Raw genomic sequence first — 143,362 nt, 5'->3', positions numbered from 1 at the left:
ATTGATGATGTCACCGGTAGAAGGATTTGACCCACCCACAGCTCTCCTATGAGACCCAAACTGAGTAGAATTATTTTTTGATATTTTATCATGAACATTAGTGAGGACCTATTATATGAAGATAGGTTGAAAAGTGGTGGAGTAGGGGCACTCTTAGGTACACATTTGAGTTAGGCTACTTTACGGAGTATTTCCAATTTGTAGTATAGCCTACTTTTTACTTGTTTCAAGGCCTACATCTCAGAGGCAAATATTGTACTTTTACTCCACTATTATTATTAGACCTACACCATAACACCAACTTATTATAAAACATAACCACCTGGTTTCTGCCATTTGAAAATAGCAGATCAACAAGTGTGAGCTTGTATGTCTGCTATTTTGTGATGTGAAAAATTGAATATTCTGTATAATGGGTTGCCTACTTTTTTAAGTATGCCTACATTTTGGTAGGCCTACCAATACCTTTTTTTGTAGCCTACTTTTACTCAAGTAGGCTATACATTTTTTTTATTCACGACTTTTACTTGTAACAGAGTATTTCTACAACAGAGTATTGATACAATGATACTTTATTTTTTAATTATTTATTAATTGATAAACATGATATCTTTGCAGTGATGCCCACATGACCAACACTCCAACAGCGCTCAATCATGTGCTGCGCCTGTGACACAGATCAACGCCACTGTCAATTTACATTTAACTGCCAATGTGACATTTTCCATTCCACCTTCAAATGAACACGCTAATATAAGGTTATTACGCCGGTACACCGGCTGGCCTTTCGCTTTTAATGCATGAGTAGCCTATATCATATACTCATGCATTAAAAGCGAAAGGCCAGCCTATCAAACATTCCACAAGTTAGCCTATTTATCACCATGATTAAGCCACAGTAGGCTCCGAATGCCACTTTTTGAGCGACACACCTGTTGTGTTGCAAGTTGCAACACTTTAAATACGAGTGTAATGCAAAGCTAAACTTACCTTATTCAAAGAACGAATTATATTCACGAATTCAATAGCAGGTGGTCAGTATTTCCATGGAATAACACCATTTATAACCTCCAGAGTTGAACTCCACTGCTGCCTGTGCGTGTATGAAGGCAAACTACAGGAGCCGATGAAAAGTGGTTTGTGTAATGAGCATTTTCCAAGCCGCACACACCTCACGTACACTTCAAAGAAAGCATAATTAGTTTGAACTCGGTTGAAAGCGGTAGACTACCACGTTGTGTCGTAACTTGGCTTGGTTAGTGTTATGACAGGACCCCTGAATGAGCTAAGAGCGAGCGCCCCGCCCACTGGACCTGTAAGTTTGCATTGTCAGTCATGTTGCCATTTTTAGTTTACAGTATAGGCTTATAGCACAATACATTTAAATGTATAGTGTTTTTATATGAATGTGGACCACAGGAAGACAGGGCACAGCTATGGGATCCTAACCTAAACATCATGGGCAATATTATCATTTAAAATAACAAATTAAAAAGATAAATTATGAAAACACTGTAGGCTATATAGTGGTAAAGAAGCTTGACTCAAAACTGCACATATACAGGCGGAAGACTCGAAGGAAGCCCATTACTTTATGCAGAAACACTTTATTGCTGTCAAAAGGTTCTTACCAAAAGCTAATTGTACGTGGTTGCCATATAGGCCAGGGGTCTTCAACGTTTTCAAGCCAAGGACCCCTTAGCTGAGAGAGAGATGAAGCAGGGACCCCCTCTACATATTGTAGGCTATAAATGTGTGATGCAGATTTTCATCGATTTCATAGATAGATTCATAGGCCTAGACTTGTTTGACAGCACTGTCATCAGTCTTATGTTGGATTTGTGTTTCACATCATGTAATTGGTCTGCTCTTTTATACCTCTGCACCAAACCTATTTGTCGAAAATAGCAGATCTACAAGCTCTCAACGCCTTGCAGCTATTTTTGGCTAAAGTTCTCCTCAGAATAGGGATGCGAGGGTTCAAGTTGTTAATTTAAAAGAATGATATCACAAAGATTTGGCAGCCCCCCTGTACAGAGGTAGTAACTCTGAGGACCCCCTTGGGGTCCCCGACCCCCGGCGATACCGTGGACCTGTGTAGCATTGGCTGGCTTCATCCCAACTCCGGACCCAGTTGAGGACCACTTCACTGTCCTACAGGCTGTGTGGGTCAATGGTTTCTGGATCTGTGGGAATATGTTCCCATACTATACAGAGTTGGTGCTGCTATGCTCGTCTCCAGGTATTGACAGCAATGGCACTCAACCTGCTTTTCCATGAAGACGGCCCACTCTGTGTGGCACACTTTGAAATTATATCCCTGGAGCTTTTGACACTGTAGGCCTAGGAATATATCCATGGAGCTTTGAACACTGTAGGCCTAGGAATCTCTGCTGGGTTCCCACGTTCAGCTCACGGTGTAGATATAGCCCCTCGGTTTAGCCTATAGCCAATTGATGTTTCAATGGGAAGGGAGGAGAAGACCCAACTGAAGACAGTCGGTCAGATTCCTTGCACAAAGCCTTGCAGGGCCAAGTTGGCCAAGTCATCAGCCCCTAAGTAGCCTCGGAAACCCAGACTTTTATTTTAGCCCCTAAGCTGTGTACTTCTTTCCTCGTCCTGGCAGATAGAGGAGAGGAGAGGAGAGGAGAGGTCAGTGAGCCATGGACCATCCGTTCCTCCAGGTGGAGACGAGTTCATAATGTCTGTGCTTGCCTCTTTAATGCTATAGCACACATCTGAACTTGGACGACGTAGACATCTGGAGGTCCATTTCCATTGTACTGGGCTAGATGGCATACCTCCATTAATGCTTGGTGGGGGAGGGTGGTTGCTCGAAGCCCCTGCAGCTGTCAGTGGTGGTGGCATACTGCTTGGCATGCTGAGTGGAGGTAAGTGCCCGCGGTCTCTGTAGCTCCTGCAGGTTGTCAGTGGAAACTCTTTTAGTAGCTTGCTGCCGCTGCTGGAAAACTAGAGGATTGGCAGCGTGCGGGTCAATGCAGCGTCATTAGTGTGGTTGCTTTTTTCTGTAACCTTTTCTGTAATCCCAAAACCCACCAAAGGTCCATTGAGTACAATGAACTTTTTCTGTAACCTTAAAAGTCCATTGAGTTCAATGGACCTTTTCTGTCCCTTTTCTGAATCAGACAAGATTGGTCATGACATCACAATATGTAACATATTAAATGGTAAGACGAAATTCATCAGTAACACGTAACAAATCTTTCCCCCCGTGGATTCCTTGTATCCCGCCGACCGCAACCCACCACTCGCGTCAGTGTAATCACACTTTCAATTTCCCAGAATTGCACCTTTCAAGTTACCCTCTGTCAGTGCCCTTGGGCCTGCGAGAGGTCAACGTTTTGATACTGAGCATGCCTAACTATGTACATTTCAAATTGCTGATCCTTTTATAGACTAAAGATTATAGAATTGTTCCAGGATAGAATAGAATAGTTTTGTCTCAAGCCGGTTACACAAGCCATTAATTTAGCAAGAGATATAGTCTCTTCTGACCCATTCATTGGTTTGGTATTTGAATAAATGTCAAGTTAGCCAAAATGTCAAATCATACATAAAAGCTACCTGTTTACATGCAAACTAAATACAATGTCATTGTATCGTTAATGTACATAGAAACAAACATCCCTTTCAAGACAATTTGTATGTCCATTAGGGAGTGTGCGTGCGTGTGCGTGTGTGTGTGTGTGCGTGTGTGTGTGTGTGTGTGTGTCTGTGTGCATGTGCATCTGAGACGGAGAGAGGTGAACCATAACACATAAACAACTACCAGCTAATGTGCTGGCCATGAAGGTGACATCAATGATGCACTTCCTTATTAATACTCATCTCACTAGTGATGGTGCTTCTACAGCACTGAACATTATTTGAGAAGGATTCATGGGACAATGAAATATGGGAAATAAATTGTATTACATGACTCATGCTTAAGGCTGACTCATAGGAAGGGGAAATGTAAACACAAGCATGCTCACACACACACACACACACACACACACACACACACACACACACACACACACACACACACACACACACACACACACACACACACACACACACACACACACACACACACACACACACACACACACACACACACACACACACACACACACACACACACACACACACACACCGTTGAGTCTCGTAACACTCTTTTAACATTGATGCATCACTTTTAGGTTATAAAAGTAAATATATAATGAAAATAAAATGTTTCATCTTCATGTAATACGTGATTCTCTGTCACTCTATTAGGACAGTTATGAAACCCAAATGCAACCACATGGTCATCAGTGCCTTGCTGAGAATGAGTCTGTTTCAGGCATGATGGCTTATCAGTTTACCACAATACCACATGTTACCTCTTCCATTTCCACACAATGTAATCACAGTAAACAAATTGTCAATCATAAGTAGTATATGTGTTCCAGACGCTCAGTCACCACGTTATGTTTGATATTTTCACGTTGATTGCACATATTCTTTTACTTGATTATTTTACTTAAAGGGAAGAATGGATGTTGAACATTGGGCTAGGGTGGATGTTATTGGTTAGTGGAATAAGAATGAATCACAGAACATTTGCATATTTTTTTCCAAATATCTCTCTCCATGAAACAACAGCTTGATGACTGCTGGCTTTACATTCAGTCAAGACTCAGACATGCTCTCAGGATTTCCATTGCTGCCTCCCTTTAATGGGGGGTTGGGGGAGTACTGAAAAAAAGTACTTTGACCGATCAGTTAAGAAAGAAAACACACAGAAATGATCACTATTGGAACTGAATTGCAAGCATTGATATTCAAAGACATGATGAGCACTTCACTGGGTACATCATCCACCATCCAGCCTTATTCCTTATGAAGTCTGAATTTAGATAACTCACATAACCTTCTAAACATATTGTAGTATCATATTTAACAGGTTGTTGAAAACATTTAAGAAACCAGCAACTTTTCTTGTATTAAAAAAAATTAAGAAAACAGCAAGTTAGTCTGTCAAAATATGGAATCAGTGCAAAAGAGGTGTATGATTCTTTCATTCAACAGTATTATGAAACTTGTAGATAGAAAATACATTTGTGTTTTCTCCAAACGTCTCAGCACCACTGGAAAAGAGGGTCTCAACCCCAGTGTTTTCAGATGATTTAGCCTATTAGATTGATTGAAATTCTACAGCATTCTCAGTCTTCTCTATTGTAACAGTTGTATTTCACTATGTAAGGTACACTATAACCCAATTAATTAGTGTTGCAAGTTGTCCATTCATTAATAATCCTCTTGGTCAAATTAATTCTATATTTATTTAGTGCATTATGTGCCATCTAGTGGTCAAAGGTATTTTTCTGCAATGGCTTTGTAATTAAAGGAAAGTTAGTTTAATATGACATAGTTCTATGTGATTGTGAATAGCACAAAAGTTGTCAAGTGGTTTTCAGCAAGACAACATATGTTCATATACTGTATATTCTTTTTGGCTGTCTCTGTGGATTCCTTAAATAAATGGCAAAACACCACTCAACCCTGTAGCCTATATCTGTACATCTATCTAATGCACACATTAAATATACGCATCACTACATATAATATACATAAAGTGTGCGTGTGTAACTGGTGGAGCTTTGTGTTGTGTATTATGAAGAGGCTAGTCTCTCGATTACAGACTTCTGCATTGCTGCAAGACCCAGGATCTCTTTAGGATAAATCTCTGTTTATTCTGATAGAATAAAATCCAAGTGTCTCTGCATCTCTCAGCATCAGCACCTCTCTGCAACATTATATATATTACAATACAACATTATATATCGCAGACACCCGCTTTAAATATATTATGCAAATATTATTTTCGAGATGCACCATGTAGTCCCAACTGCCCAGCAGATCTGAATGTCATGTAGCCAGTGGTTCTCAAACGTTTTCATGTCAAGGGCGCCCCAAATTGACCCCAAGATCCCACTTGGGAATTGAGAACCAATGATGTCCCAGATCAAACCAGCAGGCCAGAAGAGGTTACCACAGTCCAGTCCACTCCTCCAGATTCCCCATGAGCTTGCTTTTGTGCAAAGTAAACCTATTAATTAATGTTATTCGTGGACCCTGCATGTAGCATGAAAATGAAAAATCGAAATGTACGCATTTGACTACTTTTCATAATATTCACCCACTAGCACATTGGTTTTCAAAGTGGCTCCTTGAGGGAGTTCCAGGGGGTCCCCACTCTCCAGCTAATTGATAATTTGGAACCTATGGGTCCTTATGGGTCTGTAACTCAGAGAATGTACAAATGGAACGAAATGGTCCATTTTGGTACACTCTCTGAGTTAGATTAACATCGATTTTTACAATATTTGAGGTCCCACCCAGCGATATAGCCTAATGCATATGCAGCATATCAAACTGGGGGTCCCTGAAATTAAAATGGTTTGGAATCACTGCTGGAGCTGTACAAAGGTCCCTGGCATAACTTTTCAAATGGGGGGGTCCGCGGGCTAATAAGTGTCACACTAATTTTGCGGGTCCTTGCTTGACATGAATAAGTTTGAGAACCACTGCGCTATGGCGTTCCATGATTGCATGGAGAGCGGCATTGTTTCGCTGGAGGGCGCTAACACACAAAGCACCAGGTGGTCACAGCCTGGACAACTTGAGAAAGGAGGAGGCCATTCACTAGCTTGTTTGCTAAACAGCCATAGCTAACGTTAGCGAGCTAGCTAGCGAGCGAGCTAAAAACATCCGTTAATCTAATGTCGTCTTTCTTATCGAGTGATGGCAAACGAACAGTGTTCGCAAATCGAAGCTGGTGAGTATCGAGCTCCAACGTCTAAAATTAAAAATATTGTGTATTGAAATATATATCAGTTTAGCCAGCTAACCATTGCACCCGAATGCTATCTAGCATGGCTGCCTAATAACCTTAATGCCCAAATGCATCCTCTTCCCTGTTTCAGAGTTGTATTACCTCATTGCCAGATTTCTGCAGTCTGGACCCTGTAAAAAATCTGCACAGGTAATCTATCAATAAAAAAATGACAACACGTCTAGATTAATCTCGAACATTGTCTGAACGTGTAGCTTTGTGTGCTAATAACTAACGTTAGCACCGTCTTGTTTCATAGATCCTAGTGGAAGAACTGGAAGAGTATGAGGTAAGTAACTGTTTTTATTCTCATCTCATGTGTGTGTGTTTCCGTACTCCTGCCCAGCTGCTTTTTGGTCACATTGTACACTGTTTGGATTATTAGCAGTGCGCTCAGCAGAGGAGCTGCTGAGTCCGTTGCAACATTGTTGTAGCGGGTTTTAACTTAACAGCGTGTTTCTAATTTAGTTGATTCCTAAACGATGGAGTTGGGACGGGAAGATATACAAACGAACCTTCGAAGACTGGGTGAGTGTACATTATTTGCATAATTAAGTTTATTATAAAAACGAGGATTAGGCTTTTTATATATATTTTTGTTTATTTTTTTTATCTTTTTTGTGTGAACATTTATGACTGATGTAGAGCAACCGTGTAATTGTGTTTATTTGTCATTTTAGCTTTTCTAAAAGTGTAGGCCTAATAGATAATAATTTTATCCAGGCTTATCTATTGTGTGCTGTTCTCGGGGGAGGGTCTAAAGGCTAATGCTAAAAGTAGGTTGCTGCGGAAGGCCTGAGGCTGTCAATCTTCACGTTAGAGCCAATCAAATCGCAGTTACCGCTGTAGAAAGCGGAAGAATTGGAAGGGGAAGCCTTTGATTGGCCCTGAGCCCTGTTAAGCAACTGTGCGTGCGTGAGCGTGCAATAGTGCGTGCATGTGTGTGTTTAAAAAAAGATTTTATTTATATGATTTCCCCCAACGCAAATAAAACATGTGGCTATTATGGAGGGGAAATGAGTGAGTGTTTTAAGATTTTAAAATCTTAGCACAGGGCCATTTGTGTGAATTATCATTATTATTTTATTATTAAAATTATTATTTTATTTTATTTTTTCAACTACTTAATTGTAGTATCACAGGTGTAATGTTTGTGAAATTTTTTTTTTTACAAGCTACACTATTCATAGTTTTCAGCAAGGGGGCAGAGAGAGTACAAAAACATTGTCAAAAGAAAACAGATTTTTGCATATCCCGGGCCTTGATGGAGACTGGCTGGCTTCTCTGGTGTGCAGGTGATTTCAGACTGTATGATGGCCGTTTCTCTGACTTTTCTAGGTGATTGTCAACCAGCACATTCCTGCCGACTACTTGCTGCGTATTTGTCAGCAGATTGGCCCGCTCATAGAGAAGGAGATCCCACCTAGCGTCCCTGGTGTCCAGACCCTCCTGGGGTTGGGAAAACAATCCTTGCTTCGTACCACTAAAAGTATGTGATCTTAAAGTCCTTGTTCTTCCTGTATTAAACTTAAATGTACAATATAATATGTGACGGAGAGAGTCGCAGCCCCAGCCTTGAAGCCTCAAAAGTCTAGTATCTCTAGTGGTTAAGATATTGGACTTTCACGCGGGAGATCCGGGTTCGAAGCCGGGTGGGGAGGTTTGGATCACCTCCGTTACATTGGTGCCATGACCCGGATCCGGGCTTCCCCGTAGGAGGAGGTCAAAGGGGGGTGAGTGTGACGGAGAGAGTCGCAGCCCCAGCCTTGAAGCCTCAAAAGATGTCTCTTTGGTCTAGTCGTTAAGATATTGGACTTTCACGCGAGAGACCCGAGTTCGAAGCGGGGTGGGGAGGTTCGGCTCACCTCCGCTACATATACTTAAAAGCTCAGTTCATTCATCTTAGAAAAACAATATTGGTTTGTTCAAAAGCAATACTGAAGTTGGTTGTCTCCAAAATAACCAACCTTATGTCTATTCTATTGATTTTCCAACTATTGTACTGTAGGTTGTAGCCATAAAGTATGCACTGGCTCAGCCATTGCTGCACTCCACAGAGGGCGACCACCAGAACCACCAGTCAGCTATGGAAACCCTCCCAGTGTTGGTATGTCAATTGTGTTTTAATTTACATAATAGTGCCATGATCAACAGTACTTAAGCTAACAAAGCAATCTCTGGCCTCTAACAAATGGTGTTTTTTTAATGTATATTTATCTAGTGTCCACCATGGGTGCTCGCCAGGCCACAGGCACGGCCCGATTTGACCACACCCTGCCGTCTTCCACCTACCAATGTATGAAGATACACAAACGTATCCTGGGTCATCTTTCTTCAGTCTACTGTGTAGCGTTTGACCGTACTGGCCGGCGAATATTTACGGTGGGTCAAGATTTCTTTGTCATCTGATCAAATGAAAATCAGATCATTATTATTTGTTTTAACTTGTCATGTGGCTGTTTTTTCTTTTATCAGGGATCTGATGACTGCCTGGTGAAAGTTTGGGCTACAGACGATGGTCGGCTCCTGTCCACACTGCGTGGCCATGCTGCAGAGATCTCTGACATGGCTGTGAACCATGAAAACACTCTCATTGCCTCAGCCAGCTGTGACAAGGTCATCAGATTGTGGTGCTTGCGAACCTGTGCTCCCATTACTGTTCTGCAGAGCCATGCTGGCTCCATCACTTCTATACAGGTCAGATTGTTTTTATACTATTTTGTAAGGTTTTGTTCATTCATTGAGGTCTATATGAATGGTTCCCATTTCCCAATAGGTGACAAATTGTTGACAGAATTTGTAAAATAATAAAGCTTTTGAAACAAAACAATGGGCTTGACACAAATCCTTATCTAGATCTTTAATTCCACAATCTGAAAAGTGGAACAAAATACAGTTACATGTGATACAGTTTGAGTTAAACTCTATAGTATATGGTATAGATTCTGTAGCAATATGCAATAATCTGACATTAGGTAAATCAATACTTTGGCCCTTTTTACATAGTCCTGGCTCTGAGCGCTTCTGCTCTACTTTACTTGGTTTTCTTTGCTTTCCCACTATACTGAGACTAGGGGTGGGCGAAATGGTGATAATTATCGTTGAGGTGATACAATGTCTCCATGATATGCCTTTTCAGAGGTATCGTATGTATTGTGATACAATTGAGGGAGCCTTGTAAAAAATCCTGTTTAATCGTTAATACAGAGATTCATTGCAGAATTCAATTTAAACCTGCAATTTGGTCTAAATCAGAAGATCTCAAACTTTAAAATGTCAAGGTCTCCACTTAACTCTGACAGTATACAAATGAAACCAAATGGACCCGTATTTGGTTTCATTTTTTGAGTTACATACTTGTAAAGTTCAATTTAGACCTCCCAAAAGGAACCCAGAGCGTCTAGTTTTTGTCAAGTAACTTGAAAAATAACCATAAAAACCAACGTGAAAAAGAATCGTGATAAAATCGTGTATCGTGATACAGCTTGGGAAAATATTGTGATATTGTATTTTTCCATATCTCCCACCCCTAACTCAGACTGTACTTAGCCTCCTTAGTACGCCTGTCTGAACAATGCTCAGCTAATACTAATTAATGCTACCTGGAAATTATCTGTTTTAACCTAGGCAGTCCATCAGAAACTGTTTATGTTAACAATAAGGCTATTGTATACTTCTAACAGAGTGCAACACAAAAGTGACTAAGAAATAAATAAATGCAAGAAAATGTTCCAGCGGCATGTTTCACCCCAACTGCTAGATGCTATGCATCTACAAGTTCATGTAGATATACAGAAAGTTAATATGCAGCACGAGGCTAATGCTCCATAATTATCCACTTGTTTACAAGCAGTCTAATCTCACCGATTTCTTACCCAACAGCGTCCACACATCCTCACAAACAAAAGATACAAAATGCCAAAAAAGCAATAACAAAAGTATTCAGGACTTATGACCATCCAAGGAGTCCGTCCGTGGACTATCTGTTCATGGCTAGTGAAGATTCTCTGACAAATCAATAATTGGCAGTTTAATAATTCACATCGCCTTTGGAATCAGCTTAGCCACACTTGGCTTGTGTCAGGCACTGGTTACCTTGTACCAGGTACGAATGGGAAAGGCAAATAATTAGGGTAGAGCTGTGGCCTGCAGAGTGAGGACTATGCAATGGAAAGTGTCTATTTAATTTTTTACAGGGAAGGTGATTGAGATACCTAATATATAAAACCCTTAAAATGAGGTATGTTGGCTAATGAAGCCATTGTGAATTTTTGCACTGACCCTCGGTTACTGGTTCTCTGCCCACAGTTCTGTCCAGCAGTTAAGGGGACAACACGGTACCTTGCCTCCACTGGTGCAGATGGCATGGTGTGCTTTTGGCAATGGCATTCGCTCACCATGAAATTTAAGTAAGAACTTGTGACCATTGACCGCTGTTGTACAGTACAGTTATTCTAGTTCTACCTGTGATTCACCTTGACGTTTTTTCAAAGCAAATGAGTGTTTCCTCCATGTTAAATTTCTCCTCAGTGCTCAACCATTCAAGTTTGTGGAGCGTTCACGTCCAGGTGTACAGGTGTCCACTTCATCTTTCAGTAGTGGTAGGTGGTCCTGTTTTTATATGCATATGATCATATGAGCCTTTTGAGTTTGACACCTCTGTTATTAAATTAATGAATTCAGCAGCGATTGGATCGTGCCTTGGCTTTCTTTTTTCTTTTTTAAATTTAGTCCCAGAGGGTTTAGCCAATTAGTTGTACCCCTTTTTCGCCCCAAATTAGTCGACTCGTTATACCAATTGATTCCTCCCCACACACATTTCTGTGTTGTCACTGCTGTTGTATCCTACTGACTCACCTGCCAGTGAGGAGCCCCCACCAGGAGGACATAGAGCCTTCGTCCTACACCTCCCGCCCAACACTCCCTGCTGACAAGTGCCGCCCCAGCCTGTAGGAATACATGCAATGACCATTATCACCCTCCCTGTCCGGCTTCCCTCCCCCGAACACGGACCAATTGTGTTTGCACAGACGCCCAACATAGCCGGTTGCACCACAGGGGATTCGAACCCACAACCTTCCGTGGTGGTGGGCAGGGACTTTACCACTGTGCCACCCGAGCGCTTGCCATGGCTTTCTAACACAAAGGATGTTCTAGCTGAATAATCCAAAGTCCTACTTTTCCCCACACATTGTATTCTTGTAATGCCTATGAATCCTTGTAACTTCAGTCTTGTCAATAAATTGTAGAAAGTAGACAACTAGACATGCCAAATGAAGTCTTGCTTTTGTGTTCATGATGCTGATCTTAGGGGAAGTTGTAGGTGTAGATGACTGTGTATAACCTTCCATGTTTTATGGTCTATGTTCACAGGAGGGATGTTCTTGGCTACTGGTGGCACAGATCATGTGATCAGGGTGTACTACCTTGGCGGTGAAGCTCCCACGAAACTCTCTGAGATGGATGCGCACACGGTAAGAAAATAAACTAAAAACAGTGCTGATTGGTAAGCAAATCTTTCGTTTTTATAGTACTAATTTTTGTCATGTTTCTTTTTTCTTTTTCCAGGATAAAGTTGTAGTTGTCCAGTTTTGCAATAACAGCGACAGGTGAGTGTGTGTACTGGATATCTGTGATGGTATCAACCCACAATTGTTTATTGTTCTTGAATTCTAAAAGTTTTCTTTTGTGTGTATGCATGTCCGTAGCCTAAGGTTTGTGAGTGGCAGTCGTGATGGCACTGCCAAGATCTGGCAATACCAGCAGCAAGAATGGAAGAGCATCACTTTGGACATTGCTACCAGGCTGCCAGGGTAAGTCAAGTGTTTCATATAACTGCTTTGAATTTCTACCATGTCAGATATTTGGTTTTCCATATACACCTGCATTGCACCTTCTTTTTTACGACCAAGCCAACAAAGTTTGTCTGTCCATCAAAAGTAGATCAATCAAAGCTCATTTGTCTAGTTTCATTTACAGACCATGCAGTTATTATTCTTCTTTTCTTTTTATACCATGATTCCTTTGACATGGTCTCCTTTGTAGTAAATTGGTTACTTTTGTGTGATTTAAAAATAATGCTGTCTTCCTCCAGGAGTCCTGTTGTCAATGGGGATGATAAAACCAGACTGGTTGTGACCATGGTGGCCTGGGACCGCAAAGATCAAAGTGTCATTACAGCTGTTTCTAACTTCCTGCTCAAAGTGTGGAACTCTACAACTGGACAACTGCAGCATGTGTTATCTGTGAGTGTTGAATTATATGGTTGCCTGTACAATAACATGACCTTTTATTGTCTCTGCCAGGCTGGACGGACTGAAGGCTATATTTTCGTCCGTCCATCCATACGTCGGTCAGTCACTCAATGTGTGTCTAGCAGCTAATCTCCAGTCAAAAACTCACACAAATTTGTACACATTATCTTGTGTGATCAAGATGTATCAGTAAGATTTTTCTGATTCCAACTGTCTGTCTTCCAAATGTCATGGGCCAGGGTAGGCAACCTTTTCTAGATCTCTCTTTTTCTTTCTGGAGAATTTGGGTCTTTTATTTCAATTGGAGGGTATGAGAGACATGAAACTGCAGAGACTTGGGAGTTGGATTCAGTTAGCAATGTTAGGACAACTGGTTACACCACCAGTCACCCCTATAATATTACCTTTTTGATGAAAAGGGGAATGGGGTTTAGGACTACCACAGTGTGGAGGGCTTGTTTAGCTTTAATAACAGACCAACCAGCAGGGGTCGCCTAGTGCAACAACAAGGACATTCATTCCTACTGGCTTATGTACCTGGGTCTCTGAATTTGAATGTTATACCTCTATGCCAGCATTGCCTGCTAGTTTCCCAGACACAGGGACTTTTCACAAGCTGATGTCCTATGTTTTGTTACTCTTCCAGGGTCATGATGACGAGGTATTTGTGATGGAGGCTCATCCGTATGACTCGCGCATCTTACTCTCTGCTGGCCATGATGGCAACATCTTCATATGGGACTTGTCCAAAGGAGCCAAGATTCGTAATTTCTTCAACATGGTAAATAACCGTTTAGTAAACACATGACATTAGAATATATTAAATAGCAACACATGGTCCAAAAATATTGATATGAATATATTGAATTCATATTGTCCAGCCCTTTGTCTATAGTTTAGATTAATTGTTTTACTGTATGTTACAGATTGAAGGACAAGGCCACGGTGCTATTTACGACTGCAAGTTCTCAGCTGACGGACAGCATTTTGCCTGCACTGATTCCCATGGTCACTTGCTTATCTTTGGCTTTGGCTGCAGCAGGATCTATGAAAAGGTGACAAACCCCCGCATCTAATGTTCAGCTCCTTCATATTAACTCCACTTATCAGGAACCATGATCACCTAATCAATATAATGTGCCCTTAAATCCCTTTCAGATTCCTGACCAGATGTTCTTCCACACGGACTACCGACCTCTCATCCGCGACACTAATAATTACGTCCTGGATGAGCAGACGCAGCAGGCCCCACATCTCATGCCTCCACCCTTCTTAGTGGATGTTGACGGGAACCCCCACCCACCTCACTACCAGCGCTTGGTGCCAGGCAGGGAGAACTGCAAGGAGGAACAGCTTGTGCCCCAGCTAGGCTACATGGCAAACCGTAAATTCAGACATTTCTCATTGATGCCTTTCAGAACTATGAAAATAATATGTTAAAATTTCTACTTTAGCTGTTGAGACGATGCTGACATTGCATCTGTGTCTTTGCTGCTTAGGTGATGGAGAGGTGGTTGAGCAGGTGATGGATCAGCAGACGGCAGAGAATGGAGAAAGTATATTGGACAACATCATTAGACAGCTTCAGAATCAGCAAGATGAGCAGCAGAACACAGAGGGACCGCCTGAAGAGGCAGGGGGTATGTTACTGTTTACATACAAATAGTTATGCTTGGATGTCCTGAGGACTCTGATAAATCTACATGCTGTACTGATGGCAACATGAATGATTTAAACACCCTGTTGGCAGCATCTCTGACTAGAAATAATGTAATATTTCCATTACCAGCCGTCGAAGCAGCCGAGATGGAGGCCCTACCTCCTGTGGTTGATGTACAGAGGAACAGTCAGGGGGAAGGTGTGCGGCAGATGCCCCAAAATGCTCTCCGTAGTCAGATGGCCACTGAAAGGGACCTGCTAGCCTGGAGCCGGCGAGTTGTGGTCAATGAGGTCCCTCAGGGGACATTGAGGTGAAGCAGGCACACCTGCCCATTAGATCAGTGGTTCTCAACCCATCGGGTCCTCAAATAATGTTGAGGGGTCCCCAGATGATTAATTTAATGTGCAACATTGTTTTCTCATTCAACAGTAAACAACCCAACATAACGTTTAAGTGTATAGAGGGTATCTGCACATTTCTAAAGTGACAATTTAAAGACTTTAATACCTCTAAAATGACAAATTGTCAAATATTAGAGGCAGAAATTGTGAAAATAGCAAATCTACATGCTCACAACGCCTAAAACCGCGTATACAAAATGTAATGTCTCAACTCTTTGTGCTCGTCAGGGTGGGGTGGGGGTCCCCAGTAAAATATGATTATTTTGGGGTCGTTGCCTGAAAAGGTTGAGAACCACTGCATTAGATGGGCACTACACATTTTACACCCAGATACATTTTTACTTCAAGGTCCCAAGGAGGAATTTTTGTTTGTGCTCAAAATGGCTACAGGCTACCTCACCACGTCTGTTTGGACGTTTTGGGTTGTTTCATATGGTTGTATTTATAGTCCTTTTCTTTTTCTTTCTTCTTCTTCTTAGGGTGATGGAGGACTGTAGACGAGCCAAGGGGGAGTTGGAATGCTCCCTGTACAATACAGAGAGGAAGAAAAAGAAGAAACCAGTGACCGCCACACCTAAGGTTCTTATTGTCTACAAAATGCTTTGTTCACATCACAAACTAATAAAACATTTGCTGTCATCATACTGCATTTTTTAAAGCACTTTCCGTTGTACTCATGATCCTCTTTCTTCTGGCTGGCAGACTTCAGGACCACTTACCAGGCGTATGCATTCCCTTCGGCCGGCAAAAAAGAAGCCACAGAAGCGCCATGCCTATCAGACCCGCTCAACTCAAGGCAGCCGTCGTGGCAACAGGAGTAGAGCCGTCAACAGCCACCATAGTTCTGACAGTCAGATAGACTCGGACAGTGATGGAGAAGTGAGTGGGGAAGCATGTCTGCACTTAATTCTTAAACCCATTTTCAACCTATCTTCATATAATCGGTCCCTGCTAATGCTCAATATAAGATGGCACCAAATTGGCATCCTTTGAGTTAACTGTCTAGAGCCCCCTAATGAGACACAGTGAGTAGACGTAAAGTGTGCCATCCTATATAAGCATTAATTATGCAGAAGGAGAACCAATTATGACTATTGAAAATGGGTGAAGTGATCCTTACATTCATTTAGAAGTTTGAAAGTTGAAGAGTCTCCACAAACTGTCAACAAATACTTTTATTAGACCACCCAACCAACATAACATAATATTGATGAATCTGAATGACTGAATCATGAATGGGTCTGTCCACAGGCAGCGGAACAGCAGGCCAGTGATGCTTCCTCTGATGGTGAGGCACAATGGGAGTGCGACAGCAGTTCCAGGTAAACAATCTCAACTGAGGCTGGCACAACAACAACTACAGTAGATCTCTGAGATTTGCTGAACTGGCCCTTCTGAGATCTAGGTAAAAAAACAAACAGGGCTGATTAAGCCTGGAGTGGCTGGCCCCTTGCTCTGGAATAGCCTACCCTCCATATTAGATTGGTGCTTTAGGTTATGTATTTAGCGAAAATAAGTGTTAAATGGGTCTATATTCTGAAATAGCATTTTTCTATAGAGTTTGTTCAATAATGGGTGTTTATTTTTGAAAATGTATGAAACGTTTTAAATAAAATAAATGTGTTTAGGAAACATTAAAAAGGGAGAAATTGTCCCGACACGTGCGTAATCACAGCTCTATTACAGCAGTGATTACTATCAGAATATTGAGCTATGACTTTTTAACAAAGCATACTCTACCTTTTTAAATGAACACTGAAGATTCGATTGTGTTGCTCTGCATTACAACATTGTATCACCCCACAACCACCTTCTTTCCTCAGTGAGTCTTCCAGCGAGTATTCCGATTGGACAGCCGATGCCGGGATCAACCTCCAGCCCCCGAAGCGATCGAGCAGGCGGCAGGCACCACGGCAGGCTGACAGCAGCTCAGAGGAAGAGGAAGGGGATGCAGACACGCCTAGGAAGGAGGCCAGGAAGAAGGAGAGCGAGAAGAGGAAGAAGCCCAAACAGGTTAAACAGGTAATGGACTAGGGGCTCCTAGATGATTGGAAACCTAAAAGCACAGTGCATTTACAAGATTATGTAACGGTGGTTACGTTCTGGTGCTGAGCATCACATTTTGCGGGTTGTCTCTGCTCAGAAACCCACCTCCTCCCTGGCTGGGGGCGATGCAGAGGAGTGGCTGCCCCCGTCATGGATAATGGAGACGGTCCCTCGCCGGTCTCCTTTCGTTCCACAAATGGGAGATGAGGTAAGAGAGCGAGACACTACCTTAGTGAAACAGAGGTCAAAGTTCAGGGTCTCCATTAGTATTATTTTCTACCAGATATGACCAACAACATTCATCCAAATAAGTGTCTTCCCCCTCACCCTAGCCACAATGACCCCACCTTTACTTAAAGTTTACATTAGGACAACATCGCATACACACAGTTCCCTTTGTCATCTTGACAAACCAGGCCAATGAGAAATAGAGAAAATATCAAAACAAAATGAAGAGCAAAGAAGCCTATATTCTTAACCCCCCCCCCCCCAACTTTCTTCCTCCAGCTCATGTACTTCCATCAGGGCCACCAGGCATATGTCAGGGCTGTCCGTAGGGCCAAGTCTTACAGTATCAACCCTCAGAAACAGCCCTGGAACAAGCTCAACCTCAGGGTGAGATCCACTGTTAATTACATAACCACCAAACTTAACGTTCCGTCATTTTACCTTCATCGTAACTTTTGTGCGATTTTACATTTCAGGACCAGGAGGCAGTCAAGGTAGTTGGCATTAAGTATGAGGTGGGACCTCCCACACTCTGCTGCCTAAAGCTGGCGTTCCTGGACCCCATCTCAGGGAAAATGACCAACGACTCTTTCTCTTTAAAGTGAGTGTTGGATGGACTGTTTTAACAATGAATAAAGTTCCTGTAAATTACACTTTTCTATGGTCTTATATCTTCTTTTCCCATATTCCTCCAGGTACCATGACATGCCCGATGTCATAGACTTCTTGGTACTGCTGCAGTTTTACAATGAGGCAAAAGAGCGCAATTGGCAGCCAGGTTTGTCACCCCCTAACTTCCCTTGCTATTAACTTTGTGTAAGCTTTAGTGTAATATTCATGCTACAACTTGTGTTGTATGCTAATCCAGTCCCTCCTCCTTCCTGAAGGTATGCGATTTCGCAGCATCATTGATGATGCATGGTGGTTTGGCTCTGTGGAGGCCCAGCAGCCTCTACAGCCAGAGTATCCAGACAGCCTGTTCCAGTGCTATGCAGTAAAGTAAGTTGTGTAACAGTCCAAGGTATACAAGGTATAGCCCCGAGGCTGATTCTGACATGGACTGCGTGGTTGAATAGCTTCATGATTTTGAGGTGTGATGTTCACTCTTCAGGTGGGATAATGGTGAGAGGGAGAAGATGAGCCCATGGGACATGGAGCCTATTCCTGAGGAAGGTCAGTCTTGTGATTACCTCTGGTCAAGATTCAACCCACTTCTGGCATAAGTAGTAGTAGTTGATCGATATTAACTTCACACATCTCGTAGGTGATTCTTTTAAAACTATTGATGTCCTCAGTTTTAAACATACACATGTCAAAAGTGTTGATACATTACACATTTAAAATTAACTGCAGGCTGATTAGTCGCTCAATAATCTATTCAATTTCGCCATGTAATGCACTTTATTGTGTCTATCAGCTGCGCTGCCAGAACAGGTTGGTGACGGGGTGGAGGTGACAGAGGAGGAAGAGAAGGCTCTGCTCTACAGCCCCCAGGAGGGGGAGTGGGGAGCTCATATACGGGACGAGGACTGCGAAAGGGTCATCCAAGGCATCGATGACCTCCTCACACTAGGTAGGTCAATGGAAAGAGAAGAGACGGATGATTATGTTGGAGTTTGTCTTATACTCCATGTATCATATCTTTGTCGGGTGGAAAGTCTGGAAACCTTGTATGTCCAAAACCATTTGTTTTGTATTTATCATTTTAAAAATGACTTAAACTAGTGAAAATAGACGATCTACCTCGCACCGCAAGGCGTTGTGTGCTTGTATATCTGCTATTTTCAATAGCTTTGTGCGACAGTCTTGTGTGATGAAGCAGGGCTTTACTTTACGAAAAGAAGATTTGAAACCTGGAGATGCTGTACGAGGTTTATGCCTGACAGTGACGATATGTCTTATCAGTGATCACCAGCTGTTACTAGTAATAATTGGTTGCTATGGGTGTGGGTTTAACTAATGAATGTATTTTCTTGGGCACAGATGTAGCCAAGGCATTTGCTTATCCGGTGGACTTGCGGGACTACCCTCTGTACTGCACCGTGGTCGCCTACCCCACTGACCTCAGCACTACACGCCGACGACTGGAAAACCGCTTCTATAGGTCCCGTCTCTTTACCCGTGTTCCATATTGTAACAAAACAACATCACACTGGGGGTTTTAAATTAAGTTCTGAGTTTAAAAGAACTGCTTCCTCTCCCTGCAGGCGGATCTCTGCGTTAATGTGGGAGGTGCGCTATATCGAGCACAATGCCCGAACCTTTAACGAGCCACAAAGCCCCATCGTAGCTGCTGCCAAGGTGGTGACTGACGTGCTTCTCCGTTACATCGGGTAAGACGCAGTGAAAGAATAATCCATGCCTTTCCTCATTCAGTGGGCTTTTCATAATATTTAAGCCTAAATATGTCCATTATTATTATTTGCCCAGTGACCAGAGCTGCACGGACATCTTGGAGCTGTACCACAAACTGAAGACTGAGGTCAGCAGTGGAGGAGAGGCGGAGGTGAGAGAATTGTGTTTTGTGTGAACTACGCTGCTGGTCGCAGTGGGTTTATGGGGCATCAGTGCCTGCTTTGTCTTCTGATTATTCTGTGACAAGTTAATAATATACATTTGTGTGTCTATCGTCCTGCAGGCAGTTGAGGTGGATGTGGATGTGGACTCTGACACCCCGGGGACATCCACGGGCCCACGGGTAAAGTAGACTGGATGCTAATTAAACTTCATGCTTTCTGATATATACTTTGGCATGCGCCAGTGTCAAACACTGAAAATAGTCAATCTACAAGCCGATCTGAGCTTGTAGATCGGCTATTTTCAGCGCAAGACACTGTCGATGGTGTGTAAATTACGCGATAAATCACACAGACACACAAACATTTTGATTTATTTATTTTTTCAATAAATGACGCATACATTCCACTTAACTTAGAATAGCAATATTGTAAATCTTTGGTCATATAGATTAAATCTCAGCTATGCCTTCTCTTGTCTATCAGCGGTCTAACCCTAGTCCGAAGAAACGCGGTGTGGTGTTGAACGTGAAAGCATGGCGAGGCCAATGTCGGGAGCTGCTACGTCGTATCATGAACAACACAGATTCAGAGCCATTCAAACAGCCTGTGGATCTCTTTGTTTACCCAGTAAGACACCAAAAGATAATAACCACCAGCTACAGAACGATTTCATATGATGTGCAATGACATCTGAATGTTAGAAAATGCCTATCAGAGGGTGTAAATTAAAAGCAGTGGCCGTAACAAAAGTGCTGTGATTGTCTAAGATAAATTGTCTACTAACACATTACTTCTCTAAATCCCATCTCAACTCAGGACTATCGAGACATTATTGACACTCCAATGGATCTAGGCTTGGTGTCAGAGACACTGCTTGCAGGGAACTATGAGAACCCGATGGAGTTTGCCAAAGACATGCGCCTCATTTTTAGCAACTCCAAAGCTTACACACCCAACAAGAAATCACAGGTATGCAATGGCCCCTGAGATCGTGCATATGAATTGTGACAGTTTGATTCTACTGGTGGCGGGTATGTCAATTATATTTACTTTGTTTACTCTGTTTATTTCCCAGATGTACAACATAACTCTCAGCCTGTCGGCCTACTTCGAAAGGCACATTATCCCTGTCATCTCTGACTACAAGTCAGCCATTCAGAATCAGCGACGGGGTCGCCAGAGAGTCAGTTACAGGAATAGGGTGCCCAGCGGAGGCAGCTCTCCTGCCAGTCCACCTCCCAGGTACTGGACCCGAGTCTCAACTCACTGGAGCCCCTTTGGCTTAAGGCCCATCCACAGTAGAAGATTACCTCTACATCATGCTTTATCTATATAAAGTGTTCTGCTCGCGTAATGATTATTTTCTTACAACCTTTTCTTTTCTTTTTAATGTTCAGCCCGAAAGGGAAGCACAAGTCAGGAAAGGCGTCGAAACCAAAAACTTCCAAGACCACAACCACCTCAAAGAACCTTTCTCGTCGCCCGAATGGTGGTATGAATATAACGTTGTTGTTTTTTTATATATATTTTATTTAACAGAAATGTAACACATCACAAGTACAGTAAAAAAAAACTTAGTCTAAAGGATTAAAACAAAAATGTTGTTTCCATTGGGTTCCTAGGTGTTCAATTCATCAGCGAGGACGAGGACAGCGAACCCTCCGTTTCCAGTTCGGGGATGAGCAGTCAGAGAGGGGACCAAGAGCCAAGTCGGCCAACCCGCCAAAAATTGCCAACTAAGAAATCAGGTATATTAGTTGCATGGCAATCTGGGAACCAATTCGGTTTAAGAAAAAAGGGAAAAAAAGATTCCACCTCCTTTTATTCGTGTAGAAACAGGAACTGGGTTTCTCCTCCCCTTTCTTAGTTAACTTCCTCCCAGGTGCTTCTGTGTTTATTCCTACTAACAACAACACTACATTTTTAGGGCAGTGGTGCTGACAGATTGTGCTGTTAGCCGAATCTGTCATGAGAAATTAGTTGTAAGGTGACATTACAAGAACTACATCCTTTATGGTGTGTTCAAACCTGGATAGTTTGAGCGGCGCGATTACATACAAAGTGAATGCAAAGACGAGACAACGCGCGAACTGGCACGCGCGAACCAGAACGGGGCGGTGCGACCGGTCGCTTTGGTATCTTCACCCCAGTTGGAAAAGTGTCTCCCCCCCGACTCCACCCAACACGTGCTGACAGAGTTGATGTTGTCCGGAGACACGGAAATGTTTTGGGTGTTTGGTTTTGGGATCCTGATGTGACAGCGTGACCAAGGTGAAGCGATTGAAGCGACTAGAAACAAAGAAATGGCTTCAGGTTTGAACGCAGCATAACACATAAGTGCTGCGGTATTAATTATTTAATCCGCCTCTGCCACGGTTTTCTAGTCAATGGTAGCCTGAGAGTTACCTTAGGGCAATTTATTTTCTTAAAGAATGAAATTAAGCACTAATTTAATTTATGTCCCTTCGGCACAGTGTGCATCACAGCAGAGGTGAGTTAAGTGTGACGTTTTCCAACGTGATACAGAGATTAACTGTTTGTTTCTTCTTTGTGTCAGGGCAACTGCTTAACAAGGCTTTGACAAACGGATCCAGCCAGAGCCACAGGCGAGCATTAACGCAGTCAAATGAAAACGAGGGGCCTGGGTCCAACAGCTCTTCGTCGGATTCATCGTCTTCGTCCTCGACAACCTCCTCTTCGTCCTGGTCCTCATCTGACAGCGACTCTGATTCGGAGGTGGGGAAATACGTGGACGTAGACCATGACTACAGCAAGGCTCCCCTCCGCCTACCGGCACCTACCCATGACTACAGCAAGGCCCCCTGCTTATCCGAACACGTCCAGGCCTCTAAGGACCAGGCGGCCACCTCAGGGAAAAGGAGGCACAAGGGAGGAGAGGACATCCCGCAACCCAAAAGGTTGCGGGTACAACTCCAAGCAGCAGAGGAGGAGGATGAGGAAGATGATGAGGAAGAAGAGGAGGAGGATGAAGAAGAAGAGGAAGAGGAGGAAGAAGAGGTGGTTCAGAAACAACCACAGGAGGAGGTGGCAGAAGAGGAGGAGGAGGAGGAGCCAGATGAAGAGGAGGAGGAGCCAGATGAAGAGGAGGAGGAGCCTGATGAAGAGGAGGAGGAGGCTGATGAAGAGGAAGAGGAGGACTCTGAAAAGGAGCAGGGTGAGGAGAAGGCGGCGAGTAGCAGTCAGCGGCGTGGCCAGAGTAAGTCAGGGCGGGTGAGCACGCGCAACCAGGGCCGTAGGACTGTAATGTATGGGGACGACTCGGAGGACGATGGCCACGGGTCAAAGGATGACCCCCTGAACCTGGGTAAGTCCCGCTCGGGACGGGTACGGCGCATGACTGAGAAAGCTCGTGTCAGCCACCTTATGGGTTGGAAGCATTGACACGTCGCCCCCGCCAACTCTAAATCCCCATTTCTACTTTGTCACAGGACAGTGCGACAAAGTATATACGGGGCGTACGGCTGAAATGAAGAGACTGGTGTCTAGAAATAAGTAATATACTGCAGGGATTTTTGTTTTTGTTTTGTTTATTTTTATATATATATATATGACTTTCTTTTTTATCTGAGACTGACAGCTGGTGCTCTTGATAATGTTGCCAAGGAGAGCATCCCTCCCTGGTCTATAGTAGTAACCGCTCCACAAGGACCCTCTTCAAAACTCAACCAACTCACCTCCGCCTTATCGCTCTCTGGAGCCTTTCACATGGGCCTGCTCTTCAACCTCGACGTCTTTTATTCTCCGCTGTCATTTTTCCTTATCCACTACTTTACCTGCTTTCCTCCTTACATCGTTTCCTCCCTCCTCTCTTCTCCCAACCCACCACCTTGGCTTTCTTTCCAGGTCACCAAAGAAAGGTTCAGAGATGCCAAAATACTGGTGCTCATGTTGTGTTTCTCAAGGAGTGTATTGGTTCTGGTTTTCTCTACAATACCCCACCTTGTTAAAATAACACCTGTTTGTTAGTGTGTTTTTGTAAAATCATGCCCCACATTTAAAGTATTGCATACATTCTCTAGCATTAATCCTTAGAAGAAAACCATCTGTTCCTACCAATAATTATTATTTCTTATAGACTTGTGTCACATGTTTGCAGCTCAGATAGGAGTGGACACTAGCAATACTAAGTAAACACAGTGACAAAGGTAATCATTTTAATAGAATACTGCAACGCCACAATAAATAAATAAAAAAACTAACCCCAAATCAAACGACTTGACCTCTTAGGCCATTGAATGTTAAATGTCTCTCCATTTCCCTTTGGTTGCATACACTGTCCTATAGCATTATGATATGTGGAATATTTGGCCTTTCATCATGTGTCATTGCTTGTTTGTCTTCCGATCTAGGGGACAAAATGAAATGGTGGTGATGTTTTCTTTTTAGATTTTTTAGGGGTATAAAGGCACCATATGGTATTGGACTTGCTGTAATGCATGGTTGATCAGATGCATCAACCCGCAGTGGCTTCCATTGCACTGGCTCTGTGCAGCATGTTCAAAAACAAAGGGTTACCCATGGCCAACTCTTCCACAGAATTTATTTTTCAGTTTATTATAATCTTTACTTTAACTATTCCTAAATAATGAGGAAAGGGACATTTTTGCACATGATCTACTCTGTGGCAGCTGAGTGATGAATATATTGGATAAGTGACAATATAAAAAAGAAGAGAAAATCTTTTTTGTGAAAGAATGCTTACTGTGACAGCATACTTGATTCCATCTTGGCTTAAATCAATGTTTTGCCATAATTAAAAGTTGAAATAAAAGCTACATTATCCTGTTACAACAAAACAAATAGATTCATTTTATGCATTGTGTTGGAACAGATCTAGCTGGCAGGTGACGCCTGAAGGATAAATACAGAAGTATAAATTGGGCTTATTGGCTGGCCTTTGCCACGTTATACAAGCAGTTATTTGAACTGTTGGTGTCACAATATCTTGTTTTTTTGCCCATTCTATAACAACCCATTCACTGCAACTGCATTCTCTTGTTGTAATCTCTTGTTGCAGCACAGTTTCCTTAAACAGAGTGGTATAATTAGTATGTTAATTGGAAGCCTTTGGTGTCAGTTATCCAATATCAGCAGAAATGACCTAATGCTTTGAGTTTTACACAGAGGCTTTCTTTTTTTTAATCTATTCTGTAGTATGGATAGAGGTCACCATCTCAGAAATGAACTAAATCAAAGTTGTCTTTTAGTTGTCTGAGGTAGCATTAACTGGTGTCTTGGAGCTACTCTGGTAGAGTGTGTGAAGGCTTCCATTGGGCCAATACGTATGATTAATATTTTGGAAATGTGTTATTTTCATATCTGATAGAAGGCTTTTAAGCTCACCTCCGAACATAAGATTGCGAACACAATGACATTCTAGCTGGGATAAACTTATGTGACTGGGGTTTTTTTTGTTTTGTTTTTACACAATGTCTTTTGATTGTAAGAATTTTCTTTTTTAAATAAAGAAGTGGGTTTCTCATCTTGGCATGTCATTTTTCTTCCCTGAAGAGCAAAACGATATCAATAAATGCTAATACACTTATCTGACCACATTCTTTGAGAAAATGTTTCGGTACCTCTGATTGTCTTGGTGGTATAGACATCAGTCAATACTCTCCATTTTCTCCTTGGCCCTCAAAATTAAACCTTTGGCAAAATCTTCCCTTTTCCCCTGGTTTATAACTGAGTTGGTGAGTCATCTTTACTCTGTTAAAGAGCACAGTGATGAGTCACCAATGCACCACAGGCTGCTGTAATGGCAAACCCACCCACCATGAAGAAAACGCTTGCACAACATGAATTTATGCTGTAACAATTCACAGAGTTCATTGTTTTGGAATTGCTGTACTGCATACTGAGGTGTGTCAGACATTTTAAGACACTGCGCCTCACCGTGACACCACATGTGTCCCTGGAATAACGGGCCAAGTGCATATTCACCATCAAATCTGGGTTTATTTACTTATACTTGTCCCATGGCATGGCACACAGCCAGCTTATTCTCTGTATGATGGGAGTCTCATGAATGTATATAGGCCAAGGGTCTTCAACAGTTATGACAGGGGGTCCTCCAAATCTTTGAGTGATAGAAACCTTTTTCTCTTTTTTTATATTAACCACTTGAACCCCAGCATCCATATTTTGATAATTCTAGCCAAAAATAGCAGATCTTGCGTTGTGAGCTTGTAGGGGAAACCCCCCCAGGTTGTGTGGGTCCCTGCTTCCTCTCTCAACTAAGGGGTCCTTGTTCTGAAAACGTTGAAGACCCCTGATTTAGGCGCTGCTCTACAGATCACCATGGGCTTTGCTTGGGGACGTAGCCCAGATGTTCTATTACCTTGGAAAAGACATGGTGGTATACGGTGATGGTCAATTTGGGAGTGCTCAGTGCTGCAATACACTCATTACTGTATTTCACTGTATCTCACAACTTGAACTGTCACAAGATGTTAAGACTACTCAAGAAGAGTCCCATGTCCCACAACTAAGAAGAGGAGTATCATTAGGCTACATTTGGAGGGAATATTTCAAATAAATTAGTAAAATGACATGTGTTATGTTGTTTATTATCACAATGACAACACAAAATGTATCAACTGGATATGATAGAAATACCTTAATTTTGTCTTGTGATTAATTACATAAAATACTATGTCTAAATACAATCCTCACAATGTACTGGCACACAGCTTGTGCACACAGAAGTGGACAATCATATACATCAGTCAGAAACAGCCTAATCAACAATAATAAATCAACACTGTGCTTCATTGCTAGTTTGTATTTGATACATCACATATTAGCCTGTTACAGTAGTCTGTCACACAATGAATGTGTATGCACAAATGGCTGTGTAAACTGCTTAACAATGCTTAACGAATTACCAAGTTATTAATTATAATAATTAACTTTGATGTATTAGCTGTATTGCACATAGAAGAAAACTGGCATTTCCCCCACACATAACTCACAATTGTCACCATTTATGACACAGAGATAGGCTACATCTATCTATTGACAATCAAACCTAAAGGGGAAAATATTCACTAAGACAGGTGATTATTTTATAATCACAAAATCTAGTAAATATAATGTAGTTTTCAAAGACATACATCTCAAGACTTGTTTTGTGGTGAAGATGTTATCTACTGAATTTCAGTCCCACTGATCCATCAATGGGACGTGTGTTGGTACATAACCTTTTGACGGCGTGTCAATTGCCCCTGTGATGGGTGCAATTGTAACAGTGGTTCGTCATATTAACCCAACTGTATCTCAAATAAAATAAATAAATTACAATGATAATGCAATAAACTACAATGATTTCCTTTTTCTATTTTGTTTTTTCAAATTGATGTATTTTTACTTTCAAGCGTAGTGAAATATAATACATTAAATAATATTTGCTGTGTTGTAATCCCATATCTAAAAACACCTATATTAGCATAGGCTGCTAACCTTAATTTGTCACCAATAAACAATGATACAATTAATCTAAGTTTACTTTGCTGCATGTCATCTAAACTTTAGACAGCAGAAGGAAAATACATCAAAATCAGTTTTTGTTTTGTTTGTATGATAATTCTACTCTAAAGATTCTAAGAATTTTACATTTTTCATTGTATTACTTTTTCCCCCCCACAATATAAGAATGTTATGAAAAAAGTAATTGGTTTCCATGAATGTGTATTTTTTTGCAACCCTGAACAAGTAGGCTACATTTTAAATGATTTAAATAGAAAAACAGAAGCCGTTTTTGTTGCAATTGCCTGTTGCTACATATTACAGAAGTGAGCCTTGGTTCTTATAATGCTAGTTTTAGTTGTTTAGTTCTAGAACTTGTGTAATTTTGTATGGCTCCACAGAAGAATTCCAACAACATACAGAATCAAAGTAGAAATACTCTCTGGAAGTCTAATGGAAAAAGCATGATTAACTTCAGTAAGAATTATGCTATGATGACTCTGACTCCTCTAGTCCAGTCCTTTTCTAAAGAATTACCTTTTCCTTTGTTATTAGAATTATAACTTCTGTTCTGTCCATGGAGAATTCTCCAACCATATCTCCTCTACGTGGAAGAGTAACCACCACAAAGCTTTCCAACAACCCACAAATCAACCATTATCAACGTACCCTAACCCTAACCCTTCTAATGTACTTCTATACAATGTATTCATCTTGAAACATCGACATGCTGGCCTCTAGCAAAAGACATCCTTCTCAGTCTTACTGCCATCTTTCATATCGCAGGCAGGAGGGGTTTTCAAAGCATTTAATAAACTGCAACCATGCGTGCCCCTTATTCGTTAACTTCAAATGTGCCTTGTGGTGTTTCATAGTATAATGCACTATAACTCTATGATAATGCAGCGTACATGCGTCTCCACACTAACATGCCAGAGCTACACTGGGCCACCCTGCATATGTACATGCAAAGGGTAGGGATGGTAGAGCAGCGGGCACTGGGACGGTGCAATGTAATAGCTACTGAAAATGGGGTCTGCTATGTATGGTGCCGGCTGATAAAAGCAGGTCACGTTGGCAGTGTTTGGGATGGCATTCTGCTCACCTAGCACCCTCAGTGCCAGTACGGTGATCATATTGAGTGTCTGTCTCCTCTCGTGCCCCATTAAACACACAGTGCTCTCATCTATCACACGCCGCAGCGTCATCAGATAGTCATACTTGCTTGTCTCCTCATTGCCAACAAAATGGCACTGCAAGTAGGCTTCGATCTTACGCTGTTGTTCACTCACATCGGGAAAGTCAATGAAGAAACGGGAGCACATGTAGCGCTCCAGGGACTTGATCTCCGTCTCACTGGCTGGCCTGAAGTTCCGTACCAACAAGTCGCTGTACTTCAGCAAGCCTCCTCCTCGAATCTCCTCCGGGCTGTGTGTGGCAATGAGATGGTTTCGGAGGTGGCTGATGGCCTGCTCGAAGTCTCCGTACATGCACTCTACCGCAACGATGATTGTGGCATTCACTTCTGATAAGTCTGCCCATGAGCCTGACTCTGCGTTATCTCTGATTGCGTCTGTTGGCCTTGGCTCCAGGTCAGCCTGGGTGGGCCGCATGGCTGTGTCTGTTGCACGTGAATGACTCTGAGCCGTTGTGTCAGTGAGTTTTGTCTTCAAAACTTCTTTTGAGACCTTTCCATCTTGGCATGTGACGGGGGGATCATATGTGGGAGTTGTGCAGGTTTCTGCATCCCTTGAAGATTTGTGCACAGAGTCTGGCAGGGTAGAGTAATGAACCTCTGCATTCTGCAGTACAGGAGGCTTTGGCTGGATTGTTTGGGGTATTTCTATGGGGGGGAACAGCTGTGCTGTAAGGTCTGACAAATCTGTCAATAAAGGCACATTTTCAGGGAGCGCCAATTTACTGCCATTCTTCCGTGACAATTTTCTTTGTAATTTAGGTGAGGGGCAATAATCTGGTACAATGTCCTGTGATGTGTTGCAGGTTTTCTTAGCTGGAGGAGGAAATGAGATTTCAAAATCTTGTAGAACTGATGCATTGTCACTCACATGGATTAACGAGTCTGCTTTGAACTGAGGCGTTTCTTGATATTGGATTATTTCTTCCATCGACTTTCTTGTATGTACCAAGGAAAGTGGTTTGAAAGCTTTGGACTCTGGTAGCTCTTCTTCCTTCTTCAGCGGATTCATGCCGACTTTTGTTACAGAAGGTTCTGCAACTGCATATGAAGGTTTGGGGGATGAGCTTGACACGTAGTCTCTTCTGTTACATTGTCCTGCCTCCTTCAAATTGCTTCCATGCAGTTTAAATGCCATGTTTTCCCCAGTGGGAATGTCTATGTCTTCTGCACCCTCTTCACCCTCCAGAGACTTTAAATCAAGGCTGGTACTCTCACTTTGTTTGACTTTCTGTGTGTCTTGCTTATCCTTTACACACTCAACTACTGGAAGCAGAAAGTCGTCCTCAGGCCTAATGCACTCTTCATCTCGGCAAGGACTTTCACTGCTGTCTGCTATTACTGGGTGTTTTTCTTTGTCCTCTCTTAGATTGTGAGATTTCTGTGATTCTGTTTCTCTCCGCTCCGGTCCGACATCTGACAACTTCCCACAATGTAATTTTAATCCCTTAAACTTCCCTCCTTGTTTCTTTTCAGTCTCCCAGTAGGACTCTAGCATACGGTCGAGTATTATCTGGAAGGAGTCTACACTGAACTCAAACTGCCTTCGCAGAGAGCTTACAAACCTAAGCCCCACAGTTTTAGTTCTGTTGTTGGACAAAGAAATAAGGCTCCATTTGTCATGCTCATTGAAAACCTTGACCATCTTTTTCACATAGGCCTCCTTCATGGTAAGGCAAGTAATCTTGCGCCTGTTCACACCACAAGGGAGAAAGTCTCGGAGGCTCTCCAGCACGACCTCCTTAATAACCTGGAAGTCCTCTTGTTGAGGCAGCTCCACTCTGAAAATGATGTCAAGGTCTCTGTAGCCCATGCCATTATCTCTCACCATCACATGGCTGGCAGTCGAGCCATTAAGGCGAATGTCGTTGACCTGGATGTCTCTTTCAACCAGCCGATCCTTCACTACACGAATGATATCTTTCGCTCTCACCTCCAATGTGGGAAAGTTTCCTCTCCCATGGATGGGAATGACCTCAGTCAGGACTTTATCCAGAGCCTGGACTTGTTCTAGGGTCAATGTATGGAACCTTTTATCCATCTGAAGCGCCATTATCGTAATCTGTAAAATAAAAAGGACTTAGATCACATTATGGCATATTATTAGTGAACAGAAATATTTAGCCTATAAGTAAAGGTAAACATGGCCAAATCAATTAAAATTATATTGTTTTGAGTTCAAACAAGAAGTTAGAAGTTAGTACTGCAGTCAAAACGGATTTGTACACAGTTTATATATGATGCATATTTCATAATTCTGCACATATTTCATAATTCTGCAAATCAGCTACTTTACCAGTGATTTAACTATTTACCGTGATGTTGTTCCCATGTTTCTAAAGTTGTGGTATTAACTTTCTATAACAGGTGACTGAGTATTTACATTTGTCTTTTCAAATCAGTTTTAGTCATAGTAGACTAGATTTCTATTGGGAGCTTGTTCATTCTAACTTGCATTGTGTCTATTTAATGTAATAAAGAAGCAGTTACCATCTTTCGCAGTTTGGGGAAATGTGATTTTGTAATATAAGGGGTCTGGGGAGTGGTTTTAAGGACATTATATGTGGGCTATAGGCTACACAACCAAAGAATTTTAAGAACCGCTATTCACGTCTACCAACCTGTATTTCGTATTTATTTTTTCCAAACTAGTTTAAAAGAACAGAGTCGCAAATGTCAGTGGAATGCCCACTTTCCCCTATTTTACAAAGAAGAGTTCTCTTCTTTGTTTTATCTACAGTGCAATCCATGCATGAAATATTAGACAAAACTGCTGTGTGCCAGGACAATAGCAGCCTCCAGTGGATCATGGGGGTCACACCAACTCTGCAGCAGGACCCCTGTGGCTGCCAAGTGGTTTCTTTTAAACAAGACTAGTAGTATGAGTCATACTGAATGAAGCAGCACTCCTTGTGTTCCTTAGAATTGTTTCTCTTTTTACATAACATGACATTGCTTGTGTTTGGAAAAGTGACCTTTTATATCATGTTTAGGTTATAATGCGTTAATGCCAGGCTTGCAAAACCTGCATGTCCAAAAATATGACTGGGTTTTAGTCGTGACATCATATGCAATATTGATTGGTAATTCCACACACATGTAACAATGACCACCACTTTCGTGGAACTTAAAATCTACTTGAGGTAGCTAACTTTACTTGTGTCATGATGTTTTTGCTGATAAGTTCATCTAAATTCTATCAATTATTGATAAATGAATAAAAATGCCCAAACATTTTAACCATATTATGTTAAAAGTCTTTCTATTTTTTAAAATTTAAATAGGCTAATATACATAATTGTACATCTTTGACAGAAAACAAGAAGCTCTAAATAGGCATAGCTATACAGAGGATAAAAACAACAACAACAACAACAACAACAACAACAACAACAACACATAGTTAAACAGGAACTATGAAACAGAAGCGCGCAGATATTCAACGCATAAAGAATTCAACTCACCTGCAGTGTCCTTGTGTGATTTAAAACATGCACAACTGAATTAAAGTATAGCCTATATTTCTACAGCGTGCAATAAAACAAGATCCAACAGGTTTAATTAAATCTCCAATAATAGCGTTGACGCTGAGGAAGCAGGAGGTGTTGCTGTTGCTGACAGAGTTGTCCAATGCAATGTTTAAGTTGTAGCTAAACGCTCACTCTTTAGTCTTTTCTCTCAACAGGGGAACCGCTGTTTCCATGGCAATCTGGCGTCGTCACGAACTTGACGTGAAATCAGGACGAGCTTACACGGACTTATCAGCAAAAGTCTCGTCAGAATCGTCAGAATCGAACTCACCCACCCTGTCAAGCACTTATTGGGAGTTGTTTAGGCATTCAATTTAGTTTGACTCAGTTCCCTCTGATAGATATTGATATGTACAAATCTATCTATCTATCCATCTATCTATCTATCTATCTATCTATCTGCGATCTTGCAGAGGTAATAATAAAATAGGTTGTTCACTGTAAAATGCACTGCTACTACTGGAATGTAGGTCTATATTTCGCTGCTGAGCTTCTGCAGGGTGAAATATCATCATCATCACATATCAATACCAGACAGAGTGAGTCATCCTCTCTCTCTCCCTAGCTGGATCCTGCCACACTCAATTCAATTACATTTTCAATTCAAAGGAGCTTTATTGGCACGAGAAAACATACATAGGCTACACGTTTACATTGCCAAAGCATGCAAGTGTCAAATTATGTCAAAATATAATAAAAACTGTTAAAAATGGAGAAAGGGTACAGTATTGTGTAAAGAGAGTCACATTGTGTCGTTATTGTTAGACATACAGGGCATAAAGCTTTTTGAAACAAATAGCAGGAATCTTTTGCAGTCACTTTGGAGCAAATAAGCAGCATTTATTTTTTCTCAAAATAATTTAAATTGTAATAGGGTTAGTATAGATAGGCTACTAAGGTTAGGCTATAGATTTTGCAGATCTTTTATTTATTTTCATATAAGAATTGACAAAGTCAAGATGGATGTATTATTTATTAGCCTATTATATTCATTGAGTATCGATTCATATTACGTCAGCGTTTGTTTTTTTCCTTTTCATACCAAGGGAAGTTCCCTTTTTTGTGATGTCACGACCACGTGACGATGACGTCGTTCATATTTTGGTAGTTGATCAGGAAGTAGGAAAAGAAGGGAGACGTTAAAGACGCAAAAATAAAACATCAACTTTACAGTATTTAACTTTATTTATTAGTATATACACACCTCGACGGCTGTCTTTAAGGATCTGATCCGCTTCATCCGGGGATTTGTGACGTCTCTCGCTCAACATGTCGTCGAACATGGAGAGTATCCTTTTGAAAACTTTGTGAGAAAGATATATCTCAAAATGGTAACGTAGCTAAAATAGTCACTAGAATACAACCTATACCGCAATCTTTAGTTTTTACTTCATACTACCTATTATTATCAATGTTTTGGTCGTTCTAAAACGAAGCACTGAAAACGACATGCTGTGGTTGTTCTGTTGAAGAAGCAGTCAATCACGACCTGTTTGTACATGAAAAACTATTCATGTTCTCACCCGATACTCGAGCCTCGTGTTATATAGTGATAATGACTGTTGATTGGATTGCTGTTTATATAAAGCTGGTCACCAAAATACTACATCTGGCGCTTTTAGTTAGCAATGAGGTGGCATCAGACAATCAAGAGGTTACTGTAGTACGGTACAGTTACTAGTTACAGCCTACTACAGTTAAGAGGCAGCTCCTTAGCAAGCCACTGACTTATGAATTGTCAATTTGTCACAATGACAAATTAGTATGGAAGTCTTACTTATCAATTCTAAAGTGTCTACATTTAAGCCAGTTTAATGGATAAGTACATTTATATAACCTGATAGTCTGTCAGTGTGTGTGTGTGTGTGTGTGTGTGTGTGTGTGTGTGTGTGTGTGTGTGTGTGTGTGTGTGTGTGTGTGTCACTGCTTGTAGCCTATCCATGATGTTGTATGTGTATACTTGTTGTAATAGACCTGTGCATAATTGTGTACATAGGAAAATCTTAATACCAGTACTCGGTTATCAGGCAAGACGTCATTCATTCAGATTTATTTGATTATTTTTAACCCTTTAATTATTTGATTCTAGTTTGATCTTGAAATTATGGAAATATACAACCAGTGCTGTTTTGAAGTTTGTATTGTCTCCCAACATTTGTAATGCCTTGATACCACAACCTGTCAGTAGCTGGTCATAAAAGTTTCTTGGAAATGCCCAGTATATCTCTGAAATAACCCTAACCCTTAGTCGAAATAATGACATGTAGAAATAGCGAGATTTCTCCTGTTAATTTGACCATAAAGGTGGTCAACAAAAAATACTTGTTGTAGTCTTTAACCTCCCATCACAGAACAACTCTTCAACCTAAAGTTTGCTGCTAAAGAACTTCTACGCAATTCAAAAAAGTGTGACAAAGAGGAAAAGATAGAGAAAGCTAAAATCAAGAAGGTAAGTGCTGACAATAATAAGCAGCGAAAGTGTTTGACCGCTCATCTGAGCTGCCTAGCTCAGATGTAACCGAGTGTTCCCATTATGGAGATTATATGTAGTGAAAGTGTGGTTTTACTACAGATGAGAGGCTGAGCAGCCTGAGCTACTGCGGCTGTGAGCCCAATGGCTCATCGGTGACATAGCGCTCCTTCTAAAGTTATGGACCAGAGCTAGTAGGAGCTGCCTTTCCCTAACACTTTGATATGTCCTCATTCTAGGCAATCCAAAAAGGAAACATGGAAGTGGCCAGGATCCATGCAGAAAATGCTATTAGACAGAAGAATCAGTCGGTCAACTTCCTGCGAATGAGTGCTCGAATTGATGCGGTCGCAGCAAGGGTCCAAACTGCAGTCACGATGAACAAGGTAGGGTTTGGTCGGAATACCTGGACTTAACATACAGTCTCTAGATCATCAACATTGTCTTAGATATGTATTTTGTAAAGTTTTTGTTGTTGATCAACTCAGTGCTACTATGTCAGCAACATGTTTGATTTATATTCATTTATATTTATGTATTATTCCACAGGTCACAAAATCTATGGCTGGAGTAGTGAAAGGAATGGATTCTACACTGAAGAGTATGAATCTGGAAAAGGTAATGTGTGTGCTTAAAAGAGACTAAATATGCAAAGCGAGAATAAATATTGTTTTCTGTAAAACAACCTTATAAAGACCTTATAAAGCTGTAGTATTATAATTACTAGACTACTAGGGCACCACACAAAAACGATCCAATTCATACCCACTCTGTTTGTGCAGTACTCCTTTACCTGATGTAGTCGACTAGTCGTAAATCATTTCTGACATGTTGGAGTCTCAGGCTTATCTCACATTTTCTCATACTCGGCCACTTAGCAAAGCCGACGGGTCAGGTTGGCAGATCAGGAAATCTGGTGCCACACCCCTTCTAAACACACAGAGATTTGGTGCATACTCCGCAGAGTTACGGATGACACGTGCAGATATGTTAGTTTTTGTGAATTCAGAGATGAATATTCTTATTACAAAAATATGCTCAATGATTTCTGTTCATTAAAAAGAAGGTCTACCTGTTACTGTAAAAAAAAAAAATCACAAATCACCTCGGGGCCAGTAGAATACATTTTGATGTTATTTTCTCAGATTTCAGCTCTCATGGACAAATTTGAGCATCAATTTGAAACGCTGGATGTTCAGACAGCCCAAATGGAGGACACCATGAGTAGCACAACAACACTTACAACACCACAGGTACACAATACATACTGTACACCACTTTCCCCATTATTTTCACCAGTTTTAGCTGTAATATGTTCTTTAAGACACTTTTCATTTGCCCAAATATTTGTATGTTTCAGAATCAAGTGGATTCACTGATGCATGAACTGGCCGATGAAGCAGGGTAAACATTATTGACTGCTCATTTTGTTGGTATTTTTTTCAAATTCTCTATATAAAATATTGTTAATGTAATATAATATTTTCAAATTGCATATTTAGGTTGGATCTGAACATGGAGCTACCCCAGGGACAGACGGGATCGGTCGGCGCCAGTGTTGCTTCGGCAGAGCAGGTGCATGCACGCACGCACACGCGCACGCACACACACACACACACACACACACACACACACACACACACACACACACACACACACACACACACACACACATTATTGCACTTATATTACTATTCTGCCATCTATGACACATGCTATTGTTTCTCTGTTTGAAGGATGAATTGTCTCAAAGGCTTGCCAAACTCAGAGACCAAATGTAGGAAGAAAGGAAGACTTCAGTTGATGGGGGACATCACATAACTGAGTGCTTCAGGTCAACTGTGTACGATCTGACATGTATATTACTACAAACTTTGCCATTACTTTAAAATGACATTGATAATGTCTTTATTTTGCCTTTACATCACATACTTCTCTCTTCGGGTTCTACTGTATAATATTTTAGTCTATGGGCCTTATTGGTTTCTGGTATAATATGACCTCTTCATGAATAGGCCTACTTGTGGTTGCATGCCAAAAACTGAAAAGAGTGGTGTGTATAAAATATATGCGTTTCTCAAAATACATATTTACCAATGATGCAACTGTATCAGTAAGTATGTTTCAGAAGTGCGTAAATTGGAATTTAATTTCATATATTTCTTATAAGTGTGTAATTTGTGGTTATTAATATTATTTTGTTTCCCTTATCTATGTTCCAGAGGGGAATTGACCTCTGGTTGTGTATTATGCTTTTTGTCTTAGGGTTGTAGATGAAAACTCTTGTCAATTCTTTTGGGAAATGGGCTATAGCTTGGAAATTACATAAGCCTATAATAAAAGTTTATAACACTTTTATTCCTTTGCCTTTGGTTTTCAATAAATGTAATAGAAAGCTACATTGCATCTCATCTAGTCTAATGTCTCTGGTCTGGATACTTAGAATGGTAACAGAGAATACTTAGAATATGCCCTCTTGCTCTACCCTGGATGAGTCTGAAAACTACTAGAATTTTACATAATATTATTTACTGGGCAGTGGGGCAGAGTAACGCAATAGGAAGCAGATATTGAGATGATAGCTGCTAATTGGGGTGTAATGTCAAGCCTAAGCTTCTCATCAAAAATATGATTACTAAATACATTACTGTGAAACAAGGTATGCACCTCTTCTACAAGACTATATTTCCACCAATTTCCTTTGTCAGTTTTTAGCTGGTCAGCAGGACCAGCTCTTTAAACAGATTACATTGTCCTGAGACATTCAGGGGACCTAGGGGACCTATTTGCCGATTGGCTGTCCATGTCACATGGTCACCGAGCTCATGATCCATTGGCCAGGCCCTCCAGATCTGTACTGCTGTAATGACATATTTTGTCCAGCAGGGAGCACCATTCCTTCACACTGAGGCGGTGCCTGTGGCCAGCCTGCTTGTGATAAATGAAACAGAAGAAAAGAGAGGTCTATACTTGAGTAAAAGTACAAAAGTATTGGCATCAAAGTACAAAATGTTTGTATGATTGCTTGTAGATCGGCTATCATTCTTTGATTTTCACAAGTCATTGTTGACATCATCATCCATTTAAGCTTTATAATTAGCTTCATACTAACATTAACATTATTTTTCTTCTTTCAATTCTAAACGTAGAGATTAGGTTATGAAAGGAAGGTGATTAGGTGATGAAAACTAGCAAAACTATAGCAGCCATTCACTTTAATCAACGCGATGCATCCAATGTAATTGTGATGAGGATGTCAAACAAACGTTAATCACGTCGTATTTAATTATACTTCATCTGTTACAGATGATTGTCCAAATAAACCGTACGTTATTTAAACTGTGAGCCATTTATAGACAATATGCAGTGTTGCCCTGGGCATCGTTGTAGGCTGTAGTAGGTGATGTGTCACACCATCTGCATACCATCTGCATTAACATATGAACTGAACGAGTATGCAAGTTGTCAATGATTTAACTCTATGACCATGATATGGGCTTTGGTGTGAAGTCATGAAAATATCGTACCCTACACAATTTACAAAAGCAACACAAAGTACATTCATTGATGAGCTGCTTCTTCCTGTCATCTGATCAGTGTCCACACAGTAGATTAATTCGAGTTGCATTTTAATATCAAATGAAACAGAGCAAAAACGATGTGCTGAATGAACCAATGCGAGTCTTTGAGAATTACAGTTAGTATCTTCACAAATAATGAGCACATTTCTAGAGACACGGTAACACATTCATTGTACTAAATGACAAGAAAGCATATATTTAGAACGATATGTAGCAGTGAAATACCACAAGATTTTGGAAAATGCCTACAATCAATACACTTATTTGAACACCTTGGTTACATTAAGTTCTGCATAATGCGTACTTTCTGCTTTTGGTACATTTCAATACAAATACTTTTTATACTTGTACTCAAGTAAATTTTGAATACAAGTCTTCCACTTGTATGATACTTAAGTAAAGAATGCGAGTACTTTTCCCACTACTGCCTAATAAGCATGCTAGTTTTAGTAAAATCAGACATCACAGATAGATTTATAGAGTAATAGGCTATATGGCAACTGTAAACTTAGCAGGAGTCCTCCAGGCTATGGGGGAAAGTAGCTGTTGGAAAAAGTACTCAAATGTTTTACACTTGTTTTTTTAAAAGTATCTTAAAAGTATCAATACTGCACTGTAGATGTACTCAGTTATAAGTAAAAGTCACACACACACACACACACACACACACACACACACACACACACACACACACACACACACACACACACATACACGGGGGGGGGGGAGTGACAAAATTCATAGATCTAGAACACAGACTTCATAGATATAGAACACAGAATATGTACAGTACAGTACAGTACAGTGAGGTACAGTATACAGTACAGTAAAGTACAGTAAGGTAATACGCAGTTATTACTGTTGTTTGAGCACGCCCGAGTTTTTTCAAAACTTTTTTTTTCCAAAAAACATTTTTTTCCAAAACTTTTTTTTTTTCAAAAAACATTTTTTTTTTTTTTTCAAAAAACATTTTTTTTTTCATCTGACCAGCTTATATATTGACTGTGTCAATTCTTGTTTTTCCCATTATTGGGTACTTGAAATCACAGCCTTGTAGAAACTGATCTTCATGTGAAACTCATTCATTGCAAATTTAAGTTATTCAGAAAGTGAACATTTAAATTAAAAAATATACAGAAACATATTGCACTATTAATACACTAGTAGACCTATGGGTTTTGTATCACATGTTTGTTATTGGTACTGTGATCAAAAAAGGAGATTTGCTTTGATTTTGGAGGAGAAATGTCAAGCTTTTACCACTGCCTGTCCGACTCAGCTTTGAAGACAAGTTACCCAACCACACACAACAAAATTTTGTGTGTGGTTGGGTAACTTGGGTGATTCGTTTTGTTAGTATACCTTAAGGCCGTTAGATGGCAGCAAAACGTCTTGTGCGCTCCAAAAGTGGCATTTGCCATGTGCCGCGGCATATATTATTAGCATTTGTTTATTTTGTCAAAATGTCAAGCTATTTTCAGTTTCACTACTTCTTAAACATTTGTTTTCTAATTTATGGAATAATTTATGGAAAAAAATGTGTCCGCGACCCAAAAATTGGTCCCGACCCACTGTTTGGGAAACAGTGGCCTACACAGGGGTCTTCAACAGGGGGTCCGCGACCCCTAGGGGGTCCGCGGAGGTACTGCAGGGGGTCCGCGAAATTATTGCTTTAAAAAAAAAAAAAAAAAAATCAAAAAATGTTTTTTTTTTCTTTTCTTTTTTCTTCTCACATTTATGTTAAAAAATAAATCATGATTCTATCCATTTTGAATAGCTTGAATACATGATTACTATGCAATTGACAGATTGTTGATATTATTGACACAATTGGTTCTCAGTTAATAAGTAGTATGTTTAGAAATGGTAGTGGTACGACCCTGCTCGCTGTAACTTACATGTTTAAAATAAAAAATATGTCGTAGCCCCGACCCCCCCACCCTACGAGGTGGTATGGTAGGGGGTCCCTGCTCCATCTCCCCATCAGTTTGGGGGTCCCCGGCCTGAAAACGTTGAAGACCCCTGGCCTACAACATAATGCAGTTTAGATCTCGAGCTCCACCTAGCGGCCATCAGTGGGAACGACAGAGGTTGGGGACTGGAGAGTCAATCAGCGTAAACAGGAAGCAGCTGATCTGGACTTCACTGCCAGCTTGTGATCACAGGACCAAGTAATGTATAACATGTTTTTCTTTTAACACAACCAAAACGGTCCATATAAAATCATTAACCGCTCTACCACGCCAGGGAAACTATTGGAACGTGGCTAGCTTGAACTTAGCATAGCTTTGCTAAGCTGTCTTTAACACTTAATTCGGGTTTGGTTGATATGCTGCTATAGCTAGCGCTTAGCATAGCTTTATTGCATGAACAAAAAAATGTGAATGTGATTGACGAATAGCCTAAAGTGTTTTGTTTTATGAACTCAACGTTTTACGCAAAACATGGCTTGGTTTACGACTATCTCCCCCCGAACAATGATTATTATGGTCCCGTTTGTGAGTTAAAATAAACACTTAGCACAAAGTAGTGGTGTAATAAGTAACCGAGTATATTTACTTATGTACTTATTTCCAGTTTGTGTATCTACAAGCTGCGAGCTTGTAGATCTGCTATTGTAGATCTATTTTCTGAATATTTCTTTACATTTGGAAAGTCGAAATGGAACATTCTGCAAAATGAGTACTTTTACTTTTGATACTTTAACTAAGTACATTTTGATAGCAATACTTCAGTATTTTTACTCAAGTACATTTAGAATTCTGGACTAAATGAAACATAGTATTTCTATGTTGCCGTAGTATTTCTATGTTTTATCTATGTAAAACATTTGAGTACTTTTCCCACCACGGACTAGATGAACTATGCTGTCACTAACATAACACCTAAGTGAAAATGGTCTCATCATCTGACCCGCAGCTGTCACAGTCGCGTGAGTAACTGAAGAAGTGAGAGGCCACACCTGGGGGTAAAAAAAAAACAGAAGCAAGACATTCAAAGTAATAATATTCTACTTCTTCACCAAAGGGAATGTCAAGCACAGCTATGAAAAAAAAGGTGAGTCATTAAACATTGTTGTTGAGAAGCAGGACATTCTGGGGTCGAAAGAATTGAGTGATTAATTACCCATTATAAGGGGGTGATTCTACAAATGTCTTCTAATTCCTAAATAGTTTTTGTGTGTGTGGGGGGGTTCTGTAACAGTGATGCTCAAACATTTTCATGTCAAGGACCCCCAGAATTATATGTATTTGCCCGCTGAGTCGCCGACCCCCCATCTCAAAATATTTTGTTCCAGCGACCCCCAGAAGCAATTAAAGATGTTTGAGTTACAAATGTTTGCTTTAAAAATAATATATATTTAAAGATTTGCACAAATTTTCCTTTCAAAAATAGCAGATCTACAAGCTAGGCTTGTCACGATACTGCATTTCTAACTTCGATACGATATTTAAAAAAAAAATCGATACTCGATACCATTTTCGATACCACGGCGATTTTAGTGCAAAATTATTTGTTTTATCTAAAGAAAAATACAGAACTAGAAATACAGAACTTTAAAATAACTAGGAATAAGCCAAAGTAGGAAGGATACACATAAAAGTAACGTTGGTGTAAACCAACGAGAGAGGTAAAAACTGAGTATCGATATTATCGATACTATGGAAAAGTTATATTGAAAATCGATACTATATTCAAAATTGATGCTTTTCGATAAATCAATATTTTTTACATCACTACTACAAGCTCATAGTGCAGCACCAAGTGCTGTGCTATGAGCTTGTATATCTGCTATTTTTGAATAGCCAAAGTAAAATAATGGTTGAGGTGGTTAACATGTAAAGTTACACAGATGCTGTCCAGGTCTTAGAAAGGTAGAAAGAATTGAGTGATAAACTGTGTCTTGACGTTGTGTTCAAGGTGCTGTTGATGGGGAAAAGTGGGTCTGGAAAGACCAGTATGAGGTCAATCATATTTGCCAACTACATTGCCCGAGACACACGGCGTCTCGGAGCCACAAGTAAGTAGATTGAATGACGTCATCGTGTCACATTAGCATTTATATTTTATAATGATCAATAGTGCGTTTATGTTTTAATCTGCAAATAATTGTCTCGCCTTCAAAATGTAGTTGATGTGGAACACTCCCATGTGCGGTTTCTTGGCAATCTGGTCCTGAACCTATGGGATTGTGGAGGGTAAACCATATTTATTATTTATCATCTTCTGACCAGCTACAAAGAAGTTAGAGCCAATATGATCTGATGACAATACTTTTTCTCTTTTTTTCCAACTATCAGGCAGGACAACTTCATGGAGAACTATTTCACAAGCCAGAGGGACAACATTTTCAGGAACGTGGAGGTGCTGATTTATGTATTCGATGTTGAAAGCCGTGAGCTGGAGAAAGACATGCACTACTACCAGTCTTGCCTGGAAGCCATCCTGCAAAACTCTCCTGATGCAAAAGTGTTCTGCCTTGTGCACAAAATGGATCTGGTGCAGGAAGACCAAAGGGATTTGGTAAGACAGATGTGGTTTTTCGATAAGATAGAAATCAACAGTATACACACACACACACACACACACACACACACACACACACACACACACACACACACACAATTGCTAAATCTGGCTGCTATTACTGCTCTTCTGTGGAAATTCTGTTCCGCTTTAAGGCCTAAATGTGATAGTCATGTGACAGGAAGTCATCAGTATTGGCATGAAACTAAAGTGCTCACTGTTCCATAGTCAGTGGTTTTAAACAGTTTTTCATATTAAGGCCCATTATTTATACAGCATTTGAGCCGCGGACGACCATTTGATGAGATTTTAATATTTTGTCATCGTTGGATACGATTTTGGCCACAATTCCATGCTGTATTGATGTGGTACCATACAAGAGATGATAAGCAAACGTTGACAAAAATAATTCTTCTACATTCTCTAATTGTGTAGACGTTTAACAATAATTTAACACTCATTTTACGCTCAAGAGTTAAAGATCTATAAGGGTGCATTTGGTTACCAACTCTCCATTTAGCTGGGGACCACCTGGAACCCCCTCAAGGACCAATGGTTGAGAACCACTGCAATAGTCTGTCAACAACCTATCACTGTATAATATATACATTTGACATTCTTTTTATTAACTTTTGTTTCATAAACATGTTGACCATCCACTTTCTCTTCCAGTTTGAACTTGTAAAGGTCCTACACCACCATGAAGTATAAAATATTAGAAATTAACATGTGTAAAACATGTAGAATGAATCGCATTCATATAACAAATGCCATAATTTCATTTTGTACATTTTGTATTGTATATAACTATATACTAATATTGTTAGTACCTCTGAAAATGTCATGTTGACATCGGCTACCAACTACTAGTTGGGGGGGAAAAAAGGAGGGGACATCACGGGGGCTCTGGTCAATGAAGGGTCTTTATGATCATAGTTGATCCACTCCTTTGGGACGGTATGGGGATACATATTTACCAAGTAAAACCCCTAAATCTTTTGTCACAGCTGTTAGTTTAAAAGCCGATTTACTAACGTATTAATAGAGTAAATATTATAGTTCGTGGCACACCTTGCTCGACAAAATTGATGTGAGTACAATATCTGCTATTTTCACTGTTTGTATCGCGGGCAAATGTCTATCCTGGGAAAATGTCTAATTTCTCTTTTGGGTCTCGAGCTAAAACATTTGGGAACCACTGGTAGGTGACTATTGTTTCAGGTTCACTGTTGATAATGTTGTGCTATTGTGAAAATTCCTTAAAAGTAACTCCCTCAATCCATGTGACTGTTGTAGATCTTTAAGGAGCGTGAAGAAGACTTGAGGAGACTGTCCAGACCACTGGCTTGCACATGCTTCAGGACGTCAATTTGGGATGAAACGCTGTACAAGGTTGAGAATCTATTTGACCACATGTTGAACTGTGTGCTAACAGTACTGGCAATCTCTTAACAAACCGCTGTCTCTCAATGTTCTCAGGCATGGTCCAGTATTGTATACCAGCTGATACCAAACGTCCAGCAGTTGGAGACGAACCTGAGAAACTTTGCACAAATCATAGAAGCAGACGAAGTTCTTCTGTTTGAGAGAGCGACATTTCTGGTAAGAGAAAAGCAGGCTGCTTGAGATGTATTTATGCTTGTATTTCTCTTGTGATTGGCATGTTGCTTAATATTATATACACATTATGTTGTAGGTGATCTCCCACTATCAGTGCAAAGAACAGCGTGATGCTCACCGGTTTGAGAAGATCAGCAACATAATTAAACAGTTCAAGCTCAGTTGTAGGTAAGCACACCTTCCAAATGTACAGCCCACCCCCCCTTCCAAGACTGCTTGATACATGTACTTGGTGATTCTGATTTTAGACTTGATTTATTTCAGTAAACTTGCAGCCTCCTTCCAAAGTATGGAGGTGAGGAACTCCAACTTTGCAGCCTTCATCGATGTCTTTACTTCCAACACATACGTCATGGTGATCATGTCAGACCCCTCCATACGTAAGTTTAAAGATTCGGTGCATAGAACCATGCGTTGAAATGATATTTTGTTAAGGACTTGCATAGATCGCCATCATGCATGTCTTTTTTTTTGTAGCGTCTGCAGCGACTCTCATCAATATTCGCAATGCTAGGAAACACTTTGAGAAGTTGGAGCGTGTGGATGGACCCAAGCACAGTCTGCATATGCGAATGCGCTAGCTAAAGGAATGGAGTAAGTGGATACACTCAACCAATCAGTCCAAACTTCAGGCCACAGGATGTGGTCCATCCGTGATTCAAATGAGCAGCCCTGCACTGCCTCTCCTGTATCTTCACACTCAATCACAATTATTATTGAGTTATTGTTTGAAAATCAGTTTTTTTGTTTAGTCTAATTTCTACAGTGATCATATGTTTCTTGATCAGTGATGCTATTTTATCAAAAATATTTGTCCTAACATAAGAATTAAAGGAGAAAAAAAGAAATGCTTGTGTTTACATTTAAGGGGCCAACAATGCTGTCTTGCTTTGCCATGCTAATATTGGTATGGAATTATGATTTCATTAATAAAAGGACAAAACTCCCAAAGCATAAAGGTCAGAACATGTGCATAAGTGAATTGTATGCAATATTTATATTTTGTTAATGGGGTATTCCACTTGTCAAACCTTGTCATTTTAATTTCATATTTCATACCTGCTCCTGCTCCCTGCCATCCCTCTATATAAAGGACACCCATTGAACGTCAAACTCCATTTAGAAAACACATGCCTGGTTCTGGTGACTAATATTGTCCTAATGTGTGACGGAGCTGTTTATTGTACTGTATTAATCTTTTCCCCATTTTCTGGTTTCTTGTTACAAAAATGTATAAAATGTAAAAGTGACTGAAAAGGGCCCTCACGCATTGGGACAATATCAGAAGGAGAGACATCTGTTTTCTAGTCTAACATGGTTAAAATTGAGTTTGAAGTTCAATAGGTTTATATAGGAATGTAGCAGGTGTGATAAAATGAATTATCATAATACTAAATATTGAATCAAGCAGCTTAATACTGGGGCGCCAGCTGGCCTACTGGTCCAGGCGCATACCACATAAGCATTGCCACATAGGCAATGATGCCTGACGGCATCGCCGGTTCGATTCCCGATCCGGACGACCTTTGCTGCATGTCACTCCCCGTCTCTCCCCCCGTTTCCTGTCAGTCTACTGTCCTATCCAATAAAGGCATAAAAGCCCAAAAACAAATCTTAAAAAGCCAGAGTATACAAAAGCCAAAATCGGTCCAGAAGTACAATCTATTTAGGGGTTTTGTTAATATTAACAGATTTAATAATCTTATTAAAGAAGGCATGTTTTGATATTTTGTTTCAGCTTGACCAATCCTATCCAGCTTCATGTGGACATTTTTGTGTACTGGCAAATCATCTATCATTCCTCCTAGGACTTATTAGCCACAATGAGTAGAGACAAGATGTACTGTGCTAGAGCACAATACCCTATTAAAAAATACGATTTCTTGTCTATTCTGATGCCACCAGAATAATGGTAATTTTATCATAACCCAAATGTAGGTGTTTGCCCAAAGACTGCTTCTTTTAGATTTTTGAGGCAACCATAGATTATTTTCAGATGTTTATTACACAAACGTTCATCATAGCTTTAGCACAGTAATAAACATCCTCAAGCATTCAAATTTAAATTATGTTAGAACTCACTGTAGTTTGTACAATATTTTCATTTTCCACTGTAACATTGATTACTCTGAAAATGTCTTAAATTCGTTCCCATGATGGTAGTCAAAGGGACATCACTGGCAGGGGTTGCATATTCTTAATTAGTTTGAAATGTTTTGACCTTAAAAACCTTCACGGGTACAGTTCAAATTTATACATTGGGCTTAGTTTGTATATTATTTCCATGTGCAAATCTTTCTGTGTTGGCCACGGCCGCAGACTCTGTCCCAGTGACAGCTTCTGCATGTGTGTCAATGTCACCATCTGCCAACAGGCCACAGCATGTGTGGTTCAGCTGTTGCTCCAGAACAGTGACCCGCTGCTTCAGCCGCTGTTGAGTGGCTGTGTATTCACTTAGAAGTCGGGCAAATCGAGTCTGCAAGGTGTCCAGAGAAGATTCTAGTCTCTCCACCTTCTCCTCTGTGTCCGGTTTACCCAGGCCCCCACTTTCTGCATTCTCATCCAGTAGGCCCTCTTTCATAAGTATTTCCCTACCCCTCTCCTCAAGTACCTTCTTTGCATCTGGGTACTCAGTCACCGCCTCCATCAAGTCATCCTTAGAGAGGCAAAACAGATCTGAGTATCCAAGGCTACGGATGTTGGCTGTCCGACGATTTCCCATTTTGCTGCCCTTTATATTGAGAATGCTAATTTCCCCAAAGCAGCTGCCAGCAGTTAGAAGGGCATATTGTGTGATGCCATCATCTGCCACCACAGCCAGCCTCCCTTCTTTGATGATGTACATCTCTTTTCCTATATCGCCCTTACGGCAGATATAGTCACCAGGACTGTACACTTGTGGGCGGAGCTTAAGCACAAGCTCCACCAATAGTCCCGCCTCACAGTCTTGAAAGATGCGAACCTTTTTCAGTGTCTCCAGGTGTACGTTAATTGCAATCTCTGCCCGTAGTTTGTTAGGCAAGTTCTTAAGCACCTCTTGCTCATCCACAGCTTTCTTGTTAGTCCAGAGATAATCGAACCATTTAATGACACGTCCCTCCAGTTCTTTGCTGACTCTGCGGAAGTGCATGTAATGTTTGATGGCGTCGATGCGGGCCTGAAACTCTGCACGCGTTGCATTCATGTTGGCTATCATGGAGCCCACATTTCCCACAATTGTAGCGAAGATCAACACCCCGACAAGAAAATCAAAAACTACAAACAGATATTCTTCATCCCGCACTGGTGCTGGCATCTCCCCAATGGTGGTGAGAGTAAGGGTTGACCAGTACAGACAGTAGACGTATCCCCTGGTCAATGATCCATACTCTGGGTTAGAGATGTTAGGATATACCCAAGTATCGGAACCAAATCCCAAAGATTTGGAGATGGCGAAGTAGATGCAGGCATTCCAGTGAATGATGACCAGAATGTAGAGCACCAAGTTGCAGATGCGGAAGATGTTTGGGTAATTAGTACGTGTTTCAGTGCGGTCAAAGAACTCAAACATGCGTGGGAAGCGCAGCAGACGGTTGAATCTGAGCTGCGGCGTGTGGATGCCTGTAGTAATGTAAGCCAAGTCGGTGGGGAGGATGGACACCACATCCAGTTTGAACTGAAATGTACGTATGTAGCTGTCTCTTAGCTTGGCATGATCCTTCACCAACAAACCTTGCTCCAGGAACCCTACAACAAATAAAGCACAGTGTTAAAAGATCACATTGCAATACATATTGTTTACCATATTCACAGCTTAATATTAGTATTATTATAAACAGCCACGACTGGCCTGAGATGAGATAAACTAATTAGGCCAGGGGTCTCCAACCTTTAATGTCAAAAGAGCCATTTTGGACAAAACAATTAATACAAAATCTGTCTGAAGCCGCAAAACATATTTGAGCCTTATAATGAAGGCAACATGAGCTAATAAGTGTATATTAACTCAAATACATGTGCATGAGTATTCATTAATCATCGTTTATGGCTCTGTGCTGGGTCTCTCTGCACACCCGTACATCAATCTAATCGATAATGTGACAAAAGAAAAAATAACCCCAGCATTATATTAAGCTGTTTCTAGCAAGTTTCAAGTCTGCAAATTGATTTTCATATGACAATAAAATTAATGAAATCCAATGGCTGAAAATCAAACAAACCCATTGTATGCTGTATGGAAAATTGTTGACAGTAATGATGAGGATACAGTGATTCAAAGGGCTGACCATGCCAGACCACTGGTATGGTCCTTGGTCCCTTTAAGTGCATTCTAATTGCATTTAAACAATACTTCAATGTATCTTATGACAGGAAAGTGTTTTTAAAGGCACTCGAGTGGCGTAGTGGTAAAGTCCCTGCCCACCACTACGGTGGTTGTGGTATCGAATCCACCGTGGTGCAACTGGCTATGACAGGTGTCTATGCCACCACAATTGGCCCGTGTACGGGGTAGGAAGCCGGGCGGGGATGGTGATATTGGTCATTGGACACCCGCTGGCCTACTGGTCCGGACGCATACGTTTGGCCGGAGGAGTAGGACAAAGGTTCTATGTCCTCCTTGGGCCTCCTCACTGGCAGGTGAGTCAGTAGGACACGACAGCAGTGATAACACAGAAATGTGTGGGGAGGAATCAATTGGCAAAATGGGTTGAAATGATCTACCTGTGCGAAGTCTGACCATTGTGTCCATTATGTAGACAAGATCAGAGAGATAGTCCAACACCAGCCAGCAGATGTAATTTCCCAACTGCAACTTGTCAAAACATGCCCTATGGAAATAAAATAAAAACATTTAACTACAGCATTCATTCAACATCAGTTAGCTTTTACCATAAAAAATGTAAATATTTAAACTGTTTTCAAAGACAACATTTTTGTTCAGTACCTAGCCACGACAAGGATCCAGTTGTACAGCACGGCTGTTGCAATTACAAATAGCCATCGATAGTATGCATCATCTGATGGGGACACAACGAACACCTCCCACTTTTTCCTAAAAACATGGAGTGGTAATAGGAGTCTTACTCAGTGTCTTACTGTATACTTGACTGAACAACATGTCTATGTTCCTACACAGTTCAACAGACTAAAACTTCATTATCAGACACAAAGCTCTCAAACTTGTTAATATGTTGGTTGAGAGATATTACTTCATTGCATGTCACTCTTATTGAATAGTAATAGTCTTGGTACTCATACTTAAAGATCCCTTTAGTATTGTTGCCATTGGCGTCAGGTTGTGTATTGCTGTTGCGACTGGGGGCAGCTCTTAGTTCAGGCCCTCGAAAGCGCTCCAGAAAAGAGTCTGGCCGCTCTTCTTCTTCTATTAAACGTCTGTGAGCCCAATCTCTCAGTGTCACCACCAAGCCCACAAATCTAAGAGAGAGAAATACCCAAGTCATGCATTATTATAATACCCAAGTCATACATTATGTCTTCCTTCCTAAAAACGTTTTGTATTTAGGCATCATGCATAAATCATACGTTAAGTAATTCTGGACAATGCATACATGCAGCCCAAACCTCTTGTAGTATATTTCCCTACTATATATTGTGCCGGACCTAAAACATAGCAATAGTCCGCTCATGCCTACAGTATGTTCAACTCTGCTGGTTTGTCAGTGGGAGTATTCTGTGTTTTTAGGTAACTAGTGTGGAACTGGTCCTAACCCCGTGTATACAAGGGCTAGAGACTGATGATGCCTGTTGTGTTCTCTGATAAGTGTTTAGGAATTGCATGTGTTGGAAATTCTATTAGCATACAAGGCCAGGCCAAAGCTTTACCTTGTGAAAGCACCTCCTCCTTGCACAGAATTTCTAGAATTGCTTCCTTGAGGATCAAGGTCAGCTACCCTTTGTAGCTCTGAAGATGTGTCATCACATGCTGATGGCACCCTTGAAACAGAACAAAATAAATGTTGAATACAAGCCGTTGTTTTTATGGTCTGTGACAAAATATTTATTGTAGTCTACATACAACATAGTTACATTGGGTATATATTTGTACTACAACACAATTACTGAATGAAGGAATAAATAAAGTGAGTGCGGTTATGATTGAAATTGGGAATACTAATTGTCTGCAGTTCTGAATGGCCAACCTGCTAAGAATACTCTCTCTGTCAATCTCCTCCTCTAAAGTGGTCTTCACTGAAAGGTTATGGGGCGACACGTTTCTCCCAGCCACATGGCCCGTCATCTTCAAATCTGTTATGAGGAGAAACAATGTATTATGTCACTACCCCTCACAAGCTATGTCCATTCTACTATGGTCATGTTTCTGGCGGTGTAACTTATAACCGGGGGAAAGCGGATGAACATGAAAGTCTGGAGTCTCAGTGTTTATGTTGTGTGTTTGACAGTTTATTGTCAAGGGACGCAGGCCGGTTGGGATTGCCTGCCACAGTCCCTGTTCTGGCCTATTGCAGAGCAAGTGGTTGCTGTGGTGAATCTGGTGACTAGCACATAGTACATACTATTACTATGTAACAATGGCGTAGGGATCTGATATGACTCTATTTAAAATTGAGGTTTTATTTCAGAATAAGTAAGAGGATATTGAACTTTAAACATACAAATCTATTATAAATTTGTGGTTTTACACCCAGAGCTGGAAAATGAAAGGGAGGGGCAACAGCAGAGCCTGTGTTGCATGTCTTTTGGAAATGGACACAGATGATGAGGTGTTTAGACGGAGTTACCATTGTGTGACTAATTGGTAGATCATTAAGGAAAACACACACAGTCATCCTTGAGCACAGCGCTCAGTGAGACAGCGTCACCCCACCTCCCCCAGGAGCTTCATCACTTAGGAAACCAGGGCACTGTACTATAATGTCTCATGACCCTTAGATACTGTGGACACATTTAAACAAACATTGCAAAGTAGTATGTTTTCTCTCTCCATTTTTCTTTTACTGCGTTGCAGATTTATTTTTTAAGATGTATTCTTTAGGTCAAGACTATTGACTCATAATCACATTCTAGTACCACAGTGATTGCAAAGTAGTTTGATGTATGTTTTCTCTCTCCATTTTTCTTTTACTGCGTTGCAGATTTATTTTTTAAGATGTATTCTTTAGGTCAAGACAACTGACTCAATCACATTCTAGTACTACAGTACTAACCACTATACTGGCATGTAAATTGTAATTGGTTGACTTATTATATATATTTTTCCTTTAAAAAGATATTCAGAGAGTTGGCTTTATTTCAATTTCTATTTACAAGACATTAAAAAATATGTCTAATATGACAAAACCTACATTTTACTATTGTAATTGTCATTCATCTTTATTCCATTTTAATAACATAAGAAAACATGGTGTAAATAAAGATATCATTGATAATATGTATGTCCCTGGAATGCTAAATGATAGGAATACATAGCAATACATTTATTATCAATTAATTGATTGAGAGAGAGGGATTTTTGCCTACCTTAGTTTCGTCTAGTTACTAAATCCTTGGTGCTTTCACACAGAGACAGCCAGAGCTCATTCCCAACCAGTCCATTGTCATTGTCCATTACAGGTCTATACTCAGCCTGTTCCTGTTGCACTCTATTCAGAGCTCCCAAGACCATTGCTTCTCCAGTCGTTAATGAACATGTAACTCTTTGCCTTTGTGTATGTTTCCACCTCTTGGCATCGGGCGTTGTACTAAATACAGGCATAAATACTGTTGATTCTTCGTCCTCGGTGTGTCAACAGGTCTTCTGAGGGGCTAGTTAGAGAAGGTTGGTGGAGCTGCTGCAAGAAATAAAGGGCGGAGAGAGATGTTACCTGAGTTCAAACAGATGCTACAATCCTCTGTGTGCAAACCTGGTGGTTGTATCTCTCTTTACACAGACCTGTAAGACACTTAAAGTGAACAGGAAGGAATATGTTGTCTGGCAAATACACAGACCTGCACGATATAACGTCTCAAAGACACATGGGTATTATGATGCACAGAGCGCTTGAGAACACAGATGATGAGGCCACAGGAGACAGGCATTTGCGTTTCATATCTTCCTCGCCTTAAAGCTGCCTGACAGAGCATGACTCGTATTTAATGAAATACCCTAAGAGAGTGGAGCTTTGAGGCCCTAGACAAGGGTCTCTATAGGCCCTCTCTATGCTGTAGGTTTTTGTATGTTAGTTATTCAACCCAGTGAACGTCAACCATATATATAGTACCTTTATTAGAAGGATAAACCCCTTCCCCTGGAGATGCTCTCATCTCATTTTATGCACAAAAACAGCACTGTAGCCTACCTAGACCAGAATGTTGCTAGCAAATGGACCGTGGATACATTTGTCTTCTGTCAAGTATGTTATATAGCCTAAATCTGAAATATGTATGGGGACCATTGTGAATGAAAGATCACGAAAAGGAACTTGAGGAACTAGCACCCACTTAATAATGAATCAAACTCAACAGATAATTTCTAAACTCTAATAATGTTCAACTCATAAATTCACAATGGCTGTGCTCATAAAATGGGCCTACAGGGATTTTATGCTGTGCAGTTGTGTAGTTTGAGGTTACATAGGTTCCTTAATTCAATTCAATAGATCAAAGCACCCTTATTTGGCATTGGACTTTCCCCTGAATTGTAGCAGGTCCTTATAAACAGTGTTGTCTGTTATTCCATCCTCCTTGCCTTTAATGACAAGACAGTTTAACAACAGCCTAAAAGCACAACCAGTAGCCATACAACTGCTTAAACTCTAGCCTAGTGGTTCTCAAACATTTTCATGTCAAGGACTCCCACATTGATATGTATTAGGTCACAGACACCCACCTGACATTATTTTGTTAGGAACCCCCAGAAGAGATTTTTAATCAAATTCTAAATTATTCAATTTTTTTCAAAAATATTTTTACTTTCTAAAAATAGATCTACAAGCTCACAACATGTCATGTTGCGACACGTTGTGAGCTTGAAGATTGGTTATTTTTGAATAGCCACAGTATAAAAGAAGGTTAAAGTAGTTGATTGTGATCATGCTGTATTAACACATTTTAGTGGGGGACCCCTGGGAGTCCCCAGGCCCCACTTTGAGAACCACTGCTGTAGTGTACTGGAAACTGGCCTAAGGGTGACACAGCAGCCATGGTATCAAGAACATAATTATGTAAGGTGAGGGGGTGGGTGTTTGGACCACAGCTGCATGAAAGGCACCCTGGTTAAGCCAATAGGCCTGTCCACCAGGTGGATTGTGCAACATGAAATGAACATGAAGGTCATTAAAAAAAGGTCCAGAAGACAAAATAAAAATAACAAGATATTTTGTTGCCTCATTCACAATTTGAAATGAGTAAATAAAATAAATAGAAAAGAAGCCATTTTCTTTTTTATTTTTATTATGTATAAAGCACTTAACCACGACCAAATCGTTTGATTTGGTCATTGTCATAGAATATTATGAAGCTACCTGGAATGGAGCCATTGTTTATATTTGGTAATGCTGAATACAAAAGAGAGAACCTCAAAGCGCAATACAAGTTGTCATCGAGACAAAAAGGCACAGAAGAAGCCAGGAGAGTAAACTCTTTCTGATCCTTGAATTTCATCCAACATAATGAAAAAAAAACAACAAAATAAAACAGATTGATACAAAAACAGCCAGTCACCCACCACCACATCTTTCACCTAATTTATAAACCCCAACAAATTGATATGTTCAAGAATACAGAGGGCACATCAGGCTTGGTCATTACTATAGCTTGACCTTACGGCTTCTGTATAGTTATGTAGCAGTTCATGATACCAGTTTTCTTTTTAAAGACACGTACATGCACTTCCATAAGGTAGAGGGAATGTCTGGGTGCTTTGTATGAGATGCAACACCTAAACCTCCAACCCCTCCCCTCTCATATCTGTTACAGTATTAAGGAGTATGGTATTGCGGAATGCTTACTTCTTTCGTTAACATCAAGGATATAATTAACTTATCAGTCTGAGTAAAAATATGTAAACAACCTTGCAGCTGGAAATACCCAGACATACGTACAAAGAAAAGGAAAATCAGCATTTGTATACATTAAAAGTTTTGCATAATTGAGAAGTAACATACCAATTTGTTTTCTGTAACACAATGTCCATGTCCTTTTAGGAATGTAACATTTTAGGCTTACCTTAAATAACAAGACAGCATATTATTCTTCAGTACATTACAAATATACTTCAGTACATTACACAAGGCGGGGATACCAAGATAAACATTTTTTAATTTGATTGGAAACAATCAAGGTGATGTTATTTTCATCCAAAAATTGTTACTTCTTGAAAAATATAATTCCTTCAAAATGGGGATGGGGGGGGGGGGGGTCTCCTTCATGAAGCAAATGGCTAGTTGGTGGGTATTTTATCAAGTGCCACACAAACACAGCCAGTCCATTATGCTCGCTTCATTCCTCTGCCCATCAGGCAGGCAAAGACTGTCATCACCATCTTGGGCTTCACTTCCACAAGGTCTTCTGGGAGCGCGTAGACACGTGCGCCAATCTTCCTCGCCATAGACACAGCATATCTGGGAGAGGCATCAAGATTAATGCATAGAATAACATAATGCATTTATGCATAGAACTTAATTGTGTCAACCACTTAACCCATTAAGACCTGAAAAATACCTAAAAACATACGTTTTCTGAAAAATGTATGTTTCTTCATCTGTGGTGCTCTACGTTTTTAATGTCAAGGGCCCCTAGAATTATATGTATTTGACCGCAGACCCCCATCTCAAAATATTCTGTTCCAGGGACCCCCCTAGAAGCAAAGATTTGACTTAAAAATTTTCGCTTTAAAAGATTTGTACAAATGTTAACGTTTTTTTTTTTAAAAAGCGTGGCACTCGGTGCCGCCAATCTACAAGCTCACAAATGTTGTGAGCTTGTAGATATATATTTTCCTGTGCAACACCAGCGTATGATGTGTATATTTCTTTGAATTTTCACGTGACGTAATGGCCAAAATAGGGACACCAGCGTTAATGTAGTTATAAAGTAATAATTCACTGGTTGTCTGGTTGCGGTAGGAGACCCAAAGTGTCCTACCACAACAGACACCCGGTGAACTATTCCTTTATCGTAGAGGTTTGCTACAAAAACATAAGACATGATACAAAGTTATGAAATCACAACATATACATAATATTGATCAGGGAAGTTGGGTTCAGTTAATATCTTACTTGGCATTGTCCTGCTTGTCATCTTCTGAGAGGCTGCCTGTCTTCACTAGGTCATAGCTGATACTTCCAGGTTGGATGGCATCTATCAGGTCAACCACTGCCAAACTGCTACTGATCTCCTTGTCCTGACAAGCATAGAAGTAGATGTTAATCCAGTCCAGTGATAAAATACACACTTGATCAATTATGAATGGGTTTACTACTGAATAAAAATCGTTAAGATTTTTTAAAACCTCAAGAATGTGCCAATATGTTTTTATTAGTGATAAATGACCAGTAATATATTACAAGTGAGATATAACAAGTTAATTGCATCATAATAAAAGGCAATAAACGGTTGCCTGCCAGGTGTTCCCCTGGAGTCGCATTCAATGATTAACTATCTCTAGATGTCAAATAATACATTATGGAACCTCAGTGTCATGAGAAACCTAATCCAAAGAGACCTATACAACCAACAAACCTTGAAGCTTGAAATCTTTGTAGCTTTCCCAGCCTCAGACAAAGTTGTGTTGACCCATTTTACAATAATGTCATCATTTGCTTTCTGTCCATCTCCCAAATCCTCCAGCACATTCAGTGTATATCTGAAAGAGATAACAAATAAGCAGGCTTAAGTCAGTAAGTGTGCAGGTCGAAGTAGCTTATTGTCAGTATCACCCGAGCACTGAGGGAGTCTCTCTTTTACAATGCGCTAGTCCTATAGGAGATGTCCGGATTGCTAAAGTGGAGACACACCTACAGGACCATCAGCTGCCAGTAGTTACGGGTTTCGAAAAGTCAACCAATAATAAGCAAAGCTCCAGTACCAGGGATTGAACCCAGGACCATGTAATTCAAAAAGCGAGCGCTCTACCAACCGAGTTAAATCGGACAATATGCATTAATCAACAACTGATGTGCTTCACCAAAAAAATTAAAACCATGATAATATTGCATAGTGCAATAAATGAGTTCTGTCTGTGTGAACTTATGGTCCTGTTTTATTTGTATGATCTTGATGTCTGAAAGAGTCAAAAGTACAAACAAACCTTTAAGTCATAAATAATGCTGACAGCAACTGAAAGGCCTCAGTTACGCAAACAATTTCAGGTTGAATAATTTACACAACGCATTTCAAATCATTGTCACACCTTGTAGGACCATTGGGAAAGCTAAATGCGGGGAGATTTTTGCCATGTATTTTGGTCTCCAAGGTAATTATGAATTGCAACATGGGTGGCCAATTAAGTTTAATCTTTAGCTGTTGATAACAAACAAATAATAGTTTAATCTTATTCTATTTGAAATATGCATATAAGCATTGCTGTATTACCTTCTCATCAGCTGCCACACCAGAGCAAGAGTAAGGGTGGCATTGCCATCGTTCAGGTCCTGCCCGCCGATGCCAACAAGGGAGAACTTTGCCGTCGTCTTGCCCAACTCTACTGCATAGTTACAATTCTCCAACTAGGAGCAAAAACAAAAGCAGAGGTAAAGTTTTAATAATATTCTTGAAATGGTGTACAAGAAGAGGATTAAAACAATCATGTGAAAATGGTTCACCTTTTTCATGTTCGTTCCAATCTTGGGATATGGTGGCTTGTTAACCTTGTTCGTCCAGTCAACGGGTACTTTAATTTTCTCGTACAATTGAAGGATGACCATAGCGTCCTGTAGGTCTCTACAACAGAATATAGAACATGGAACATTTGATAATCATTAACTTCAAACAACTAACACCTATAGTAAATATAGTTCTAAAATAAATACAAGAAGCAGTAGGTTTCTAGAAGGGAAATTGTGAGCTAGCTTACCCATACAGATGATTTACATGTGGGTTTACCCCCAGGGAATTCATCCAGTTTCTGAATGTTCTCTCTTCTCGTGTCTCACCTAGGGAGAAAAATAGAGAGGACAGGTAAAGTTAAATAGCCATTCAGGAGTAGGAGTATAACAGTCTGTCCACTAACAACTTTTTTACCTGACTGAAGGAAACGGAATCAGAATGTAAAGAGTTCTCAGTGAGAGAGTAATTTGTCCATGTCTTTGCACCAATGCCAACAATGCGACATTCCTTTCAAAATGTTTACTGTGATGGTTAGAGCCATTATAATATAGCAATATTACACGAGAGGGTGTGGGTTTATCGTAATTATTGTACCGCCTGCGTTGCCGCAGGCACAAGCCCGAAGGGCGAGTGCCCGTAGGCAGCGCAGAATGTAATCGAGTGCTCGAGTGTAATATTGCTATTATACAACTGTTGCCCTTAAAAAAAACATGTCAACGATAGGAATTTGTAATTTTTTAACTCATTTGCTGCTATGGCCGAGGAGCCCGAAAAAATCCCGATGTACGGCCCTGCCATGCCCGAGGAACCCGAGAATTTCCTGTTTTTGAAAAAAAAATGTAGTAGGCATGATAGCAATCGCGAAATTGCATGTTTAACCCCCATAGCAACCCCATCTTTCAAACATGGCAGCCATCTTTGTTTACATTTTAGGAAAACATAATGGCTGCTATCTCATGAATGCCTGAACGGATTTCAATTCGGATTTTTTGGTTTGAAAGCTGTGAGTAATGTGGACACACGTGGTGCATTATCTAGGCATGGGTGTGCATGATCCGTGCACTATGAATTACATGGAAGTCTATGGAGACAGGGGCATATGAGAGTACGAAGGTATTGTTAAATGGCAGCAAATGAGTTAATGCCTCGTTTAGCCACTCTGTCCCTGAACTTCACGTGAAAACCGCTAGCCTAGCATAGGGTGAGGAGAGGCGCGCCTGCTCTCTTTCAGAGTCTTTCGTGACCAACACAGCTGAAATCTTTGCTTGATGAGACGGTGTGCACTGCAGTAGTGCTCATTAACTGCACTGTTCGAGAGCCTGTTTTCCATTGAGAGCCCGACTACCTGTTGTATAATTTGCTGAAGTTTATCTATTTTAACCAAAACTAATTTTCTGAAAACTGACATTAAATTAAATTGCTTGTGTTTCCAAGTCCAATTTATAAAACATACATCCACTATTGAATCTCTAATTACACCAACATTGTTTATGTGCACTGTGCAGTTTGTTTATGATTATTGTCATTTTGCACTCTAGGTACGGATGGGACGAATGAAAATTACATGTCACGATTACGGGTCATTCCCGCCGGGGAAGATAAAGATAAAGATAAAAAATATAATTCTCAATTGAAGTGGATGGTAGTATCCACACTGGACCTACCATACACTCCTATCCACTTCAATTGAGAAAGATATTTTTTTATCTTTATCTTGCCCGGTGAGAATGACCCTTTATTGTGGCAAAAACAACTCCACTTCAAGGCCTTCTACAACTCTTTGCCCACCTTCCAGAAGTCCCCAGTCAATGTCCTCATTCTCAGGTTTGGTTAGAGATGGGTATTTGTTGAACAGATTGGCCACAAAGGCAAGATTGAGTTTAGGGTTGCCACTGACGACATCAGCTGGAGTGACAAACTGGCGGCAGCCCAGCCTGTCCGCTTGTTGCAACATGGCCTCTGCCCTCTTCAGGTCGTCTTTCTCCTGGAAAACACAGAGCAGCAGTTCAGGTCAGTGATGGATCATAACTCACACAGTGGCCATTGTGTTCCTACTCCATACTCACCCACTCGCGAAAAGGAACACATTTTCTATAAAGTCAGGCTCAGACCAAATGTTTTTGATGTGACAGAACCGTTAAGCCCCATTTATATGTACAGTGCACTTACACTGAAGCCTGCCATGTTAATGTCTATGCGTGGCTGGTCCTCCTCTGTGCCTTTAGGGGAGATTTGGTTCAGGAGGTGGAAATATGCCTTGGAGTCCTGAAACAGACAGATAGATAAACAGTCAACAAAGACTTTCTACGAAGCCTTCTTAAAATATTAGCATGTTTCTTCACAGCTTTGAAATTTGTTTGGTCGTTAGTTCACTAGCAGCAAAGTTGAGGTTTTCTCAAACTTTGAAGCCATACTTTTTGCTGTCGACTGTCCAGACACTGGCAAAGTGCAGCAACGCTCGTCTCTATAGACTTTGCATTGAAAATCTTTGCTCAATCAGAAAGTGTCAAAGTGATGCTGCTGGTGTGAATCGAGTCAGTGTAATTAGCTGTTAAGATCTTTGCCAAACAGAAAAAAAGGTTGTCTTACTTCCTACCCACCTAGAAACATTGTGTAAATATTCCATCAAACAATCCTTACTGAGGATCTTGTCACTAGAGATGATCATGATTGTCACAGCTGTTACAATTGGTGGATATTGAGTTATTCAATGTTACTGTAGGTTTATATCATGAACTCTTGATCTTTTACGGTGTTACGTTTACCAATTCGACCAACCATACAATGTCTCTTATTTACTTTCTTATCTTTTCATTAGGGTGGTTGCCTGCAGGTGTAGGGAAACACACTATTGTTCTCATCCGAGTTTATAGAGTAACATTTAGCCAATGAGGAACCAGCATTCCTGTGACGTCACCTTTATGCAGCTTCCTCGTTGGCTAAAAGAAGTTTTTGCTGCTTCCTCATTCGCTAAATGTTACTCCATAAAATCGGTGACGTATGCCCACATGCAAAAACGGCAACCACACTCGCAATTTCCCAGAATTGCACCTTTCTAGTTTCAATGTTTTCCTTTTTATTTTTATTTCTTCTCTTTCTGTGTCATCTCTGCATCTGGGAAGAGTGGGAGGGAAAGCGGGTGGACACTGGTGGGAAATGAGGGCTATTTATGTATTGCATATATTACATATGCATGTATATACAATGTATGTGTATGCACCATGAACAATGACCTCATATGGGAGGTAAAAAAAAAAGAAAGAATTCAACCAACACCTGCTTCAGTCACCCAGCTGAATTGTGAACAATACAAGCAGAAATCGTGTGTTTGTTGTGTCAATAGGGACAAAGCATCAGTTACAGAGGAAGTGGAAGAGAAAAAGCAGATATATTAAACAACAGGTGGAACTAGGTGACACACCATCAGCAGAAAAATCAACTTTAGTCCAAGGTAAGCAGGCTAACCTTTATATCAGAGCTGAAGTTGTTAATCTTCTGCCAGCCAGCATTCTCCAGGTGGTAGTTGGCCCAACGCAACAGAAGTTCTTCAGGCGACAGCTTCATCAGATCTTCCAAGGTCTCTCCATCTCTTAGCAAGGCTGCCAACGCTAAGGGTGAGATGTAAGGAGGTATTACTAATGGTTACACAGCTAAACCATTTCAAATTACAATGGCCTGTACCGTTGGGATCTGCTCATAATTCTGACCTCCCATTATTCCGAAGGAAAATGGGCCATCTGAATAATGACATGGCACTGTACCTTCATTCCTGCTGAGCTCGATGTCAGCAAACAGGCCAATCTTAATGATCTGCCACAGAAGACCCAGCACCAAATGAGGCTTCCCCTCTCGCAGGTCTAGAGCTCCAATGTTCACAACATGGCAGCCTATGGCGGAGGCTGAGTTTAGCGCCAGGTTCAGATTTTCCTATAAGACACAAACAATTAGCTGGAGGAAATGACAATGAAAGGGAAAAGAAAAACAAACACTTGTGTCCCATATTTTCATTTGCACTGACCTGTATCGTAAACGGCGTCAGCTTTTTCTTATTTATGGTTCGCTCATCGATCGTGTCTGGCACCGACAGGTTGATCATTTTGCTATACAACCACAGAAAGGTAAACATAAAAGGTTTATGAGCCATCTAAGCATAATATGATGCTGGTATTTGCCTTTTATACAGTTCCTATCAGTAGGGTGCCTAGGTGACGATGCTAGTCATGATTTTGGCTTTGAAGCACACAATAAATCTCACCAGAGTACTATACCGTCTCCCACGGCCGTGAACAGAGAGTCTGCATTGGGGTCCATTGGCAGGACATGTTTGCAGTCATTATCCTTCTCCAGAGCACTGTTGATCCAGTTGACAAATGCAAAGCGCTCCTCCTCTGCAAGGATCAACATACCGTATTATATTAAGACATTCAGACAACAAAAAAAAGAATAAAGCAAGCCATTTTTATATACATATATTGCCTCTTGGGAAGGCCCTTTCGGTAGGCAACACTGTCCAAAATTCTCAAAGGAATTACATTGAGAAAAAGAAGGCATTCTCATTGACCATGTTCACACAGGGGCCATTTTGGTCTTACTTCACGACACGTGTATGATATGGGTAAAATGGCCAATGTGAGAACATGGTCACTTGTGTTCAGTATACTGTACATGAAGTGTACAGGAAAACATGAGCCTGATTTACTTAGTTGATGTGTCCCACATTGAAAATCGACACACTGTGATCTTGTAGAATGGCGTTTTTGGAGCGTGGTAAGATGCTCAACTAAGTATGAGTCACGCTTTAGTGTTGTGTCTTACCAGAGAAGGAGTGTTGCGTGCCTTCACTAGACTGCACAGATGTTCCTCCTATGGCGAGGATGCCTTCTTTTCTGTTGATGGCCTTTCGGAAGCTTTTAGCAATATCACTGCTTTTCAGCTCCTGGAATATCTGTAAAATAAAATAAAATGATAATTATATGAAATTATGAAAATAAAACATTTAAAAGAACAAATAATATCAAAAAATGTATAGATATATAAATGATTTTACAACATATCTGGTAATGTATTTAGTTAAATAAGAGAATGTTTAGCTATTGCTCATGACAATATTTCGACCAATAAAATGAATGGATTCTAATCCGCCACAGACCAAATTTACAAATTAAGTAAAAATTACAAATCTTTACCATTGTCTTGAGCACAGGTTAATTACACAGCTATAAAAAACATTTGGTAGCTGATTATTCTAAAGGCACCCTCCAAGGCAAGTGATACAGTACCAAAACATGTGCTGTGTCAAGACGTTGAGAGCTTGTAGATCTGCAATTTTTACTATTTGCAAATCGAGACAAAAGTTATTTTTATTGAGTCTGATACTCCCAGACCAGTACCAGCCCTACAGGCCTTACTGTATTCAGACCACAATGAGCCATTCAGCCAGGAATTTAGTGACTTTTGAAAATTGTATAGCATGAACCACAAAACAAACACAAGGCCACAGAGTCTACGCTTACGTTACTGTAGTTGTAATGTACTCTCCAGGAAGAGGAAGTAACCACATCATAACATACAATGATGGCTTTGCGTCGCAGACAATCGTTTCTTTCAAATGTGTAAATGTATTAAAGTGCCTACAGTTGTAGTACAGATTGCATTTTTTTGGATACTGGTCTTCTGACTGATCTAATCTAGGATGTACATAATTAACCGAAGAGACATATTGTGTTCATTATAAAACAACTCATTTTAGCAACTTAGCCAACCAGACAATAAATAAAGCAAACCATGTTTGTTTTTCCTTTAAAGTGGTCATATCCTACATAACTGTGGTTTAAACTAAACAAGAAAAAAGTTGAAAACTCCTCACATTCCTAAAAATAGTAAGATTACAAATGAGCCCACCACACCTCTCCTTCCTCTAGCCGCTACCCGCTAGCCACGCTCCAGATGGCAGTGGGCACATTGTGAACAGGGATACCAGTGCAGAGGAAATTCTTATAGGGTCATAGATAAAATGTATAAGAATAAATAGCTATGCATTATCTTATCCACTCTTGACAATACTAGTGGAATCAACCAGCATCTCCCATTTCAAAACATTTCTACAGTGGGGGAATTCTGTCCAACCGTCACGTTATTTGTATATACTGTCTACACTGTGTTTGTTGTGTATAGATTTAGCATTTGCATCTTACAAAGTGAATAGGAAAATAACCACTGGAATGGCCTCATCAGTCAAAACAAAGGTGCAAAGACAACATGCCTAAGTGACAGTGCAGTGGGATAATAAGCTGAACAAACAAATAGCAGCCTGTGAACATGTAAAGACTATAAGGAGCTGACTGGTATGTTGTTGACACGGGGAGGTACCGCAATGACAAATATAATGAAAATTGTCAATGTTTACCGCCGTTTGACACTGGGTTAGCACTTGGTTTATTTGATTGGCCCTAATCAAATACAGCATAGATGGTTCAGCTCTCTACACTAAGAAGACATAGAAATTGGACCTAAAAGATAGTCAGATATATTTCACATATTAACTCACACAATGAGCATAGCGAAATGCTGTATGTCCTATGAACACAAGGTCAACACAAATGAACACTAATGACTGTTATCATAATCATCTTTTTTGTTAAGACAGTGCTTGACCTAAGTGACAATTGTCACGATTAATTAACTTTTAATGTCAATGAACTATTAGGTCTTATTAGGGGTGGATATTGGCAAGAATCTCGCGATGCAATACGTATCACGATACTTGGGTCACGATGCAATAGTATCACAATATATTGCGAATATTTGCGATACGATACTATTGTGATATATCAGCTGTAAAAACTGAAGACGCTGCTCTAATGTTGTTTTTTTCGTCGTTCGCAGCCATTTTCTCGAGAGACCTCACTCACTGAACTGTGGGAAAGGGCATTAGCTACTATAGTACAGCGACATCTAGAGGCAGCGGAGTGTCAGGACCGAACTTCTACCTTTGGTTTCTATGCATGGGAACATATTTTATTTTCCTCAAAGTATCGCGATACTACGGCCTGAAGTATCGATATAGTATTGGCAAATAAACTATCGCGATGTATTGCCATATCGATTATATTGCCCAGCCCTAGGTCTTATCATATTTGTTTTGTACAGATCTAAATTAGCTGTTTTTCAGACATGGGTGTTGGTAAAAAAAAAGAAAGAAAAAAAAAAAAAAAAAACATTTCCCAAATTACTTCTGCAGTAACAGTCTCTTTTCCCCCACCACCATCCATTCCATTACTGTGAGACATGGAAGTTATGAAAAGAAAAAAGAAAAAACAGCTGTGGTCCTCTTTGGTGACTCAGCAGTCAAAGACTCATATTCGGGATATAGTGTATTTGAAATTTGTAGAGAAAGAAAAACAAGTAAAGTAAGTAACAGGACATTTTGAATCCTGCTCCAGAACAACACTATATGCCTCATGTCCAAATTATTGCCCTCTCATCACTGGCGAAACAAAATACTGGAACTCACACCACTTTGCTGACCTCATTTCCTCATTCCCCATGTGTGCACATGTGGAGAGGGGCGGTGGGAGTTCGATGCTATTGTGCACCGAGTGAACGCTCAGTGGCTAAAAAAGGTGCTTTCCCACACAGTGGTCTCACTCAGTAGCCAGTGGTTATTTTGCCAGACAAGGAACCAGACACCAACCTCCGACAAGAAATGTCTGACCAACAGGTGAAAAACTTGTAAAACCTGCTTTGCTGGCAACAAGTTTCACAGAATACCAACAGAAGGAGTAGTGAATAACTTAACATACCGACACAAACTCGTCAAAGCTGATCTTGTTATCTTTGTTGCGATCCAGTTTCTGGATGATGTCCCGGACCCTGTAGCCAGGCAGGGGAACGTTGGCAGCTTTGAAGAGCTCATGGAGTTCATCGTCACAGATATATCCATTGCTGTCCAGATCTATGAGAAGGCACAATTTACAATTTAGAGTGATTTACAATGAGCAAGGACAACACAAGGTAATACATCAACATCAATACATCAAATGCATAGAAATAGTAATCTAAAAAACAGACCAAGAACCTATTCAGTAAAAGCAAGAAAATAATGGTAGAATAGAGTCAAACAAGGTACTACAGGCTGTATAAAACAAATGTTGAAGACAAATAGAAAACTCCAACAAAGTCAGACTCATAGTAAATTAGAAGCCATGTTTTCCCCATCTATCTAATAATACCAGAAAAGAACTCAAACTCACCAACTTTCCCAAAAGCTTCTCTCAATTCTTCCAGCTCGTCTTTTGAGATCTTTCCTGCCATGTTCACGTGATTGACCTGAAGTGGTCAGTCAGAGAGAGGTGGGTTCCTCTAAAGAGAAAGAGAGAGCAAAGTCAAAGGGAGGACAGGACAGCAGAAGGACACAGAGTGAAGTGAACTATTAAGGCCCAAGAGGTTAGGGTAGGGAAGATAAGGGCTCTTGCCCTGGTGGGCTGGATGCACCAGTTTCTATACATTAACATATCGTTACTACTGGGAGGGGGTGGTGGTGGGGGTGGCGGCTTGCATTGTGAAACTAAACAACTTTCATCATTCTAGAACTGAAAAACTATGATAAGTGGCGATCACAAATCTTCCAGAACACTCAAATGCATAAATAGGAAAACAAGGAAATCGGGCACCCGGGGGACTTTAGCTTCTCCGAAGTTCAGTTTCAGAGCCATGGGAATAATAGCATTGCTACTGCATGGCTCTCAGACCAAAGAGCCATCTGAATATCACATAAAGAACAGGAATTCATTTAACTTAAGCATGTTCTAGATCTAGTGGAACAGGAATGCAGTGGGCCTGTGCAGAGGTGAGCAGGGTGTGCTGCTTTCTCATTCAGGGAACTCAAAGCTAAACTGGAATGATAGCATTCCGCTATGAGAAAAGTGACACACAAAAACAGGAAAGGATCTGACTGCATGCTCAAGGAGCACAGATTCTCTAAAAAAAAAAATACAGTGTTACTCCTTATTTTGAAATCTGTTATTTTATAAGCTAGCTTTTCATAACAATGCTTTGTCTGAGCTATAGCAGTCACAGACATTAATTAATATGATATGTAATTATTACAGAGTTGTTACAATATATTCAAATTATAATTATAAAAGTAGCCTGCTGAAATAAAAAAATCCTGACCAATATTGATCCATGGTCATTTGAGTAAGTTGGACATATCCTTTTTTTTAAAGATTTGTTTTGGGGCTTTTTATGCCTTTATTGGATAGGACAGTCGACAGGAAATGGGGAGAGAGATGGTCGTCCGGACCGGGAATCGAACCGGCGACGCCGCCAAGCTACACAAAGCCTATGTGGTATGTGCCTGGACCAGTAGGCCAGCGGGCGCCCCTAAGTTGGCCATTTCTAACCAACAGCATTTACTAGCTCACATTTAATGAGAAAAACAATGGATAAGGAAAACAGACTAATTACTATAAATAAACCATTGATTGAGGATATGATGGTTCAGCATTTATGATGATGAGACCAAGAAGTGACTCACTCTAGTGTCTACAATCAAATAATACTAAAGGCTATGAAAGCATTACTGATGAAAACAAAACACTTGCCTCAAAATTACTCAAGGGAGTTTCCCAACTCCCATAATAACATCATTGTTTAGACTGACACAGCAATGTGCAATAAAGAGTCAATTCTATGTAATCACATGGGTGATAATGATCATCTACAGTCTAAAACATATTTTCCCACACCTCACTCAAAATAAAGAGAAAAAGCTCAAATATTTTCAAAACTGCAAAATTTTGCTAACTTAGGGCAAGTACAACCCCCTCGCTAAACAGTTTGGAAAGTGACGTGTGCCAGCCACTAGGCCTATATTTAGCTCAATTTCTCCAGAAGGATGTGAAATGAGACTGCAGATGTCGGCCAGGCTACAATAAAGCACTACAAACATTACCTCATTTACCAACTCTTGTCACACCCTCGACGGAGAGAGGGAGAATGTAGGGGGGAGTAGGGGGAGTCAAGTACATGGAGCACAGGGCACAGATGGCAAAAGACACATGTGAGAGGTATCATTGGTGGTACAGAAGAATAAAGGGCTTGTGTCACATTCATAAACTGTGGCAATAAATCCTCAGAGACTCGAAACAAGTCCTGAATGTTAAGACTCCAAAGACAGTTGCTGTCACTGACAGCTGAATGTGAGGCTTGCTCATGGAACAGAAACATTATTGCACACTGCAGTGCTCAACTGCTCATGCAAAGGTACTGCTAATGGTGGCAAACCCATTTAGGCCTAAAATTATTGAATGCTTTAACCAGTGAAAAATAGCAGATATACAAGCTCACAGCGCGGCACCGAGTGCCGCGATGCGAGCTTGTAGATCTGCTATTTTTGAAAAAGTTGTGAAAATGTGTGCAAATCTTTGAATATATGTATTTTCAAAGCGAACGTTTGTAACTCAAATTTTGCTTCTGGGTGGTCCCTGGGACTAAATATTTTGAGATGGGGGTCCGTGGCCAAATAAATATAATTTTGGGGGTCCTTCACATGAAAAGGTTTGAGAACCACTGACATAGTAGTCTCTCAAGAACAGACTAACTGAGCTCCAGTTCAGTGAAAAGGACCTTTTCTTTGACGATGGCTGGCCAGATTGCTGACAATAGAAACATAGGTTTTTTCCAAAAATCTTAGAAGGATTCAAAAGACACTTATAGAATCGGGTCAAAATTCTAATTTTCACGATTTTTCAAAAATAGCAGATCTACAAGCTCGCAGCGCGGCACTCGGTGCCGCGCTGTGAGCTTGTATATCTGCTATTTTTTTATATTTAAAGCATAAAATATTGCGTCATGTGTTCAGGCCTAAATGTGAGGCATGACAGTGATAGCTCTAAGCTCTTACAATTCAAATATTTGCTTATATTTCAAGTACAAAAGTAAAAAGCCATAAATGCTCTGTTGAAAGTTTGAAACAAGACAAACCCCCCCCAAAAAACCCAAAAAACAACAGACGATTAGAACTACGCCGTTATACTTTTCATTCATGCCTGGATCATACTATGGAATCAATGTAGGGTAAAATAAGTGTGCTTCCGAATTAAAGCAAGTACCAGCTTTAATTACTAAGCCAAAACAACACATCAGCACCATTTACAGTTATTAAATTTTTTGGAGGGGTGTTGGTGTTCCCAGATGGCAGAGTAAAACAGAGCCAACAGACCCCACCCTCACCCTGACTATGCTTCACTCAACAGAGTAACATGGGAAATATAACTAAGTATCACAAATAGATTGGGCACCCTTCCCAAGTGTGGTCAAGTTCATGTGCACACACCCAACATAGTCTGCAAGAACATGGACATTTTCAGCCCTGTCAGAATCACACGCACATAGCTTCAAAGCCTACACACTGTCACACTCCATAACACAAGCCTTTCATTTCCCTTTAACTCCAAGTGAGTAGCCACAACAAACCACACCGACAGGTAAGGCAATGGTCTGAATTATGTCATTTACCGCCCAAAGCGTGTTTTAAAGTAAAGGAAGCATCCAAAACAAGGCCACTTGGTCATGTGGTGAATATTCAAATCAAATGCTCATGAGGTGGAACCCTCACCATCACTAGCAAATTTTTATAGTACATTCATAAAAATTTGCTTTTAAAGATAAGATAAACCTTTATTGATCCCCGGAGGGGAAGGTGTTACCGGTTTTGCATGAAACACAGCATGTAACAGTCTCCTGCATTTAAGGGGTATTTCTTTTTCATATCCATCAGAGGAATGTCATCAGGCTGGTTACTGAATTCCTAATGAAGCAGGTTAGCTTGTTTTGTTCAAATAATAAGAGTTTCCATTGTTACAACTAATTATTTTATTAAAACAAAATATATATATCTAAACTAAGCACAAAAAGAAAGGAAACTTGACTTGCTTGACATATTGTGTTTTATATCATTTTTATCGTTTATACTAGGTACGGTGAGCTGCCACTAAACTTTGATGCTGTAAAGGAGGCACAGATAATGAAAAGTTCACAATATACCCCCATAATAAACATTTCAAATGAGTAAAAAGTAAAAATTAGGTAAGAAGAATCAAATGGGCAGAAACAACAATAATAATAAAACAGCTAAAACGATTTAAAGGCCTGCATAATGTGCTCAGCTGCTTTAGGATCCATCGGGATAGAGTAACACATTTCACCATGTGGATTAAATGCTGACAGACTGAGTGGGGCAACCTGTCCAATCCCACAGGTGTTAAATTGTACTTGGGTGGAAACCAATGTTATGCAAGATCCCCTTTTCCCTGACAGACTGGTCTTTTTCCAGTGAGATAATAGTTTTATTTTATTTTTCTGCATGCATGCATTTGGATAACACACAGGCATTCTTACAATGAGGGCTGGGCATAAGCTGGGCTGTGGGCATACCTCCAAATGTAGACTGCACCCAACTGGACACACTCAGTACAAACCATAAACACACAAGCAATTAATGATGCCATTGCTAATTTGGTTGTTGGCCGTCTGGCAACACATGGCCAATACAACTTGTTGTAGATGGGAGAAATTAGAATTTATCTTCAAACACATAGATACAGTCCTATACTACTGGCACCAAGAGCTGGGCAAAGAGTTTCCCTAAAGAGGATCTAAAGACAAAGGGGGGAAGCAAGAGTCTATAGAACAATGTTATCAGGAATCAATAGTGGTAAGTGAGGCATTAGGGGAGATAGAGAGAGAGAAAGAAATGTTCTATTCTCTCTGTCAGAAAGATTACAGTTACTGATGAATGCAGAGATATCTCTTCTACACACAGGCAAGTTGATTTATGAATCCACAGGACAGGAAGAGAAACATTAAGCACCTGGCTATAGTGTGTGTGTAAAGCATTAGATAGCATATTGTAGTGTCTGTGTGTGTACACTGTGCATTATGTGGCTGGCATTCGAACAGGCTACAAACAGGTGCCTTTAGATGCCTTTTCAACACATGCATTACCACCCCCCCCCCCCCCCCCCCCCCCCCCCCCCCCCCCCCCACACACACACACACACACACACACACACCCATTGGTCTCTGCAAATAATAACCACCCCCTCCTCCATGCACTTGCATTCAAATTCATCAATGTAACAACATAGACCTCAAAACAAAAGATTACTGTACATATTACACTGTAAATTAGTCAGAATGACCAGAGGAGACAGGAGAGTTTAGTTGAAAAGAACTGATGGTGTTAAAGTAATGCTTTATTGTCCAAGCAAAAATACAATGAGGCACACCTTAACCTTTACTACTTTACTTTACATCGCAGAGTTGGCATCTGATCAACCACTCCTTTCTACTTCAGAGTGTCCATGTCGATGTTGTACAAGCTGCCACTACATCACTATAGTCTGGACATGACGAATGTTATAAGAAATGCAGGCCTCCCATCTCTCTGTCCTGCTTTAAGCCAGTCTACTAAAGAAGCCAACTTAAGTCCTTGAAAAATGTCTCGCTTCTAGTGGGTGGGCACTGGGCATGGCCACAGATACTTTACATTTCTGTGTTTAAAGTTGTGGATTTTACTTACCATATACAGTATGCTACTTCATTTAGTATTCATTGTAACGCAATGATTTAATTAACATAGGATCTTAATCTGGGTTAAAGGTGTCTGCTCCACATTATAGAAGTGGTAATAATATTACAACATAGACCAGTGGTTTTGATAGTGGGGTCCGGAGACCCCCATGGGAGTTCCAGGGGGTCCCCAGTTTAATGATAGTTAGGAACCAAATGAACCCTTATGGGTCAACTCTGAGTGTACAAATGGAACCAAATGGACCCGTTACTCAGAGAGTACTACAGAGTTAAATTAACGTTGAATTGGGTCCCAGAGATAGAAATGCAATTAAATGGGGGTCCGTATCCCTAATGCATGTCAAACTGGAGGTCCTAGACATTAAAATGGTTGTGAATCACTGCTAGAGCCGTAAAAATCTTCTCTTATGGGGGTCCGCAGGATAATAAGTGTCAATTTGGGGGTCCTCGTCTCGACATGAAAAAGTTTGAGAACCACTGGATTACAATACATAGACGATGCGGTAGCGTCTCGAACAGAGATGAATAGGCTACACACAGTGAAAGTGCTAGCTGGCTAGCAACGGACATGCAGGAAACTATTCCCGTGATAACACAGCAGTTTATCACAAAACAAACAAATGCAGTCATGGCCGACAAGTCGGATTAGACCACATAATGCCAATTCTCTATATAAAATAATAGGACGAAGAGTATAGCACGCCAAAGCCACCGCTCCATACTCACTTTCTGTGCGCCTGAAATTCCAGACAACGTCCAGTTTAGTTGGACCGGAGACGTCCTCCCTCATCCACGTAGGAGCAAAAAAAAAGTAAAAAGTGTAGAGCTAGACTGGAATGTTGTTCACCCCGCCCAGACACTGACGTGACATTAGGTAGGGATATTACGTTTGTCAAAAATCAATGTAGACCTCTCTGGCTGTCTGCCTCCCAACCATAGACTGTAAAAAATATGCGCTCCCAGTCCCAACCTCTATCCCAAGCAAGCCCACACCTCCTCAGTGGTGGAAAGTACAATTATACAGTAGTACTCAAGTACAATTTTGAGGTATTTTTTACTTTATTTGAGTATTTCCAATACTTTTACTTCTACTCCACTACATTTCGGATCCAAATAACATATTTTTACTCCACTACAATTATTTGAAAACTTTAGTTTAGCCTACTATAGTTACTTTTATTATATTACCAGTAAGACGCCCTAAGGACGCGGCACGCATCCTCCTGGGTGACAGCAGACTGCTTGGCGAGCGCTGGCACTTTGGCATGGATCAACTTTGACCAAAAAAAATGCTCCGACCTGGTTGGTTTTTTAAGTTTGGCCAAAATGTGGCCCTATTTTCCCAAATATGGAGATGACTGACATCTGACATCATAGATTGACGTCATAGTCATAGACCAGACTGACACAATATGTCCATCCATATAGGCATTCCCAGATATGGGCTTAATATTGATGACATCAGGGATCTCCATATTATATATATATAATATATATATATTGTTATATATATCCATATATATGGGCATAAAAGGGACAAGGACACCATCAGGCATCAGATGACATGAGGCGTCACACATGCACGCATGCACATGATCTGCAGGTTTTTATACTAAATAGCTACCTACGGTTGCAATAAAACATACAAAATCCACTTTAGCCCATATTTTATACCTAGGCTATTTGAAAATACAAGCCCACAATGTGTCGCATCTGCTATTCAAACATTTTGTACTTTTTAAAATAGTATTAAAATCTTTAGAATGTTTTTTCCTATTAATTCATTATAGGCATCCATCCACACCCAAAATATGGATATGATATGAATATGTGCCTGCCAAATACTATAGGGAACTTTTTAACTAGGGTTAGCTGGCAGAGCTTAACTCCCATACCAAGACACAAACAATGCATTTCAATGCGGCCTGTGATGTAACTATCTCAGGGTCAGGGATACTTCAAGTAGACTATACAGAAATCAGTATGATATAAGTTTAGTTTATTTATATTTAAATGTGAGAGAACACGTCTACTGAGGTCTACCCAAGATTATTATCTTACAAACAAAAATAAAGCTGTTTTTATAGCTGTTTTAAAGTAGGCCTATATGTCATCAATACTATTTAAGGTGACATGCTTTTGAAATATTAATTATAGTATTTGAGCATGATTGAAATAGATAGGCTACATTTCACAGTGCTTCCATGTTGGTGTTGTACCTAAACAATTAAGGAACCATATTTTGAATACAAAAATTAAAACATAAAATTTAAGGTGAAACGTAACACATGGCAGTTCTCTCCAGCCATGCAGGTATGCTAGTTTAGGTCTCACTCCTACTTCTCCCAAAACAATGAATACAAAACGACTGTGAGATTCATTAATCTCCTCATTAGTCTCCTCATTAGCAACGTCATGGGACTCAAGCCTGCCTCTGTTGGTGCATCAGCCTTGTTGTTTTCAAGTGATATAAAAAGTCCTACTCCTCTGGTTGTAAAGGTCCTGCATGCATGGCTGGCAACTCTGTTCCGGTGAATGGCTGTGCCCCTTTAACCTCTGTAGAGCCTTGCTTTTGTGTTTTGAGCATATTCCATGCAGGCAGTGATGCAGCCAGTAAGGACACTCTCTATGGTACACATGTAGAAGTTGCACATGCAGTATAAGGGATGCTGAACCACTTCAGCCTATGAGGAGTCTGTGCGGTGTGACCGGCCCAGGTCCTTGCTGATGTAAAGTTTTGTTAACCCAGAGAAACTTGAAGCTGCTCACTCTCTCGTCTCTCCACTGTAGAACCGTTGATGTGAATAGGGCGTGTGCTCCCTGTAGCTTCCTGAGTCCACAATCATCTCCAGTGCTTTGCTGACGGTGAGATAGAGGACAAGGTTGTTATCAATTTCAGGGCACTCATTTCCTGTAGTTTCATCATTGCCTCTAGTCAGGTCAACAACGGTGGTGTCATCAGCAAACTTTATAAAATAATTTGGTCACACAGTCGCGTGAGTAAGCAGTGATTAGGCTACGGGAGGGGCTGAGCACCCAGCCCCAGGGCTGAGTCACCTGCGGTCTGCCTGTCAGGAAGTCCAGGATCTAGTTGCACAGGGTCAGAGTGATGTTTAGTCCTAGGTCTGAGTTCATCAGTTCTAGGTGAGACTGAGAGAAGGCAGTGTGGATCGTGCAAGGCGATGGTGTGGTCCGTTGACCTGTTTTGTCTTTAGTGGGTCTAATGTTTCAGGCAGTGAAGCGGTGATATGGGATTTGACCAGCGACTTGGAGCACTTTGTGGTGACTGGTGTGTGCAACAAGGTGGTAGTCATTCCGGCAGAGAGCTTTTGTTTACTTAACAGGGACGATAGTGGTCTGTAAAGACGCCTGGCAGGCGTGCCAGCTGGTTTCCACACACCTTAAGGGATTCCGTTGGGCCAGGTGTGGGACTGTGGGTGAATCCTTTTGAAGCTTTTACCCACAGCCGCCCTAGATATTTCTAGTGTGCAGGAGTCCTGGTCTGTTTGTAAAGCCATTGCTTTGTTGTTAGATGCAGAAACTTCCCTTACATTGCTGGACCTACCTCTGTTTCAGTCCATTCCACATGTTCTTGGTGTTGGAATCATAGTGTCATTACTCAACTCCGACCATGTATTTGTTCTTTTTGCTGTTTTGATAACATTTTAGACCTCATACTTTCAATATTGTACTCATCCAAATTTGGAAAGTGAACACAATTCTTGGTGAACTGGAGCCCAAAAGTGTGCAAGCATTTTTTGGCTTTTCTATCCATCCATCCATCGACTACATCAACCTCTTATCCGGAATCGGTCGTGGGAGTAACAGTTCCAACAGAGATTTCCAGTGTTCCCTCTCCTGCGCAACATTAACCACCTCCTCCTGAGGGATCCCCAGGCATTCAGGCCAGTGTGGAGATGTAATCCTTCCATCTGGTCCTTGGTCTGCCAGGGGGTCTGCTCCCAGTGGACGTGCATCAAGGAACTCCGTAGGGAGACGCTCTGGAGGCATCCGTACTAGATGCCCAAACCACCTAAGTTGGCTCTCTCCTTTCCATGTGAAGGAGCAGCCGTTCTACAGAAATTGAAATCCAGATTTCATAAAATAAACTGGTTAGGCTACTGCTTGGCCCTCCATCTGCAGACCCATCTTGACCCTGATAATGTTGCTAGGGTGGGATGGCTCAGGGTAGATGACAGAGTACAGCATCTTGCAATGGGCTTGGTCTACAAGGTACACTACACCAGGGGTCTTCAACAGGGGGTCGGGGACAGTTACTTCAGGGGGGCCGCCAAATCTTTGTGTGATATGATAATGTTTTTTACATTAACCACTATCATCTCTATTCTGAGTGGAACATTAGCCAAAAATATTTTTGGCAAAGAGGTTTGTAGAGGGAAAAGAAGAGCAGACTATTAAAGTATTCGACGGTTCAAGTATTCCAACATGCTGTCAAACAAGTCTAAGCTGTCTAAGAAATCTATGAACATTTTTAATCTGCAAAACAATTTTATACAATATGTAGTGGGGGTCCCTGCTTCATCTCTCTCTCAGCTAAGGGGTCCCTGCTTCATCTCTCTCTCAGCTAAGGGGTCCCTGCTTCATCTCTCTCTCAACTAAGGGGTCCTTGGCCTGAAAACGTTGAATGTATGCCTACTTCAAAACGTCAAAGACGTCCACAATCACAACACCAGAGGCAGCTCCACTAATAAATCACGTCCAACCCAGATTTGGCTCAAACAAAGGGTTACATTCGTTCTCCTGCTATGCCACAACAAATGTGGCATACATAGCCCCTGTAAGTCAAAGCCTCCCTCCCCCCACCTGTTTACTGCATGTAGCCTACATATCTTTCTGAATTCTGACTGTTATAGGCCTGTGATGTTTTGCACAGTATTGTTGTCTATTTGCCTTGAGTACAAAGGACCTCAATGTAAACAATAGTGCTTTCTTGGATTTAAAACATTGTATTACTAGACCTAAGACCTTGTATCTGAATTGTATTGTCCTGTGCTTTCCCTATGCGGACTGATAATAAAGTAATCAGTCAATCAGTCAATCAATCAATCAATCAATCAATCAATCAATCAATCAATCAATCCTCGGGGTACAGCTGAGCATTTCCATTAGGAAAGACTGGTGACGCGAGGTTACATTTCCATTGAACAATAGGGTGCAATATGTCCCTCTAGTGGGCAGATTCAGAGTTTGATGTGATAGCTTTTCTCCTAGGCTCCTCGCTCCTCGTAGCCTTGTTGCTATTGGATGATCCTTCGAACTACAGGATCCATTTCCGGATCACGTGATCACACAACTAGCTGGAGGGTGGATCGTGTTGTAGGCGCGAGCCGACAGCCCGACCGAGATCCATAGCTAGGACGCGTGAAGAGAAAAAACATTAAACGCTTGTTGTGGTTTAGCCGTCGTTAGATTATTATGGGTCCTACGATACGTAACATTATCTGTTGTATGTAGGGACAGGCCAATCCACCGCCGCCTGTCTAACCTCTCGAGATGGCGGAAATGCTGAGGTAAAAAGTAAAAGTAGACTTTACTATATTTACATAGCGACATGTATAGCTAGCCGTTAGCATTTAGGTAGCTAGCTTGCTAACACAGTTTCTGTTAGTTTAGTCACAGCCTTAGTACTAAATACCAGCAAGCTCGGAATTGACCAATGCCATTGTTTAAGCTGGGGATATGACCACTAGAAATAAAAAACGTTTTCGGCCTCCTAACGGTAAACCAGGCATTGTTCTCTGGAGGAAATAACGAAAAGCAATTGTGATCGGAAACTATTTGATCTATCATCCATTGAGCCGAGAAACACTGAACACCAAAAGGGATTTAAAAATATATATATATATTTATAATTACGTTCATCAGACAAAATCTCTAAATGGCGGCTGTTCGTACTAGTGTAGGCCTACTAGTCGTAGCCAAAACTGGCAGTGGCTAGTGGACAGGTCTCCGTCTTGCTCACATGACTATAGAGATGCTTTGTATTGATTTTCACAGCTTTTGTAAAATAAAATCTGAAGGAGCCGTATCAAAAAATGTGTTTTACATAAGTAGGCCTCCTGGTGGCGCTATAAAAGGCAGATGTGAAAAATGCAGGGCAAAGGTTTTTCTTGGCCTCTTGGGAGTGCATAACCTGACTGAGCCAGATGGTGGCAGCATTGCGTATGCCTGCATACCGCTCTGCTTTTACCATCTGGGATTCCTGGGGGAGAGTTGATACTGCTCGTAAAGTCCCAGGCCGGACCAATCAGCGGCAGCTACGGGCGGACTCTGAGCGGCTCTGAGCCAATAGAGTCTGATTGCAGACCACGTGGAAACCCATGAGGTGGATTCTGGGTGTAACGTCATGCAGACAGGCCAATATGAGTGGTTGGAGTTAGAGACGGCCCCATCCAATCACCTGCTAAAGAATTTGAAAAAACGGCCCGCCCCTTACATCGGTTCTCCCTGAGGAATCCCAGATGGTAAAAGCAGAGCGGTATGCAGGCATACGCAATGCTGCCACCATCTGGCTCAGTCAGGTTAGGGAGTGCGCGTACAAAGTTTTACACTGATCAGTGGAGTTATAGTTAAAAACACAAATCGACCTGTTATAGCGCCACCATGAGGCTGATTTGAAAATGAATTGAATGAATTTTTCCTCTGCCTAGTGGGAATGTGTGTGCACGCTGTGTTCATGATTAGAGGCATTTTCTTAAAAACGGACCAATCCTGCAAACTTATGGAAAATCAGACGGATCCATGTTGATCAGATGACTGTAGAGATACTGTGTTCCGATTTGCGTGACTTTTGGACAAAACCTGTAGTGTACTGTCAAATTTGTTTTGCAAAAATCAGCCTCATGGTGTTGCTAGAACGGGTCCATGTGAAAAATGTGGGGCAGAGGTTCTGAATTGGCATCCAGGGAGTGTGTTTGCACAATTTGGCAGCGACAGGGCAAAACATAGTCTCGGCCTGGTGGAGACAACAAGCAAATCAGAATGTTTGTAAACAAATGGGTAGGGCAATATTTCAGGTGGATACATTAGCTACATCTAGTTTGTGTACCTAAGCTAAGGACCACTTGACATTCACAATCACTTAATTCCGAGGGCAACTCTGCTGCCGCACTGTGTCCCCGATAACGTAGGACACTTATACCCGATATTTATTTCAATCACTATAGGCTTTGATTGCCATTTAATAAAAAACATATTTGATCGAGATAATGATCACCCACATGTTACTGTTTGTAGGGAATGTTATATTATTATAAACCGATTTTTATTTCCTGCGCAATGGATGGGAGGGGATATTACGAGTTACTGTGTAGAATAGAGGCACTCAACATGGCTGCCGGGGGTGCAGGGCAAGCCGATTCAGCCGAGTGTGACGTAATGCCATTCTCCCCTATTGGACGCTGCGTTGATAATTTGATTGTACACTACAGTACACCCTACGGTTCAAGAGTTATGGGGCAAAATGTGAGTTGGCCTCTTAAAGTGCCACCATCAGGCTCAACACTGTTGCTCTATAAATAAAGTGGGTTGTATTGGATTGGAAATTGATGTCTCGAGTCGACTCTGTCTGTAACCTATGCTTCTTAAAAATGTCTAATGAGGTGGGACTTCTTGTAGCTGCTGCATATATTGTGAGCCTATTTATGAATATATTGTACTTGTTTGTATGTTATGTTCTAACAATTTTTAAATCCTGTCTACTGTAGTAGCAAGTTGGATGTGTTGGTGACCAAACTCCATGAGTTCATGGCTCTTTCTTCTGTAGAGGACAGTAATGATGACACATCTTCTCAAGGTACCATTTAAAAATATGTGTTTTTCTCATGAAAAATAAGATATTCATCTTAGATGCATTTGTTTAAACATGTGGTAGATAACTGATTATATTATGTCCACAGATCTGCCAGCTAAGGACTGCGAAAATTCAACAGGCACAAATACCACTGAGGTTGTAATGCGTTTAAATTTTTTTTTTTCACTTTTAAGCGGCACTATGCATTTGTGTCCCCATCCGGAATCAATGTGGATAGATTTATTGTAATAAAAATATTGTCTTAGGAAGGCGACAAAGATTCCCGCCGGGGGACGCTGTGGGCACTGGGGGCGTGTTTCTCCCTCCGCGCCATCAGCGCCCACACCCTAGGTGGGGTCGGCGATAGGGCCTTTCTGTGTGGAGTTTGCATGTTCTCCCCGTGTCTCCTAGGGTTGATACCCTCACAAAAACATGCATTAATCCTGGTCTCAATAATGCCTCCCCCTGGCCAGCCGGGGCGCTTGATGGAGGGGAAAGGAACTGGTTGGAATAACATGTTCCTTCCACGCGCTACGTCCAAACCGGGGAAATCCCCACTGTCAGGTAAAAAGAAACAATTTGGACTACTCATGCATTGAAGGAAGCATGAGGAAAGTCCCCAGGCGCGGCAGAGGGAGAGCAGAGCCCAGGATTACATGGGCAATTGGCAATGGGTGAAAACGGGTTGCAAAATCGTGGGATAAAAATTATAGAAGTAAAAAAAGGAAGGCGACAAATACAAAAAAAATATTATTGAACTCGAGTCTCCATGGTGTGAGTAATCAATAGGGAAAAAGTCATTTTGTGGATGAACTACTCCTTTAAAATGTATCTCGTGGTTATATTGAATACAGCCTACTGTAAGCTAGGAATTTCTATTAAATCTTACAGTAGATGCATTATTAAGGAGTAACTGAAAGATGCGTCATACAATTAGCCACAAATATCCTTTTGACAAAATCTCTTGATTTTCAGGCTGGAATCCCTGTGGATATCTTGAAGAATTCAGGATCAAGGAGGTGGGTTGATGTTTGATTGTAAATCGACTCATTCTGAATAAAGCACCACATTAAGAACCATGCTTATATGAAGTTAATGTTCTTGTCTGTTTTACTGATATTACAGGAAGCCATCTGTTGTTATAAAACACTCTGGGCTAGATGAATCTGGTGAATCAAATGCAAGTGACAATGACACCGATTTGCCCTTCAATTCAAATGGTGACCTTGATGTAACCAGATTACCAAAAGGTAGGTGTTAAATGTTCCTGCTACATAAGAAAGGAATTCTGCAATTGAAAGAAGCTTGATAATTCACCGTCAGGTTTTCTTCACATAGGAACCGCTTTGGTAAGACCTGAACCAGTGTGTCACGGAAGAGATGACTTCAGAGGTCCGGAGTTTCGCAGTCGGAAATCTGGTGTGCTGAGGAGCGATTTCCCAAGGAGACGTGGAGGTCAGCTATTGTTAAAGTTCATTAATGCTCCTGTTGAAGTCATTTACAAACAGCTTGATAAATATTTATTGTGGGTTTTCCAGTTTTCCAAACAATAACCTTTATGGGATTGAGCGCAGTATAATAATGATAGCATTTACATCATATGATCTCATATTACAGCATGTAATGACATTGACCAACATTCACTCTAATACTGTACATCTTGTGTATTGTGACATTTCACAAATATGCTCTTATTTGTACAAACAGAGTTGTAGAGGGAGAAAATGTGCATTCAAGTAAACCTCAGGCTTAATTGATTAATTGATTGAAGTTACAATACCTAGTGACGGTTTGATTTTTAAATCATTTATATACTTAGTTGACCGGAGTCCTAGGCCCCCGGTTCGTGCCCTGCGCCTGATCTGTGTTGAAGTGTGCCTGAGCAGAGCACACACATTTGAGTTTGTTGACATGGAAAACGTGTAGGAACCCTGTAAACATAACAGTATCAATTAAGGCAAATAAAGGAAGGGCATATTCACTCTTTCAGTAGTATCTCTTTTTCAACTCATTTGAATTCAACATGCTTTACTGACATGACTGTAGCTGATGTATGTTTGTCTGTATGTCAGAGTGGCTGTGTTTGTTGCTATATCTACTATCTGGAACTAAAATAATGAAAAGATATAATTTAAGTGGTATTCCGTTATCCAGTTATATACACTGAATAGGCATATGGTTATTCGGTCCGGGGAAATCTCGCTATTTCTACGTGTCATTATTTCGTCAACCAGCGTCTGCAGGTTAGCTACTCACCCAGGGTTACTGAGGTTAGGGTTTGGGTTAGGTTTAGGCATAGAGGACATCAGCGTCGGTAGATTAGCTTTTCACCACCAGGTTAACATTCACCCGTGTCGAAATACTGGGACGTAGAACAAATGTTATGTTGAAATATCGACTTGCTCCCATTCGGTCCAACAGCGCCAGAGATGAGCTGCTCACAGATAGATTTAGGGACAGACTCACAGGGGCGAAAACATAATCCTCCCCCTTCGGCCTTTCTGGCGAGGATCAGCACGTTTTTGAGGGGAGCTCTGCCGATTTTGTGCTCTACTGGACCCTGCTGTTGTGTGCTGACAGTCATGTACTGTATGTTCATTCTGTCAGTGTTTGTTTGCATAACATATTTTTGCTCCTTCTATACACAGCATCAGCTCCCCTCGCCTTTACTCTGCTCTACTTGATCTCATCTATCAAAACATTTCCTTTGAACCTTGGATCCCTCTGCATTAACTTTTATTAAATTCCTTTAGTGATGTCGATGACTACTGCCCTCGTTCCCTGTCTGCGCTAAACCGCAAGAGTGCTAAGCTAACACTATCTGAAGCAGTCTCCATTTTAACCTAATAAACCTATACCATCAAAAAACGGTCTATTGCAACATTAAGGCAAGAAATACTCATTGCTGTTGCTCAACATTGATTTAAATGTCTAATTTTCAACATCTAGTTTAAACGAGAAGATTTACCCGTACCGCTCTGTATATAAACCTTACATTTGTAACTACAGAAAGGAAAGACTGCAGCAGGAAGCCAATAAAAGTGTTCCACTAGTATATATATATAGTGTTAGCCAATGTCCAAGGTAATGTCAAAAAGGTAGCCAGGTGTTTGAATGCATGGCTGTGCGAGGGTTGGTGGTGGGTGGAGGTTGCAGAGTAATGGTATATTTCCAATCACTATTAAAGGACAACTTTGTTTTTTTACAACAAGGGTTCATTCATATTTTAGATTGTAATTAGAGAAAAGAAAAAGTGAGTGTTAAAATGTTTTCATTTGCTTCGTTCTATTGTTTTATCGCATTTACCTTGCTAAAATGTGGGGCATGTGTACGCATGGGGGCATGTGTACAAGTGGCTAAATATGTATTTTTAGACACAATAAGCCAGCAGTTTCTTTATTGCTATTTACAGTAACACTTCTTGCCCCCATAAGTCACATCCAACCATGAAAGGTTGCGACTTATTCTGTGTAAAATGACATATTTAGCCACTTGTACGCAACAATCTAAAACAATAGAAAGAAGTAAATGAAATAATTTTAACACTCATCTTTCATATTCTTTAATTACAATCTAAAATATGAACCCTGGTTGTAAAAAACTAAAGTTGTCCTTTAATCAACAAGTAACCATTTCTCTTAGCTAATGACAGCATTGTGTTTCTTTTGTAGGAGGTGCACAACAGCAAATTATAAACTGTACAGCTTGTGGCCGTCAAGTTAACCACTTCCAGAGAGACTCTTTGTACCGGCATCCAGTTCTCAAAGTACTTATATGCAAGGTAAGCCTCTTCATAAGTCTGTATTCTTTAGCTGCACAATTATTTGGTCTGCCATATAACTGTGATGGTTTGGTGAGTGATTATAATATGATAGACTCCTTTGGAAGAGGCAATACAAAAATAACAGTAGTTGTTAAACTAGTTACAATATATGTCCTTTAACAGGGGTCTTCAACAGGGGGTCCGGTACCCCTAGGGGGTCATCAGAGTTACTACAGGGGGTCCTCCAAATCTTTGTGTGATAGAAAAAAAAAAATCTCTTGAGAACTTTAGCCAAAAATAGCAGATCTCGACTGCGAGGCGTTGTGAGCTTGTAGATCGGCTATTTTTGGCAACGAGGTTTGGTGTAGAGGTGAAAAAGAGCAGACTAAGTACATAGTGAAAGGTCAAGTTTATGAAGTATTGATGGTTCAAGTGGTTAAATATCTGAAAACACAAATTGACATGAATCCAAAATACACTGACTGTGCTGTCAAACGATTAAACTATATGGACTCTATGAACAGGTTGTGGGGGTCCCTGCTTCATCTCACTCTCAACTAAGGTGTCCTTGGCCTGAAAACGTTGAAGACCCCTGTCCTATAATACACCCATTGGTTCCCTTTGTTCATATAGTTGTTCCTCACTATTCACTAATGCTCTTAAGTTGGCAGCCATTTCTGTCTACTCGTTCTGTCTCTCAGAAGTGGGCTGTGGTCAGTAAAGAAACCTGCCTATCAATGAAGTCATCTATGGGGATTCCAAGCCAGTAAACAGTACTATAAACTACACATTCCTCTTCCTGGAAAGTTAATAACTTTATTGATAATAATTATCAATAATTAAAAATAAATTATTGTTTGAAATGGTACCATCTTATGAGCGTTAGTGAATACCAATTATATGAAGATTATGTTGAAAATGGGTGATATGCTCCTGTAAATAAAATGCTAATTAAATCTGAATATCTGAACATAACGTAAGTGGTGTCTATTGAAACTATGAAAATATAAACGGTGTGGTGACTTTATGACAAAATTCTTGTGTAACATCCTGAAGATCTGGATAAGAGTGCATATCAGCCTGACTGTTATGAATAATAAGATTCAAGCAATGTGGTTTCCCTTCTAGTAACACAGCATTATTTCCCTAATAGTTCTGCTCAAATCAGAGGATTAAAGCGTTATAATAATTTGATATGACTCGAAGATCTTACTAATTAAAACATTTACATGAAAAATAGTTTTGTTTAGCTTACGGTCAAACTTTGAACTTGTAAAATGTATGCCATGTAGCTAATTGTCTATTAGTGAGTTCTAATAGTCTTTGTTTTCTTCTTCATCAGTCTTGTATTAAGTATTACTCAAGTGATGACATCAGTAAGGATTGTGACGGGATGGATGAACAGTGCAGGTATGATGGTTATATTTACCATTTTCAGTAACATGTTACCACATAAAATTAAGTTGTTAAGTTTTTCTATTTTCTTTTCATACAGGTGGTGTGCAGAAGGAGGCAACTTGATCTGCTGCGACTACTGTAGTAATGCCTTTTGTAAGAAGTGCATTTTACGAAATTTGGGGAGGAAGGAACTATCTGGCATTTTGGAGAGCAAATGGTACTGCTACGTCTGCAACCCAGAGCCCCTGATGGATCTGGTAGTGGCCTGTGACAGTGTTCTCGACAACATGGAAGATCTCTGGCATCAGCAGCGCAAAAGGAACCGTGCAGCGCAGGAGCAATGTGGACTTTTTGGTGCGTTGCCAAAGCTTCCCGAAAACATTGCCTTAGATAAGTGGGACCACAGTGGCATGGATGGCAACGTGATGTTCAACTACAACATGCTGCAAGTCCCAAAGGAGCTCACCAAAAAGGCCAAGTACTTGATGGACTCAACAAACACGACAAACAGATCATTTGTGAATTTCATTCAGAGTGGTTCAAAGGCCAAGCACACGGCTGCTGTTAGACTTCTCCATCTAAAGTCTTTCATCTCTGTGCTGAAAGGCCTGCGTAAAACGTACAACGCACTGGAGGAAGGTCTTAAAGAGGAGTTCAGTGACTTGGGTATGCTGGACTCTTGGGAAAGCTTGCTTAATGAGGACTTTGATGTAGAGAATATAGGCGCCGAACTCAGAAATTCTGATGATGGATGCATGAGCGAGTTACGGAAGTTGGCTGCTGAACATTTGGAAGACCACGATTCTGACTCAAAGGATTTCACAGAAGATGTGAAGTTGTCTAGGAAAGCTGCACGCAGCTGTTCCGATGAGTATCAGAGGTCCCCATTAGGTCGCTTCAGGGTGAAAAAACTAGATCTACAGATTCCTCCTGACCTCACCTTGACTAAGCAACTTGTATTGAAACTAGTGCCTGTGGAACAAAAACTGCCTTCAGTGACCCCAGTGACCACGGTAGCCATGCACACAGAGGAGAAGGAAGAGGAGACAGAGGCAGCCATGCACAGGAGAGGGGAAAAGGAAGAGACTGAGGCAGCTAGGTACATAAGTGAGACGGAACAGGAGACAGATTTAGCAATGCACACAGGGATGGAAACGGAAGAGGAGACTGAGGCAGCCATGCACAGGAGGGAGCAGAAGGAAGAAAAGACAGACACAGCCATGCACCTGAGGGAGGAGAAGGAAGACAAAAACGTTGTGGATGGAGAGAAACAGGTTGTAAATGTTAACGCTGATGAAGAGAGAAAATATGAAATCAGCACAGGCGCCAAGGAGTCTTCACATGTCGAAGAGGAACATACAAACAGGCGATCTCCTCGGGTGAAGACTACACCTTTGCGTCGACCAAGCGATGTGAAGACCAAACCCTCCCTTTCAGCTGCTGACAGTGATTCTGATCCTGAGGATAGCCCTACCACAAAGGCAGCCAATGAGGCCGAAGATGAAGGGTTTAACAGACTAAGAGAGGACTCTGATTCGGATGAAGTCCCTGCTGTTCTACTCCAGCGGGCAGCCATGGCACACAGCTCTGATGAGCCCCAGACGGATGATGATGACGAGAAAGGATCAACACAAGTAACAAAGAAATGTCTCTTTGGGCTCACTAGGACCCCACCAGAAAGGGTTCACCGCAAACGCAAAGTGGCGGATTGTTCCTCTGAATCTGATCGGGGTGACAGAAGAGCCAAGGTTCAGAGAGGTAGAGGCACAGATTCCTCGAGTGATGACCAAAATGTGGAGAATGAAATGAAAGACCGGAATAAAATTAGGTCTTGCTTAATGAAGAGACATGACTCTACTGCTAGAAAGGAGGGTAGACAACAAACCAGGAAGTCTAAGGATGCAGCCAAGTCACAGGAGAAAGACATGGAGACCTCGGCCTCGTCAAGCGATGAGGAACAAGATGTGGACTTGGATTCTGAGAGTGATACAGATGTCCAGAAGATGAAGCCAATCCTAGAAGATGTGTCCATGCAGGGAGCAGCGACATTCCATCAGTCATCCGGTGAACCTCTCTTTACCTATCTGCCTGAATATAATTAAGCACATGTCAGTCAAATTGTCTCTTCTTAGTCCTACTTTCTTTCTCATACATTCTCATACCAGAATGGTATTGGGATTATAAGTCTGAGTACTTAAAAAAAAACACAGCATCTAAAGAGCACTCACAAACTACATAAAAAGAAGTGGCTCAGTTTCACCAATGTATTTTGGCCAAACAAAACGTGCCAACTCTTTGGGCCTAGTCTGCCTTCATCTGAGCATGAATATAGTATTAGTAGTAGTGTCATAGGACTTCATAGTGATTGAATCACCTTTGTCTGGGACGGGCAGTCACTAGGCAACTCCATGACTTTCTTCTTCTTTGAGACTGAATGGTAAAAGTCACATGGTCAGTACTATCACAGACAGAAGGTGAAATGGTTTGTTTATAACAATGCAAGTACCATTTCTGAAGTAAGGTCAAGATCAAACTCAGAATTCACACAGAATAAAGATTTATCCTGTGGAAATAATCTATAGAGCAGTTAAGTCTTTGGAGAGAAAATGAATCTATGTGGCTTAATTGTAGTCATGCATTTTGGTTAATAAAAAACGGTTGTTCTGGGTGAGACGATCAAACGAGTCTCCGTCAAATCTTTGGTCATGAAAAATGTGGTGAATATATGACGTGTACAACTTGCTCACTTTTACGTTTTGTTTGTTATTTAGGGGATGAGGAGCAGTCCCATTCTGGGCCCTCTTGGGCAGCAGAGGAAGATGATGACCCAGAAAATAGGTATGGCTCAAAAAGACAGGACTTAACAATTGTAACACACTCTAAATGTGGGAGAACGCCTACGGCTCCTAAGAACCTCAAGTCCTGTGCTAAATCTGGTGTAGGTCCTGTCATCGAGACAAGCCGGGTGCGACCCAAACGTAACTGCAGTAGACCAGCAGAAATCAAATATACGTTCTAAATGTACAATGTGTTGAGTGCACTAAACACTTTATGAACCTGAGATCAATCCTTGACAAACCTTGCCTAGCCTGTCTTAAGAATGATTGGCCAGCTTGTCATTTGAAGGTTCTCTTGGATAAGATTCTTATGGAATTCCTTTGGCATTGACTAACCAGTCCATAAGCATATTACTCGGCCATGGATAGCTTAGAGAACAAATTAAGCACATTTTGTGTTTAATATTTTTGAAACTCCATACAAAGATATATATTTTAAGTTTATCACAAGTGTAATTTTTGTTCTATGTTTAGACTGTTCTGAATTTTGGTCTCTTGGAACACAGAGGTAGGCCAGCTAGTTAATGTGCGGACCACACAACTGAAATGTCCTGGTTTAGTTTTTTTTGCCTCAGAGCCTCTTATGTCATCCCTTCTTCTGCTCTCAATTTCCTGTCTTTCATTTCAATAAAGCATGAATGCTTAAAAATAATCTTTAAATGTTAGTCTCCTACTGAGCTGTCCTATTATATGCATAAAAGAATGACTGTAAGCAGTATGGTTACATTTGAGAGTAGAACGTTGGTTAAATATGCAACGTTCTAGCGCTTGCTTGCCAGATTATTTGCAGACACTTGCATTAAAAGTGGCATTGATTTTCACTCTACACATTTCAGCTATTTGTAAACGATTGTTTACATTTGAGAGGTAAGCAAGGCTTTGAAGGTTGGGATTATTTTTGAAAAACCTTCATGCTTAACTATCAAACCAATCCTAAAGATACAATTCTGCCATTGATGGGTTAGGTTTGATTATTAGATAATGATCATTAGAATGAAACCATATTACTTAAGTAGATGTACTTTACATGTGCATCTGCTTCCTTCAATATATTTTTGTTGCTGCGATTAAGTTAAAACACAAAAAAATATTTAAAACTGCGTCTTATTGTTCTACTGTGAAGTTGATGTGCATATCCATTGGCTAACAGATTTGCAGAAATGCATTCACGTCTTCTCAATCCACGAGTTTCCTACGCCCCATAGTGCATTGCGCAAACGTCTGCACCGAGGTTCCGCCGCCGATTTACAAGCTCACAACGGGTTGCATCTGCGACGCGACGTGAGCTTGTATGCTGCTGTTAAACCCGGAAGTTTGGTCCTGATAGTCTCCAGTAAACTCCCGCGGAAACTTGTGGATAGAATGATAGGATTCAGGTTAAAGGTAATTTAAGTTGCCCTTAAACACAGTACACTACTGTACATATTTGTTTTCTTTGTGATATTTACAAATGCAAGTGTTTGTAAAGGTAAAGTAATTTTCCTGCTCAAGTAAAGTGTGATATGGCAGTGATGATGTCTTTGACTTTCATATCTGTCTTTTTTTTTCTTTACTTTTCTTTTTTTTTTTTAAGGGAGACTAGGGATTCTGAAAGTGAAGAAATCGTTTAATAAAATAACATTCACTTTTCCCTTTGGCAGTGTTATTTTCCAAGATACTGTAATTAAAATAAACTGTAATGAAGGCTGCCTTTCATGTTATTGAAAAAGAGTATGACATCGTTGCTTTATTTATTATTCTGCTCATCCGCAATTCCATTGATTTCTGTTCTATGAGGCCTTTTGAACATCTATATATTTTATAATCTGTATCTTTCGCATATCTTGAGAACCTTTCATCGGTTCAACTTCAAACGTGGGAGTGGGTTAGGGTTAGTGAGTACGGTACTGAATGAAGTTGGATTGGATGTGCAGTTCTCGAAACAAACACTGCAAGCAGCATTTCTGGGGGCCAAGTGTTTTTCCAGTTCCTAACGGACACACGTTCCAAGCGGCCACAAGCTCCAAACAGGCAATACTGGGAGCACTGATCGGTACCGTGGAGATAGACAGGAAATAAAGAGCAGGGAAGTGGCATGCAGTGAATGGTCTGCCTGGCCCAGGTGCACGGCCACGCGCCATAACCATCCGGCTATCGGGTGCCCCCCCGCAAAACATGACTGCAGTGCTCACTTATCAAACATGGTGACGTCGGTCTGCATACTTTCCATGACGTTAGTCTCGTGCTCATACGGACATATTCGTGTTCATAGGGACACGGGGACCTACACACAAAGCCAGACGTTGGAGGGGTTAGCACCGCTCAAAAAAATAATATATTTACTGTTTACTATTTGAAGATCCCAATCCACGGATACAGTTTGGATCTTCCTAATTCAAATTGCAACGTGAAGTTGACATTTTTATAAAGTACAAAATGTAAGCGCTGTCTGGCTTTGTAATGTTATACATTTGCAGAATCTGCTGTGATTATGTTCTTTCATGTTCTAAAAATGTGACTTTTACTTTTGAGACCTGTACATTTTAAATTAATGAGAATATTTTCCGAATATCAATTTCTAAAAAGTAGCAACTATTATAGGTAGATAAATAGATATCTCGACAATATTTTGAGTCGCATCATCATGGCAAGGTAACTCTTTACAATACATTGTCTGACTGCAACTGTTGGGCCTTTAAATGTCTAACATTTAAAATTACAAGGACACTTTGGTAGAGGATTTTGTTGTGTAGTCATGATGTAGATGAGAAATAGCCTCCGCATTGACTTTGATTGTATGTTGAAGCGGCTCTTAGTCACTCTTTCATCACAAACAAATGTAAGCAAAGCTGATTCTGCCAATATATAACATCACAATATCTATTTTATTTTATTTTTAATAACATGTTCAACGTCCTGTTAAATTCACTATTTGAAGATCCGCATCCAAGGATCCAGTCTGGGTCATCTTCCTATCTACTACTCCCTAGTCAAAGCAATCTCAAATCCATGTTTTGACTCAAAATGTTGAAAGTTTCCTGTGAGGTCAGGCCTCCCCAGCATCTGGCAGTGATGTAGATGTATTTTTCTTCTGCAATGTGTTAATTTATCTTTACACTTTCGCTTCCTTATTGTTCCACTTGTCTCCCAAGTTGAAACATATGAGATGAGGTCCTAGGCTCATGCAGCTGTCTGACTACTGCCTTATAGTAGGGAGGAACTAGTTGTATACTTCTGATCATTGCCTTTTCTAAAATGTTAATGTGATGTATCAGCATAACCTCAAAAAGCATATGCTTCAATCTTTTATTTTGGGGAAACAGTTCGATATGATTATCTACAGGAACAGCTATATCAAAAGTTTTGTTTTGAGATTCTGAGGTTTCCAATAATACAAAACGTCATCTTAACTAATGGAGAACTGGATCAGGAGTATTGGTATTTAACAGACAACACAATGCATTTCAGTTTTGAATATGACTTGGTAGTCAGACTTAATGTACAGATGGCCAAAATCTTTTTTAGCATTTGAAATTGTGTTTTAAACATTAACATAGTATTAGTGACTACTTTCATCTGAGGTGTTATTGTATCCAGTTGTAATAATATATTAATTATATTTGATAAATTGTCTGTTGTAATAAATTCAAACATTCCAGTGTCTCTCTCTGATTTGATCCGGTTTGTACTGTTTTGTTTTAACCTTTTGTGATAAAGGCAGAATTGTAAGTTATGGGTTTGCGGTGCTTATTCTGTGCAACAGAATATTCTCCATGGTCATCTAGGAACATATTGCTTGAATTTGGCTTGGTTTTGTTCACACTATTTCAGACTTACAGACAAAATGAGACTAAAGAGCCCCTTTGGTTGTCTCTTTAATGGCACTCCATTTTAGCGGCCTAGAAAAGCTTCTACACATTGTTGTACATTTATCTGTTGATGGTACATATCTGGAGACAACATATTGCTTATGAAATGAACCTCAGGTCCCTTTTCTCCTTCTCTTCCCCTGCTTCTAAAAGAATTGCTAAGAAAATGCTCTTGGCCCAAATCACAGCCAACTACTCCTCGGGGGAAGAATTCTCTTCAGAGGAGGAGACACAGGAAGATGAATCAGAGTCTGATGATGACAAGGAATTTAAAGGAAAAAAACAGGATGACGACAGAGATGGAAATGGTAAGTCAGTCTTTAGCATATTATATTGGTGTTATTTGGGGTCCCAGGGGATGGCAATTGCCACCCCTAGTATTTGCAATGAACCTCAAATTAAGCTCTTTAGTGCATATCTTCCTTCTGAATAGATTGTGCAGATTAATCTGATTTTAGATGGGTGCTGAGTGCATCTCAATCCACATTCATCCAACTACATGGAGTCGTGACACACGATGTAACCATGTTTTCTTATCTGCAACCTATACATTCATGAACCACTATACTAAAGCTTTTGAGCATTTCATTATATGCATGCGTTTTCACATTATTTACATTTTGATTTAAAATAAATTTGCAAAAATAGCCAATTTAAACGCCTTAACAGACTGACAACAGTCCAAGTTAAACTGGACACCTATTGTAGAGAAGAAATATATATACATTTTTGTAATGGGGTTTAAGTAGTTACTTTTTTTTGCCACGCCAATTAAGCCTCTGAACTGAATGGTAGTATTTAATTTATAACTTCCATATATTTCATATCAGCACTTCACATCTTGAGAATTGTTGCCAATATATCTACTAGCAAAAGTGGGTTGCCTACCCAGGGCCGTCATTCGTGGGAGTGCTGCTGCTGACAGGACACAGGTTATTGGGTTTAGTCTGGAAATAAGAATTCTCTCCACTGCCTAATAATCAAATATGTTTTCCTGCAGGGGAAGACTCGAGCTTGACCTCCGACTCTTCAGACACGGACTCTGATGTTCCCAAAGGCAGGCACCACCTACTGCGTCACAAACTCATCCTTGATGACGAGACAGCAGCTGATAAGACTCCAGGAGTAACGAATGGAGAGAAGAGACAACGAAAAAGAAGAGTCAGGAGCCAAGGTAACGGGAGTAATGGAGAGCAAGGGTGCCTCTTAACCAGGGGTCTTCAACAGGGGGTCCGGGACCCCTAGGGGGTCCTCAGAGTTACTACAGGGGGTCCTCCAAATCTGCCAATCCTTTTTATATTAATAACATGTACCCTAGTGCCCATATTCTGAGAACTGTAGCCAAAAATGGCAGATCTACAAGCTCTCAACGTTGTGAGCTTGTAGATCGGTTATCTTCGGCAAAGAGGTTTGGTGTAGAGGGGGAAAAAGAGCAGACTAAGTTCAGAGTAAAGGGTCAAGTTTATTAGTAATGACGGCTCAAGTGGTTAAATATCTGAAAACACAAATTGACATGAATCCAAAATACACGATACATGATGATTGTGCTGTCAAATGATGAGACTATATGGAATCTATGAAAAGGTTGTGGGGGTCCCTGCTTCATCTCTCAACTAAGGGGTCCTTGGCCTGAAAACGTTGAAGACCCCTGCTCTTAACAATGATAGACATTCAGTTGCGATGACACTGGATGGCCTAACTGTATCTACATTTCTGTTGAATAGATGCTGAGAGTGGTAGTGACAATAGCCAGTCAGAGCTGGAAGAGTCTGGTGTCAGTGAAGAGCTCAGTGCATCAGAGGATGATGGCAATGAAGAGAAGTCGAAAAGGTAATTCAGTGTATTGTATCTGTATAAATATGTGTGATACTGGCACACATAGATGGCTCATAAGGACCTTACTAAACAACACCAGATCATTTTAATGATTTTTATTTTATTTGTATCATTCTCATTCTTTACTCAGTAAATCATATGGCCTTCAATTGATGCAGCATATATCAGCCCTGCTTTTATTAGATTGACAGAATTGTGCATTGTCTATGGATTAAGTGTACTGTCTTTGTGTTGCTTTTGCAACCACTCAGATCCACTAGAGCGGAGAAGGAAGCAGTTCGCAGTTACCTACAGAAAAAACCACCACCCTTGATTGTGTTGTCAGACTCCGGTGATGAAAAGGTACTGGGAACCATTATTGCTGTTTATGTTCATCAATAACTTTAACCGAGAACATTACCGTTTCCAGACAGACACTCCTCCTGCGCCGCTACTGCTCATTAGTTGTTGGTCATATTGGCTTTTGAATGAGTTTGATTACAATAATTATATATTGTTTTGTACTTAACAGGATGAAGAGGGAGACCTTAAAGGCACGCCAAAGGGGCGCAAAAAGATCCGCAGGATCATCAACGATCAACACCTTCGCACTGAGACCCAAAATGCACTGAGGGAGGAAGAGGAGAGACGCAAACGCTTAGCAGATAGAGAAGAGCAAAGGGAGGCCCTGAGAGAGGTATGCACAGATGGATTTCACTTCCACTATACTGTTGATTGGAACACTTGCACACAACACTAGCAGTTACACATCTACAGCCACACTTGACTCTAGTACATTGGCGGATATCCACCCACAGTGAGTACATACACTTTCAGGACTTTCAGGACACGTTCCAAAATACTTGTTCACTTGGGCAGAAATCAAAGGAATACGGGTACCACTTGTCATTGAAAGTGACTGCTCCCATCAAGATAGACATTTTTAAACTAAGTATAGTTTTAGATTCGTAGACTATTAGATTTAGATAGTTTTGTATTACTGCATTTACATATCAGGAAAATGCCCAACTGAACAAATGCACAGAACCCTGCTTTCAGTGAATGTTGTATTAGTGGTTTACTTTTACTTAAAGTGCACCGTTGTCTTCCAGGTGATCGTTATAGAGGATGAAGTGTCACAGGTAACATGTCCCGTCACCACCAAGCTGGTCTTGGATCAGGATAGCACCACTAAGGAACCCATTGTTCAGGTTCACCGGAACCTGGTGACCAGGCTGAAGCCTCACCAGGTGGATGGTTAGTCCCAAATTCTATGATTGTATATGAATACTGTATACTGTATAATACTACATAGTACATACTACCAGTAAGACTCCTATGAATGCCAGTTGCATTCATGAAAACAAGCACAACTCGACTAATAACTTTAATTGTAGAGCGGGTCTACTCTAAATGTTATATTTGCCCTACCTACTGAACAAGTAAGGATTCCGCCTGAAAAACATTGTGTAGCGATACATGTACTAAACTGAAGTGCTTATGTATATATTTCTTAGTTTTTTGGGGCCAATAGCATTCACCGTTGATGTTGCATAATTTTGTCACTATCTGGCCAAAACTTCTTTACTCCATTTTTGAGGTTTTAGATTTTTTGGCATAAATCAGGGCTATTGAACACCCTTTACACCTGAGTATTGTTTAAAATAATATTGAACCAATAGAAAGTAGTAAAAAGTGCTTGGGACAAAACCTCCTAACTCCACACTTTCTGCCAAACCAGCTAACTCCACCCGATTGGCCCTCTCTTTTTTTCATAAATATGTGCTATTGAACACCCTTTATGTCTGTCTGTTGGTTAAACTAATATTGAAGCAATGAAAAGTAGTAAAAGGCCCTTTGGCAAAACCTCCTAACTCCACTTGAGCTAATTTTCCCAGAAAATTAACATTTTGGAGTTAGGAGGTTTCGGCCCAACAGCAGAGATATACAGCTGTCAACAGCATTTTGGCTTCATTTCACTACAGGTGTCCAGTTTATCTGGGACTGTTGTTGTGAGTCAGTGAAGAAGGCCAATTCCAGCCCTGGATCAGGATGTATACTGGCACACTGCATGGGCCTGGGGAAGACTCTTCAGGTGAGACACAAGAAACATCCATACTTGTAGAGCAGTCACTCATCCCATGTAGTTTTTCTGCACTGTATCTGGCTACAACTTTTCACATTTTGCTTGTGTTAAACTGTGTTCATGGTGTTGCTGTCTGCTGTCCTACAGGTCGTAACATTCCTCCACACAATGCTGCAGTCTAAATGCCTGAATTTCAAAACTGCCCTTGTGGTTTGTCCACTGAACACCATCCTCAACTGGATCAATGAGTTCGAAAAATGGCAAGAAAACATGGGAAACGATAGAGTCAAGGTGGGTCAAATGATTAGACTCTTGCAAATGACCTGAAGGTATTATTAATTGAATGGAAAGTCATCATTTTCATGTGCAGGACCCCCAAATGTATTTGGCTGCGGACCCCCATCTGAAAATGTTTTGTGCCAGGGAAAGAAGAGAAGATGTGTGTTAAAAAAAGTCATTCATCCTTTTTTTAAAGATCTTTCCAGATCTGTACAAAATAGCAGATCTACAAGCTTTGCATGTAGACACGTTGCATCGCAATGTATTGTGATGTTGTATTTTTAAATGGCCAAAGTAGAAAATAGGTTTAAAGTGGTAAAAGTAACTGATGCTACCAAATGCTTACGGTGTGATAATGTGTCACCAGGTTATAACTTAATATCACTTTTTATTTCTCAAACACACAAACATGTTGCAGGTCACAGAATTGGCCACACTTAAGACTCCTCATGAGCGCAGCATGGCTCTCCAGAAATGGCACAGGATCGGAGGTGTCATGATCATAGGGTATGAGATGTATCGCAACCTCTCACGTGGCCTCCGTATCAACAATGAAGAATTGAAGAAAATGATTAAGGGAACGCTTGTTGATCCAGGTAAATGAACAGTAAAATGACATGTAACTGAATACAGGGTTCCCACGGTCATGAAATTCCTGGAAATAATTTGAAATTAGAAAAATATTTTTCCAGTGCTGGAAAAGTTTTGGAATGCGTTGTGAGCATGTAGATCTGCTATTTTCACAATAGAAACGTGTTATACAAAATTCCTCAACTCTTAGTGCTCCCCTTAGGGCCCCCAGTTAAAATATGATTATTTCAGGGGTCACAGCCTGAAAAGGTTGAGAACCACTGGCATACACTACCTGTCTTTGGGCATTGCGCATAGGAGTAAGCGACTTGTTATTGAGCTGAATTATTGTTATATCGTCCTGGAAATTGGGTTAAATATTCTGGAAAAGTTTTGGAAATGAATTGGTAAAAATGTGCGGGAACCCTGTGAATATAATTGTATTGTATGTTCCATTGCACATTGGAACAGTTGTACATTTGTAGGCATTTGTTGTTTATACTCCAGGTCCAGACTTTGTGATTTGTGACGAGGGCCACATCCTGAAGAATGAAGCATCCCGAGTCTCCAGAGTCTTGAATGCCATTAAGACCAGACGGAGAGTGGTGCTAACTGGAACACCCATGCAAAACAACCTGGTGGAGTGTAAGGATAGACCCTGTATCGGGGGGTTTCTAACTTTTCTGACTCGGTCACTCCTGTAAATAACCTTTTCATCCACGTAACGGCACCCCTGAATTACACTGTTATTTTTTAGAATCTTATATCATATTACGCTACGTAAATATGCAAATCATTCTCCCTAAGATACAGTATGTCACGGTCCACAGAGGAATATCCGTTTCCATCAGAACTGACTGAAAATAACTTTAATACTTGACGTTTAACCTCTTGAACCCCAGCATCCCTATTCTGGGTGGGAAGGTTCCCCAAAATAGCCGATCTACAAGCTGATCTGCTATTTTTGGTGAAGAGAGTTGGCTGTAGATGGAAAAAGAACTCATCAAGTACAGTGCGAATCAGGTCTGTTTTGCTAAGCATAGAGGGTCTAAGAAGTGGTTAAACTGAAGTGATATTGATGAATTCCAAATATTTTTGATTAATTATTGATTCATTCCAAATTATTCTGGGCTGGCATCAGGGCACCCTAGGGTGCCATGCCACACACTTTGGGAAACCCTGCCCTATATACACTATATTAAGGTATTAAAATAACTAAATGATGTGTGTCAAGGAGATCGTCACAGAATACATTTTCTGCCGTTCCAGACCACTGCATGGTCAATTTCATCAAGGAGAACCTCCTCGGCTCGTTGAAGGAATTCCGAAACCGCTTCATCAATCCCATACAGAATGGTCAGTGCGCTGACTCAACCCCTAAAGATGTCCGAATCATGAAGAACCGTGCGCATGTAATTCATGCTTTGTTGGCTGGATGTGTACAGGTGAGCATGTTCTCTGAATGTTTAGCCTTCCTTTGTGTCATAGGTGAACGCAATAATTTCAAACCCCAGCACGCATGTACAGTATGTAATCATTTAACAGTTATTAACTGTTCCAGTGTTCTTGAAGACTCTGTTGCCTTCTATATGGAAATGAAATACCCTGAGTTTATAATTAAAAAAGTAACAGCTTTTGCAAATCAAATCACTCAAAATGTATTCAACTTGATTTGAATGAGAACATGAATTCAATTGTTTCATATTCATGTTAAGTATTTTTCCCTCCCCCGTCCTACTAGAGAAGAGACTATTCAGAATTGACTCAATTCCTGCCTCCCAAATACGAGTACGTGCTACTGGTGAGGGTGACCCCACTGCAGTATAAGTTGTATCGCCACTACATTGAACACTTCACTGGTAAGGAACTCTCGTACACAAGTAATCTGTTATGTTAAATGATGTGCTGGAGGTCCATTATCACCCATTATTGCTCACATTGTTTGAGGTTGGTGATAAGTGTTTTTGTTGAGCTTTTGCTTTACCTCATTTTACCCAAGGGAGTATCCAGTTTGATCAATCAGATTTGAAAGAAAATGTTTATGAATAAAGATAATAAAAATAAAATGAAGAAAAGAAAAGTGGTAGATCATAATGGGAGTCTAAAGACTTTTTAAGGCCAAGTTTCTGGCATCAGATTATTATCCACTGTAAAGGCGATAAAAGTAACCTTGGTAGTTCTATCAATAGGCAATGCATGTATTTATGTACATTATATCTTCACTGTCGGGCAGAAACCTTGTATCTCTTGAAAGTTTCAAATGTGTACATTTTTAAGTCCTGCTTCATACAAGACTGTCGCACAAAACTAGTGAAAAAATAGATCTACAAGCACACGACGCCTCGTGATCCGAGGCGTGGTGTGCTCATAGATCGGCTATTTTCATTATTTTAAATTGTTTTTAAAATGATAAATAAAAAACTAACTGTTTTGGACATAACAAGGTTTCCACGAGGCAACAACGATATGTCAAATGTTATGGCTTTTGTTGAATGTTGAGACAGTCTGAAGCAAACCACTGCTTTTGCAGGTGTAGGCTCCATGGGGGGCGGAGCCACGGCAGGCTCCACGGGGGGTGGAACGAGTCTCTTCAAGGACTTCCAGATATTGGGCAGAGTCTGGACGCATCCCTGGTGCCTGCATCTCAACTACATCAGCAAAGAAAACAAAGTAAACATACTGACCAAAGTGCTTGTCTTTCTGTCTTGGCCAGTGGTGGAAGAATGTTTTACCTAAGTAAAGTGTCAATAATACAGTATAGAACTACTCTGTTACAAGTAAAAGTCTTGAATTCAAAATGTTCTTGAGTAAATGTGTACTTAAAGTACCAAAAGTAAAAGTATTTATTATGCAGAATGTTCCATTTCAAGGTTGAAATGGCAGATCTACAAGCTTAAAGATTGGCTATTTTCAAATGGCCGAAATGTATAGGGCTGAAGTGGTTAATGCAAGTTGTAATAATAATCCAAATCTACAAAATAACTTGTAACTAAAACTTTTAAATAATTGTAGTTGAGTAAAAGTATAATATTTGGATCCGGGATGTTGTGGAGTAGAAGTAAAAGTATTGGAAATTGGTAATACTCAAGTAAAGTACAATTATCTGAAGTGAAAATTTACTTAAACGATGACTTCACCACTTTTCAACCTGTCTTCATATAATAGGTCCTCTCTAATGTTCATGATAAAATAGCGTGTCAGAAATCCATCCACCAGTGACATCATCGTTTGACAAACTTTTATTAAACAATATTAAAAAATATATATATTTATTATCGCGAGAACAATGGCTTCCATTATAACATTGCAACTTTTCAGGAATAGAAAGCCTGCAGTTTCTATTAGCTTACATTCCCCATCGATGATGTCACTGGTGGGTGGATTTCTGACACGCCCACAACTCCCCTATGAGACCCAGACTGTGTAGAAAGAAATTGTGCTATTTTATCATGAACATTAGTGAGGACCTATTATATGAAGACAGGTTGAAATGTGGTCAAGTCGTCCTTTAAGTAGTATACTTAAGTAAATGTATTTAGTAACCTTACACCACTGATCTTGGCTTGACGTTGTGTAGAATATGTTTTTAATTTCACCTAACGGGTGGGTTATGCTTTTTTAATTGCAGGGGCATTTTGAAGGGAGAAATTACACTAAAGCCAGTGCTCTGTTGAGAGGTGAAGAATCTGCTGATGTTCAGAGGTCAGTTTGATTTTCACACATTGATTTTCTGGGAGCATTAAGACGGTGTGCAGACCTTCTCCCTCTCTACAATGTTATTTATTCTGATTTAGCACCCGTCGAAACAGCCAACTTATGGATGTGTGTGCACCTCTTGACCGAGTTTAATTCCAAGCACTTGCTAAACATGCTGCATTTATGTTTGCTAAATTGAATCTCTGAGAATTAATTCCCCTGCTTTCCATTTTATACCTTATACAGTGGAGAGAGCGAGAATAAAGGGACGCACAACAATGAAGGCACTGCAGGAGGGCCAGGTATAAAGACACCCACGTGCTAGAAACGCCTCCAACCAATGGCTTGTAAAGTGAACATTTAAAATGGTTTGCCCTGTTTCACACTGTATACAGGAGAGATGGTGACCAGCAGCTCGAAACCTCATAGCCTACCTGAAGACTGGTACAAGAACATGCTGACTCAAGCAGATGAACACATCTTGGAGCACTCAGGGAAGATGGTTCTCTTGTTCGAGGTTCTTAGGATGGCCGAGGCGCTAGGCGACAAAGTGTATGTTTTTTCTGTGGACATTTTAAACTATGCAGATGAATTATGTGATGACATTTCCAATGTTCTCCATACTTGAATGATATTTTTCTTTATTTTGCGTTCTTAGGCTGGTGTTCAGTCAATCCTTGCTAGCGTTAGACTTGATGGAAGACTTCCTGGTATCTGCTCGACATACACCATCCCTGAGTGGAAAATCATCTCCATTTGAAGGTAGTATTCTTTCATATCGTAATGCACCTCCACAACGTATTAGTTGAGGGTCTTAAATGTGTCACTGTCCTTCTGCTTCAACCTCCTAACTTTTTAGGTACTGGCAGCTGGATCAGAGACACCGATTACTATCGTCTTGATGGGTCAACAACAGCTACCTCTAGGAGGAAATGGACTGAACTGTTCAATGATACGACTAATGTTCGGTACTTAATATCCAACCAGAACGCATGTCTACCTACATAAACTAAACTACAGTATACCTCTTTACTAATAAGAAGTATTTCATGTTTGATGACAGCGTGATGTTACACATTTTCCCCACATTAGTGTGTGAAGATAAAGGGATGGTTCACCCAAAAAATAAAAAATAAAACGTTTTCCCCCCCTATCGATTACTCACCCCATGGAGACTTCATGGATATCTTTTTGTTTTTGTTGTGTTTCTATGCCAATACTTTGATGACCAGCAGTGGTTCCCTATGAAGACACAAAGAGTCTGCTTTGTTCCCTGTGGAGACACAGAGTTTCCTCAAATTATTGGCCTAGGAATGTGACAAAAACAAAAAGATATACATGAATTCAAGTTTCCATGGGGTGAATAATCATTCCAAAAGAACTGGCAGTTGAAATGTAGTGGCACTAAATTAATCAATTAATCTTTCTTTTCCCATAGTGGGCGGCTGTTTCTGATCTCAACAAAAGCCGGATCATTGGGCATCAACCTTGTGGCAGCCAACAGGGTCATTATCTTTGACGCCTCGTGGAATCCCTCCTACGACACTCAGAGCATCTTCAGGGTGTATCGCTTCGGTCAGCAGAAGAGCGTGTTTGTGTATCGCTTCTTGGCTCAGGTATTCTAAACTCTAGCATCTAGCATGTCATGCTTTAAGAATCACACGTAAATTATAGATAGATCAATGTAAATTACAGAGACCTTTTTAGAATTACGTGTGCAGATTTTGAGAGCGGGTACACATTGTGCACACATTGTATAAACTGGCTCTCTTATTTACACACACAGCAAGTCAGGAGTCAGACCAATTCCTGTGTATTTAGGGGTTTTATACAAGCAAAACAGCCTCAATATTGAATAAAACATGGTACAAAGGCCTTGGTTAACAAAATGTTTACATATACTGTATATGCAGCCATAACCCCCTCTAATAAATCCCTGAAAGTTTGCATCCTTGCATTGGCATTGCAAGATGATATTTAACAATAGCATGTTTTGATGTAAAATCTTAAATGAACACTCGCAGTGGTATTAAAAAGGTCTTAAAACATAGTTAAAGTGCTGATGCCTGCAGATACCCTGGGCCGACGTGCCAGGCATCATGTAAGATGAATCACACACTTTTATATTTGTCATTCCTTTATCGATGTGCAGAGAATCACTCGCCCACATGACATGTTGAAATATGAAAAGTATATCGTCGTTGTCGGGTGGAAACCTTGTATGTCCAAAACCGTTCGTTTTGCATTTATCATTTTAAAAATGAAACTAATGAAAACAGCAGATTTACAAGCACACAACGCCTTGCGGCGCGAGGCGTTGTGTGCTTGTAGATCGGCTGTTTTCACTACTTTTGTGCGACGGCCGACGGCCTTGTATGATGAAGCAGGGCTTTGCTTTGCGAAAAAACGTACACATTTTTTACTTGGAGATACAAGGTTTATACCCGACAGCGACGATATACTGTATACCATTTTGTTTTATTTGTTGTTTTTCAAACTCTAGGGCACAATGGAGGAGAAGATCTATGATCGTCAGGTGGCCAAGCAGTCTCTGGCATTCCGTGTGGTGGACCAACAACAAATAGAGAGGCACTTCACCCAAGTTGAACTGAGTGAACTCTACTCGTTTGACCCAGACCTGCTGGATGACCCCAACTCTAAAAAGAGCAAGCGGGCCACCCCTGTCTTGCCCAAGGTAATGAAGGGATTTAATTATAATTGTTAAGTTCTGTGGTTCCATTTGCACACTTTCAGAGTTACAGACCTGTAAGGGTCCATTTGGAACCACCTCAAGGAACCTCTTTGGTCTCTGGATGCCATTTTGAGAACTACCTAGTTTGTTGTTCGCTTGAAGCCAGTACATTCACATGGTTACTCAGATTGAGTTTTCAGAATGGCCTGAACGTTTTCTGTCCATCTGTCTCAGGATTTGGTCCTGGCAGAGCTATTGAAAAATTCCAAGGAACACATCGTGTCCTACCATGAGCATGAGTCTCTGCTTGACCATAAAGCAGAGGAGGAGCTGAGCGAGGCTGACCGCAAAGCTGCCTGGGCCGAGTACGAAGCAGAGGTAAAGAACACATTCATTGCCACACAGGAACAGTAAGGGCTCATTTATACTTTGTTGGATGACCTTGTCGGCCAACAAAATATTAGAGTTGATACGATAATCATTTACAGGTCCCAACTTCACATCCAATCACGAGCTGTTAGCTTTTATATCTGCTATTTATTATTAAAATATATATATTTTTATTATTCACAATTTTTTTATGTTGCCTATGACTTTGGCGTCCAAAGTATGGACGCCAAAGTGAAAGTGGTCCTTATTTAAACACGCCTACCTCTTTATACAACAAAGGGTCGCAGTTTAGCCTCCCTTTCAAAGAAGCCATCAAACACCACAGGGCCTGGGACTGGGCCTGGGACTGGGCCTGGGGCTGGGCCTGGGTCTTCAAGTCAGGTTCGTGCCATCCCCCTCCACACCACCCTGGCCACGAGGAGCAATCAACAACTACAGGTACACATCTAGCTGTTTTTCTGGCTATTGCCATGACAATGTGTCATGTTTGATTGTGTTTCATACTGTTTATACATAAATGTATCTTTGCAGACTATGTTGAATGCGTGTCGAGAAAATGTCAAGAAGGCCATTGTGTCACTGAAATCAATTAGGGTCCTAACCCTGGAAGACTGCATTGTGAAATTGGTGAGTAACTGCAAGTACCTTGTGATATATATAACGTGTTGCGGGTTCGAGTCCCGATCCCGACGGCCTTTTTTGCATGTCACTCCCCATCTCTCTCGCCAATTTCCTGTCAGCCTACAGTCAATCTCTACTAGTAAGACGCCTCAGGGCGACATGCTACCTAGGGCGAGGTCGCGCCAATTCTTGGCCATCTGGCCAGTGATGTACTGTATATCGGACCAGTTACACATATATGGAGACCCCTGCATGATAGTCAACAATCCTATGTCAAAATATGCCCATATATGGGCATTAACAAATATGGGCATTCCCTGATATTTTCTTAACTAGTCCTTACCCGTTCAAAGATATGAGCTCCGAAATGATGTGCAGTGTGTGGGTTATGGGGTGTGCACTGTGCACACAGTATATGAGAGATGGAAAGTAACTTTAACTGGTGCTTGCATGATAATATGTAGGAGCATCAATGTAAGAAATACCCGTTTCGTTTAATGGCTACAGATATACTGTGTACCGATCTGCATGATTTTTGGACAACATCTGTAACAGGGCCAGACAACACCTGCCTCATGCTAGATGCAGAATAGATAGTAGATACACCATAAAAATGCTAATATACAGCATATGATTTGTGAAAGTGACAAACGGGCTTCACAGTTATGTCAGGTGTGTTCATATGCTAATGGTGATGCGATTTCAGATCAATTGCTCCAGCCACTGAGGAGAAACGCTGTGACAGACACTCACTCACTCACTCAGACAGACATTCGGAAAATTATAGTATAGATATTGATGACATTGGGACAGGGATCTCCATATATGGGCATAAAACGTATGTTAATTGGTAAAGCCAAGCAGGGCCGTGGCGAGTTAGGGCCTGGGTTTGATGCCTGGGGATCTCCATATATGGGCATAAGAGGTGCCCTAACAGGGCATCATCTGGCAATGCCCATACTGTATATGGACATTTTATTTATTTTATCAGTCCCATATACATAATATGGACTTAATATTAACGTTTTCAGGGAAGGTAGGGTGTAAATCAGAGTAAAGCAGGCTCTTTGGCCATTTAGGGCCTGGGATTGATGACATCAGAAATCTCCATACATGGGCATAAAAGGGATTTTGTTTCTGGGAATGCCCATATGGACTTTTTATTTTATACTTTATTAATAATAATAATATGTAACCATATACATACAATATATTTTATGCCCATACATGGAGATCCCTATCTGAACCAGCCACACAGATATGGGCCATGTCTTGGCCATCTGGCCAGTGATATATATCGATGACATCAGGGATTTCATATATGGACATAAAAGGGATTCTGGGGAACCCATATATGGACTTTTACATAGGTGATGTCACCTGTGATATCACAGTGACAAGGGAACCAACCCAGACTGTAAAGATGTGTACACACACACACACAGACAGACGGAGACAAGCTGTGACATTTCTCATGGTAAACTGCGACCTTCGGTCGCAATCAATAAAGGCATAAAAGGCAAAATAATTATCTTAACACACTGGGTGCCTTTGATTAAACAATGATTTAATTGCTCAGTGCCACGCTATTTTATAGATTTTTCCTTATTTCGGTGGCTCAGGGTAAAAGTAATCTGAGTAAATGACCGACGCATCAAACGTGTCGTCGATTGACGAGTTAGTGACGCGTGGGCGCGTCGTGAGCTCCCAGCCCAAAAAATATATATTGGTGAATAAATTATGAATTGTACTTTTCAATTTGTTGCACATTTTACAGTGGCATGCCAATCCCAACCTGGATGAGACGGAAGTCAGGGCCAAGGCCACAGCTTGGAAATTAGCCAATGATATGGAAGTGGCGCGTAGACAAGCCGTATACAGAGACGTCTTTGGAAAACAACAATCTGTAAGTAATTAAGACAGGGTCCAATTATGGCATCTGACATACAGTATACCCTGTTTTCACTTAGCCAAAGTGCAGGAAGTATAGTGAAAATCTTGAAATTCATCTCGTTTTTTTACGACAAGCTTCCTAGTAATTTTTCGGGAATGTATTGGCAGAATAAAGAAATTCCTGTAGTGGCATCGCTAGAAATCAAAGTACTTAGAACAACTGACAGAAATGGCTGTGTTTGCCGGCTCAAATCATATGGCATGAGAGAGACACATACACATAAATGCACGCCTCACTCAAGAGAGATAAATAAAAAAAAAACCTGGCCACTTTCATTCGAAAGTGCACGGCAAGCATCAACAAATAGCTTCAACTAGATTCCTGGAGCTGGGAGCGGAACTTCAGAATAGAACTCCCCATAATGACTAGTCGATGATATACTTTATTTTGTAGTTCATGTATTTCCTCTTACTGACAGTGGGCGCAGAATAAAACACACACAAACATTCCACGCTGCGTTGTCGTTCCGTTTGAGCAATATGGTTAGGGTGATTTATCAATATGATTTATGTCTTGGACATTAGAGTTTAGTCTAGAAACAGATCTGACAACTCTGACAAATGTTAACCCCACGTCCCCGCCCCGTGATAATGAATGATTGATTGCGAGAGAGAGAGACAGAAAAGATTATAATTAGAAAACCGTTCGCTTATCCGCTGTTCTTTAGATGGGTTTAAGTTAGTCTTGTGTGCTGTTTACATTGTTTCAGCTAAGCTATTTGCAGTAATATAGCTAATAATGCAGTTGACAGGATGTTCGAGCACCACAGCGGTTGACAGGTTTGAATGCTGCAGGCATCAATAAACGCCGTTTGCGGGCCCTCTGGACATATCCAAAGTGCTACACCGCGAATGAAACACTTTCTGTGGACAAGGCCCCCTCATTGTGTTGTAGGAAAACTTACTTCTGTAAGCTGTAATGAGGATAAAGGCTCTTATCAGTCATCTCCAAATGTGGGCACGTTTCAGTCCGATCTGAGCCCCCATTGACTTCCATTATGAAATTAAATTTGAATATTTAAAAAATATATAAAACATGAGCAAAACACAAACAAAAAACACAGGAAGTTTGCACTAAATTTGCCGCCGATTGTTTTGGTGGTTTGTGAGACCAACACACTCAGAACACAGCCTTCTTCAGAGGCTATACTTTATCTGTATGTGTGTGCGTGTGCCATTTTTAATGCCTCCTGACGTTTCATTCCATAGCTCACGCAGAGCATCCAGGCCATATTGAACAGAAGAAACCAAGAGCAGCCTGTGATTTTGACTGTGACCGTGTGACTGCAAACCCAAATGTGACACTTGTAAGAACATGTTCTAATTGGACATTCCTGGCCTTGAGGGTTCTGCTAGCTAGAGGGTGCCCGGAATAAGAATAAAGCTTAATGAGTAAATAAAGCACTTTGGTGTATTTTTCTAATTAAATGAATGTATTTTGTCCTTTGTTAAGAGAGTATACTGTAAAGTGAGCTCATAAGTGTTTTTATAAGGGTAAACTCTTTACATTGTAGAACTGCCAAAACTGGCCATATTAAGCTGATGGTGTACATAACAGTCAGACATTTTCTTAGCGTTGCTGCCAGGTGGAAATCTTTGTCCAAAACCGTTGCTTTTAGGGTTTTTTTACAATTCAAAATTGTGAAAATAGCTGATCTACAGACATCACTGTGAGCTTGAGTATCTGCTATTTTCACTGCAACAGCGGACAGCAACTAAACGACTTCATGCCGTGTATGTACGTTTGGAGGCATTCGATTTTTGTACTTTTGTCAAGATGTTATGTTGTTTAATTCTTTATAGTTGTAATGCTCTAATAAAGCACTAAATAAAGTGATTGTTCTTTTATGTTTGTCTGTGAAATCAGCAAGATCAAGGTTATGACTTGACTGGTTGCTTGAATCAGCCGAGCTTAGGCTTTTCTTTTCAGCGTTCTGAAAAAGTGGATCTTTGGTCTTAACTAGGCTATAAGTGGCTTTACCTGGGTTTTTGGTCTGCATGTTCCTCCTATTCCTAATTTACCCTCTCAGCTGAATGTCTTAATGAACAGCCTCTGAACAATTTTCCCCATTCATCACTCTTTACAATTTTTCTTTATTAGAAAATGATACATTGAAAAAGCAATTCCAATAAAGTTTTATGGCACATTACACTATTGAATGAAGGCGAACATTATTATTTGGAATCCCACTTCTGAGTTCTGCATAGGTTACTTTAATTTCCCTATTGCACAATAAGTAAAGTTACAGAAGTGCTCAAAATGAAATGTTAAATTCTGACCAGACCACAATCAGTTATGATTTAGCTGTTCCTGACAAAATGGCACTGCAATTAAAACTTACTGTGCATTAATTACAAAGAATCTCTAAACAAAAAGAAAAAGAATTTCTCCCATCTCAGTATCACATTATAAATTGCAGCTGTTCAAGCAACTGAGATATTGCCTGGAGAGAGAGCTCCATGTTCAGAGTTAATTAATGAAACCCAGCCAGCTGTAGTGGCAGATGCCTGAGGGCTGCGTGTCAACTAATGCAAGTAATGTCAGTTAAGGATTTGTGTGAATCTAGAATTTCCTTTACTCTTGTGTATGTATTTATTTTGAATGACAAATCCTCACTGTCGAGCAGAAGAAGCATATTTCTTTGTCATTTGGTGTTAATGACCTATTTTATACTTCATATGATGGTGCATTGTATAGTAATGCAACGTGTTGAGCTTGTAGATTTCCAATTTTGACGAATATTAGATTAGACATTCACTGATAATGAAAAACCCCAAATAAGGACGCTACATTAAAAGTGGTCATGTCTATCTGTAGGTTTTATAACCAGTGCAACGTATTAAGAGCTTATATGATAACTATGTAATTCCATGAAATGTAACGGTTTTCGTTTTCTGCCCGACAGCAACTATACTGGGTAACCAAAATGTAGTTTTCCTTTTGAACGACATGATCATTACCACCAGCCTTTATGCCCTACAGGGCTTCGCGTCCTGTATGAAAAGTTGTCTTGGACCACTTATCTTTGTATAGAAAAAATATCCAATCCAGCCTGTACTTTCCTTCCATCGAGGATTATTGAATGTATTGGTGAATTAGTTCCCCCATTCATCAACAGCAGCGCTACTAGCACAACTAGTTTGACACTTAATGTTACTTTTCCACATTGAAAGTGAATGATTTTGGACAGGGCTTTGTTAAAAGAGGAAAAAAGGTCCATTTCAGAATACTATATGGATACACAAACTAAGGTGCAGTTGAAGGAAATTAGCTGGAAATGCTTACTTCAAATGTATAAAAATCAAACATGCACACCAGTATATAAAATAACTTTAGGAGCAATTAAGATATATTACAAATATGTTTTGGTGGGAGCTTTGTGTAAAATGGCATGGAATATTAGTCAGGACAAAATTCACCTTTTAAGGTGAACCTTTTAATAAAACCGTACAGTATTATTCATAAAAATCACATTTAAGTTAAGCACAGTACTCCTCACAGTGGTAGTTACTCCAGCCTTCCTGAGCAAATAAGCCACTTATATGAATGCAACACCTTTTTGTGTCGGTCATGTTTGCATCATAATACAGGCCTTGGTCAGTCCATGGCATGCAGTCCCCCTCCCCTCCCAGCCCAAAATAATAAAACGTTAAATAAAAAATTAAATAAAACCAAAAGTCCACAGTGTGAGTTCAGTTGGCCTGAGTAGCATGTAGTGCCACAGTCTGGTCCTTAGTGTCCCGATGTGTCCAGGTCCCTCATATATTCCTGTAGGGCCTGTAGCCTGGCATCGATCTCTGACAGCTCAGCAGCACCAGTATCTATGGAGCGTTCTGGAGTGAAGATATAATATAATGGTTGGAATTCAAACAGTACTGGTGATGGTACAACATTGTGCATGTTTTAGGAACGATTATCAAGTAGAAACTCTTGAGTTTTAGTCCATGAATGATGTAGTCAAGTGCCAGGTTACCTTTGTCTGTCTTCATCCTATATGTGGGAGTGCTACATAATGGCTTCCTGGTCAACAGGTTTCCTCTGTCACGGACAGCGCTAGGACCATTGTACATCCGATTTCTTTCTCTGAAAACAGTGGGGGAAAAGTAGTAAAGAAGGTGGCCTTCATTAAACATTTTAAATGTAAGTATTTTTTGATGACAGAACAATATGGCTTATATCTGATGATATACATTAGTATAGTATGTGTTATTTTATAACAACCTAGTCTAATATATGTTATTTTTTTTAAAACATACTATAATATAGTAAGGCATATTTGGGGGGAGAATAGTGGTATCCAGATATGGAGTTATTCCTAGGGTAGAGCTTTTTGGTGCTGTTTTTCGCTGTGAGCACTTCTCACGCTTTTGCACTGACCAAATGGACACTTTTTGATTTGGCATTGCACTGATAATTATTTGCTTATGACGAGATACGGTGTGACACCGTTGCTCTGTATTGATGCTTTTTTTTTTGCCTTGTATATACACCATAGCATTTGCTTTTTTTATGTTTTACCTGTAACTCCTCTCTGAATGTCCCCCGCGGGATAATAAAGGTATCTAGTTAGGTAAGTCACAGATAGCTGATGGGATATACTGGCTAGTCTTACATAGATCTCCGCCTAACAGATCATCTGGGGATATCTAAATTCAATGTAGGGGCTAGAACTGAGTGGGAACTATTTGTAAAAAAGAAAATTGCTGAACCAATGTAAAGATTGAGGGCGATCTATCATATTAGGATGGTATCAGGATTGGTTGTCAAAGCGGAATAGGCGTAGCTTTGTTTGTTGCCGTTCTTGCCACTGTTCTGTACATTAGTACAGTATGGCATGATGTGCTGCATTTTTGTACAATACGTGATATTGTTGAAGACATATTACAGTATGTGGTATTTCTGATCATATAGTAGGGCATATCTTTGAGTTTGAACGCATGGCATAGTATTAGTTAATGAACTACAGTACTTCACCTGTATACAAGAGGTCTGTCCATTTCATCCATGTCTACAAGTGAGCTTTGAGAGGAGTTCCTGCTCCCTCTACGCTCCACAGATAAACTCCTGCCTCTGCTGCCTGCCCGGGTCTGCTGAGGATAGACCTCTCTTGAACGTGAACGCCCCCTCTCCGAGATGACAGGTGATGTCAACATTTCTCTCCGCACTTTTCTCTGTCTGATGGGAGGGAGGAATAGAGCAGTTAAGCTCTGTGATGCTAAACACAGAAATGCAAGTATTGGTGTGTTGTTTTTTTGTAACTGACAAAAAAAAAGACATACCATACCAAATTGAATTAGAAAACAAAAATAGCAACTCACTTTTTAAGGTCTGCTTCTTTCTGTCTGCGTTGTTTGTCTTCGACATAAGCAGTTGGGTTAAAGCGTTGTACCCGTGACCCTGAAAAGAATTGTGGATTCAAGATTAAGATCTGAATGCATTGAACGTTAATCAGTTTAATCAGACTAAATCATTTAATTTATCTCAATTATCCGCTCTGGACCGATAAATGATAATTTTTGTGTATTTTGCCAGAATTCCAAATGCCAAACTATTTTAATGTATATATTATGTATTAACACAAATTAATTGGAAATACAGGCTGGCAATGTACAGTATATTGTTAACCACGTTGTTGAGCATATCTTACTTTATTGAAGTCAAACCAAAGAACATCTCAGTCTGTGTGAGATAACGACAATTAGCACTATCAAAACCTATTACCTGTGGGAGAAGGTGATTGCCTGGGAATACGAGCACGGGGCCCTGAGGAGTCTGCTCTCCTCCCTCTTTCCTCTGACAGTAGTCCTCTGTGTCCTGTCCTTTCTCTTGACCCTGAGCGAGCCCTGATCGCTGTGTGCCCTGATCTCCGTTCACGGGACAGTGAGCGATAGATTTCCCCATCACCCCGAGAGCCAGCACGGCCAGAGCGGACAGGTGTCACCCTGCTACGGATAAACAGAGATGTGTACATATTAGCTATGAACTAAATGTTAATAGCTGGAAAGGACTTCGGAAAGAACTCAAAGTGAATGAATGGGAGAGAGAAAAGAGAGAAAAAAGATATACATGCTTAGATTGTCTAACCCTCTCCGTAATAATGCCAGTTCACTCATCAGGCTCTTGACTCGAATCTGCAAAGCACACTCTGATGCCCTGAGCTCCTCCAACTAGACAAAGCATAAAAACTAAACGTTAAACGAACGGACAAATACCGCCTTCAATGTATAGAGACTAGATTGTAAAGTAAAAGAAAGCATCACCTGCTCCACTAACAGAAGTTGCTCCTGGCCTCTCTTGCTTGCAGAGCGCTGACTTTTAGCCCTCTCCTTCAGAAGCTGTTCCTCCAAAGTCCTCACCACATCTCTGCTCCTCCACGACTCTGCTCCAGCTGCTGAGACACACCCCCCTACCTGCAGACGCTCCAGAGCCTTAGCCATGGCATCCTTCTCTTCTTTCATCAGAGACAGTCTTGAAGACATAAAGTAAAAGCCTCATAACTTCTGGTATCTGTGGGCTCAGTATAATAATAACAGACCAAACACACACACGCATACATACACACACACACACACACACGCACACACGCAAACACACACACAACGTACTCTGATCGTAGTCGTTGTATCTCGGCACGGTCTGCTGGTTTCTGACCTCCATGAGAGGTGAGGGCATTGAGCTCCATCCTCAGCACTCTGATTTCTTTCTGCAGGGCAGCAGGGTCAGGTTTCCCCTGGTAGGGCAGAGGCAACGGGTAGTGTATCCTGCGAACAGAGACAGGAAAGACAGAAAGTAGGAGAATGACATTCAACAAATGGTCCGGCTGGCCAGGATTAGAACAGGAGACTCACTGATCAGGGCATATTTGCTCCCCTGCGTATCGTATGTGCTCAAACCACTTGGCTATTTGGTTGCAACCCGGAATTCCAGTGTTTTTTTAAGGGTTTTCAATTCATGCTGAAAATTAGGATTATTAGTTGACACATTGTGTTTTACAACCTAAATTATGTTAATATCTCAATGCTTTTTTTTTTTTTTTTTTTTTAGTATATAAACTGCCTGTGTGATTCAACAATCTGTGGCAATATCAACAAATGGGTTAAACTAAAAGTATGTCAAAATACATGAAATCTATACACCCAACAATCTAACTTGTCAAAATTAAGTCATAACATGTGCTCCTGACTCTGTCACTTACAAGCCAACCTGGGAACCCCTCAGTCCACAGAGCTCTGAATCTGTCTTGAGAGATTACACACATCAAAAAAAGAGACACAAACCTATCAAACTCCACAGTGTAGATGAGGATAAGATATCTTTTGGCACTGAGAGCAGGAGACTGCTGCTGGCCACGAGGGCGGCCCACAACCCCAGCCTTTCTGTTACGTAGGAGCTCCAGATCACCATACGTCAGGAGGTCAAGGGTAACAGAATCACTAGTCTGCAGGGAAAGGACGAGACAGTGCTTTTTGACCACAGGCATCTTTCCACCTTTCATAAATTTAAAGAAATTGATGAAAAAGGAGAAATACTATAACAAAGCATTAGTTACATCATTTGACCAGACCTATTTTCATCACCAGTAAGCAAAGTGTGAAGCATACCTTTTTAACAGCACTTTCCAACATGCTACAAAAGATAGGAAATTGCTTGAAGTTGCCAGTTTTGCGAGTGAGGTCCTCAATATCTACAAAATAAAAGATTAGTTAAAGTCAGTGTGTTTGGTTGTGCCTATGACGAATGGATTCATGATATTAATGTCACTCACATGCCGGCTCAAATTCTCCCCTCCATTGATCAGCTGTCATTGAATCTGAGATCTCCACAATCAGCAAACCCTTCTCCAATTCTATCTTCACAGTGAACTCCACACCTCTGAAAACAATATCCTCCAGCACCGCTGAGCCCACCTCCATGGCGCTAGACCTATATTCAAACATCACTGTTATTGACAGTAAGTCCCCCAGAAAACCCAGTGACATTAACATATTTTTTTATTAGTGTTTGGTAAAATTGATAATGTCCTAAGTGGCAAACCAAAGTGTGTGTGTACTGCATGTACTCTATAAATGTAGTACGGTAAAATCCATTTGAACACTCATAGTAAATTTACTCCATTGATTCTGGATGGGGACCCAAATGCAAGGGCCTGGATGGGGACCCAAATACAAGGCCCTGGATGGGGACCCAAATGCATTTGTGTGAGAATCAATGGGGGTAGATTTACTTGACCTGTGACCCTAAATGTACCCCCATTGATTCTGACCCAAATGCATTTTGGTCTCCATCCAGGGCCATGCATTTGGGTCCCCATCCAGAATCAATGGGGATAAATGTACTATAATCTTTTTTTTCCCGTCTTAATAATGCGACGAATACAATTTTTTTTATGGCATCTCCATGGTGTGACTGAAAAAAAGTCATTTTGAATGGTTTCATTTTACGCTCTCAAGAGTTAAATTATTGTTAAACATCTGCATACAAGAATACTACACAATTAGAGGACGTAGAATAATTGTTATTTTGATTAACGTGTGCCTGTCATCTCTCCTAAAATGTACAGCATGGAATTGTGGACAAAATCTCATCCAAAGATTAAAAAAAATAAAAAAAAAGATTCTAAAGTTTTGGGTCTGAGATGCTAAATGTCATCAAATGTGGTCCGTGGCTCAAATGCCGCATAAATAATGGACCTTGATATGAAAAGGGTTGAAATATACGATACATGTATACGACATGTCTAAATACGTCGGATGCAGTCAGTTTTTGGCAGGCAAGTGAGTCGTTTTTCGGCACAAAAAGAACTGAACGGTCAGATAACGCTAACAACACAACCCTGGTCGCCACCACTGCAGGGCAGCTATCATTTCGTTGTCAATATAAAAACCGGCTCAAAAACAAACACACACACATACGTTTTACCCTTCGGCGTTGGCGATGAGCTCAAATATTATGTGGGTAACGTGTCAGGTTAATTACGCCTTCAGAAACATCGCCTGTGACATGAATATGGAGTAAAATAGTTGGTAAAAATCACAGTAAATGGAGCGCCACAACAACCGGGACCGTTGAACTCTTCTTCTACGCTTTTTTCTTCTGTTCTTGTCGGTTCTTCTTCTTGGGAGAAGGAGGCTCATCGCAAGCATAGGTGTGCTACTGCCATCCACGGGTGATGAGAAGGAAGTACTCTTGGGAGAAAAATGGTAGGTCTGTCAAGTTCAACTTCTAATGGCCTAGTCAGACATGTCAACTAAGCCAGTGGTTCTCTATTTTAACTGGGGGAGTGCAGTGCATGTCTCCTTTCCGACATGTCTCCATTCCGACACTAAACCTATCTCTGACCCTAACCCTAACATTAACCTCTTTGGAAGTGTTGCCACTCTGACAATAAGAAGTCACTGTCGGAGTGGCGACATGTCGGAGAGCGCCCCCCTAACTGGGGACCCCCCACCCTGACGAGCACTAAGAGTTGAGGCATTACATTTTGTGTTCACAGTTCTATTGTGAAAATAATTTCTGCTACTAATATTTGACAATTTGGCCAATGTTTAATTTGTCATTTTAGAGGTATTAAAAAGTCCTTAAATTGTCACTTTAGAAATGTGCATACCCTCTATAAACTTAAACTTTATGTTGGTTTATTTACTGTTGAGTGAGAAAACAATGTTGCACATTCATTAAGTTAATCATGTGGGGACCGCCGCCCCGGCCCCCAAAATAATGTGGCGACCCCCACAGGTTGAGAACCGCTGAACTAAGCCACGCAGCACAAAACACTGCATGTTTATGTTAGATAAACGCCTCTATAAACCCTTCTCTATGAATTGTACAAAAGGACCCCAATGTAAACGAGGCATTGTTCCTTTCTTGGGTTTAAATATGTAGACCTTGTATCATTCTGAACTACTATCTGTGCTGTCCTGACTCCTGTCCTGGGCTGTGCTTTTATATGCAACTTTAATAAAGTATTCAATCAATCAAAAAAAGTAGACCAAGCCTACACTATGTAGGCCCAATTATTTTCCAAATATTTGTGTACCAGGCTGAGATTCAGTAGTATTCGTGTGTTAATTGTGTTTGTATTTTTCTAAGTGATCAGGTGTTGGGCAATTGAGATGCATTCACATGGCAGATAGACTGATGTTTTCTCATTTCTAATATAATTTCGTATCTAAGAGATGGTTTAATATGTAGCATGATCACAGGCTACACAAAGTGTGCTCAACATTCCATTGTGTGAGCTTTTGTAGAAAACAAACTCCGGCCTGTAAATGTTTGATGAACGTGTGGTGTGCACCTGTTGCATAATAGGCTATAAGCGAGCTATTAGCCCCCTCCTCTGTAGTGCATGGTGGAAAAAGTACTTTTGTAGGCCTACTTAAGTAAAAGCATAGGCTACTGCAATGTAGAAATACTGTGTTACAAGTAGAAGTCCGGAATTCTAAATTTAATTGAGTAAAAGTAGCCTACAAAAGTATTGGTATCAAAATGTACTTAAAGTACCAAACGTAGAAAGTATTCATTATGCAGAATGTCCCATTTTAAAAGCATAAAAATCTTTAGAAAATAGCAGATCTACAAGCTCACAATGCATATCATCACGATGCATTTGAGCTTGTAGATCGGCTATTTTCAAATGGCCAAAACATATCGGGCTGAAAGTGGCGAATGTATGTTTAGTAGACCTAATAAAAGTAATTGGAAATACTCAAGTAAAGTAGGTCTACAAATACCTCAACATTGTACTTAAGTAAATGGTAAATGGTAAATGGTGCATTTATATAGCGCTTTTAATCCAAAGCGCTTTACATAGATTGTGCATTACATTCACCCATTCACACACACATTCATACACCGGTGGCGGAGGAAGCCATGCAAGGTACCAACCTGCTCACCGGAGGCAATTAGGGGTTCAGAGTCTTGCCCAAGGACCCTTCGACATTAACTCAGGGGGAGCCCGGATTCGAACTGGGAACCCTTCGGGATTTATACCCTTCGTGCTCTAATACCAGTTTCTCTACCCCTGAGCTATGCCGCCCCAAGTAGGCCTACAGTACTAAGTACTGAGTACTTAAGTAAAAGTACCTAGTTAGCCTACTTGCACCACTGCAGTCGACTACCAGTGGTCAATGACTGTTACCATGGAGACATAACACAGCCATAACGCCCGATGTAACACTTCGTCATAGGACCGTGTGGTGAGCCGGGAAAACATGCAGACTCACAAGCTCTCAACGGGTCGCATCTGTGACGCTTTGTGAGCTTGTGGATCGACTATTTATTTTTCTGCCAGTCCCAGCATGCGACACCGTCGTACGACGCAGCATACATGTAAGGCAGAAGTTGATTTGGGTGGTGGAGTCTGAAGTCTGAGGTCCTGTCCTGTCTGTCAGTGCTCAGGGGAGAGACTTCACTTGAAGCACAAACAAGCCGTGTGGAATGCAGTCGCAGGCGGCGGAGGCATGCATGCGTGTTGAGGAATGACTGTCTAAAGGTCCAATGCTCTGTCTTCCCCATGCAGAGCAGCAGCACATGGAAGAAAGAACAGAACAGCCCGGGGATCTCATCTCCCATCTCCAAGGCCCCCGAGAAACAGCAGCAGGAGTGGCTACAAGTGGTTGGACATGCAGGTTTGTTGGATCATGGATCATGAATCACTGATTGCTTTGCGAACTTTGCTTTACACCAGTGGTTTGTAAACCCCTTTTCTTATCAAGGTCCATTATTTATTCTGCATTTGAGCCATGGACGACCATTTGATGTGATGTAGCCTCTCAGACCCAAAACCTTTTGGAAGAATATTTTGTAATATGGATAAGATTTTGTCCACAATGGACCAATCCCCAATCACATACACACCCATTGTAACAGTTACGATGGGTGTGTATGTGATTGGGGATTGGTCCAATGTTGTATTGATGTTTTACCATAGGAGAGAGAACAGGCAAACGTTGATAAAAACCAACAAAAACTTAAATAATAATCAACATTCTCTAATTGTATAGACTTCTTTTAAATTAAGTAATGCTGACATTTAACAATAATTTAACTTTTCCATATAGTGTCCATTTGGTTTCATTTTACGCTCTCAAGAGTTAAAGATCTATAAGAGTCTAGGCCTATTTGGTTACCAATTCTCCATCATTTAGCTGGGGACCACTTGGAACCCTCTCAAGGACCACTGGTTGAAAACCACTGCTTTACACGGCTGCCTTCTTGAGGCAAGCAACTAAGTGTTGCGTTAAACTGACAAAATATAGTTTTTTGTTTCCCTTTTTCACCTCTTTTGCAGGAAATTTCCTTGCAGGGGACTATGGTCTGCTGCTGAAGAGATTCTGCGAACGGGAGCGACTGTGTTTCCAGGGGCTGATGGAGGACTCTCTGAAGCCGTTTGTGCCAGCCTACCATGGTGTGGTGCAGCGAGACGAGCAGGATTACAACATGATGGATAATCTGCTAACTCATTTCAACACTCCAGCCATAATGGACTGCAAGATGGGCAGCCGGTAAGTGTAAGAGATTTTATGTCTAGACGAGTGGTTCTCAAAGTGACCTGGGGTTTCCCAAGAGCTCACACCGTGTCGCAATGCAACACATTGTGAGCTTGTAGATCTGAAAATGTCAAAAACATTTTAAAAACTTAAACATTTGGAATCATTTTGAGGCCCCTGGCACAACATCTTTTGAGATGAGCCAAATACAATATTTGATATCAAACACTGTCTGCTCACGTCACATACTTGAGAAGAGCAAATAGACTCAGTGCTTAGGGGCCGTCTCTTACAGTACATACCTTGAGGAGGAGCTGCGGATGGCAAGGGAGCGTCCTCAGCCGCGTAAAGATATGTATGAAAAGATGGTGGCTGTGGATCCTGGTGCCCCCACAGCCCAGGAGCGAGACCAGCAGGCAGTACTCAAAACAAGATACATGCAGTGGAGGGAGAGCCTGAGCTCCACAACAACACTGGGTTTCCGGATAGAGGGAGTGAGAGTAAGTACAGTACTACTACAGTACAGCAGTCATTCCCAACCTGTGGGCTGTTGTGTAGTGGGATATTACAACTGCAAGTGGGCCCCAAATAATTGGTATTTTCTGGCATTTAATGGTAATATAACATAAATACAATAGAAAACAATAATGTGCAAAAAAAAACAAGTCATGGTATTTTGAGTTATGGTATTTTGAGTTTTCTTTGTGATACTGATAAATGAAGCACTTAAAAACTTGGAGATAGACAGACTAACTGACCCTGACTCTATGGTCAAGATAGGGTACAACAACTGTCATGTCACTGTCATGATATAACCACAACATCCCTGGATGGCTTCCGGCTCAGAAGCTTGTCACTGTACCCAGTATCCTGTCTCTCGATGCCCTGTCAGAAAGTACAAATGCCATTCAAAACAAAGAGGAAGCATTTGCTGTGCCACAGAGTGGCATACAGTTCCATTTACTGTAGTAATGAATTCTGTTCTTTGTCTTCTAATTACCTCTGCAGCAGGCAAATGGAGTGTGTCAGACAAACTTTAAAAGGACCAAAAGTAGAGAGCAGGTGGTGGAGGCGCTGAAAAACTTTTTTGATTCCAACACCCAAATTGTGGTGAGTGAGTTTGACTTTGAATTTACTTCCAAAGTTTCCATTCTTGTTCCCTCTTTTGAAGTTCTCTTCTCTCGCTCTGTCTTCAGCGGGGATATCTGAGGCGGCTGAAACAGTTACGTCGGGTGCTGGAGACGTCACACTTCTTCAGAATGCATGAGGTGGGATGAAGTCTAGCTCTCTCTTTTTTTGTTGCTTATTCTGCCTTTATTGATAGTAGGCCTATACAATAGACCACAAAATATTACAAGCACACAACGCATCGCTTCGTGACAACGCATTGCGTTCTCGCTAGTTTGGGTCCCAGGCAAACTTCTAATCTCTCTTCTGGGCCTAGAACCCGCAACGCATTAGCAGTCTAAATGTTGTGAGCGTGACAATGGAAAGTTAGTTGTCGTTCACCTGTGACATTTGCAGAAAATAAGAGAAACTAGACAGCTGCAATTCTGGGAAATTGCAAGTGTGGTTGCAGTGACGCAAGTCACGAGGAATCCGTGGGAAATTAATTCTGTCTTACCATATATATTAGGTATTGTATTATGTCAACTGAAGCATGACCAAAAGCTTCACTTTCTGCAGCCGCCCAATCCGCATAACATTTCTCAGAAAGTTTAAAAAACACAGGTTCACTTTTCTGGGAGAAAATTCTCAGACCGAATACAATAGTGTGTTGCCTAATATGCCTTAGCAACCACACTAATAACATATTTGCGGTGAGCAACATGGTCATTTGCATAAAAATATGCAATAGTATAAAATAAAGTATAAAATACTGAAGCCTATTTACTTCATCATACAATGAATAGTGAAAAGGCAGATAATTTGGGGCGCCCGCTGTCCTACTGGTCCAAGTATACCACACATAGGCATTGCCCATGATGCCTGACGGTGTCTCCGGTTCGATTCCCGATCCGGACAACCTTTGCCGCATGTCACTCCCCGTCTCTGCCCCCATTTCCTGTCAGTCTACTGTCCTATCCAATAAATGCATAAAAGCCCCAAAACAAATCTTAAAAAATATAAGATAATTTTCTCCTATAATAATGACATGCACAAAATAGGGAGGTCAGGTGGAGTGGTTAAACCATACACTACAAGCTACAATCAGCACAAAAACTTCTCTCTCTACAGGTGGTAGGTAGCTCCTTGTTGTTTGTCCATGACGGCACAGGGAAAACAGGGGTCTGGATGATCGATTTTGGAAAGACTGTGGTCCTACCAGGACCCCTCACCTTGGACCATCGCACTCCCTGGGTAGAGGGGAATCGAGAAGATGGCTACTTATGGGGTCTGGACAATCTCATTGACATACTGACCAACATTCTTCAGTCCCTCGCCTGAAATCCACTTCAGAAATGGTCTGGAACTGTCACTGCCAACTACCTTATAATGGTCAGGACTCTGAGTGGATTCCAGATTGGTTCCTTGCAACATCAGCGGCGTTGGAGGTTTGGGATTGGAGTGACTCTGGATAGAACTATAGCACATAACTTACACCAGCAGCATGTACAGGTATCAAGGTGTGCAAGTAAGAACAATGTGCTGTGACATCTGAGGAGGACTGCTCCTGTGACATCCACTCTTCATGCTGATTTGACCAAACTGCACTTACAGTACATTATATTATACCAGTGGTTCTCAAACCTTTTCATGTCAATGACTGCCAAATTAATATGTAATTGGCCACGGACCCCCATACAAGATTTGTGTTATTAAAATTAAAATTCAGATTCTTTTTTTAAATATGATTTGTTTTATTAGCTGACGTACAAAGGCTATATACCGGTACATTAACTCATTTTGCTGGGGACCCCCTGGAAAGGACTCCTAGGGGTCTCCGGACCCCACTTTGAGAACCACTGCATTATACTGTAACTGTATAAGTAGTGCATGTAGTAAACTGCAATAGTACAAGTAATAAATGTAGTACATTTAGTCAGACCACACTAACCTACAGTACGTACAGTATACAGTACCTGCACTTACCATACATGACATTACATTCATGTAAGTGCACTTACAGCACAATTAATTATTACAAGGGTCTTCAACAGGGGGTCCGTGACCCCTAGGGGGTCCTCAGAGTTACTACAGGGGGTCCTCCAAATCTTTGTGTGGTAGAAACGTTTTTTTGCCTTTTTTATATTAACCACTTGAACCCTAGCGTCCTTTAGAACCCTAGAGCTTTAGCCATAAATAGCCGATCTACAAGCTCAGAGCTGCGAGGCGTTGTGAGCTTGTAGATCGGCTATTTTTGGCAAAGAGGTTTGGCGTAGAGGGGAAAAAGAGCAGACTTACAGAGAAGTACAGAATGAAAGGTCAAGTTTATTAAGTATTGACGGTTCAAGTGGATAAATATCTGAAAACACAAATTGACATGAATCCAAAATACAATGATGACACTTACAATACTTCACATTATACTGTAACTGAACTTGCATTACACATTCCGACTCAAAACCCATGACATTCTCACACAAGCCTGCAGTCCAGTAATTTCCACCGTCAGTCTGAACAACAATAGGCCAGACGTTTCTGGCTGGAAACAGCCTGCTTGGCAGTTCAGAAACTAATTATGCCAACAATACAAGACTTATGGACAAACCTAGTTTGCTATAAACAGCCGTCTTATAGTTCATAAACCACAATGTTTTATGCTTAATGGACTGTGGACAACTTATCCTTATTCAAATGAAGCCACATTGTATCAGCAAATGATGCCAAAGCTTGACTATTATGCAAAAATAAACCTTGTGCCTTGTTATCTGTCTTTTCATTTAATTAAATTAAATTCTATTTTTAATCTGCTATAAGATCTAAGTATCCTTAGAATTTTGAACAAATTCCTTTTTTTAACAAGGTTATTTTAATGGTACCTCAACATGTTATGAAGACCAACTGTTTCAAGATATTTAGCTAATTTGTTTGTGCCTAAATGTACTGGAATTAACTTGACATTAATCACTTAAGCCTTTGTCTCATCACAATGCTTTGTGTTTGTCGAACTGCTATTTTTAAAATTAAAACATTTTAAAGATTTAATTAAAATGTTCCCAAAATACCATCCACTTACAGTAAATGTGTTTCTTTCTACTTTTTTACAACTTCTTTCAACACATTTTGTCTCCGCCAGGCCGAAAGGCATGACGAGAGTATGTTTCGTCCCTGTCCGTCCGTCCGTCCGTCCGTCCGTCCCTCCGTCCGTGTGTGTTTGTGTGTGTGTGTGTGTGTGTGTGTGTGTGTGTGTGTGTGTGTGTGTGTGTGTGTGTGCGTGTGCGTGCGTGTGCGTGCGTGTGTGCGTCCATCCGTCTTGTTACCAGCTAATCTCTGGCGCCATCAGCCCGGTCACAGCAAAACACTGCACACACACCAAACTCCTACAGATTTTGTCCACAAATCATGCAAATCGATAGACAGTATCTCTACAGTCATGTGATCAACATGGATCTGTCTGATTTTCCATATGCCATCCTGATTGGCTAAAATTGGCTTCCAGAATTGCTCGGTTTTTCACAAAATGCCTCAAATCATGAACAGAGTGTGCAATCGTGGAGAAATTGGGCACACACGTTCCCACTAGGCAGAGGGGAAAAAATGCCACTATAACAGGCCAATTTGTGTTTGTAATTTTAACTCCACCATCAGTGGAGCACTTTGAATGCGCACTCCCTAGATGCTAAGGAAATGGAACATTTGTGCTACTTTTTCACGACTTTAATTTACAAAAAGAAAAATAGAATATGGAGATACAAGGTTTTTGCCTGACAGCATCGATATCTAACTTCCACACCTGTTCACTCGGTCATTTAGTCATCAAAAGCTAAGCAGAAGAACTCCCTGCTCTCGCCTCCAAGATTAAAGGCAGAGCAGACTGAATAAAGAGACCATACTGTCCAAATCCACCCACACATCATCCACACCACGTCTCCCCTGTCATCTATGGCAGGGGTCTTCAACGTTTTCAGGCCAAGGGCCTGTCATCTGGCTCATTCTGCACAAAATGCCATAAAACATGAACACAGCTCCTGATTGCTGCGAAAACTTTGAACAGACAGTCACAGAAATCCAAGGAAGAACCTCCAACCCAAAGTTTTCACGCTGGCCTCATGGTGGCACTACAACAGCCCACTTAATGTTTCGGCCAATAGGCCAACTCTTGAAACATAGCTCTTACAATTAAATATTTTCCCCTTCAATTCTCACTCTTCATAGACCTACATTTTCCGCCATTTTCCGTTTTCTTGCAACTACAGATTTTGTCCAAAACTCAAACAAACCAGTACACATTACCTCTGGGGTCATGTGATCAAGATGTAAAAGTTTGATTTTTCAGATCCCATTCCGAGCAGCTATGACTGCCTACCAAAGTATGTGGTAAAGTGCATTATAAATAAAATCTAAATCTACAAAGTAACAAAAGTTTTCAAATAATTGTCGTAGAGTAAAAAGTGCTATAATTGCCTCTTAGATGTAGTGGAGTGGCCCAAGTAGGCCTACTGTATAAGTATTGGAAAAACTGACATGCTGAAATAATAATACATGTAGCCTACATAGTTTCTTTCCACCTGAATATACCAGCGTAGGTAGGCTACACTCAAAAGCAGAAGGCGCGCGGAGAGGGGAGGGGGGTGTCTATGAATGATGTCAATACTAAAGTGGACACATCAGACAGCCTCTCACTTAATAGAAAATAGACGCCTCCTCCCACTGGCCATTCTCCAGCAGATCTGTGATGCAAGCACAGCAGACCAGACGTTTTCATTCAATGGACTATTTCATCAACAGGTTTGTTTCAATCTTCTTTACATTGTCTCGATACTACTTTGTTAGATTGCAGATACACTGTAGATTTGTGATATTTATCAGACAAAACAATCTACTTCAAAGGTGAAATATGTATTGTTAATACAGAGATCATAAGACTTGCATTTTTACAGTTGTCATATTAGTTTTGCACTGGTCGGAGCAGACGGAGTAAATGGTGCGATTATACAGTATATAGCGCTTTTCTCCAAAGTGCTTTACAATGTGCATTACATTCAGATTCACATTCACACACCGATCTGCTCACCCCCACCTTCTTATCAGAAGCTGACAGGGGTTAAGTGTCTTGCTCAAGTAGTCACAGTAAATAAGTCTATAATTATGTATTCAAGAAAGGTATCTCATGTTCTCTCCACAGGCTACAGTGGCTTCAGAAACATGACAATGTCCATTTATCCATTCATCTAAATCAACATAGTGACTCACAGTTCCCCTAACAAGGAAAACGTCCACGCTGCGATGTCATCTTAAAGTACAGTATTATTTGAAAATGACTGATGGTCATCCTGTGACCGTAGTGTTTTGACCCTGTTGGTGGAGACAGTGCATGTTGGTGCAGTGGTCCACCTGGGCAGCTGCAGTCATCATGGCTCACAGGAGGAGTGGTGTCGGCTGCTGTTCCCGGCGGTCCATGAATGAAGATAATGCCCGCTTCTGCCTGCTCGCCGGCCTCATACTGCTCTACTTGCTGTGTGGAGCGGCCATCTTCTCTGCTCTGGAACACCCCTTTGAGCTGCACGCCCGTCACCTCTGGAAACAGCAGCTGGACAACTTCACCCAGCAGTACAGGGTCAGCCTGAGTGCCCTGCACACCCTGCTACGTCAGTATGAGCAGGCCAACGGAGCCGGGATAAGGGTGGACGCCCTGAGACCCCGCTGGGACTTCTCCGGGGCTTTCTATTTTGTAGGCACAGTGGTTTCCACCATTGGTGAGTGCCACAGCACATGATCTTTTCATTATCGCAGAGAAGAGTGTAGACAACAGTCTAGTCTACACTCAAACGAGTGTAGAGTAATTCAGTCATTACTTATAAATCTGAGACCTAATCGAAGTTTTAGTGCACTACTTAATAGAGCTCCAATCCATAGGCATCACACAGCATTTGCATTGTGACGCTGCAAAGTTAACATTGTTTTTATGTTCCTCTTTTCAAGGCTTCGGTATGACCACCCCAGCCACGATAGCCGGAAAGATATTCTTAATCTTCTATGGTCTCATTGGCTGTGCCGCCACCATCCTCTTCTTCAACCTGTTCCTTGAGAGGATCATCACCATGCTGGCCTATGTCATGCGCTGGTGTCACGAGCGCCGGCTGAGGACCTCTGGCGTGGGCGCGCTATCGGAGCGGAAGTCCGACGTGGAAGAGGACAGCCTGGAGGGATGGAAACCTTCCGTCTACTACGTGATGCTGATCCTGGGAGTTGCATCCGTGGTGATCGCGTGCAGCGCCTCCACACTCTACTGCTCCATGGAGGACTGGAGCTACGTGGACTCCCTCTACTTCTGCTTCGTGGCCTTCAGCACCATCGGCTTCGGGGACCTGGTGAGCAGCCAGCGGCAGCAGTACGAGGCCCCGGGCGCCTACCGCCTCGGGAATGGCCTTTTCATCTTCATGGGGGTGTGCTGCATCTATTCCCTGTTTAATGTCATCTCCATCGTCATCAAGCAAACGCTCAACTGGATCCTGGCCAGGCTGGCCTGCCCCATGTGGCACTGCTGCTGCGCCTGTCACTGCTGCCCCTGCCTCCCGCGCAAACGCCGCCCCCCGAGGCATCCGCCCGCGCAGCTGGGCCGCCGGCGCGTCAGATGCAATGCCGTGCAGCCCGTTCCGTCCCACTGCCCCGCAGGGCAACACCGCTACACAAACGCCTCAGTGGAGGTGGCGTGTGACAGTGAGACTGAGGCTGAAACAGCTGGTGACGGTGCATATGTGGGCCGGCGTCTGTCTGGGGAAATGATCTCAGTGAATGAGTTCATGGTGTCCAACAAGGTGTCTTTGGCTCTGCTGCAGAAGCAACTGAGCGACACGGCTCGCCATGGCCCACTGCAGAGCCACGTGCACCAAAATGGATTCTCTGGGGGTGTGGGTGCTTTTGCCATCATGAATAATCGCCTGCAGGAAACCAGTGTGGACAGGTAGTCCCCCGTCCCCCCCCCCCCCCCAACACACACACACACACACACACACACACACACACACACACACACACACAAAAGGGAAGAGCATGATCCTTTCTTCAATGGCGCTGTTTTCTGGAGGACATTGCTGTACATCTCTAAATCACTTTGGATTCTATATATCGTACCAAGATAAGACAAGTTGCTGTTATTTTTTTTCCCTTCAATGCTATTTGTTCAACACCAAAAGCAGGAAGCGACAGTATATGTGGATATACAGTATATGTGGATACTAGCAGACCTGCATCTTATATTCTTTTCTACACCAGTGTTTCTAAACATCATGGATTCCAGGCATTCATCAGATAAGTCTTTTTCTGTGGGCAGACAGGATAGACAGATGCATATAATTTGCAGAACATCATTGTGAAGAGGGGTTTGATATCCTGAAGTGATTGGCTCATAAGCCATTGGCTCACAGGCAATCAGATAGAGGAAGCAATGAAGGGCCTCTTGAAAAGGAAAGCTGATTTAAGAGCGCTGTAGATGTTCCTGTGAGATCCTCAAAAACCAAGGCCTGAATAGTCAGTATGAGTGAATGTACAAGCCTATGCATAATGTGCATTTGCCTCCTCAATCGTTAAAAGACACAAGTCCTCTTACACACCTTGATGAATATGCATTGTATTGGAATTGTATTTTCAAATTAAAAAGAAAGCTCATATTAACCACTTGAAACCTATAGACTTGGACCTGAATTGGCTCCGGAGGCGCACTCACGTATTAGTTTGTATTGGCCAGTGCGCTCTGGGTGACCAGTGCTGTATATGTTACCGGATGTTTGGGTAACTCAGGACGTTCTATGTAAGAGCGCTTGTTTTGTCGTTCACCACACACCAATCACCACCAGGTGGCGACGACAGCCCATAGAGTTATAATGCGACAGCCATTCACTAGTGAAGGCGCTGACGTCACTCGTTTGCGACTCTTTCTTTATTTACTAGCCTAGCCTAGCCTAGCCTAGCCTAGCCATTAGCTCCATTGTAGTCACTTGGACAGGGCGTTTATCGTGGGCTTGCCCAGGCCTTACGGCCTGGGCATAAATATAACGATTGCATTCACCACGGCTTCGTACCACCGCAGGTGCGAGTGGCCGCGAAGAGCGGGCCAGGGCCGCGCGGCCAGCGGAGCGCCGCGCGGCCCTGGCCCGCTCTTCGCGGCCACTCGCACCTGCGGTGCTCGGGGGCGAAGAGCAGGACCAAGGTCCGCTGGCCTGCGCGCCGCTTGCAATGTCGTGGACAATCGAGCGGCTCCGTTCCGCCCCGTGCTGCACGACGAGTGCTCCGTTTCTCGACCGTCCTGTTTCTCTAACAAACCGTGACATATATACAAGGCATAATCCTTTCAGACTAGCGACTGGTGGACTGGTGCTAGTCATCAGCGCGTCATCAGCAAGAACAAGGGTTTCCGAATCGAAACCAATGAAGCCGAACAAGCGGCCGTTGTTGTTGGCTTCACTGCTGTAATCTTTACCTTCTTAAACGCTCTCAAACTTAGTTTTTGTGGCACGGAATTTACTTTTAACATATTTTAGGATAGTATTTAGTTGTTTGAACGTCATAAGTGCAACCTGATAGTATAAATTTGTCATTTCTAGTTTCTCATCAACACCAAATCTCTTTGCGAAAAATAGACGATCTAAAGGCTCACAACACGTCGCAATGCCCTGCATGTCAGCAAATCTGCTATTTTTGGCTAATGTTCCCCCAAGAATATGGATGCTGGGGTTCAAAAATAAATAAATCCTCTTAATCTGTTGATGGCTTCCGATCTTTGGACACAGGACAACATCAGAACATTTTAACAATCATTAGAGTTCTTCTTTAGTGGTATTCTAAATAATGAACACTTCTGTCAAAAGGTGGAATTATGGAATAGATGTTAGTTACTGTAAATTGTAGATCCAGCAGTTAGTCAAATAATCTTTATTCAGGCTGATAACAACCACAACTCTTAACATGTAACGTCTATACATAGAATGCAAGGTCACTGGTCATTCCAAACATAACAATACAGTAAGATGTTTATAAACCTTATGGCCTCTCTATTTCTGATCTATAGGATCTGTCCCAGTCACCAAATGTTCAAAATACTTAGATACTGTACTCATTTACATACAACAATAAGGCAGCACAGTACGGATCATCCATAACCATTTGAACTACAGGGACCATAAAGGTAGGGTAAGTGATATTTTTTTGTTTAAAACAAACACGTTTTTGTTACAAGGTTACTTAGAGGTGACACATTTTCAGCCAATCAGGAGAGAGTATGCATTTCAGCGTAATATTTATAGTGTTACATTTCCAATTTTGTCTGCTAATTTATTTGCATCATCACTTCCAATCAGGGACGTGCTGGGCCCCTGTTTCAGCCCGGGAAAAAGAGTTGGAGAGGCCCTCATTGCGCGCTATAGAGAGAGATCTCTCTATAGCGCTGCTGCTACTCAAAGATTTGCCATTTCAGATCATGACAAGTGACAAGCCAGTGGGCCAATTACATGAGTTATATTTCATTGTTGTCGGGTGGAAACCTTGTATGTCCAAAACCGTTTGTTTTGTATTTATCATTTTAAAAATGATTTAAACTAGTGAAAACAGACGATCTACAAGCACACAACGCCTTGCACCGCGAGGCGTTGTGTGCTTGTAGATCTGCTGTTTTCACTACTTTTGTGCGACAGCCTTGTATGATGAAGCAGGGCTTTGCTTTGAAAAAAAAAAAGGTTTCTGCCCGACAGTGACGATTTACTTTGTTGGCCGCCCAGCCCCCAAAATGGAACGAAGGACGACATTTTATTTTTATTTTTTTCCTAATGGCCGGCCTGGAATGAACCGGCCGTTCGGGAGTTGCCCCGCTTTTCCCAATGGCCAGCACGTCCCTGCTTCCAATGTCACTTGTTTATTCTGTATCCTGTCTGAATCTCTATCCTGATTGGATAAAATTGGTATCCTGGCCTGAAAATGCATTTTATGTTTAATAAATAGCTGGAGAGACATGGAGACTCCTGTTACTGAACAAACACCCTATAGCAATGATACTATCAGAATATAGAGCTATTTAACACTTATTTTATCCAAAGAAAATTACTTACCCTACCTTTGTTTGAAGGACCTTACATGGATGCCTACTAAATATTTAATACTGATATACTGCATGTTTTAACTTTTCTTTGCGATTACAACAACATTGGGAAAGATTTCTACGCATATTCCCCCAGGTACCCCAAATAGACTTAATTGCACTGTAAACTTGAAAAATCATGTTGCTGAAGTTCATCATGTCAAAACCTTGTTTTATGTCTAAGTCATGTCTCATGTGTACAGCCTCTCTTTTCTAACACTATACTGAGCCTGTTTTTCTCAAAAATAGAGTTTGCGGACAAATGTTATATAAGTAGAGCCCTCTCTGAATATTTGCAATACAAAAAAATATTTTGGCATCCTTAGAAAGTTTACAATCTCATCTTCAAGTTGCTCAAAAAAGGTGTTTTCCGTGATATCTGACTGATTTCAGTAGAACATGTCACATGTTATTATCAAGAACAAGTTAACAAGTGACACTGAGGGTGCCATCCTTTTAATATTAGTCAATTTGTGAGCCAAGACAAAACACCTTCCCTGCCTGGTTAACAAGAGGCGAGCAGACCAAATTTAAACATTTAATAATCGAATACTATTTTTACAATATCAACCTGAAATACAATGCCACATAGTGATAAAAAATACTTTTGTTTTCACATTATAGCTGAGACACAGTCACCTACGGTAGTAAAAATGTGAATTGATCTCCATATAATTTGTTCTTTGAATATGAGGCAGCGAGTTGTTGCTGGGCCATTTCTCTACGCAAGCCAAAATATTCTTCCTTGTTGTATAAATATAAAATGTGTCAGACTTTGCCACACTTATATTTGTTGTAGGCCTATTTGTTATGATAGGTTGTTGCTTGGCTCAGGTGGTGGGACACAAAAAGCTTCTTACCCCCTTTCAAATTGCACACATAAAGTTCTAGTACTGACATTATTTATACTCCATGTGGATCCTTGGAGATTAATCCTCAATGGATTTTTCAAGATCCACCCAAACCCTAGGGGAATAAAGGAAGTAATCAGTAAATATATCATCACACGCACGCACACGCGCATGCGCACACACACACACACACACACACACACACACACACACACACACACACACACACACACACACACACACACACACACACACACACACACACACACAGTATAATGATATTTACTTACATTGGTTGGTGTGGGCCTATATGTCTCTCTCTTCTGATAATAAGCTGAAATTATGCAGTTCCTCCTGTAAGGCAAAAAGTGACATTATGTAATTTATCCATAAACCTCTTCATATCATGCACACGCATGCAAAGACAATTTTCCTAACTGTTTCGATCCGACCCTCAAGTGAAAGAGGTAACTTTCTTGATCTCTGAAGATCAAGTTTGATCCTTTTGATGAGTTTACCATAGTTCTCCTTATGGATTGAACTAAGACTAAGAGAGTGAGAAATTACAACGTCTAAATAATAATGACTTAGAACTGCACTCTGCCGGGGTGCCAAGCAGAGCGCGCCACGAGGTGTGCGCTGCTGGCCTCATTGGATGTTAATGTAGACATTACCAAGAACGCTCTTATATACCAAACTCTGCTGACATCACCAGGAATGCTGGTCCCTTATTGGCAGTTAATGATGAGACACTGACATACATACTGTACATACATTCCCACTCCCCCATTGAACTCAATGCAGGACTTTTTTTGATTTGACATACATACAGTACATACATTTCCAGAATCCCAGCCATTTCATGGCTACGGTCTTCAAAAAGGGGAGACACCTACATACATACATACATACATACATACATACATACATACATACATACATACCCAGCCGATTACAGGACTTGCATGCTCTATAGTAATTATTATCAGCCAAATAATAGCTGATGGGTGAAGCTCTGCAATATCTTGCCATCTATAAGTCTTTCACCCTGCGTTCATAAGCACTCATCCTGAGCATGCCGAGTACCATGGTCCGCCTGGGCCACTCGAACTACATGTTTGTTTACTGTGTAAGGCCTTTACTATAGCATATAGCCCTACACAGATCCCCCAGAGGGCATAATGAATCTCTGTGTGGGACATCGATTGATGGGTGATGCCATATTATTGGTTGAAATTGATTGGCATCTAATTGCTGATATAAGCACTGCTGTTTTAGTTTTTTGACAGGAAGCAGTCCTACACTCATGATTGGACTTATGATGTAAAATACAAAAAACTAAATAGAAAAGCATATTTCAAACATTGCGCAGAAGGTGTGCGGCAGTTCCGGCGCAGCAGCCGAGTGTGATCTACAAGCTCACAGCGGTTGCATCTGCGACGCGACGTGAGCTTGTATGTCTGCTGTTCTCCGGATGTGTCCCACACATAACTCTATAGGAAATTCTCCTGGAAACAGGTGGATAAAACACTATACAACAATAATAGACAAACAATGTTTATTCTCTTACTTGCTTTGTATGCCTCCCCCTGGTGGTAGTCCAGGGATGACAGTGGATGCTAGAACTGTGAGGACAGATAGTAGGTCAGGCTCTTCCCCAGTGGCACTCAGCTCCTCATAAATCTCTATTAGAGGGTCATTAACAAAACATAAGAGCAAGTTAGGGAGACAGGCTTTAAAATGTTAGCGGGGATGAATTGCTAAAACAGTAGAGGCTTAATAGTAATGCATCAATTCATTCTTGCAAATTCTAAATAAATGGATAAACTTTCTTAAACATTGTTACACATAGGAGGCCTACACTGAAACGATCTGAAACAGTGAAACAACACGTTACATTAACATTTAAGTTGACAATTCATTTCAGGATGTATGGTGATCAGGCCTGTCACAAGGACTATATAATATAGCCTAATTGCAATTATTACATTGTTGTACGTTGAAAAATGTCCATCCATTTTCTAATAGCCGATCTGATCCACAAGTTTACAACGCAAACTTTGCATTGCGATGCTTTGTAAGCTTGTAGATCCGCTATTTCCTCTATATTTAGTACAAAGTTATTACATTTGTGAGTCATTTCTTCATCTGCCCAGTGAAAGTGTTGGTCACAAAGCCAAAAGCCAAACAGAAATGTCATTTTTATTTATGTTCCAACATTCAAAGCCAAAAACGCAATTAAATCATTAATTAAGTAGCCTAATCGCAATTTGTGTGAGAATTCCTGGAGCAATTGATCTGAATTTTCACACTGGCATTGACCATTACCATATGCGCCCGTTTTGCGAGGGGTCGCACGTGCGGGTGAGGGTGCTCATAATAGGTATGGACTAGTAAAGTTAAATGTCATGATTGTGATAGCCCTAGTGGTGTTTGATAATGGCCCCAATGTTGTACCAGAGCCCCCACAGAGTGGCCCCCACATGTCTGCACCTGCTACTTTGGATTCCAGCAAGTCCTCGAGCTCAGCCTCCTGGTGTAATGCCTCTGCTGAGAGCTGGGGGGCACCAGGAAAGCACAGCAGGATGATGCTAATGTTGTCCAAGCTCCCCTGTGAAGAACAAGTTAAAAGGAGCATGGGTGCCCTGGCTGTCCTCACAGCAGCCTACAGTAGTATGTGATGTGATGCATGTGATGTCAGCATATCGTCGCTGTCGGGTGGAAACCTTGTATCTCCAAAACCGTTTGTTTTGCATTTATCATTTAAAAAAATGATTTAAAATAGTGAAATCAGCCGATCCGTTGTGTGCTTGTAGATCTGCTAGATTTGCCAGATGTATTAATACGGATCTTCATGTATGGAGAGCCGTGCTCATACACATAATAATGGATTGCATTTGTATGTGCTTTCCTAAGCAAGTTGCGAACTCAAAGCGCTTTACTGTACAATGGTCCATTCATTCATACATTGGAAATTGAAGCTGCGAACTGTCAACACCAGCGTCCTCACTTCCCACATTCACACACCAATAATGGCAACTGGCGAGGTAACACCATTGGAGGCAACACGGGGTTCAGTGTCTTGCCCAAAGACACTTCGACATGTTGACAGGAGGAGCCGGGATTTGACACGCTCTGATATCACTGTGATGTCAGGGGAACCACACTAACAGATTCCCTTTTATGGAGATCCCTGATGTCATCAATATTAAACCCATATCTAACAGGACTTCATATGGGAATGCCCATATATGGAGGCAACATCGGGAACATACCACACTACAGCCCATATCTGTGTGGCTGGTTCTACAGACAGGGATCTCCATATATGGGCATAAAAGGGATTGTATGTATGATGTCAGATGTCATAGACGTCATAGGAATTTCACATAACGATTAACTGAGTAAGCATGTTTGGGGTCTCACAGCGTATCTCCAAATAGAGTACAAGGGATCTCCATATATGGGTACCAGAGGTCTCCATATATGGTTAACTGGTCTGATATACATCACTGGCCAGATGGCCAAGACATGGCGCGACCTCGCCCCCTCAGCCGTCTTACTGGATAGTATTAACAGAGCTTGCGACTAAATAATAACTACATTGTATTTTTTCCATTTCCTGAAAAGTAACAGTTTTGGACATTCAAGGTTTCCACCCAACAGCAACGATATTACACACGATTTCAATCTTTTGATGAGTGAACTTTGGTAGAATCCCCCTCAGTTGTACTGTACAAACGATAAAAGATGTAGCCTGGCAAGCCAGCCCTGATACTGTGCTCACTCATTCCTTCCCCAGTATCAGGTCTTGACTCAGGCCTATAGGCACCGAGTATGAGAAATCAGAAAATGATTGGGGCCAATCAGTGACTTCGTTTCAACTGCTGTCCGCACAACAAGTGAAAAGCTTCCCCTGATTGGTCCATGTGTTGGACGGTGACGTAGAATACATGCTGCAGCATTTTCAAAACAACAATGGCTGCCCTCGATGCAACAAGTATAACAGTTAATGCTGAAACGATAAAACAAGCAAAAAGTGAAGTTGTTCCAGAGTTAGAAACAATTACAACAATTAAAAAGGAACAGGAGTATGCGCTAGCGGAGTTCATCGGCCGAAAAGATGTGTTTGCCGTTCTTCCGACTTGCTGCACTGTGATGTCGTCAGATGTTTTGCTACGCTGATTGGTTAGAGGAGTCTGTCTGTCAAGGCAAATACTCCCGCCCACTTCTCAAGCTGCCTATAGGTCAGACTCATATTGTGGGAAGGAACGAATGAGTGAATGCACAGTATGAGGCTGGCTTGCCAGGCTATAAAAGATGGACTTGTCCATGTGGGATTCTTTTCACTCTCAGAGATAAATGAACACTGAGTATTTTACTGAGTATTGACATTACCACTGGTCTCCCAAAGACCCAGCGGAACCATAGGATTGGCCAAAGCTGTAAATGAGGCATTGAAGTGTGGGAAAGATAGTGATGTTTTCAGGTCAATGTGCATGTCCAAGCTGAGGGCTTGTTATTACATAACAGTGTGACATGAGACATACAGTAACAGTCAATTCATTATATAATTGAACCTAATGCACTACCATAACAACCCAGTTTAAAATGCCAGATTATTAATCTACCAAATAAATATTACTTTAACAATGAGAGGGTCCATTTTGTATACATTTATGTGTGTATTATTGCTACCGTCAGGTCGCAAGTTAATATGAAAACCTCCACAGGCTGTCTGTCAGTCCCTCCGTCTGTCCGTCTGTCCGTCACGTCACATTTGTCCCTACTCTTATCTCCGGCACTATGCCTAGCTTTGCTGGCTTTGGTGGCTGAATGTTAACCTCTATGCCTAAACCTAACCCAAACCCTAACCCTAATATCAGTAACCCTGACGCTGGTGAGTATCTAACCTGCCGACACGGGTGAATGTCAACCTCTATGCCTAAACCTAACCCAAACCTTAACCCTAACCTCAGTAACCGTGACGCGGATGAGTAGCTAACCTGCCAATGCTGGTTGTCGAAAGAATGACACATCGAAAGAGCGAGATTTCCCCCTTTAGGCCTACAGTGTACCAGTGACAGGAAGAGGTTCTGACCTTATAGAGACAGAGGTCGATGACCTGAGCGCAGACATCCCTCAGGTCAGTGCAGACGCGCAGCCGGCTGTGGATGAAGGCACACAGCTCCTCGTTGGAGATCATGTCCCACACCCCGTCACAGGCCAGCACCAAGAACTCGTCCGCAGGCGACCGCTCCACTACGTACACCTCCGGCTCCGGAGAGACCATCTGTTGGTTGGCGAGTCGGTTCTCCGCGCCCTTGTAGCTGAAGTCCCCCAGGGCACGGGACACGGCCAGGGAACCGTTGATCCGCTGGAGGGACACCGAGCCGCCTGCGCTCTCGATGCGCTCCCTCTCCAGAGGGCTGTAAGGTTTGTGGTCCTCGGTGGAGAAGCACACCTGCCCGGACCGGCACAGTAAGGCCCGCGAGTCGCCGCAGTTGGCAAAGTAGATGTAGCACGGCGAGATGAGCGTGGACACCACGGTGGTGCCCCCTTTCTCCCAGCCCTCTCGCCGTGCAACAGTGTGCAGGTGCTTGTCTGTTTGCAGGAAGCCTTCTATGATGCCGCCTCTTACTCTCCCTGGGTCATCCTCTGGCCCCATTCCACCTAAGTGAACAAAAAGTCTATTAACTTATGGCAAAGAGTCCAGTGACTGCTATATCTTATCGTTAAGATAAGAGATACAATTAGCAAAACATAATAGACAATTAATGATGATATTGAATTCTCAACTAATGTTGATTACTGTATTTATTGATTTCATGTTAGAATGAGAACAAAAGGATAGTGTGTGTGTGTGTGTGTGTGTGTGTGTGTGTGTGTGTGTGTGTGTGTGTGTGTGTGTGTGTGTGTGTGTGTGTGTGTGTGTGTGTGTGTGTGTGTGTGTGTGTGTGTGTGTGTGTGTGTGTGTGTGGAGGGGGGGTGTATTTCACCTGTAGACAGGATTTGACTCAGCAGGTGCTGGGAGCAGTACTGTGCTACACTACTGCCTGCATGCCCATCAAACACAGCAAAGAAGCTCCAGCCTGCCAGCTCGCCACCCAGCTGTGGAACGCAGTTGTGGAAGTCCTCCATGTTGGCCCTCCAGCCCTGCATGCTGCCCAGGGCGTAGGTCAGGCCCCAGCGAGAGCAGCCCTCCTCGGTCAGTTTATCCAGAACAGGATGGTCCAGGTAGGGGCTCGGAATGGCCTCCTCTCCCTCTCCATCCCTGGACTGCCCCCCCTCCCCTACTGCGCCTCCACGCCCCCCCTTGAAGAAAGAGCTGACCCTCTTCTCTGTCTCTTTCGCCAGCTGCCGCATGAACGCGGGCATCTCCACACTGCCCTTCCTGGAGGTTCTCATGGCTCCTGTGTGCGAAGGCTGCCGTGTGTGAGTCTTCTTCCCGTCGGTGGCAGCTAGGGGCCTGGTTCAGGCCTGATGCTATAGGCCTGTGTGTCGTGTGCGTAGAGCCCTGCTGCTCCAGGTCTCAAAGCATGGCTGACTGACCTGATGGATGCTGTCCGTGATGGCTGTACACCAGCCTCTTCCTGCTCATCTCTCTCTCTCTCTCTCTCTCTCTCTCTCTCCGTCTCTCTCCTCCCGTCGCTCTCAGCCGAGATGCTCACTGATCAGAGCTCTGCTTTGACTCATCCTTCAGCCTCTTCTTCTCCTCTGCTTTGTCCCTCTTCTATTTTACCCTCTCCCTCTCTTTTTCATAGCCGTTTCCTTCTTTCACCAGCTCTCCTCTAGTCTTGTTGTTTTCCCTGTCCCCCCCACGTGTGATTGGACGGCTATTTATGTGCACCAATCCCTGAGCAGCATGGAGCTCTACACTGTCATGAGCAAGCAATCTCTCTCCACCGTTTTTGCTTGGCTCCCACCCGCTCTGCTCTGCAGCAATCCTGCCCCTCCCACATCTATCTCTGTTAATCTCAGCTCTTTGCTCGCTCTGGATTACCGAGCATCTCCCGTGGATTACAGCACTGTCAGGTGTTTATCCACGTACATAGAAATGAGTGATGGAGGGAAGACGAGAGAAAAACACCAATGGTGTGGGGGCGGGTTTATTCTTCTAGAATTAATAGGTTCTACGGTTATGAACGATGTTGCAAATCAGGACTGTTTTTGAAGCCCTATAGACTCAATAAATAAATAAATAAATAAATAAATACATACATAAATAAATAAATACATAAATACATAAATACATAAATAAATAAATATGTTTGTGTGTTTGTGTCTGTGTCTTTTTGAAATACACACACACACACACACACACACACACACACACACACACACACACACACACACACACACACACACACACACACACAGTATATATATGGGTCTTCAATAGGGTGTCGGGACCCCTAGGGGGTCCTCAGAGTTATTACTATACTATTCTGAGGGGAACATTGGCCAAAAATAGAAGATCTACAAGCACACAACACTTCACGCTGCGTTAACTTGTGAGCTTGTAAATGGGAAAAAAAATATATAAAAAAAATTATAATAGGTTCGGCGTGGAGGGAAAAAAGAGCAGACCAAGTACAGAGCCAACGGTCAAGTTTACAAATGATTGAGGGTTCAAGTGGTTAAATGTCTGAAAACACACGTTTAACATGAATACAATATCTGGTGGGGGGTCCCTGCTTCATCTCTCTCTCAGCTAGGGGATCCTTGACCTGAACATCTTTGAAGACCCCTGGCCTGCATAAAGATGTTCACACATATTTTAAAATAAATTGGATATATGAATGTGTATAATGACTATAATCATGTTATTATATATTTTTTAAACACTAGGCCAATGCCCGTTTGGAAAGATGTGCATTGGTAACGATGCCCGTTGTGTTGTTCGGTTATGCAATGCCCGTTGTGTTGTTCAGTTATGCAATATCTGTTGTACCTGTTGTCAGACTATATTGCATTACCCATTATCATAGTCCTTGGAGGGCGGTCTATGACATCTGTACTATCAGGGCTGGATTAACCATTGGGCCTGTGGGGCCATTGCCAGGGACCCTTGGCTCTCAGGGGCCCTTGGGGGAATTGGGCCGTGTGGTCATTGACAATTTACTATTAAATGTATACGTTAATTAAAAATCAAATGTGTGGGCCCCTCCTCTGTTGTCTACATGTGCTTTCTTGGCCCACAGATGATCATCATGGCTTAAAATCCGAGCTGGGTAGTGCGCGTCGGTAGGGAGGGGGGGTTATGGTGGAGGGGCCCTAAAAAGTTTAATTATCGACCAGGGGCCCTCGCAGGGCTTAATCCGTTCCTGAGTTGCCTAGTGATCTGACTTTCAGCAGAGAGGTTTCATATTCAAACCCCAGTCTACCTGTAGTTTGATGATGGAGTACTTTGGAATGTTCTTTGTAAAGATATGCAGCATGAGTAACTTGAAATGTCTTTCAAAATGTATTGGGCACCCAAAGTACTTGTGTTTGGGTGGCTTAGTTGGAAAAGCTCTTGACTCATTGTCAAAAGGTTATGGGATCAAATTCCAACATCGGCACCTTTGCATCTGAGCAGTTGACTTTGACGGTTTGATTTTTCTCTCCTTTAAATGTCCATTGTCATTGACAATGCATTGGGCGCTTAAAGTTAAATATTTCAAAAACTACAAATTATTTCAAAGTAAAAGTCTCAAGCATGCATGTCCACAGTAAGGTTAAATTTTAAATTGTGATTTCACTTTGAAATGTTTTGTAGTTTTCGAAATAATTAACCTTTAAAACCCACATCTGATAACTTTGGCATCTCGCTGTTCCTTCATACTTTAACTTAGCGACTTGATTCAAAATTCAAGAATTCCACCTTACTGTGGACATATATGGTTGAGAGTTTTACTTTGAAATAATTTGTAGTTTTTGAAATATTTAACTTTAAGCACCCAATGCATTGTCAATGGAAAAAGTACAAACTTTGGCAGGCTACTAGAGCTACGAACGTACACCTATAAACACCGTTCAAACTTAATCATGTTCAGCTTACTGTGGAAATGTTTGCCTGAAAATGAATATTTGCAATGTTTCATGGTTTTAGAGATAGTCTTTATAAAATTCGAAAAATTAACATGGGGCTCAATGGCAGAATTGTGCGCCTCAAAAAAACACGTTCACCTAGAAACTCTATTCATACTTTTTATAATTCACCTAACTGCCGACACACATGCTTGAACGTTTTACTTTGAAATGTTTTGTAGTTTGGGAGATAATTAACTTTTAAAACTTGAATCTGAAAACTTTGGAACCTTGCTGTTCCTACATACTTTACCCGAGCAACTTGATTCGCAATTCAGAAATTCCATCTTACTGTGGACATGCATGCTTGAGATTCTTACTTTGAAATAATTTGTAGTTTTTTAAATATTTAACTTTAAGCGCCCAATGCATTGTCAATGACAATGGCCTTTTAAAGGAGAGAAAAATCAAACCATAAGTGTCAGTTGCTCAGTTGTTGCGAAAGTGCTGGGATTTTATCTCATGACCTTCTAGTGATGAGTCATGAGCTTTTCCAACAGAGCTACCATAATTCAAACTATTTGAGCGCCCAATGCATTCATTAAGACATTTTTTGTCACCCATGTACAGTATATGTTTGCATAGAAAATTCCAAAGTAGTGCATCATTGAACTATGGGAAGTCTGGGGTTTGAACAACATGGCACCTCTGAGACAAAGAACAAAACATTAGACCACTATACCACCTCTCAGGCTCTCTTGACATGTCTCAGGCCATACCTGACAACCCTCCTGTTTTAAGTTTTAAGGAAGAAGTCTCCTGTTATTTGACCATGTCTCCTGTTCCAGAATGTACCCCAAAACAGGAGATTTTTTCTCCTTTTTCATATTTGTAAGGAGCCTTAGTAGTATTTTTTTCTTTTTCTTTTACCATTTCTCATTTCACACTTTTTGTGTGATAAGTATAATGTGTCAAAGACCCACTGATATGCAGCCACGGCCATTATACTGTAGTTCCTTGGCTATTTGATATGGGGGGGGGGGTATTTGATTGTTCTTTTTGTTGAAAGGTGTGAGATCTTGCTCTCTCACTAAAATCAAGGCGAAACACCTGAAAAAAGTGAGTCCCATCAAGGCGAAACACCCGGAGGGAAAAAAAAACTCATGCAAATGAGGTCCAAGTCAGCCTAGAATCTCTCGATTACAGACAGATTGGCCTTCTAGAGGTTAGGGTTAGGGTTAGGGTTAGGGTGACTTGGACACTGACTTGGACCTTATTTACATGATTTTTTTTTCCCTCCGGGTGTTTCGCCAGGTTTTGCCTTGATGGGACTCACTATTCTCCGGGTGTTTCGCCTTGATGGGACTAACTTTAGAGATGAAACCAGAAGCCAGTAGGCTACGTTTAAATATGTATTAGTTGTCCAGAACAGCACAGCAGTGCTCCACGTTATGCCCTGACACTAATGATTTGCAACATCATGCAACCATTATGGCAGTTGCAAAGAGTTGCATTGGTGCGGCTGACCTTGGAACAGTTTTATTGCAAGAAGTTGCATGGTGAATCATAAGTGTAAAATTCATTAAAACACAGGAAAATATATATGTTACAGTATGTTTGGGTAACTCAGGACGTTCATTGTAAGAGCGCTTGTTTTGTCGTTCACCACACACTAATCACCACCAGATGGCGACGACAGCCATTCACTAGTGCAGGCGCTGACGTCACTCGTTTGCGACTCTCTTTCTTTATTTACTAGCCTAGCTCGGCGGTGTTTAGCCATTAGCTTAGCCATTAGCTTAGCCATTAGCTTACTATGAGCGTTTATCGTGGGCTTGCCCAGGCCGATAAATATAACGATTGCATTCACCACGGCTTCGTAACTCGCGCGGCCGCTTCGCGGCCACTCGCGCCTGCGGCGCTCGGGGGCGAAGAGCAGGACCAAGGTCCGCTGGCCTTCGCGCCGCTTGCAATGTCGTGGACAATCGAGCGGCTCCGCCTGGAGGACGTTGTTGTGGCGACCGCTTGTTCCGCCCCGTGCCGCACCATGAGTGCTCCGTTTCTCGACCGTACTGTTTCTCTAACAAACCGTGACATATATATATGTTAAGATTAAGTTCTTGGGGGAGGACCCTCAGACCCCGTTTAGGGAATCTCCCCCCTACCCCCTTAAAAGAAAATAGAAATAGAAATCGTATCGGTTCTGACATTCCAACGTTGCTAACCCTGCATATGGTCTAGTGGACTGATGATTGGTCTCTCAGTTCAGAGCAGCCATGTTCAAATCCCAGTCCTCCCATAGGTCACTGCTCTTTTACTTGGACCTTTTCAGGGTTCAAATACAAAAGAATTACTCAAGAGCACTCAAAAGTTAGTGAGAGATGGAGTAGTGGTCTTAAGATCAGACTCTCATTGCTGATGTTCCATGTACAAATCTCAATCCTCCTACATTGCTGTTTTACTTTGACATTTTAATGTGTAAAGTACAAAATAATTACTCAAAAGCACCTGATATTTTTTGGTTGGAGATGGTGTAGTGGTCTAAATATCAGACTTCAGGTGCAGAGGTTCTGTGTTCAAATCCCAGTCACCCTACTAATTGCTGCTATATTACATGGATCTTGTCAATGTTAGACTTCAGGTGCAGAGGTTCTGTGTTCACATCCCAGTCACCCTACTAATTGCTGCTATATTACATGGATCTTTTCAATGTTAAAATACAACTTCATACTCAAAAGCACCAAAATGCATTTACAGTGAGAGATGGCCCAATGGTCTAAAGCTTAGACTCTCAGTCAAGAGGTTCCATGTTCAAATCCCACTCAACCTACAGTCCTGCTCTGGACTGCATTGACGTTTTTAAGGATAAAATTGTAATTTTTTCCTCAAATTCTTCCAGTGGTCAAAAAGCATGTAGGTAGGAATTTTTTCTGTAAAATTTTTGTTCGACAGAGTTCTTTCAGATATAACCCCCCACCTTTAGCTCTCAGGAAACAGGGGGAGGGACACCCCTCCACGATGGTCCTCCGTGTACCGTGGGCATGGGACTTGAACCTGTCTGAAACCTGCCTGAAGCAGGGACAACCGATCAAGCGACCATACCATTGAGCCACGGCACCTTTGGGCCCTCAACAGGTATCTCCTGGTGCTTTTGAGTTGTTCTCTTCTATTTTAGCCTTGAAAAGGTCAAAGCACTACAGGAATGGATTTGAACATGTGACCTCTGGATTTGAAGACAGATGTTTTAACCACTACACCATCTCCCACAGCAGACTTCACCTGGTGCTTTTGAATACTTCTTTTGTATTTTAACCTTGAAAAGTAACAACAATGATCTGTACGAGAACTCGGATTTGAAAATGAGACCTCAGCACTGAGAGGCTGATCTTTAGACTACTAGAGTAAACCATCTCTCATCAGAGGTATTAACTTTATTCCTAGTAGGAATCGGATTAGAACATGGATCCTCTGAACTGAGAGTCCAGCATGAGTTTTTTCTTTTCTCCGGGTGTTTCGCCTTGATGGGACTCAATTTTCTCCGGGTGTTTCGCCTTGATGGGACTCACTTTTCTCCGGGTGTTTCGTCTTGGTGGGACTCACTTTTTTCCAGGTGTTTCGCCTTGATGGGACTAACTTTTCTCTGGGTGTTTCGTCTTGATGGGACTCAACTTTTTCCAGGTGTTTCGCCTTGATTTTGGGACTCACTTTTTGCAGGAATTTGGGACTCACTTTTCTCCGGGTGTTTCGCCTGGATGGGACTCACTTTTTTCCAGGTGTTTCGCCTTGATTTTGGGACTCACTTTTTGGTGGATTTCTGGGGATTTTGGGACTCACTTTTCTCCCGGTGTTTCACCTTGATGGGACTCACTTTTTTCCATTTTTTTCGCCTTGATTTTGGGACATACATTTTTGGGTCGGTGGGGGTGCACGGAACTCCACAACGAGGGTCTGGGGTTCCCCCCAAAACTTCTTAACAGAAATATATTTCTCTGTGTTCTGTTACATTTTTTTTACATGTTTGATACTTTTATCAGGCTTGCTTTAGCGTGGGAACAATTTCAGCTTTAAAATGCCAAATGGACATCTTGACTTCTCATCTTTAAGTCATTACTTAAGTGAATATCTGTTTGATGTTGCATGCATTGCCCACACACCCAAGCAGACCCTGCCTCGACCATGGCCAGATTTGAACTCTGTATCATTAGCTCAGTATCCTAACTCATTAAGCTACTTGCTGCTTGAAACCTTATTGTCTTTTTTCTTATTAGACGAACAACAAACAAATTGTGGGAATTTCTCCTGGAGGTGTCAAACTCCCAAAATTCACTAGAACACTGGAAATTACATCTATGTTAATTTTTTTCTGGGGGAGGACCCCCAGACCCCCCTTAAAGGGTGGGGCCATTGCATGCCGTCATACACAGATATTCATTTAAGTCATGACTGCATTATTATTATAGATGGGTCTTACATTGCTTAAGTCATAAAAACAATTTCTGTGCGTCTACTTTTTGCAGTCATGACCCCCCCACCCTCCCCCAAGAAATCTCCTGTTTTCTGACGGGCTGAGGTTGGCAGGTATGGTCTCAGTCTCTCTTGACATGTATTTTTTTTTAACATTTACTTTTTTTTTCTCCAAGGCTAGTATATTAGAAATAGGAGAAAAAAACACTTCAAAACACTGAGAGAGCTGTGCCCTGAGTTCCTGACAGGTAGTAAAGTGGTCTCAGGCTGGATTAACCATTGGGCCGGTGGGGCCGTTGCCAGGGGCCCGTGGGGCAACTGGGCCGTGTGGTCGTTGACAATTTACTATTAATATACGTTAATTAAAAATCAAATATGTGGGCCCCTCCCCTGTTGTCTACAGGTTTTTTCTTGGCCCACAGATGATCATCATGGCTTAAAATCCGAGCTGGGTAGTGCGTGTTGGGAGGGAGGGAGGGAGTTATGTATTCAGATTCTCTACAATACACGGGTCAATTTTGAAGTTGATCGGTCAGGCGGTACTCACACACACACACACACACACACACACACACACACACACACACACACACACACACACACACACACACACACACACACACACACACACACACACACACACACACACACACACACACACAGGTGTACAAATGTACAACCACATACTGAACACGATATGCTGCACCATTGACCCCCACATGAGGGAGAAGGTGGTGACCCCAGATGGCAACTACGGGGGGTTTGACATCCTGGCATGGGTGATGCAAG

The 143,362-nt window shown here is 41.2% G+C and overlaps 10 protein-coding genes across 10 annotated transcripts; 6 read left to right on the top strand and 4 right to left on the bottom strand.

The window, feature by feature from the left end:
• Positions 1 to 6,712: 6,712 nt before the first annotated feature.
• On the top strand, positions 6,713 to 25,488 carry brwd3 (bromodomain and WD repeat domain containing 3). Its single transcript, XM_080749604.1, has 40 exons — positions 6,713 to 6,826; positions 6,975 to 7,033; positions 7,143 to 7,172; positions 7,352 to 7,411; positions 8,222 to 8,372; positions 8,892 to 8,990; positions 9,105 to 9,265; positions 9,359 to 9,580; positions 11,192 to 11,292; positions 11,414 to 11,484; positions 12,257 to 12,357; positions 12,452 to 12,492; positions 12,592 to 12,696; positions 12,978 to 13,128; positions 13,784 to 13,918; positions 14,064 to 14,192; positions 14,296 to 14,521; positions 14,637 to 14,777; positions 14,927 to 15,107; positions 15,678 to 15,777; positions 15,901 to 16,077; positions 16,450 to 16,520; positions 17,022 to 17,220; positions 17,342 to 17,452; positions 17,752 to 17,859; positions 17,949 to 18,073; positions 18,168 to 18,250; positions 18,360 to 18,471; positions 18,584 to 18,645; positions 18,890 to 19,045; positions 19,456 to 19,576; positions 19,680 to 19,805; positions 19,903 to 19,978; positions 20,111 to 20,170; positions 20,475 to 20,618; positions 20,808 to 20,960; positions 21,067 to 21,233; positions 21,389 to 21,483; positions 21,614 to 21,739; positions 22,549 to 25,488. Exons 1-40 carry the CDS (start codon positions 6,793 to 6,795, stop codon positions 23,391 to 23,393), a joined length of 5,415 nt encoding a protein of 1,804 aa, XP_080605730.1. The 5' UTR covers positions 6,713 to 6,792; the 3' UTR covers positions 23,394 to 25,488.
• A 7,831-nt stretch (positions 25,489 to 33,319) lies between these two features.
• LOC308304994 (charged multivesicular body protein 1B1) lies at positions 33,320 to 37,032 on the top strand. Its single transcript, XM_080749620.1, has 8 exons — positions 33,320 to 33,492; positions 34,556 to 34,653; positions 34,914 to 35,060; positions 35,224 to 35,292; positions 35,820 to 35,927; positions 36,035 to 36,078; positions 36,177 to 36,249; positions 36,411 to 37,032. Exons 1-8 carry the CDS (start codon positions 33,474 to 33,476, stop codon positions 36,453 to 36,455), a joined length of 603 nt encoding a protein of 200 aa, XP_080605746.1. The 5' UTR covers positions 33,320 to 33,473; the 3' UTR covers positions 36,456 to 37,032.
• Positions 37,033 to 40,385: 3,353 nt separating this feature from the next.
• rraga (Ras-related GTP binding A) lies at positions 40,386 to 45,302 on the top strand. Its single transcript, XM_080749611.1, has 10 exons — positions 40,386 to 40,426; positions 41,175 to 41,312; positions 42,177 to 42,276; positions 42,388 to 42,454; positions 42,557 to 42,779; positions 44,079 to 44,174; positions 44,262 to 44,384; positions 44,479 to 44,570; positions 44,667 to 44,782; positions 44,880 to 45,302. The coding sequence occupies exons 2-10, from the start codon at positions 41,286 to 41,288 to the stop codon at positions 44,981 to 44,983; spliced, it is 948 nt and encodes a 315-aa protein (XP_080605737.1). The 5' UTR covers positions 40,386 to 40,426; positions 41,175 to 41,285; the 3' UTR covers positions 44,984 to 45,302.
• Positions 45,303 to 46,653: 1,351 nt separating this feature from the next.
• Positions 46,654 to 50,640, bottom strand: cnga2b (cyclic nucleotide gated channel subunit alpha 2b; the record flags this gene model as incomplete). Its single annotated transcript, XM_080749400.1, has 6 exons — positions 46,654 to 48,128; positions 49,104 to 49,210; positions 49,327 to 49,434; positions 49,641 to 49,817; positions 50,226 to 50,336; positions 50,543 to 50,640. The coding sequence occupies 6 exons, from the start codon at positions 50,638 to 50,640 to the stop codon at positions 46,654 to 46,656; spliced, it is 2,076 nt and encodes a 691-aa protein (XP_080605526.1).
• A 3,235-nt stretch (positions 50,641 to 53,875) lies between these two features.
• On the bottom strand, positions 53,876 to 71,611 carry pls3 (plastin 3 (T isoform)). The gene is made up of 16 exons (XM_080749606.1): positions 71,490 to 71,611; positions 65,420 to 65,528; positions 64,970 to 65,121; positions 61,983 to 62,112; positions 61,423 to 61,555; positions 61,186 to 61,267; positions 60,929 to 61,094; positions 60,633 to 60,775; positions 59,337 to 59,432; positions 58,956 to 59,151; positions 57,415 to 57,493; positions 57,164 to 57,281; positions 56,934 to 57,067; positions 56,082 to 56,205; positions 55,619 to 55,743; positions 53,876 to 54,961 (listed from the first exon to the last, which is right to left on the bottom strand). Exons 2-16 carry the CDS (start codon positions 65,478 to 65,480, stop codon positions 54,829 to 54,831), a joined length of 1,872 nt encoding a protein of 623 aa, XP_080605732.1. The 5' UTR covers positions 65,481 to 65,528; positions 71,490 to 71,611; the 3' UTR covers positions 53,876 to 54,828.
• A 4,528-nt stretch (positions 71,612 to 76,139) lies between these two features.
• On the top strand, positions 76,140 to 106,267 carry atrxl (ATRX chromatin remodeler, like). Its single transcript, XM_080749603.1, has 35 exons — positions 76,140 to 76,294; positions 78,491 to 78,579; positions 78,683 to 78,732; positions 79,552 to 79,595; positions 79,702 to 79,826; positions 79,915 to 80,031; positions 82,248 to 82,357; positions 83,682 to 83,749; positions 83,835 to 85,801; positions 86,509 to 86,575; positions 90,576 to 90,730; positions 91,423 to 91,596; positions 92,147 to 92,252; positions 92,510 to 92,600; positions 92,770 to 92,934; positions 93,350 to 93,494; positions 94,223 to 94,332; positions 94,471 to 94,614; positions 95,021 to 95,198; positions 95,680 to 95,817; positions 96,442 to 96,617; positions 96,914 to 97,031; positions 97,703 to 97,842; positions 98,801 to 98,874; positions 99,115 to 99,170; positions 99,264 to 99,420; positions 99,527 to 99,630; positions 99,728 to 99,836; positions 100,307 to 100,484; positions 101,372 to 101,563; positions 101,795 to 101,938; positions 102,230 to 102,388; positions 102,482 to 102,577; positions 104,349 to 104,477; positions 105,734 to 106,267. Exons 1-35 carry the CDS (start codon positions 76,278 to 76,280, stop codon positions 105,806 to 105,808), a joined length of 5,967 nt encoding a protein of 1,988 aa, XP_080605729.1. The 5' UTR covers positions 76,140 to 76,277; the 3' UTR covers positions 105,809 to 106,267.
• Positions 106,268 to 108,257: 1,990 nt separating this feature from the next.
• On the bottom strand, positions 108,258 to 113,559 carry ccdc61 (coiled-coil domain containing 61; the record flags this gene model as incomplete). Its single annotated transcript, XM_080749607.1, has 12 exons — positions 113,438 to 113,559; positions 112,291 to 112,448; positions 112,127 to 112,209; positions 111,803 to 111,963; positions 111,131 to 111,286; positions 110,786 to 110,993; positions 110,592 to 110,692; positions 110,247 to 110,470; positions 109,844 to 109,922; positions 109,500 to 109,700; positions 108,499 to 108,608; positions 108,258 to 108,358 (listed from the first exon to the last, which is right to left on the bottom strand). The coding sequence occupies exons 2-12, from the start codon at positions 112,436 to 112,438 to the stop codon at positions 108,258 to 108,260; spliced, it is 1,572 nt and encodes a 523-aa protein (XP_080605733.1). The 5' UTR covers positions 112,439 to 112,448; positions 113,438 to 113,559.
• Positions 113,560 to 115,765: 2,206 nt separating this feature from the next.
• itpkca (inositol-trisphosphate 3-kinase Ca) lies at positions 115,766 to 121,156 on the top strand. Its single transcript, XM_080749612.1, has 6 exons — positions 115,766 to 116,152; positions 116,815 to 117,028; positions 117,309 to 117,513; positions 118,022 to 118,123; positions 118,210 to 118,281; positions 119,252 to 121,156. The coding sequence occupies exons 1-6, from the start codon at positions 116,038 to 116,040 to the stop codon at positions 119,459 to 119,461; spliced, it is 918 nt and encodes a 305-aa protein (XP_080605738.1). The 5' UTR covers positions 115,766 to 116,037; the 3' UTR covers positions 119,462 to 121,156.
• Positions 121,157 to 123,494: 2,338 nt separating this feature from the next.
• Positions 123,495 to 125,085, top strand: kcnk12l (potassium channel, subfamily K, member 12 like; the record flags this gene model as incomplete). The annotated part of the gene is made up of 2 exons (XM_080749608.1): positions 123,495 to 123,873; positions 124,100 to 125,085. Exons 1-2 carry the CDS (start codon positions 123,531 to 123,533, stop codon positions 125,083 to 125,085), a joined length of 1,329 nt encoding a protein of 442 aa, XP_080605734.1. The 5' UTR covers positions 123,495 to 123,530.
• Positions 125,086 to 129,194: 4,109 nt separating this feature from the next.
• ppm1nb (protein phosphatase, Mg2+/Mn2+ dependent, 1Nb (putative)) lies at positions 129,195 to 135,505 on the bottom strand (the record flags this gene model as incomplete). The annotated part of the gene is made up of 6 exons (XM_080749399.1): positions 129,195 to 129,212; positions 129,388 to 129,451; positions 130,668 to 130,782; positions 131,591 to 131,708; positions 134,199 to 134,770; positions 135,097 to 135,505. The coding sequence occupies 6 exons, from the start codon at positions 135,503 to 135,505 to the stop codon at positions 129,195 to 129,197; spliced, it is 1,296 nt and encodes a 431-aa protein (XP_080605525.1).
• Positions 135,506 to 143,362: the final 7,857 nt, after the last annotated feature.

Source organism: Nannobrachium achirus (genome assembly GCF_963921795.1).
Source record: "Nannobrachium achirus genome assembly, chromosome: 19".
NCBI classification, from domain to species: Eukaryota; Metazoa; Chordata; class Actinopteri; order Myctophiformes; family Myctophidae; genus Nannobrachium; species Nannobrachium achirus.
The sequence above is the reverse complement of the archived record's forward strand: the minus strand, read 5'-3'. Positions and strand labels throughout refer to the sequence as shown.

What these genes read in the sequence shown, in the direction of transcription:
- brwd3 (XM_080749604.1), top strand. Translation starts at nt 6,793, where the DNA reads ATGGCAAACGAACAGTGTTCGCAAATCGAAGCTG. An exon ending in TTCGTAATTTCTTCAACATG is followed by an intron (nt 13,919 to 14,063) that starts GTAAATAACCGT and finishes TGTATGTTACAG; the next exon opens with ATTGAAGGACAAGGCCACGG. An exon ending in GTCCCTCAGGGGACATTGAG is followed by an intron (nt 15,108 to 15,677) that starts GTGAAGCAGGCA and finishes TCTTCTTCTTAG; the next exon opens with GGTGATGGAGGACTGTAGAC.
- LOC308304994 (XM_080749620.1), top strand. An exon ending in AGAAAGCTAAAATCAAGAAG is followed by an intron (nt 34,654 to 34,913) that starts GTAAGTGCTGAC and finishes TCCTCATTCTAG; the next exon opens with GCAATCCAAAAAGGAAACAT. An exon ending in GTGTTGCTTCGGCAGAGCAG is followed by an intron (nt 36,250 to 36,410) that starts GTGCATGCACGC and finishes CTCTGTTTGAAG; the next exon opens with GATGAATTGTCTCAAAGGCT.
- rraga (XM_080749611.1), top strand. Translation starts at nt 41,286, where the DNA reads ATGTCAAGCACAGCTATGAAAAAAAAG. An exon ending in ACGGCGTCTCGGAGCCACAA is followed by an intron (nt 42,277 to 42,387) that starts GTAAGTAGATTG and finishes TTCAAAATGTAG; the next exon opens with TTGATGTGGAACACTCCCAT. An exon ending in TTGAGAGAGCGACATTTCTG is followed by an intron (nt 44,385 to 44,478) that starts GTAAGAGAAAAG and finishes ATTATGTTGTAG; the next exon opens with GTGATCTCCCACTATCAGTG.
- pls3 (XM_080749606.1), bottom strand. Translation starts at nt 65,480, where the DNA reads ATGGCAGGAAAGATCTCAAAAGACGAGCTGGAAGAATTGAGAGAAGCT. An exon ending in AGAAGCTTTTGGGAAAGTTG is followed by an intron (nt 65,122 to 65,419) that starts GTGAGTTTGAGT and finishes GCCTTCTCATAG; the next exon opens with ATCTGGACAGCAATGGATAT. An exon ending in GGAGACGGTATAGTACTCTG is followed by an intron (nt 61,268 to 61,422) that starts GTGAGATTTATT and finishes GTGGTTGTATAG; the next exon opens with CAAAATGATCAACCTGTCGG.
- atrxl (XM_080749603.1), top strand. An exon ending in TGTATCGCTTCTTGGCTCAG is followed by an intron (nt 100,485 to 101,371) that starts GTATTCTAAACT and finishes TTCAAACTCTAG; the next exon opens with GGCACAATGGAGGAGAAGAT. An exon ending in CCACCCCTGTCTTGCCCAAG is followed by an intron (nt 101,564 to 101,794) that starts GTAATGAAGGGA and finishes CATCTGTCTCAG; the next exon opens with GATTTGGTCCTGGCAGAGCT.
- itpkca (XM_080749612.1), top strand. Translation starts at nt 116,038, where the DNA reads ATGCAGAGCAGCAGCACATGGAAGAAAGAACAGAACAGCCCGGGGATC. An exon ending in ACAAGTGGTTGGACATGCAG is followed by an intron (nt 116,153 to 116,814) that starts GTTTGTTGGATC and finishes CCTCTTTTGCAG; the next exon opens with GAAATTTCCTTGCAGGGGAC. An exon ending in ACTTCTTCAGAATGCATGAG is followed by an intron (nt 118,282 to 119,251) that starts GTGGGATGAAGT and finishes CTCTCTCTACAG; the next exon opens with GTGGTAGGTAGCTCCTTGTT.